Raw genomic sequence first — 144,179 nt, 5'->3', positions numbered from 1 at the left:
AAAATATGCATGAGGAAGTATGTTTAATATTTACATCCTTCTCAGAGCATTTAGTATAGATTAGTTCAGAGCTTTCCAAGAACTGCAATCTGCCAGGATAAATTTTTGAAGTAATAAATCTTGGTCCTATTCTACTTAGGTGTTACTAGTGTATGCATTTCTTCAATCATTGTTTCCTAATGTATTGTAAGATTTGGAATAGTTTGGCAATATCCCTTTCTCATAATAGATCCTGGAAGAAGAAAAAGCAAAATATTCAGATCATTAGACCCTGCAATTTATATAAATTCAGTTCCCTTGGCAGAACTGAAGACTATTTATTCTACAGGATTACCATTCTTTTACAATGCAGTTATGCCATGCTAGGGATTGTTAATCACTGAGATCACACGGGAAGGACCCATACAATGGTTACTTTATATGCCAGCCTAATTAGTAGAGCGGTGATATGAGCACATGCCATTCCAACCACATGCCCAGGTAGATATGAAATCTGATTTTGATGCCAAATGGAAATGTCGAAGCAGCAAAAATATATCTAAATGTGAAAGCTGGTAGGAAAAGTGACTAATTCCCAGTGTTTAAACTGCAGAATACTATAGCTCTTTAGTCCATCATTATAATTTGGAGAAATGGATTAAGTTCAAAAAAGAAACAAACACGAGTAATTTGTACAGATTTTCTAGCACATTATGTTGTTTTTGAAATTTCATATCCTGTAATGTCTATAGTATAGTTTTGAGCTAGAAGTTCTACTAATTTACACTAAAATGTTTAGAAATTGGGTCCCTGTAGCATGAAACATTTTTTCCTTCTGTATTAATGCTGTTCATCTTTCTCTGTATTAATTAATTTTCATTATTACCATGATCTGATACAATTTGTAGAGGTGAAATGTTAGCACTCTTAGCTAATAAAAAATAACTCTTTCTACAATACCTAATACCATTAATACCATAATGGATGTTTACACAAACTGTGATTGAATTTTCAATTTATATAATTTAGATGAAGAGCATGTAGAAATAGAGATTTAATATTCCCACCTTGCATCAATAATAGAAGGTTCTTTTGGTGCAATGTCATATAGGAACCTCTTTCAACCTCAACAAGACTAAATATGCTAGGTCTGAAGCATGACACAGGGTCTGCAAAAGCCCTTCCAGTATCAGAGGTGGGGGAATGTTTTTCATTTACTTATTTATTTCGGAGCTGCCTGACTCCCAAACAACTCTGGACTGCTCACAATATAACAAAACAAAACAAATTAAACAACACCATACAAGATAAATAAACAGGATGGAAATCCAGCCATCATCACAAAACATATGACACAAGGGGCTGCATTCACCCTAGCCCAAGATGTGGGAGGACAGCCAAGTCTTTAAGGCCTTCCAGAACACTATCAGTGGGAGCCACACAGATCTCAGGGGGCACTTCATTCCACAGGACAGGTGCCTTAATTTTCTTAAATTAACCTACAACTGGAATAAGACATCTTTGGTTCCTCAAAGTGTATTGATATTGTGTTATGACATGACTGCCTTATTCCTAAGCCACTGTGTTAATCACTGCAAACACAACCCACATAAGAGAGAGAGGAATCACCTGATAAATTCATGGGGTTGCCTGGTCCTGGATCTAACATTGTATATGCTGCATTTTATTACATTTTTTTGTACTAGTCCTCAAGCTCACAAAAGTGTATGCAAAAAATGCAGACTGTTTAACTGAGACATATATAGCAAATGCTGTTTCATTTTGTTAAGAATATCAGTTAGTCAAATATGATTCCAATAAATGGGGGAAAAAGCATAGAACAAATCTATAAATAACAGTCCTATCAGGTGTTGAATTTTACCATGTTAATTTATTTTAATAGGAATTAGAGCAGTTATTACTTAATTAGCACATGGGATAGAGGGCCAATTATGTAAATAAATAAATATTTTGGAACTTCTTTAAGTTATTGTTTAATGTTGACAATTGTGGATACAAAAACTAAAGCATGTTAAAATATTCACTTGATTAGCCTATTTATTTGGTCCAATTTTAACATTTCAAGGTTTGTTTTAACAAGCATCTTCTCAAATTCATTCATCAGCTTTAGAAAGTCTCCAATTGTTCTGCAAAATAAAAAATACATTGAAATGTAATTAACCATTTAGCTTTTGAGCTGTGAAAAAGCTCTTGTGTTTCAAATACAATACTAACATCTCTTCAGTAATTTCATCAAGAGTAAAATTTTCTTGAATGGAACACAAACATAATAAAAGAAAATTAGATTGAAGGTTAGGCTAAATTATTTCCACAGATATTAACTATAAAATGTATTTTTAGTATATAACAATATATGCAAAATATTGTACCAGACAGTTTCTTCAGATGTTGGAATGGAGCTAACTATATCTTCAGTGTTTTCTTCTTGTTTGGCATCTAAAGAAATTAGAAATATGCAAATCAGTAACATTTATCTAAGTAAATTACAGGCCACAATTCTGCCTTTCTTGTCCATGGTGAGCAGAGTCCCCTCCAGGCCAGTGCTATTCCTTGCACAGATTACAGCACTCTTTCTCAACCTTGGCAATTTGAAGATATGTGGACTTCAACTCCCAGAATTCCCCAGGTAGCATGCTAGCTGGGGAATTCTGGGAGTTGAAATCCACACATCTTCAAGCTGTCAGGGTTAAGAAACACTGAATTACAATATAATCAGGGTACCACTTTCAAGAGAAGCCCTTTGTTCTTCTTTGTTTAAGCATCCTGTAACCTATTCCTTCCAATGGTCCTCAACACATTCCACTGATCAGTGAGGGATATGCCAAAGGAAAGGGAAAGGAATGCCACAGTCATAGCTTTTTTGGCAAAGCTCACAGAATTCAAGGATGTCAAACTGATTTAAAATCCATCTTCTATAATACTAGTGATTTTAGAAACATAGAGATAATTCTGAGCAACATGCTATCTCAAGTAAAAGCATTTACGCCATTATTAGTATACCTCTTTAGTTAGGTACATGTATTTATCTATTCCATTTTTCTAGACAAAACATATACTGAACACAATTCTATCAAGACATGAGCTTTATACATACATTATGACTATATCAGTGTGCAACTGACATGAAAATAATAGGTAAAATTGGTCTTAATGAACTTGGCTGAGCTCAAGCTTAATAATCTTTAGCTCAAAAAATAAAGTAAAATAAAATGCCCAAGAACAGCCTAAAGGCCAATAAAATGTCTTTATGTGCCAATGACTTGTATGAAATGAATATAGTAATTAATTACATAAAAAAAAACCTAACTTCCAGAGTTTATGAATGGACATACAATTAAATGCTAGTATAGAAATTTATCTCCTTAGTTGGTATCAGTTTCATTTGCTATGTGTAAAGAATACAAACTCATGCCTAGGAAACAGGCATATATGGCTTGCTGAGAATCCACTTTCCTTAAGTTATAATTAAATATGGTTAGTGTACTTTTTTTTTTTAGCCAATCTGTACATTTCCACACAAGCCAGAAAGTCTCATAAACTTCTCTGCAAGTGAGCAGAGCAGGACAAGACAGGGTTTGATTTGGGGTATAATCAGAACTTTTGTTATCATTCATTCAAGAACATCCTCTAAACAACAACAGCAGCAAAACATTTTATGGCTAAGGATAAAAGTGGTGAATAAGTTCACTCATTTTACTGCAAAATTTATCCAGGGAATGGGGAAGAGAAATCATCGATATTATGCTAATGTCAGAGAGAATATCTGAAGAAGTAAGAAACTTCCTTAAGTTTCAGCCTGCTGAAATATAACAGAATACAACATAAGGTGTTCACATACAAAGGAAAGAAGGGTTCTTGTATGAGCAGAAGCCACAATAAAGTCATGTGTATCATGATATCATTACACACATGATGTGAATTATGTGATTTGCATTAGTCACAGCATAAATGATGTACAGTATGCAATTTGTGTCATTTGCAAGATGTCATGATAGATGTGATGACACTTGTCCTCCTATTGCTACCTATACTTTTGCACATTTAATAGCTGTGTTAAACAGAGAATTTCAGGTGGTGTACTTTTCATGATAAGCTATACATGTTGAAATATCTAACTCAATTATTAAATGTAAAAAGTCCTTGCAGTTTTCTTTGGCATATTACAGAAGTGGTTTGCCATTGCCTCCTATTATTAAAAAGATGACAATATACATAAAGTAGCAAAGATTTATTTACTTATAAAATATAACTAATAAGATCATGTTTATCATTCCAATAAACAGTGAAGCTTTCCACTTACTATTGAACTGATTATATGAAGATTCACCAAAGCACTGACTACTACTATTAAAATATATTATAAAGTAAAGCTTATTGATGAACCCATTATGGGAAGCATAAACTAGAGGTCACATCTCATGTGAATCAGGACTGTAGCCAAATATAAACTTCTCTGTCACTACTACTATCAAACTGATGAAAAACACTTAGTCATACTAATCACCTATAACTTTTACTATCAATTAACTAACAAGTAAAAAATTAATAGATTTTTAAAACAGTTTGGGGAAGTGGTTGATGTTTTGGAAAACAAACAGAGAAGACCCAGATTGAAGACAAAGCTGTATCTCAGAAGCTCAGTGAGTGATTCTGGGACTGTTACAGTATCACAACATAATGATCTCACAGAATTACTGTGGAATAAGTGGGAAGAAAAAAGTTTGTTTGGGCTCTTTGGGACTCTTCTCCCTCAAGTAGCAAAAAAAAAAAAAAAAAAAAAAAAGCATTAAAACAATAAACTCCTGCATTTATTTTCTTTTAAAAAATAGCCTGTGTGAAAAGTAGTTATACAAGAAAAGAAACATAATAAAAAAAATGTTTGTGTCAGGTTTCAAACTGGCAATCTTCTTTATACAAAGCAAATCTTGTAACCACTGTGCTATTTTAGCAGTGCTGATAAAGGTATAGAACTATTAGAGTGCACAATAAGCACTGGCTCATTTGAAATGGCAGTCCTCCTTCAAAGTAGTCACTGAGCTACTGAGGTTAGTCTGCTACAACCCGAAATCTCTATCCCAAATGGACAAGAATGCTCAAAGCAACACACAGGAAAAAATATACTTAAGAAATTGAGCAGAGAAACATACTCTTAGTAGGGGATTAATAGAGGGTAACATTGTTTGTTTCTGTCCTTCAGAGAGACAACTGCCTGTTCATTCTGGTGATGGGGCAACTGGGCTGTGTGGATAAACCCTTAGGAAGAGAAGAAAGAGCCTCTGTTCTAGAGGTGGCGATATCATTTGCAATAATATCTGTAATAATAGGAATGACAAGATTCCACTTAGCCTCCAAAAGGCAGAGACCTCACTCTGTAAGATCAACAATACAGCTACTTCAAGAATGGTCAGATTACCAGACTCCACTATGGAGCAGTTAAGGCTGGTTGTTGAACTGTAGAGCAATCTATTTCTATCACCAAAGGTCATTTTAAAAAACTGTAACATTAAGAATTTCATAACTGAGTTTTTTATTTTGCTTTTTTCTCTGCATTCTTTATCTATATCTATATCTATATCTATATCTATATCTATATCTGTATCTGTATCTGTATCTGTATCTGTATCTGTATCTGTATCTGTATCTGTATCTGTATCTGTATCTGTATCTGTATCTGTACCTGTACCTGTACCTATATCTATCTATCTTTAAATAAAGCTATGTAAGAACATACAGTATATCTACACTTGACTGAAAAGGCTGAGAAGCAATGCTTATCTGGCAGGGGAGATACCTTGATCACAAACATATATCACAATTCATTAATTCCATAAGAACACAGCTTAAGAAAATACCATTAAAAATTATGTCATCAGTGACTGTAATTAATATATGCTGGGCTACAACAAAAAAGGCCCACTCATTTACCAGAGAAATAAGAAAGATGTTGTTTTCGTTTCTTAAAGTGAAAAAAGGAAAACTTTTTTTGTCTAGGAGGCTATGCTTTTTTCTATTCTATCTAGGCTCCACAGGGATCATGGCTAATTATATTCTGCTGTCATCTGAATAGAGGACAAAGTCTTTGAATTTATTTTAAGGGGCAAAATTGGTGTCCTAACTCTGCCCTAAATCTGGCAGAGGTTTAAGGCATGCATTTTCCCATTTAAATTCACCATAAAGGAAATATTAGCCCAATTTTGGATTTTTTACAAATGCCTTAATTCTCTGCAAGGCTTGGATGATTGATTATGTACCATCAAGTCTGCATGGCTGAAGGCAACCATTTTATCTCTTAATACATGTTCCCCAACTTGCAAAAACATAGCTGGAATATTCAGCTCTGCCTACTCTAAAGAGTAAAATGGGATACTAGGGCCACAAGCTACAAGTTACATACCCCTGCCTTGAAATGTAGGCAGACTCTTTTAGGTGACAGCCTGTCCTTCAAATTACTGAGTTTAAAACCATTTAAGCCTACTTGTTAAATGTCAAAATCAAATTTTATGTCTCTCTTCTTTCTCTTGATTTATAAGTTACTTCAGAAACATTTCTAGTTTAAAATATATGATATACATGTTTTAAATAAGCCCTTCCCAATTTGATGCCCTCCAAAACTATTGAACAACAATTCTCATCACCACAAGCTATTGCTATCAAGCATATTTGGAGATGCTTAGAAGCTTGGAAGAGGCCTAGAAACCAGGAGACTATGAGTTCTAGGCCTCCCATAGACATGAAAGCCAGATGAGGGATTTTGGGCTCTTTTACAGCCCAACCCACTTCACAGGATGTTGTTGTGGGGAAAATAGGAGGTGGGAGTATTTAGGTATGTTTGCTGCCTTGAGTCATATATATAAAAAATGTGGGATAAAATAAAAATAATAATAACCCGCAGCAAGGCACTACCTTGACATGGTTGTGGGGCTTGTGTGCTCTGAGGAAGATGAGAGCTATGCCAAAGGTTCAACCATACTGGACAGGTCTCATCAGAGGAGCCAGATGAAGAGTGTCTCTCCCATAAACAATATGGTGAGATGTAACTTACAGAATCCTATACTGGATGGTTATTGTTTGAGTCAACAAGGACCATGCTAGGCATTGGAGTTCCTGGACATCTGGTGATGAGTGAACTGCAGGACTCAGGACTATTGGCTGAGCAACCAGGGCCAGCAGCGGTAGGACTACTGGAAGAAAAGTTGCTTACTTGTTGCAATTATACAAAGACTGAAAACAAATAAATAATGATTTGCTATTACAAATCAAGTCCAACAAGAAGAGGATGTCTGAAAAGAATGCACCAGTCCTGGAACAAAATCCAGAATCAGAAATAACAGAACAGAGGTTAGCAGATCAATGTCAATTTATAATACAAAATAAGAAGTCACAGAAGTAGAATTGGAAGAACTGCAAAGCCCTACCCAAGTCAAAGAAATCAAAGCCTTGCCAGAAGTAGCTCAGACAGTAGAGACAAACCAGGGGAAGTCAGTAGTAGAGGAAGCCAACATTGCAATTGAACCGTTTTCATTCCCAAACCTAGTATCTTTTTCTCTACCTTCTCCTCAGAAAGAACAAAGTCCTCTAATGGAAAAACAAGAGGAACTGAAATGAAGACTAACTGAACATCTAGAACAGCACAAAAACAACAGAATAAGGTTGTCTGCACTGAAGTTTGTTACAAAAAAACAGCTAGCACAAGTATTAAAAGATGCCAATACTATAATATCAAATATAAACACCACCTCCCTGCAAGAAACAAACCAACTGATGTACAGCACAGCTGCACTTATAACTGAAGATACCGGATGCAAAATCAACAAACAAAAAGCCAAACAGTGCATCACCAAAATGGAAGATCAGGTTGGAAAATAAGATTAGCATGCTAAGATCAGATGCAAGCAAGCTATTCATCTACGCAGCGACGAATGCCATCTCTGCAAAGAAGCTGAAGAAACAGTGGACCACCTAGTTAGCTGCTGCAAGAAGATCGCACAGACTGATTACAAACAACGGCATGACAAAGTAGCAACAATGGTGCATTGGAATATCTGCAAGAAATACCATTTGCCTGCAAGCAAGAACTGGTGGGACCACAAAACAGACAAAGTAATAGAAAATGAAGAAGCTAAAGTGCTCTGGGACTTTAGGATTCAAACAGACAAGCACCTGCCACACAACACCCCAGACTTAACAATTGTTGAGAAGAAGGGCAAAAAAGTCTGAATAGTGAACATTGCAATACCTGGAGACAGCAGAATAGAAGAGAAAGAATTGGAGAAAACCACAAAATATAAAGACCTGCAAATAAAAGTAGAACAACTGTGGCAAAAGAAAGCAAAGGTAGAACCAACAGTAATAGGCATCTTGGGTACAATTCCAAAACATCTGGAGCACCACTTGAAGACCATCAGCATTGACAAAATCACCATCAGTCAATTGGAAAAGGCAGCTTTACTTGGAACAGCTTACAATATCTATCTATCTATCTATCTATCTATCTATCTATCTATCTATCTATCTATCTATCTATCTATCTATCCATCCATCCATCCATCCATCCATCCATCCATCCATCCATCCATCCATCTATCTTTCAAATTTGGATACCACCCATCTCACGAGGATATCTTTAATATTATTAAACAACATCTGCCTATCCCAGGCCCTTCAGAAGGACTCGTTAGGTGGACAAATTGCCAAATCCAGTCTAAACAACTGGCTGTGTGACCAACCAAAACAACAACCACAGCAACCACAACAGCAGCAGCTAAAACAAGATAGCTTGAAGAATTTTCATGAAAATAATTTTCCTGTTCATTTTCACAATGATGTCTGTGTCTTCCTCAAAAGGTTGGGAGTCCTCCTGAATTATGTTGGATAGAGCATTGAAAGCTGCTGAGGCAGGGAAGATTTTCAGCAAACTTCCAAGCAACCTTCTATACCCCACAAACATAATTGAAGAGCATTCTTCAACTTCTTTTGGAGATACCAGTTTCTGAATGAAAGAGAGGAAACATTCAGTAAACTTGTATATATTTCCTTGTCTTATATTTTGTGTCTTAATCTCCGGTGCCACAAGACTACTGCATTGTGTGCTGCAACAGGCCTCCCTTTGAATTATTATTACATTTCATTAGTTTTGTTTCATTTGTTACTTACTAGGGAAACTGTGGCCCTCTAGATATTGCTAAATAACATTTCTCATTATGGAGTTGCTAGGAATTGAATTTCAGTCACCCAAAGAAGTTGCCCAGCTTTTATCCTGCTGATTTTTTTTATCTATGCCAAACTGAACTGATTTCCTGCTGAGCTTCATAAAGTCTAACTTGGTAAACTAAATCAGAGCTGTTCTTGGATATTTCTGTCCCTGGGGCAAGAACCCTACCCCTTCAGCCCTGTAACTATAAAAGTTTGATGGAGCAAAAGCCCAACTATAAAAGGAAGAAGTAGCATATTCCATAAAGTTGTCATATTAATCAGTTGAGCAAAACAGTCAACGGAATTCTACTATACATATATAAAATGCACAAGTTCTCTGCCTTCACTCTCTCCATATATATTGGTTATTGTAAAAGATATATTTCCTAAGCAAGACTTAGGTAAATCTGTACGAAGTTGAAAATGATTATGTAGTTTTAAAGGAATTTTTGCTGGCAGGTGAGAAAGATATGCATTGGTGTTCACTGATATAAAAGTTCCATTGCAAAGTATTTTTCAGTTGCAACTGCCTAGTCAGCAGTAGTAGTCTGGCTTTCATAATTTTGTGCCTCTAGTGCTTTCCAGTCTCATGACTAATGTCCAACATTTGAATATTTTCTAAGGATGCAGACACAAAGCAAATGAAAGCTGTAAGACTGGAGCTCTGCTCTGTTCTTCTCAGAGCTACCTGTATTTGATTTTAATCATTCTGTTCTGGAATTCAGGGTCCGTAATAACTTCGATTGTTCTGTAGACTTTTGACAGCCATTATGGGCTTCAGTGTTTCTAAGTTTTTCAACTCACATTTCAACTCCTTATAGATTAAAATGTAATGTTTCTTTCAAACTTAGCAAGTAGCCTAATTTGAGATTTTTTTAAAATGGGAAGCAATATAAGAAAGTTTTAAATACATACATTTAGGGATGCAACCCAAATAGTTTAAGAATGATTTTTTAAATAAATAGTTGTGTGCTTTTTTAAAGCACTTCTTACAGTTTAACGTTGTATATGGGCATTTTGTATTAAATGATCAACTTTCTGACAGTGCAGGAGTGGACAAGCACAGCTAATGGAATAATAGCCCGCAGGGTCTAGCTAACTGATATACGAATGTAATCAACCTTTGTGATGTCTATTCAAAAGCAATCCCCTTAGCTTTCAAGTGTATCATATATTTCAGCACAGCAAAGCTGTGTGAAGAAAATCTCTGCAGACTGCATTGATACAATATGGCCTTCATATCTCCACAGTGGGTTTGTGTTCATTTTGAGGCTTAAATTTAAGGTAATAGCTACTGTATATTCATGTAAGCTGAGAAAAACACATTTGATTTGTTGGAGAAATGTTATTTTAGTTACCAAGGGTCCTATTCTGTAATTTTGACACAGTTCTTTTATGCAGTTCATTGTGTACTGTTTTTTTAAGAGAATGTGCCAGATAAACATTGTCTCTATAACCAAATTTATAAAGCCCATCCCCCTTATGTTCTAAAGCACTTGTTTTCAAGTTATTACTACAAATAATAGTTAGATGACCAGTAATTAGTAAGATACAAAAGTAATATTGATCGGTACAGGAATGAAGTTAGAAAACGGTGGTAAGGAACATTATTCCGGTTGGTTTTCCTGTCCATTGAAATTCATGAGAATTGTATAAAGCCCATAGAAAATTTCTATGCAAAGTGGTGGGTATGTTTCTCCCATATTTTATTTTATTCTCCTGAGCTAATGAAAACAGAAATACAATAGGATATATAGCTCTTGTCATTTGAATTATGTCAATCCTGGTCAAGTTCTATACAATGTATTAAACATACATTCTATGTTAGTATAATGTATGTTAGTATAAAAATACCATGTATATGATTTGCATCTATGCTTATTGAAACAATAACTCAGATATTAAGAAATGATATAGTGTACACTGTAGCAAATTGAGTTATATAAAATGAATGTCAAAATCTTAGATGTGGTCCTACTATCCACAAATAAAATATATCATAATATATATTATAAAAGTAGCCTTAGTTATTGTTTTAATTTCCTTTAAAAGCTTTTTGTGTACAAGACTTATATGTGCATAATTTTGTGACTGCCCAGAAATTTTGTGTGTGTGTGTGTGTGTGTGTATGTGCAATATATATACACTTTGGAGGAAGAGGAGAAAGAAGAAAAAAAGTATGATAAGGGGATGAAGAAAGATTTCTTTCAGCATTTCTGCCAGAGGCAAACTCTAGCAAACAAGTCTAAGTCTTGGATGATGCTGGTGGAAGAAATTCTAGCCTCCCCAACATACCTTTCAATTTTGGGTGAAACCACTGTTTTTCCTGGTCATGAGATTACAACTGTCTGCAATCTTTTATATTATTATTGAACAAGGTAACTTTTTCCCAACTTGAGGCTATTCAGATCCCTAACTATTTGTTTAGGGAATCTGTCCAAACCAACAATTCAGATTTAACTGTATTTTTTTAGGTATTTTATGCAAATTAAAAACTGGTCACTCTAATTTTGGTAAGTTGATTTTGTACCCTGAACTTTGGTGGCAATATTCCCTCAAAACCTCAAAGACTTCCATTTTTTTTTGTTTTTTGTTTTCCAAAATTAGTCTTTTGTGAATTGGTCAATTTTATATGGAATCTATTCCCCAATGATTCCGTTTTTCCTGTTCAAATTCTTAGCTGGATTCTTAGCCTCTGTTAAAGGTCCTGCTGAAATTACAAACAGCTATGAGAGAAAGTATATTGGCAATGGATTCAAAGTGTTTTGTCAGACAAGGCAAGAACAAGGGAAAAGCTCCAGTATGGAAGAGACAGGAATACCTGAGACTAGAAACGTGGTTTCATAAAATTCTTCATTAACTGGTTATGAGAAAGAGAAGTACGCCAACAAAAGGGAAAAAAAACTTTACTGAAGAGATAATTAACCTTTATTACTTCAAATACAAGAGAAAGGACAACAAATAAGAATCTAGATATTGCATGGATTAAGTTTTATTTTATTTTATTTATTTATTTAGCATATTTATATAGCTGCCCATCTCACAAAAATGTAACTCTGGGCAGTGTACAAACATAGCAATTGTTAAAAGCTACTTAACAATCTAAAAACAGTCAAACATAAATAAACATATAAAAAACCCAAGCTTGTGGGACAACAACAGTCACTTAACCTCATATAACCACCTTGCAGGCTCCCCACTGGATCCCCAAAGCTGATGAAAAAAGCCATGTTTTAAGTGCCTTCTGGGAGGCTAACAGAGATGGGGCTAATCTCACCTTGGCAGGAATGATGTTCCAGAGGGTGGGAGCCACAGCAGAAAAGGCATGCCACCTAGGTCCCACCAGATGGAGCTCTTGTGGACATGTGATCCGCAGCATACCCCTCCTGCCTAACCTGGTGGGACAGGAAGTTGTAACCGGGAAGAGGTGGTCCCTTAAGTAACCTGGTCCCATGCCATGTAGAGCTTTAGAGGTCAAAACCAGCACCTTGAATTGCACCTGGAAGCAAATTGGCAGCCAATACAGCTCACAGAACAGAGGTGTAACATGCACCCTCTTAGGGGCATGAATAACTGTCCATGCAGCCGCATTCTGCACCAGCTGAAGCTTCTGGATGCTCTTCAAGGGTGTGTTACAGTAATCCATTCTAGAGGTGGCCAGGGTGTGAGTGATTGTGAGTAGAGCCTCATGGTCCAGGAAGGGGTGCAACTGGTGCATAACACGAACCTGTGCAAAGGCCCTCCTAGCCACGACTGCCACCTGCTCCTCAAGCAGGAGTCATGAGTCTAGAAGGACCCCTTCTAGAAGCTGCTGTTCTAAAGAGAAGTCCTGAAAAGATTTTGATTGAATTGCAAAGGAAGCTTTGGGGGAAGACTTTTCAGAAAGCAATTTAACTTGCTCTGTCTTGTCCTAGAGGTTTTGTGGAATTGAATCCTCTGTTCTGTAAGACACAGGAATGAAGACTAAATGGAATTTTTTGAGAGATGGAGAGGAGATTAGATTGGCATGGGAGATGGACAGGTGGGATGGAACAATGGGGTGAACTACAACTGCCAGTTTGTTTATCTTCACCAGGATTTTGGTCAGCAGAGTACACATGCAAAAAAAAAGGAGTCTATTCCAAGAAACAAAATGAAGATATTGCTAAAGGATTGGGGAAGTATCCCAACCCTCCTGCAAAAAAATTAGGCATTGTCTGTTGTCCAGCAGTACAAATAGGTCAACCTTGAGGTTGCCCCAGTGTAATTTGATGAAGATAATCACTGACAGATATAGTTTTCATTCATGGATGTTTATTCTGTTATGGCTTAGTTGGTCTGCAATGATGTTATCACTACCAGACATGGAATGCCTAAATGAAAATGGAGTGGATGCACCAATATGAAATCTATGGCTTGAGTTGTAACAAAAAGGTGGACCTTCCCACCTTATTTATGTACGAGACTACTGCCCAATACTTTTAGTTTGGCAGCCTTGGTTTAAAGTACCTTCCAGATTGAAGAGAGTAAGGAAGATGACCTTGATGGAAATATGCAAGATCTGTCATCAGGGCAACAAGGGGTGAAACATATTTTAAGTCTACAGCAGACAGATAATATTCAGAAGCAAATCAGACACCTTCTAATTCACTGAACTATAGGAAGGAGGAGGAAGTACAGCACAATCAGACTTTTAGGATTCTGTTGTTATAGCCAATCTTAAAAAAAGTAGCTTTAGCCTTCCTGTGGGGTTGATTTCTTGGTCTGGTCTACTTAATGGGGCTGAGAGAAACCGAGAAGCTTAAGTTGTTAATGTGTCTTGACTCTTTGCAGCTATACTAAACACCTTGGATGTAGAGGGCATGGAAATGAGCACCTCATTCAGATTTAGAGGCATTAGTGATAAGGATATGCACTGAGGAAGAAAGCATGAAGGGAATAACTCTGGTGGGATTACCTGAAATCAGCCACCAGCAGAAAGATTCCTTGACACTGAGTGGATGATGAAGATGATTTGTCTTTGTGCCTTGAGAAGAATGGATACCACTATAGGAAACACATCCTAATATAAGTGAAGCAAACAACTGAACTTGCAGTCATTGCATAGCCTAATAACTGAAGAATGAGAGTTTCCAACTTTTGTTAGGATGGAAATCTTGTGTATAAGCACCTGACGTGTACAGAGTCATGGTAATGGTAGAAAAGGGACTTATCTGGTGGTGTCTATTGTAACCCTGTCAATTGTGAGGGAAGGAGAAAAGGCTTCTCAAATTGACCTGGATGCTCAGGTAGTATAGAACATAAGAACATGGAAGATGTGGTGAGATGGCACAACACAGTAACAAATAAAAATCCTAGTGCATATTTCTGCCTTGTTATTTTAACTGCTTCCACAGAGATTGCAATTTTCTGAAGCAAAAGTTCCTCTTTCTCATTTACCTTCCCAAGGATTTTTGGAAATTCCAAACTTTAATCTGAGACTGTGGGGAATGATCCCAGGCTTTTCCCAGCCTTGGTCCGCAGACTTCAATGGACTTCTGCTGAGTTCTGTCTCATGTTTTAAATGACCAACACTTTTCTATTTCCAGCAGAGGAAGGGGCTGGAGTATTTCACTTTGTACATAACTTAGCATCTCTTCCTCATGAGGATGTGCACTAGCTGTACTGCATAAGAAGCTGTTTTCATTTATGGTGATGTAGATTGACAATCTGGCATGACAGTCTGGCAGTCTGGCATGATGCAGACTGACTAACAGGGATAGCAGGTAGCCTACATCTACAACAGATGTCTTGAGAGATTTAGTTTTAGTTCTCTGTGTTGTCTAGGTGTTACATTATGTATGCAGGTAATGCTGCACTCTATATGGCTGCCTCCTGAAACCTTTTCTCTTACAGCTCTTTTTTGGTCCTCCTCCATTAATCCTGGAACTTCAGATGTGTAGGAGTGTTGCACAATCTGGGGGTCTTCCTGGATTCATAGCTCCTGCTCAATGATCTGGTGCACCAATTGTGCCCTTTCCTAGATTGGGAGATCCTTCATGCCTCCCTGGTCAGCTCATGGTCACCTGGTCATGGATGCCCTGGTCACCTCATGGCTTGCCTACTGCAAAGTGCTCTACATGGGGCTGCCTTGAAAACCACCTGGAAGTTTCAATTGGTCCAGAATGCAGTGGCACAGGCAGTGCTTCAGAATGCCCATGTAACACCTTTGTTTCATGAGCTGCACGGGTTGCCAGTTTGCTTCTGGGTACATTTCAAGGTGCTGGTTGTTATCCATAAAACCCTGCATGGCATAAGGCCTGGATGCTTGAGGAACCACCTATCTCCCTGGCCAATCCAATCTGGCAGGGTTGGCAAGCTCTGGGTTCCTTTGATTAAAAAATGCCATCTATCAGGACCCCAGAAGCATGCCTTCTCTGTAGCAACACCTGCCCTCTGGAATGAGATTCCCCTGAGAACTGGATGGCCCTACTCTGCTGGTGTTTTCAAGGGTCTTGAAGACCTGGCTCTTCACCTAAGCCTTTGACAAGAGTGAGTGAAGCTCCCTTGGATTGTGTGGGCTTGTTTCTTTTTGCTTCCTGTTCAGTTCTTGTCATCCTTGCCTTCTCTTCTTTTATTTTTGTCTCTTATTGCATTTTTAAAAAATGTTTTTATTTGTGAGTTGTTGAGAGTTAGGCGGCATACAATTGTAAACAGCAACAACAAAAACAACCTTCAGATGGAATGGTGAAGACAGCTTGCAGCATAAATACTGAACCAATATGATTAAAAAAAATGTCAAAAAGTAATAGAAGATACAAAGAATTTAAGGTTGCTCAACAAGGTGGATTGTTACATCAGTGAATAAGGAGAAGAAATGAGAGACAACTGAGAGTTTGGGATGAATGATAAAAAATGGATCTTTTTCATATGAGCTTAAGACAAGGATAAAGTATCCAAGCATAAATATCAGAGGGCAGTTGTAAATATGGAATTAAATGGAGAGCACAAAATCTTAAATATGTTATGCTGAGTATCAACAGCATATCTGTGATACCAAAAGCCATGGAAGTTATGGATTGCTTCTTTCCTCCATTCTCCCTGATCTGTTTATCAGCTACTTACATCAGCTGAAGTATGCAATACTTATCTTCAGATTGTTATGCAACATTATGTGATACAACTTCATTAATTTTAATATTAATGTTTAATTCACATTTTACCTTTGTTTCAGCCTCATTTGACAGCAGTAATTTTGATTATAGCAACATATTGAAGATCAGAATAATGTTTTTGAGAAGTCCAGATGTAAAAGATTCTTTAAGTATATTGTATTGACCCTATATTTCAAAAACTGATGACATCATTTTAAAATCCGGTTACTACAGTGAATAGTTCTTTCTTCCCTTGTAAGAAATATGTGCAAGTTAGTTTCCCGTGCAGACTTTGCTCACTGCATGCATAGTCAGTATTGAAATAACAGCATAGGGCGTTCCATAGATTGTATTATTTGAACATGGGGGCCAAAGCTGCCTTGTATTCCTTTGGAAATTGCAGGAATCTTTGGGTTGAATCTGGAAATTGCAAGACTTTTGTTCAGCATTATCCCTACACATTTTTTTTACACATTCATGTCTGTCATTTTCCTTTCACTTACTCTATCTTTAGTATTGTATAGTATACATAATTTAAATAACCGGGGAATGTCTCTGGGCTTGAAATCATCTGCCTGGCTTATATTAGTTAATTAATGGTGATTTATCTGAGTTGCTAATTTGAGTAGAGATGATTGCCTTCAGGAATTTTTATGAACGTTCTAAGAATGTTGATTATTCTTATTATGCTTTTTTGATGGGCGTTCTACTCTAAATACTTTAAAAAAAACCTTGTCAGTACAGAAAATGTTTTTAATTATGTTATTAGAAATAAATGACCTTGTATTGTTTTCTTGTTTGAATCATAAATTCAGGTAGTTTGTTTACTCTGGTATTCATTTTTTTTCTCTGTCTGCTTTCCTCTCAATCTCTTACATTAGGGATTATTTGCTTAGCTTCTAAACACTGACTCTTTGAAAAATAACAACGATTTCATAAACAGAAAGCTTAAATCATTTTTGCAAAAACTAATATAGTAGATTCATTTTAGCTAAACTTCTGTCACGCTAGCCTGATTTGCATGGCTGTATAGTATGAATTTAATGGTGGTACAATCTCTAAGGTAGAAAAATAGTAGAAACTTTTCAACTTATTGGATCTGTGTAATTTCTCTTTTTCTCTTCTGGTCTCAGTGTCTCTTAAGGCAGTCTGATCTTAAGAAAGCAAAGACAGCTAGGGTTTTTTTTTTTTTTTTTTGCTCCCATTGGTACTCATGCAACAAAGAAACATTTCCCAGATAAGATACCCAGTAGACATCTGTTGCATACAGAATCCTAGAATGAATTGTATTCTATTAAACAGGTTTGTTTTTTCCTTCTGCAATTAAGAGTGACTTGTCATATGTTTATTTTATACATTTAAAAAAAAACGGATTATCACATCGTTTTACTATAAGCCATTCAAGAGCCAATTCAATGGGGAATACCTGAAAACCCAATATATACTGATAGATGATGATGATGATGATGATAATAATAATAATAGCATTCTATACGTTTGTAGCACTATATGCAGCAGTGATTCTCAAATTCAGCCTGAATCCCTCTGAGTGAAGACAAAAATATTATCAAAATGACTGCACCAAAAAAGGCACTTTAAATATCAAAAGGTAAAGATTTACAGTTACCATAAATCCAAAGGCCTTGTGAGAAAACATGAAAACTACCGAGAAATGGCTCCATGGTGAAGCAGAAGGTTTAACTGGAGTTATAAACTGGAGAGAATCTTTAGAAAGGTTTTAGTGATGGGATGCCAAAACAAAATCAAAAGGGAAAAAAAAATATAATGTTTAGCATGAATAAGGAACTCTGAAAAGGCTGCTAGATATATCTACAATGAGTGGCAGGAAGAGCTGAAGAGAGAACAAAAACTGAGAAATTGGTTGAAGGAACCAAGGAAGTGGGTTCAGTACAAATACAGAAATAAATGTGGAGAAAACAAACCACTTGGATTTTTTCTATTATTATAAACATATATTTCATGCCCTGAAAGTAGAAATTGTCCAGAATATCCTGTTTGGGTAAACCAATGGAGAGTCATTTATTACTTTGCTATTTTGCAAGATATGAGGAACTGTGGATTTTTCAGGCACGTGAATTGGCTAAAAGAGTTATTGTACAAATTTGAAAAGAGAAATCTACATCTTATATGCAGCAATGGATTGTTGATATGTGTTGTCTGTCAACATTTGAATCAAGATTACTGTTGCTCCTTTTCACCAAGGGGCTTTGATCAAAACCTTTGGTTAACATTTTTGGAGTTGTTTAAAACATAACCTGCCAGGCTAATTTTCTCTTTCAAGTTGTTGTTGTTGTTTAGTCGTTAAGTCGTGTCCGACTCTCCGTGACCCCATGAACCATACTGCGCCAGGCCTTCCGGTCCTTCACTGCCTCCCTGAGTTTGCTCAGTTTCATGCTCATTGCTTCAGTGATGCTATCTAACCATCTCATCCTCTGCCGTCCTCTTCTCCTTTTGCCTTCAATCTTTCCCAGCATCAGGGTCTTCTCCAAAGAGATCTCTCTTCGCATTAGGTGACCAAAGTATCTGAGCTTGAGCTTCATTATCGATCCTTCCAATGAGCAATCAGGGTTGATTTCCTTTAAGATTGACTGGTTTGACCTCCTAGCAGTCCAGGGAACTCTCAAGAGTCTTCTCCAGCACCACAGTCCAAAGGCATCAATTCTTCGGCGCTCCGCCTTCTTTATGGTCCAGCTCTCACAGCCATACATTACTACTGGAAAAACCATAGCTCTGACTATGCGAATCTTTGTCGGCAAGGTGACGTCTCTGCTTTTTAATATGCTATCTAGGCTTGCCATGGCTTTCCTCCCAAGGAGCAAGCGTCTTTTAATTTCATGGCTGCAGTCTCCGTCTGCGGTGATCTTGGAGCCCAAATAAATGAAGTCTGTTACTGCTTCCATTTCTACCCCTTCTATTTGCCAGGAATTGATGGGTCCAGATGCCATGATCTTAGTTTTTTTAATGTTGAGTTTCAAACCAGCTTTCGCACTCTCCTCTTTCACCCTCATCAAGAGGCTCTTTAGTTCTTCTTCACTTTCTGCCATTAGGGTGGTATCGTCTGCATATCTGAGGTTGTTGATGATTCTCCCTGCAATCTTAATTCCGGCTTGTGATTCTTCCAGCCTGGTATTTCTCATGATGTACTCTGCATATAGGTTAAATAAGCAGGGTGACAGTATACAGCCTTGTCGTACACCTTTCCCTATTTTGAACCAATCGGTTGTTCCGTGACTGGTTCTAACTGTTGCTTCTTGGCCTGCATACAGATTTCTCAGGAGGCAGGTAAGGTGGTCTGGTACTCCCATCTCTTTAAGAATTTGCCACAGTTTGTTGTGATCCACACAATCAAAGGCTTTTGCATAGTCAATGAAGCAGAAGTAGATATTTTTCTGGAACTCTCGTGCTTTCTCCATGATCCAGCGAATGTTGGCGATTTGATCTCTAGTTCCTCTGCCTCTTCGAAACCCAGCTTGTACATCCGGTAGTTCTCGGTTCATGTATTGCTGAAGCCTAGCTTGTAGGATTTTGAGCATAACCTTGCTAGCATGTGAAATGAGTGCAATTGTGCGATAGTTTGAGCATTCTTTGGCATTGCCCTTCTTTGGAATTGGAACGTAAACTGACCTTTTCCAATCCCGTGGCCACTGTTGCGTTTTCCAAACTTGCTGGCATATTGAGTGCAGCACTTTAACACCATCGTCTTTTAGTATTTTAAATAACTCAGCTGGAATACTGTCATCTCCACTAGCTTTGTTGTTAGCAATGCTTCCTAAGGCCCACTTGACTTCACTCTCTAGGATGTCTGGCTCAAGGTCAGTGATCACACCAGCGTGGACATCAGGGACATTAAGATCTTTCTTGTATAGTTCTTCTGTGTATTCTTGCCACCTCTTCTTAATCTCTTCTGCTTCTGTTAGGTCCCTGCCTTTTTTGTCCTTTATCATGCACATCTTTGCACTAAACGTTCCTTTCATATCTCCAATTTTCTTGAAGAGATCTCTAGTCTTCCCCATTCTATTGTTTTCCTCAATTTCTTTGCATTGTTCATTTAAGAAGGCTTTCTTATCTCTCCTTGCTATTCTCTGGAAATCTGCATTCAGTTGCTTATATCTTTCCCTTTCACCCTTGCTTTTCGCATTCCTTCTTTCCACAGCTATTTGTAAAGCCTCATCAGACAGCCATTTTGCTTTCTTGCATTTCTTTTTCTTTGGGATGGTTTTAGTTGCTGCCTCCTGTACAATGTTACGGACCTCCGTCCATAGTTCTTCAGGCACTCTGTCTACCAAATCTAATCCTCTAAATCTATTCATCACCTTCACTGTGTACTCACAAGGAATATGATCTAAGTCATACCTGAGTGGTCTAGTGGTTTTCCCTACATTCTTCAATTTAAGCCTAAATTTTGCAGTAAGAAGCTCATGATCTGAGCCACAGTCAGCTCCTGGTCTTGTTTTTGCTGTCTGTATAGAGCTTCTCCATCTTTGGCTGCAAAGTATGTAATCAATCTGGTTTCGGTATTGACCATCTGGTGATGTCCATGTGTAGAGTCGTCTCTTGTGTTGTTGGAAAAGAGTGTTTGCTATGACTAGCTTGTTCTCTTGACAGAACTCTATTAGCCTTTGCCCTGCTTCATTTTGTACTCCAAGGCCAAACTTACCTGTTATTCCGATTACTCCTTGACTTCCTACTTTAGCATTCCAATCCCCTATGATGAAAAGGACATCTTTTTGGTACTAGTTCTAGAAGATGTTGTAGGTCTTCATAGAAGCGGTCAACCTCAGCTTCTTCAGCATCAGTGGTTGGGGCATAGACTTGGATGACTGTGATATTGAATGGTTTGCCTTGGATACGCACTGAGATCATTCTGTCGTTTTTGAGGTTGTACCCCATTACTGCCTTTCCGACTCTCTTATTGACTATGATTGCAACTCCATTTCTTCTAAGGGTTTCTTGCCCACAGTAGTAGATATAATGGTCACCCGAATTAAATTCACCCATTCCCGTCCATTTCAGTTCGCTGATTCCCAAGATGTCGATGTTCAGTCTTGTCATCTCATGTTTGACCACATCCAGCTTGCCTTGGTTCATAGAACTTACATTCCAGGTACCTATACAATATTGTTCTTTGCAGCATCGGACCTTCTTTTCGCTTCCAGATACATCCACAGCTGAACGTCCTTTCGGCTTTGGCCCAGCCGTTTCACTCTTTCTGGAGCTACTTGGAATTGCCCTCCGCTCTTCCCCAGTAGCATATTGGACACCTTCCGACCTGAGGGGCTCATCTTCTGGCGTCATATCTTTTAGCCTTCTAACATTGTCCATGGGGTTTTCTTGGCAAGGATACTGGAGTGGGTTGCCATTTCCTTCTCCAGTGGACCACATTTTGTCAGAACTCTCTGTCATGACCTGTCCGTCTTGGGTGGCCCTGCACGGTATAGCTCATGGCTTCACTGAGTTACGCAAGCCCCTTCGCCACGACAAGGCAGTGATCCATGAAGGGGTCTCTTTCAAGTATTATGATGAATACTTAAGTTTGAAGTTATATTAATCCTTCAATTCTGTTCTACTTATGTATATTTTAATTTTGTTAATTAGATTAGTATAACATTTATTAAAAATAAGGAATCTGAGCAGGAACCATGCAGCAAAGTAGAGGGATGTTAGATTGGGTGACAATGCTCCCTTTACCTTGATTAAGGAGTCCTGTCCATTGCTGTAGGTATATATTTGGAGTTGAGGCCTCCTGGAACTTATGAGAAGATGTATGATAGAAGATTGATACCAGGAAAAAGGATGCATCTTGTACAGGATGTCTCCCTGATCTCTGTTTGCAGTGCTGCAAAATCCCTGACATTTTCTTCTGATACAAATAGGTCAATTATCTGGGCAACACATTTTGCAAAGAGTTTGACTGACTGTAGAAATATCATTCAATGATGTATTGTTGAAGGCTTTCACGGCCGGCATACGATGGCTGGTGTGGGTCTTCCGGGCTGTGTGGCCGTGTTCTTGAAGTTTTGTTTCCTAACGTTTTGCCAGCACCTGTGACCGGCATCTTCTGAAGATGCCGGTCACAGGTGCTGGCGAAACTTTAGGAAACAAAACTTCAAGAACACGGCCACACAGCCCGGAAGACCCACACCAGCCATCATTCAATGACTTACTCATTGAACAGCTGAAAGTATCTAATTCACTGTTGTTCACAACTGAGAGATAAATGGCTACAGGTGATTATATGGTGATTGATCACAGTATCAGAAATGAAAATAAGATCAAGAGGGCATGAGGATATTGTGCCCTTTGCTTAGTGGTATAAAATAAACCTGTGGTACTGTCAGGGACTGTTTGCTCTACTCTGCTCTGAATGATGGGATCAAAGGACTTCACTGTTTTGAGCACTGCAAGAAAGTCCAGATAGCTTATGTGATGGATGTATGGGGTGTGGATGGGACATTCACTCGCATATGACTAGCATGAGTAACCCATCCTGTACTTGAGACATTGGTGGTCAGCAGGAAGGAGTGGAATTCAAGAGAGAAAGGAATCCCAACATCACTCTTTATATCCATCCACCATGGGTCAATATAAGGCACATGCACAGAAAATGTTTGTGTGAGTGAAAAGGAAAAGAACCCCTGTTGAAACTGTGGCAGAGTGAGGTGCCTGGCTGGAAGAAAGTGGTTGGGTCTGGGCCAAGATCATAGATTTTTTTTAGGGAAGGCAGATGACTCAGCACAAGACCAAGAGCACATAGACAGAAAAAGGGAAAATGCTAGAATGCACCTGTAAAATGGCACATACATGCCTTAGATATAGAATATAAAAAGAGTAAGGAAGAGCTGAGAAAGGGAGATTTATATTTCAGATGCTGTAGGATATGCTGCTGGAGAGGAGGTCTCCTGGTTAATGTGGAGTGAAGTGGAGGCCCTGAGACTAGGAAGGAGACCAGGAAGAAAAGCCTGGAGCAGCTTGTAAGAGTGTGGAAAGACCAGGAGGATGGATTGTGTTGGGTGTACTGAGATTTAGATGCTGGAATGCGGAATTTTGTGAGTTAAAGGCTTTGTTTGGCAGCAAGACAGCTGGGAGAAAAATCACAGACATTCCAGGATCAGTAATTGAGATAAGGAGGGGAAGAAGAAGCTATAATAAAATTCAAGCAGAAAGTGAGGGAAAGAGACTTGAGAGGGAGGAAAATTAAATACATTAAGACTTAATTTCTTATATTTCTTATACTCTTATGTACATATATAGGAACACATGCTGGTTTTGTAAATAATATTTTCACTTGTATATAATATTAAATCATATTACTTTATTAGGATAGGTATCATGGTGTCCAAAATAAAACCCCTCATTTGTTTAACTACTGGCTGTGTGTGTGTTTCTATCAGCTCCTACCCTGACCCAGCCTCTGACAGAAACATCTTAGTTGACATCTGACAAATGGTGTTACTGCTGTATGTGCCATCATCAATTCCAAAAGCCTCCTGGCATGGTTCAGAATCAAATAATGTTTGTGAAGTGTGTGTGATACAGTACTTTATTGGAAGAAAAAATGCTGAATAGTTTCCACCTGGAACCTTTTTGCTTTGATATAGAGGCTCTCACCTGCAAGTTCTAAGATACCTGCAGGTATGCCTCTAAAAATGTAAATCAACCTTGGATTTTTGTTTTAATCAAATATTCAAATTTGTTTTAATCAAATATTCAAAGAAATTTTATATCATTTGTCTAGATCTTTGTTCATAATTTACAGGAGGTATATTGCAAAGGTCTTGGCCCTAACTCTGAAGCAGCTAAGACTTTTCCTTACAAAAGTGTCCTCAGCTAGAATGACTGATTCCTATATTCCAGCTTTATGAAATTGGCAAGTGGGTCAATTTCATCCTAAATTCCTTCCCCAGAAGAATGGATCATAAATAATGGCTGTTGCTCATTGGTACTTTTGTGCCACACATTTTGTGAAGGCCTTAGATGATATTTCTTACCAGTTATTTTGGTGCAGAGAGAGAGAGAGATGACAAGACACATAAAAAAGCTGAAGGAAGTGTAAAATGATCTGGGTTTGGGGGAGAGGTTTTTTGTTTTATTAGCTGAGAACATGATACATGGAAAAATAAAATGAACAATATACTTTGTGGACAAATCTAGCTGCTCTGATAAGGAGATGAATCCAGACATACTTATGTATAGTCCAAAAGAAACTTGGAATTGATCTGGAACTTGTGAAATTGTGACTGACAGAGAAAATTAATTAATACATTTTATATTACGGCCTTCTTTACAACTGCATCTTTTCTAAACAAAGCTTGTTTTGTTTTATAGTTTCAAATAACAAATGTATGAATGAAAGAGGATGCTCCTACCTTAGAGCCATATAAACCACCAGTTAAATTTTACATGCCTAGGTTACTCTGATAGCTAGAAAGATGAAAAGCTATAGTTTAATTTAACTTCAGTTAGGGCCACTGCTGGAAGTTAGAGTTTATTTCAGAAACTTCAGTCATGAAATTTAAAATATTCCAGTTGAAGAGAGTGTATGGAATATATTTTCCCCAGCCAAGGTGAAAGCACTAGACAGGATGTGACTGCCTCCAAATTGAATGCTATTATTTTTACAATAAATAACAATTAATGAATTTCCAAAAACGGAATCTGTGAAGGCTTAAGATACATCAGTATATTTGGGGGAAGCTGTGATGTTTCTTAATGCAGATTTAAGATGAAGCCATTCAAGATAGAGAGAGAAATAAAAAACGAAGAATGTGTCCTCCAAGAGCTGCAAAACTAGTTGTGTACAGTTACGGCTCTTGGACCTAATGCATCAGGGGTCACTATAGCCTGCTTTGCAACCAGCATTTTTAAGTATTTGGGTATTTAGAGCAGTAAGATAGTTCTAAACCACAGATATCAGGGATTTTGTGCAATATTCCACATTCAAGAAACTTGGCACTTTTACAAAGCTGTTATCCAAAAAGTAACACTCACTGAACTTAGCTGACTATTCCCTGAAGAACAGTTTGCATGATATTTTAGCTAAAGAATGCTATAAAAATAAACTGCAGTGTTGTTTTTGGAAATGGTTCAGTAATGTTACTGTTTTTATTGTAGCACAATGCCTTCCAAATATTCCTGCTGAACACAGGAATAACAGTGGTGAAAATGCTAATAATCTGATGCATTCTGACTTTCAGTCTTTTAAATTTTACATCATTGATCTCACTGGAAGCAACTAGAAATAACATACCAATAGTTAGTAGAACACACCCTAGTTAATTCAACCGGCATCTTGAAAACATTGATATATTCTTGCTTCCATTCCTACTTCCCCAATCTGAAGTTTTTTAGAGTCCCTGAGTAAATCAAAGTACATGTTTACAAAATGCATGTAAATATTCAGCAAACTGAAATTATATGTCAAAATCCAACAAAACCAATTATTAGAGAAGCTGAAAATGGAATATTTATTTCTGTACTCCAAAATTATGAAATCTGTCTTATAATATACATTCATATTTCAGAATAGAGCAAGCTGGTATACTGAGGTGCTTGGTTATTTGACTACTGAAGTTACAAAATATTTCAGACTGAGGGAGATGGATTTGTATAAACATAATCCCCCCAAAAAGCACAAGCACGGGATTTCCATTCATATAATTTAACAATCTTTATATTTTGGGAGCAGGATTTGTCAACAGAATTTAAAACTACATTTTCAAAACATATTTATATTTTCAAAATGTAAATTGCATTTATTTTATCCAGTTATAATCCCAGATTTTCCTCAATTTAGTACATAAACATGCATTTGCCAGCTTGACAAGGGCGTGTATCCATGGCCTGAAGAGATCTCTTTCTTGCAGATCTCATATTTACCACATTACTCAAGCAGATAAGTTACTACAAAGATCACTTCCACTGTTCCTTACCTTTTCCACAAACTGCTGAAGTAAGAGGAAATAGTCCCAAACTCTCCATGCATATAATGACAGCCTAGTAAATCAAGGCCATATTAGTAGATCCTTTCACATATGTGCCAAAGGTAGTTCAGATTATTTTTACAATGAAAAAAAAAATCAATTACAATCACAAACACAAGTATAGAAAAAAAAAACCCAGAAGAAATAAAAGAAGAAACATTCAATCAGATGACAAAATAGGAATGAGATAACAATTGCTTGAAGCTTAAGAAACAAAGAATAGGTGCTAGGTGAATATTTCAACAGAGCATTGCAGAAATGTAATGCCATCACAAAAAAGGCCTTGTTCCCTGGAGCCGAAGGAATTGGCAGTAGAGCAGATGATGCAAGAGCTAAAGAAAAACAGCTTTACCTGCCTCCACAAGACAAAGTCACTATCAATATATTCATTACCAAGGTACATGGAACAACAGTCTCTCTCAGTGTAAGGTAGCTTTTGGTTTTCTTTCTTAATACATAATAAATACTCAGTTATAAAACATATCTGATTTGAAAGTCTGACTGAAGGAATAGATATATTCCCAAGGGCAAGGTATGCAAATAAAACTAAGTAAATTATAATCTGAAACAAGTACTATTTCCAAAAGCAAGGAAAAGAAATGTCAGTGTATATCCGGCGTAGAATGCTGTACAAGCAAAATTCCCAATATGTTATTACAAACTGTGACTTGATTTCATAAAACAGCAATAGCAAAACAAAGGAAAAGATGACGTTGGTGGGCTTTTCCTCTACTATCCGTGGAAGCTACTGTAAACTATGAAACCATGATGGAAATATTAGAGCTGTTATGCCTGGAAAAAAAATGCAATGATCATTTCATTCTTCCTGTCTTTTAATGCTCCAGGGTTTTGGAGACGAATAGGAGCAATAAGTTCACTTTGCAGAATTAATGCTGTAATTCTTTATCATAAGAGCAAAGCATTACCTCAATCTGATTTCTCTACAAAATGATTCAAAGTATTTTTAATGATGGCCCTAATTTGTTAACACCTCCTAAATTATTAATCCCCCTTTATATTCAAGTAGTTATTACATGTCATAACAATGTATCTATGCAAAGAAATTTAATAGTATTTTCTGCATATCAGAAAAAGGCTTGTTCTACAAGATGCTATTAAAATTGATAATGAGCTAAATATTTGCCATAACAAAAGCTAAAATTACTGTATCAATCAACCTGGATGCTCTTATTCAATACAAAAAAAATCTCATTAGCTTTCTCTATATTTAAGTTGCATATTTGTTTTTACATACACCTCAAGCCTTTTACTGGTTTTCCTAGGCATTCACCTTCTGCTATTTTCAGGTGCAATAGCAATACAAATATTTTATGTTTTCTAGATAAACTGTGTTATGAAATACAGAATACATACAGAAAACCATTATGATGAGGACCATTTTTTAGGATAACCCCATTTATTTGCAACAAATAAAAGCTAACAAATATGAAACACACGTGTCTGAAAGTACTTATTTTCTCCTTTATCTTTTCCCATTTAACTGACCAAGTACATTCTAGGATTAGAAAGGTAGAACTAAAATCATAGAACTAAATATGATAGGAAACATATTAGGTTGAATAAAAGCAAAACAAATAGGGGAGAAAATTTGGCAACTCTCCTCTGTTAGAAAAGAACAGAGACTAGAAAGATTGTAATAGAAAAAGAAAGCTTGTCATAGATGGTAGGGTTCTACCTCAAAAGCTGTAATTCCTCTTGCCTTGGAATATGGCTAAGTGGAATCAAAGAAAAACCAAAACATAAGAAATTGTGCCAAATTGTGTGGAATATTTCATAAACATAGCACCAAATTATTAACTCTATTTAAAATAGCTATCTGATTTTGAGGGCTCAAAATAACTAATGTAACTTCTATTTTAAAAAAGGATAGATAAGGATACAGAAAATTTAGGCCAGTTAGTGAATATATATTTATATAGAACAAGCCTTGTGAAAACGAATCTATCTTGGCTTCTGAAGAGATAAGTCTTTTTCAGTTACTTTCTAGCATTTTTAAAAAGCTAGAAAAGTTAGATTAAATAAAAGAGAGACAGTTCCTCAACATCTGAGCAAACTCAGTGGTTATAGGATAAGATAACATAGTCTCACATGGACTAGTAACTAGTTAAAAAATAGGAAACAAAATAGGAATAAATGGAGAATTTTCTTATTGGAGAGGCATGCAAAGTATGATCCTGGGGAACATGATGGGATTGGAGCTTTTACACTTTTAAATAAATGATCTGGAGTTACAAGCAGTGAGGTGGTCAAGTTTGCTGATGATACTAAACTGTTCAGAGTAGTAAAATAAAAGTATGGTTGCAGAGAATTACAAAAGAATTTCTTTAAATCAGATAAATGGGTGTGAAAATGGCAAACTGTTCATTAGCAAATGCATATTGATTTTAAAAAAAATTCCAAACTTTACATTAATTGCATCTGAGCTGACAGTGACTGATCAGGAAAGGATCTTGCAGTTATGATGGATAGCTCAGTGAAAATATGCACATTGTGCAGCTGCTGCAGAAAAGAAATGGAGATGAAAGTGAACTGCCAGTACAGTAATGCTTTATATCAGTCTATAGTGAGGTCACATGTGGAGTACTGTACCAAATTCTAGTCACTGCAGAATGCAGAAAGCGATTATAGAGGTATAAAAGGTGCAAAAAATGCAAGCAAAATTACTAGGGACTACAGCAATTTACCTACAAGGTAAGACTATAGTGACTGGATATGTTAACTTGGACCAAAAGTGGTTAAGGGAAGAAATGATTAAAAAGGAGAATCTTCCTCACTCTGTTAGAGTTCAAGATCATCCACTGAAACTAATTACAGGGAAATTTAGGACTGGGAGCAGGTCATCTAAAATCATGGAGCATTAAGCTCAGCAACCTTCTGTCTGTTTTTCCATACTGTCCCTACCCAAGTCTTCTGTAGAACATAGCAGTAAAAACACTTAGGTACAAAAATATTGTTTTTGTATAAATTAGATGGATGAAGGTATGGGGAAGCTGTGTTAAGTGATGTAATAAATCAGAAATTACTAATTCCTCTTAGAATTGTGTTTTCTTCTGTTGAGGATATCATTATTTGAAGTTTCAAGGCAAATTACTTATATAATTATGATCTTTTTCTGCTTGCCTGGCAGGCTATTCTTCATAACAGTTCCTATTAAGATGAAATTTAAACTGCAGTTAGATAGTGCTTTGTGGCACACTCTATACAGCTGTCAGTTACATTCAACATTATAATGAGTCAGAATATTCTATCCGTATCCCACTACAGATCTAAGTAATACATTGCATTTAAGATCAGAAGCATGAACAATAGGGCAGAAAAGCATTTGATGTGAGATGCTGCCAAAGAACTCCCACCCATAGGCATCAATTCCTAACCATGACAATGTCAAAATGAAGACAGAGTATTATACCATCATGACCCAAGTTCCATCCTTTCATACTCACATCACAACTTGATGCACAACTACATAAAAGGTGGAGTTTGCATTACAGTATCACTTATTCTCATCTTTACCTCCCATCCCTGCAGATGCCTATGCTCCCATCTCATGTTAGACCTAGAATAGATAGGTAGACAGACAGACAGACAGCTACGATTTTCTTGTATCCAGATTGGAAAATTTATTGCAGTACTGAAAATACTTTTCCTGGCCCAAGAACAGTGATTCTTACGAGTTTGTGCACATTCTCCAAAATTCTGAAATCAATACAAGATGACTAAAGCAACACTCCCTGGTAGAAACCATATCAAATCTAGTAAAGTGCCTCCTATATTATTCATATAAATAATTAGCTCAACTAGCCTGAATATTCTGGAATCTCACTACATTATCTGAAGGTTAAGAGAATAGACGTGTATCATTGTTTGAAATGAAACTTTTAATAATAGTTACTGCTATGTGAAATTAAAAAAAAAAAAAAGATACAATCCTTTCTTAAAGCCTCCCTACAGAATTATAACTTTGGAGCTAAAGGTTAAATTGTATGAGATGATTATGCCCACCCGAAGAATCTTTGATATCCAGCAATAGACATTTCTGCTCTGGTTATGGCTTAATGTTAGATCAACATGAGAAACACATACAGGTGGGCTTGGTGGATTTGCAAGAAAACAATGGCAGGGGGAAGTATTTTGTTGATTGTATGAAATAGTTATGTAGTGAAGCACAACTGATTCTTTCAAATTTTTCTTCCCTCAGTAATAATACATGAAAATACCATAGTTTTTAGAGACAGAAAAATCTGGTTTTTGCAGATTCTTTGTCCCGTATCCAAGGGTACACTGCTGTGTGGATTTGGGAAAAAGCATTGGAGGTTAGATAAGAGCCAAAATCACTTTCCTATCCCTTCATCATCAGAGTGAACCTTGGTTAGAATGTCCATGGAAAGAAAAGTCAAGATTTAAGGCAATATAATTTTCACAATTATATGCAGCTTTCACTATGTGACAGTCTGGTAGTTGTTAGTAAGAAGAAAGTTGCCATACAGTAAGCTTGTCACTGGTCTTTGTAGATTCTTAATCGGACCTAGATTACCAACCTGAATAACCTGAGATACAAATTTAGTTTTTAAATACATGAAATAGAAAGCCTTGCTAAATATGTATATTTAAAGCAAATGTTTTTTGTCAGTCAGAAAAAATAGCACAAACAGGAATGTTCTATTTTTATATAGCTATGAAAGTGAACATGCATTAATTTTGTTTTATTTGCCAATTTCTGACAACTGCCAGTATGAAATTCTTATTTCTTTATCCAAGCTTCACAAATATTACAGTAGTATCTTCAGGAAAAGATCTTGTCAGTAAAAGCTCCAATTTCTTTGCCCCAATTCAATTACTGCATTCTTGAACTGCAATGTATTCATTTGTGAGCACTGAGTCAGCCAGTGGGAGGGTATTGATTGGAATATAATGTCATGTGAAGCAGTGAGAGTAAGATGAAAAAGTGTTTGCTGCTTAACGGGTTGGTATTAAGTAGGTGGGAACGGCTTCTAATTAGCCCCAAATTGCTGTGTTTCACAGTTTTCCTTCTTTCCCTCCTCCTATGGCCACCAGCTGCCAATCTCCCTCTCATTTTTTTTGTTTTTTAAATTTTGTATGTGGAGTTCATTGCTCACTGCAGTGCAAGCCTTTGTTTCAAAAAGAGGGCTCCTAGGGTCTCAGCTGCTGGGGTACAGCTTGCTGCCTGCGATGAGTAGCAACTGTCAGTTTATTTTATCTCGGTCTTTTCATCATTCTGCTGAAACTGGTCGAGTGAAACCACCTGAGAGACCTGAGGATTCAGTACCTACAAGTCATTAGCCAGGACTGCTTAGTCTCTCCTTACACAGCAAGTCAACTGAATACAGCCTAAAATACAGTCCACTTTAACCCCATGTTTTCCAAGAGACATGAGATACTTCATCCTGCAAGGAGATCTTTTCTTTAATACATCTAAAATGAAAATTAGTGATTCTCAGTAGTAATTAATAGCACACAATATCAGCAATCAATGTCAGCTTCTGATATTGTGATTCAATTTTCTGTATATAATCAAATTCACACAATGTTTATCACAGCAAAATTTAGTTTAATTTATATTATATGAGAGCACTAACACTAATTTTATTACAGCATTCTTTATCAAATTAGGCATTCGTTTATATAAACTATGTACTAAAATGTAAGAAATATGAAGTTTATTTACAGATCACCTACCCCCCCCCCTTTTTCAAATCTTTGCAGTAGGGTCAAAATTGACCTGTTGCTTTTAGTATTAATATTAGCAATCCTTTTGGGTTTAGTTTGTTGATTATCTCTATGTGATAGAAACAGTTAACAACTTTCCAGCCTTCAGAGTTTAACAATACAGGACATGAAAAGTATAATGTCTCTTGCTTATTCTGAAATGTAAAAAGAAATGTCATCAATGGAACCATCAATTCTTTATAAACATATGCATACATATATTTTACTATAACCATAAAGAAATTAATAGGTAGGTAATTGTAAGCTATCTCAGCTATGTTTTGGCCCAGGTGACTTGACTTTAAAAAAAAATTATATCCCTCAAATTTACATTTTCTTAACAAGGCCTTTTGGGAGATCACATTTTAGACAACCAGCTCAGTTGTTTTGGTTCATCCAATATAATTTTTATATAATAAAAGAGACATAAATAAAATATATGTGTGCATTGTGCATTCACTCCAACACACAGTCATAATTAAATATTAAATATCACCCAGTGTGCTCTGGGATTGAAATACCAGGAAGAAACTGGTTTAGGGTTTGGAGGTGGCCTAGTGGGCAGCAGCAGAATATTTATTATTTCATAGATGTAAGGTGATAGCCTCATTCTGGGAAGGCATAGTTCACAACATTGTGTTCTAGCCCATTTTTCTTCAAAAATGTTCTAAGATATTCTAGCCTGAGGTTTTCTGAAATAAACGAGAATATTAGGATCCTTAAGCATAGGTATCACTTTAATAAATGGGCTAACCAATAATGATTACATAATATAATCTGTCTAAAACTTTGGGCCAATTCAGATAATGTTCCTGTAGATGGGTTTGAATCATCTACCGTTGCTTCCAAACATCTCTTACTGCATGCATTCTTTGCACATAGCCCATTTCTCAACTATACGTTAAACCTACAGTATGGAAGCCCTGCAAGCTGAAAATACAGAAAGGGTAGCCCACTTGTTTGGATGAGCTCATTCCTACTTTCCCCAAATGAATAGGTTCCATGCATTTCATCCAAACTACTATTTCTCATGAATGTTCTTACATTTTTTTTTTATTATAATGCTTGCAGTGTTTTCAGACTGACAGTGGAAGCTGCAGCTAGCAATGTCCAGCTCTGGCTGATACAGCAGTTGCAGCCCTACCTGGAGAGAGGAGCTTGCTATGATGATACAGACCATCATCACCACAGTCTTGGACAAGTACAACACACTCTACAGGAGGCTGCCTTAGAAAACCATTTGGAAACTGCAACTGGTCCAGAATATGGTGGCCCATGTCTTATCATACTATCATCAGGTGACACCAATTCTGTGAACCCTTCAGGCTTCTAAATTAAATTCAAATGATTGGTTTTAACCTATACAACCCTTCATGTTTTGGTACCTGGGTACTTTCAGGACCACCTCATCCAACCAGATTTGACCCATTTGAGGAGAAGCTGGTGGTAGTACCACTACCATTTGGGAAGTGAGGTGGGTCATCGTCAGGAGGCATTGTTTTTCAGTAATAGCCCTGATCTGCTAGAATGGCAAGATTAGCTTCAGCATTAATAGCCTCCCGGAAACCAGTAAAGAACTATTCCGGAAGGCTTCAGAGTGAATTGTGACACCATCAGGGTCATGTGATTGCATTTTACCTTTAATGTAATTTTAATTGTATTTACTGTAGATTTTTTTTATTGGTTATTATTGTGAACTACGAAAAATCATGAGATGTAGTTAAATAGCTAAGCAAAAGAACATTATTTTTATTCAACTGAATTGGGGGCTGGAAAGAGGAAAGATGCCAGGAAGTGATGGTGTAAAGATTGTTTTTGAGCACCAGATCCCTTATCTCTATTACTTTAACTATCTTTTTAATAGTGATTGTCCTTAGCTATATATGAACTACAGCAGCCTAAGAGCGAGATGACTCCCTTAGGCTCATTGCTGAATTTCAAGAAGCTCACAACCTCACCAATCTCCTGCTCAATCAAAGAAAGCAGAGAATTTTGGAAAATGCAAATAAACCAGATCTACACTTTCAAAAGATGTTCCAGCCTTGGCAAAAGGGAGGCAGATCTCTCCTTGCTCAAGAACAGAAAAATGTTGTGAAAACATGGATCTAGTTGAATCTTCCCATTCAGAAGATATTCTTATGGAGACCAAAGTAATTTGTACGGAGAAGCAATGGTGGATATTTGGCTGCTTTTTTTCTTTTTTGTCAAAGGATGGGGGAAGGAATGAGTATAAGAAATTTAAAGAGAAAGAAAATGGGAGTGGCAGAAATAGAAAAAGAAAATGGATGACTTCATCAATTTTTGGCCATGTGTCCTCACTCTCTCTCTGGAGCTGACTTTCCCTGTGGATTATTAGACTTTATAAACAAATAAATTCATGCTCCCCAGAAAGAAGGTGGGAAAAGTTGTTCTTCATTTTTTTCCTTTTTAGTGTTCATTACCAACAGATTTAGAGGGCACCAAACTATTAAAGAAATGTACTAATGTTCCACCATGTTAAGACAAAATTATAAATGAAGCATAAAACAGATGAAAGAACTTTAAAAGTGTATGTTCAACTAAAGAGATAAAGTATTTTATTACAAACCATAAAAAAGGATAAGTGATATTTAATGTTCATACAGAAAGTAGCAAAAAGGGTATACATTGCAATTAAGACAATAATGAAAATAACTGTAATTTTTTTTTTACAGAAAGGAAGTACAAAATGTCAGGCTAATAATAACTAGTAATAATTAAACACATGATGAAATAATAGAGTGCAAGAGATGTAAAATAGTGTTTTATTTTCATAATATTGATGGAATATTACTGGAGGATTTTCCTCCAATCAGTAGCAGCAGTATCTTGAGTATACTTCCTTTTTCATATATAATTTTTATTAAGAATTTTGATTATAATAGTAAAATCTAATACAAACTAAACTTAAAGAAAAGAAAGAGAAAAGAGGAGTAAAAATTGCAAGAAAAAAGAAAAAAAGTAAGAGAAAAGTAAGAATATAAAGAAACAGGAAAGAAATATATAAAGAAGTGACTTCCAAGCTTCATCACTGCAAGTACTCACAAATTTAGTAACTCTTCATTCTCTCTAAAGTTACAAACATTTATTTCTTCATCCCATATCCCATCTCTTATCTCTAAACAAATTCATAAAACATTATCTTTTCACTCCTGGTGTCATCAGAAAGTCCAAAAAAGGGTAGCCAGAAGTAACAACATATCTTATTTTAACCTTGATCAAATAAACCAATTTATATTCCTTCTTTTTATTGCTAACAGTCTTAATCTTTATTTTGCTCAAATATTGTCAAAGGATTTGATTTCTCTTCATTTCTTCTTTGTCCTATCGCACAAAGTTCTTCAAGGTTTTAACAAGCCTCTTTTGTAAATCCAGTAGGAAAAAATTATCCAGGTCACTCTCTTGGTTTGTCATTTGTATTTCTTGTTTAAATTTTGAAACCTCAGCCAGTTTCTTTTGTAGATCCAGTGAAATATCCTTTTCTAAATCATTCTCTTGGCTTATCAATTGTAAATTCAGTTTTGATAACATCTCTATCTTGTCAGATAAAATTTGTTCTATATCTTACATTTCTTCAATAACATCTTAACACAGAAGCATTACTGACATTGTTGATATTGTGGCTACTGTTTTCTGATTCCATTCTTCAAAAGTCTCCTTCAGTATTATCATAATCATCTTGCAGGCCTGTATATCTTTCCTCTATCTAAAATCTTTAGTCCTCTCTAGTGTCCAGTTTTTTGAAATCATGGAATTATTTATCTATGTTATGTCTTATAAAAACCAAAGCAGGATCTATTTCCCATGAGAAGCTGTTTGTACTTTATAATTAATTCCAAAATCTTTTGGTAAAAGTTTCAATATTTCAATTTTACCTGGACCCTTAGTCCATTTACAACTTTCTAAGATCAAAATCTTATTTAGCTTTTTGCTGTTTATTTCAAATTCTTTAAATTCTTAAGCTTATAGTTAAAGTTTTCTTTTGTTCAGGATTGAAGACAGACTCACCCGGCATTTTCAAACTTGTCATTCCAGAAGTCTCTAATAGCTTAGAAATAATTAATGAGCAATTTCCAAAAGTGATTAGAAAGTGAGGTTTGTGAACTTAGTGTCCTGTAAAGGTCTCTGCCATGGTTGTGAGCAAGATGGCTAATCCGGTTGTCTCCTGGCACTCAAACCCATGGAAAATCGCTCTCCTGCAGTCTCCTTGCACGTAGCAGCTATCTGGAGCACATCTAGGCAATCTCTTGTCCTCTTTATCTGGGGAGGTTCCAAGGAACTGGTCTACTCAGTGGTTCCTTGGTCTTTGCCATGGTCATTGGCTCTGCTTTCACAGAGCTGTCCTTAATTTGCCATATCTCCCCAAGAAGTGCAATATATTTCCTTTTTTTTTCAGAGTAAATGGGATGAGTTATGGTTAGATAAAAATGCAGGTATGATTAATTATTTTCTTGCAATTGGCTTCCAATTTCATTCTCACACTAGTTAACATGGTCTGTAGCCCCAAGTAACATTTTAAAATAGTCTCCTGAATTTATTTTTTTGGCTGGCCTTTCTCAGATCCCCTAGTCACAATGGCAAATAGTGTGAGCCTCACTCTTCCATTGGACAAGATGCTTAGAGATCCCTTTGAACCCAAGTGCCAGGTTAGCAGGAAATCAATACTTAGAAATGACAGCTGCTAGTTCAATTTTCAAAATGGAAGAATACATTGTAAATAAATATAATGAAGACATTGTATACAAATCCATTACAACAGATATGTGATTTTGTTTGTGAATAATAATTCATTCTGTATTAATGATGCCACAACTGACACAACCTATTATAGAAAGATGGACTTTGAAGGGTTACATTGTTTTTAACTTTTCTGAGATAGATTACTTGATAACCTAAGCCTCAGTTAAAATATTATAGTGTTTAAAAGCTTCACATATCACAAGTAAAAATATGTAATTTGACTGGTCATTCATTTCATTTATTCAGTTTACAGTCATAGACCAATTTGATTGGTCAATGAAGAGTAGACACAGTTCTTCCACTTGACATGAATGAAGCTGAAGTGCTATGTGTGACCTGCTATACAAATCATACTGGTTAAGTATGTCAGTAAGAAAAGAAAACACAACGATGACAGTAGCAAGGACAAAGTAAAAGATGAAGGTGGACATATGAGTGAAAAAGAAAGATGTTGTCCCATAGTAAGGAAGACTGTAAGACTAAGAAAAAATGTTTCTAACCAAACAATTAACTAGCAAAGGGATTCACTTGGTGTGGTGTTACATTTAATCCTACCCCAGAATGTGTTATTTGGGGGACTATTATTGGCCAATGAAGCAATAGTATCCAGTAAGCAGTAATATCCAGTAAGTAATATTGTTTCTTAGCAAGATGAATATAAAACATATTCATCTTGCTAAGAAACCCTGATGCTACTTTGGGAGACTTTTAAATTCTTGAAAAGAACAGAGCTTGAATTTTGCTAAAATTTGCTAAAACATAGTGTTAGATAAAACTCCAGAAGCAGAATGGATAGTTACAACTATAACACTTTATGCAACTGCAGAGACACTGATTCTTTCTGCTTGTAATGCTAGAGTAATTACATATTTGAGAGTGAAGCAGAAAAAAAGACTTCTTTTGGACCATTAAAAGACAAATTCATGATATGTCAGTGGATACTGAAGTGAATGTCTTTTAATAAAACCAAAACCAAAATCTGAAATGTTGGCAATTCGAGTATTTGATTCAACAGATATCAGAGAGAAAGCTCAATTACTGGCTATGTATACAGTGGAACAATTTTTATTCAGTAAAGAACTTGAAGAAACAACAGCAGGCTAAGATACCTTGACTAACTACTTGGAATTTATTGGCCTATCCTGGAAATTCTACATATGAATTTGTACAGATGGTGCTGTTTCAGTGATAAGTTCAGTAAGAGGTATAGCACTATTAGTGAAAAAAGTAACTAACACCCAGTTTTCTGCATCATGAAGTATTGGTTGCAAAAACAGCCAGCCATGAGTATGCTAGACAAAGTAATGAAAACAGTGAGGTACATTAAAAGTAGGTCACTTAAAGTCATGCCTGTTTACCAAACTTTGTGTAGAAATTGCAAGAAGTCACATAACAGTGTTGTCACAAGTATATGAACTAAAACATTAAATGCTTGCTTTCTTTCCTTTTGAGCAAAAAGGAGAATGTTATGAGTTATTGGCAAATGATATTATTTTCCTAATTAATCACTAAAAACTATGATTGGTTGAGGAAACACTTTCACTGAAGTAATCTCAAACGCACTCAGATTAGTCTCACAAAAGTAATTAGTGGACATATGCAATGATCATAATCTGAAATTGAAGTAGACATAAATGATTGAATTAATACTCTCATATTGCAAAAAAGATGTGAGTGTGGATTTGCTCACTGATAATGTGGTTACTAATGACTGTGTAAACAATATCCAGCTACAGGCTGGCCTGCCTTCCAAGAAGAGACAATAACCTTTCCCATTCACCCAAAAGTTGGGAGAAAGCAAGCTAGATACTAATGCTTTGTGCAGGTAGTCCTCTTTTAGTGGCCACAATTGGGACTGGCAACTTGGATGTTAAGTGAAGTGATTACTAAGTGACAAATCATGTGACTGTGACTGTGCTTATGATTTTACACAGGACAACATGTAGTGACTGTAATGGCAAACACGTGACTGAGAGAGAGAGAACTGCTGCAAAGGTTGTAAATGCAGGCATTGGTTGCAAAGTTACTTTTTCAGCACCGCTGTAACCATGAACCATTGCTGTCCAAGACAGTCGCTAAATGAGGACTACCTGTATTGCTTGTATATAAGAGTCACATATGGAAGCAAATGTACATTAGAATTCTTGTGCTATCTCCTTAATCTTTTTTTTAAATAAATTGAACTCCTTGATTGTCCTTTTCCTGTCCTGATTACTGTTAGAGTTCTGACAAAAGGTTCTGATAATCTTGCAATTTTCAACATCTTACCTTGTGGTGAATTGGAATCTCCTGCACTAAAAAACATAAACCTGGGATTGCAAAGGAAGAAAAGTTTGTCCAGTTTCTGTCTAATATCAAGTCCAGGTTTTCCACTAGGTGACTAAAGAGAAGTAAAATCCCTGTAAGTTTCTGTTTGGTCGGTTGTTTCACAGTAATTTGAAATCAGAAAAACAATGGTAATCTAAGCATGTATAATAATTAAGCAAATCTAAAAGCTGTTGATTTATTTGCAACATATTTTACTGTAATTCATTTTAATTACAACAGGATCAAAATAAATATTTTCTTATTTTTAGCTTTAGATCTTTATAGATTCAGTTTTATCCAGTAGTTCAACTCAGTGTGCTTTCTTGAGGCAACTGTACTAGTATAAAATGGAACAAGAATATCATAGGATATGATATATGAGTTTAGGATGCTGTCAGTGAAAAAAGATTGGGAACCACTGAGTTATAGAATACCTAGAGTATTCCTTGGAGTCTTTATAGGCAAGAATCTTGGTGAGTTCCACAACAAAATGAAGGTGGAACAGCCAATGCAGTTATGTAGATTAACTGTAAGTGGGAGTGGAAGTAATGTTGGAAGCTAGAGTTTTCCAAAGCAAGAATGCAGATTATGTCAACAATCAACTGCCACTTAATATCAAGCCTGAAAAGTGCAAAGAAAAGAGTCCATTAAGCTGTAGGAAAAGCGGAAGAAAGATGTGCTGGAGTTGAACTGGAATGGGTATAAGAGCAACTGCACTTTCATGTTGACAGATGGCAATCAACTCTTATCAGCCATTCTGTGTTGAGTGTCAAGGTAGTTTTTGTTGAGTTCGAGCCAGTGAGACAGACAGTAAGGAAAGCAGCAGGGATTGGCTAGGTGCTATGTAAGCCAAGTCGATTCATTAAAACAGCATCCATTTTGCTTTAATAAATCAGTCTTCACTACAATGATCAAGTCTTTCTGCCCTGTCTCTACTCTACCATATCTGTAATCCACCCATGCCCCATTTCACTTCCAGTTACTCTATGTTAATTGTGCAGAAGAACCAAAATGCCTAAAAGTATTTTTCATTCTCATTATCTCTAGCCTCCAAACCTATTCATATCATTTTACAAAGTATGTTATTTTAATGCAGCACATTGGAAAAACAAATTTGTTTCCTCTTTCCCAAATCTGAAGACTTCTCTCAAACAAAAACACTTTTTTTAAAATAGGTTTCTTACTTAAGGGAAAAATCTTTTCATAACAACTTCCTGAAAAAACAAAAAGGGTGTGTGTGTGGGGGACAGACATATGTCCAGTCCTGGAATCTATTAAATACAAATGCACCAACCCCCCCCCCCCGAAAAACGCCCTGAGGGTCAATTCTGCAAACAAATTTCACCTCATTTTGTCAACAAATAGAAAAGTCATTGGTAAATTCTTCTTTCCTTTTTTAAAACCAGTTTTAAAACTGTCCAGGATAAACCCATTGAGCTAAGTTCTTAAGACTCATAAAAGATCTAAGTTCATTCAGTAATACATCAATGCTAAATATCAAATAATTTGTAACAGAAGAGTTTATTGTATATGAAATAAGTTAGCTCTCATTATTAGGAAAATGATATTATTTCATAGTATCTTGTAAAGAAAGCAGAAGATGAAATAAATGTATTTTTTTCTGATTCTTAGGGCCTGATATCTAAATAAACAAAATCGATAGGCAGAACTTTTACATTATTTATATAGTATACACTGATGACATTTCTTATAGTGCAACAGTGATCTTTTTAAAATATTTTGTACGTGTGTTATAGGAATTCAACAGATTTTTACAGCCTCTTAAAACACCTTTTGGCTACTACAGTATCAGTAATAACAATGATTACTACCTCCTAAAACTTAAGACAGAAGTAATATTATGTCAGAAGAGTACATTTAAAAAAAGCTAATGAATGAATTCTCCAAGTAAAGGATATATCAAACTTTAGAGTTTTATGTATGTGTAACTACAGGGAGGGACAGGGGATGGCATCACTTCTGTCATCATGTCATCAGGCAAACTAACATCATTCATATCATTTGTGTGATGATGTCATGATGCACACTGACATTCTTGTGGCTTCTTCCAGAGGCCTATAGTTTTTTATTAAGACATCTGACCTGTTATCACACCAACACTGAACTCATTTTTTAAAATATAATTTAGAAGCATTACCAATTTGTGCTTCTGGGCTAAAGCCCATAACAAATATTATTTTGATGAATAGGAAGGTTTCAGATTGTCTGCAGAAGAATTACCTTTAAATTCCTACAGTGGAAAATTAGTGCTAAAAGAATTGAATGCTAGCAAGAATGTGTCCTGCTACTAATTTCAAGAAACTGTTCCTAGCACATCATGCCAAATATGCCGCAATAAGTTCTAGCATACAGGTGAACAATGCCGCTTTCTTTTTTTCAAGAAATGATGAGATAAAACTTTTATTATTTTTTTCTTCCAGCATGATGCTGCAAATGCATGAATACCCAAGTTGTTTCAATAGGACATTACATTAACAAATCAAAAAATGTAAAATAAAGTACTGCAGGATCACAATAAGTTTTAGTGAATTTGTCATTTCCTTCCAACATAACATCTAATAATTTTTAATTTTAGTGAATGTTTCTATTTAATTTTTCTAGATTTGAAATTACAATAATTTAAAAGTAATTGACAAGGCTGTATACTGTCACCCTGCTTATTTAACCTATATGCAGAGTACATCATGAGAAATGCCAGGCTGGAAGAATCACAAGCCGGAATTAAGATTGCAGGGAGAATCATCAACAACCTCAGATATGCGGACGATACCACCCTAATGGCAGAAAGTGAAGAAGAACTAAAGAGCCTCTTGATGAGGGTGAAAGAGGAGAGTGCAAAAGCTGGCTTGAAACTCAACATTAAAAAAACTAAGATCATGGCATCTGGACCCATCAATTCCTGGCAAATAGAAGGGGTAGAAATGGAAGCAGTAACAGACTTCATTTATTTGGGCTCCAAGATCACCGCAGATGGAGACTGCAGCCATGAAATTAAAAGACGCTTGCTCCTTGGGAGGAAAACTATGGCAAGCCTAGATAGCATATTAAAAAGCAGAGACGTCACCTTGCCGACAAAGATCCGCATAGTCAAAGCTATGGTTTTTCCAGTAGTAATGTATGGCTGTGAGAGCTGGACCATAAAAAAGGCCGAGCGCCGAAGAATTGATGCCTTTGAACTGTGGTGCTGGAGAAGACTCTTGAGAGTCCCCTGGACTGCTAGGAGGTCAAACCAGTCAATCTTAAAGGAAATCAACCCTGATTGCTCATTGGAAGGATCGATAATGAAGCTCAAGCTCAGATATTTTGGTCACCTAATGCGAAGAGAGATCTCTTTGGAGAAGACCCTGATGCTGGGAAAGATTGAAGGCAAAAGGAGAAGAGGACGGCAGAGGATGAGATGGTTAGATAGCATCACTGAAGCAATGAGCATGAAACTGAGCAAACTCAGGGAGGCAGTGAAGGACAGGAAGGCCTGGCGCAATATGGTTCATGGGGTCACGAAGAGTCGGACACGACTTAACGACTAAACAACAACAACAATGATCACAAAGCAAAAATAGTTACACTTTCTTTTCCATATTTATTTAAAATGCTCTCATCTATCCTATAAAAGTTTCTGAGTAAAAATGAGCCAATATTAGGAGGTATAAACTGAAAATGGTAGCACACTATTTTGTCAAGGAATATTTAGTTAAAAAAAAAAATTGTGAGCAGTATATTTACATAAACTTATTCAATATATGTCTTAAAATCTCATAATAGTATATCCTACCTCCATAGAGACATGGATAGACCAACAGGGTTAACTCAGCAAATAATTTAATAAAACTATACAAGAAAAATGACTTAACCATAAGGGCAATGGAACACTAATGTGTTTCATAATGTGTATCTTACCCACTGTAAAAGGGTCAGCGAACATGTCACTTCTATTTTCCTTCCAGTCCAGCAGGTACTTGATGTTGATGGGATCTGCAGCTTCTGTATGAGTGTTAACTTTCACCATCAAGCTATGAGCTTTTCCAATGCCACAATATACCTTTGTTTCATTCACTAGGGCCAAATCAGAGAGAGCATTTGCTGCTTCAAATGCCTGATTGAAATATTCACAGGCCTTGTAGTAATTCCCCTAATAAAAAGAAAACATATTTCAACATTCCATATTTTCACACTTGCAGCTTTTAAAGTTGCTTCCAAACTAGTTCTGCCCTGACTCAAATAAAGAATTGTAGTGGTTGGGGGTGAGGAAAGAAATATGAAATTTAAATTATAGTATATCACATCAATATTGTCCTGGGAATAGCATGTCATTTAAATGTCATGTGACCTTAGGAAAGAAAGAGGGATGGGGAGGGGAGGGGAGGGGAGGGAAGGGAAGGGAAGGGACAGATGAATTGCATGCTCTTGATAGAAGTTAGAGTGCTGGCCAAGAATGTAGAACTTGGTTCAAATCTCAGCTGATCAGTGAAGACTTAGACTAATCATACCCTTTCTGTCTAACCTATCTCAAGGTTTGCTAAAAGACTAGAATAGATATGGGGAGGAAAGAAACATATATATTATCATGACCTCTTTAAAAAAATTGTTAATTTAAATCTGAAGAAATAAATCTATTTCTGCAGAATTTTATTTATATTTATATGGATGTAACATAGTAAAATAGAATTGAATATAGAATACATCACTATATGACCTGTTAATCAAATAATTCAAGTATTATTTATAGAAAATACAAAAACAGTAAAATTACAATAAATAAAACATTAATAAGCCAAATTACTATTCAAGCCAGCAATTAAACACAACAGTGTAAGTAATTTCAAATGGAAAAAGTCTGTGGGAGCCAAAAGTCTTTGAGTTCCAGATAGGAAATCTCCTGCTTATTTTACTCTCACAATAAAACACAGGTAAGATCAGCTCTCCCCAATGCCGGTGTTCTCCAGATGTAAGTACTAGCATCCAGAATTCCCAGCCAACATGGTCTTTGATGAGGAGTTTTGGAATCAAAGTCTATCTATGTCATCATCTCTTAGAGAAGAATGGATTCGTTTGAGGAATGACGACTAACCCAATTCATTGAGTTTCATGGCTGAGAGGGCTTGAACAAGGTCCTCTGCAAGACCAATATAAAAAATTGGCTACACTAGGTGAAATATGTGATATTTCTCCTTAGAAGCTGCTTGGATTAGAGCTACTTTTTCATAGATCTGATACAGAAGAGCGCAAGTGAAATTCTGCTCATAAAATTAAACCTTACTGCTTGTTGTTCTCATCATTCTCCTTTATGATCCAGCCAGTGGATTCTCTTGAATTGTGTAAGGTGGACAATGGTTGGAAATTGCTGGAGGCTTATATGAGACATATGATCTACTTATGCAAAGGATACCTGCTTCCAGAAGAATGTCCTCTCCCAAACTAAATGATTCTAGACTGAAAGGAAAAGGTGATTTTTTCCCTATTTCCCTTATTTCCATTAAAACATTGCTTTGCAGGGCTGGGAAATTTGTGAGAAGAGTTTGTGATACGGTATTAAGGGGCTGTGGGAGAAGGAGGAATCAACTGAAATTGCTGTTTTGTCACCTATTCTAGCAAGAGAGTTTAACTGGCTCCTGATTTCCTCTATTAATGGAAGGTCAATTCTGGATTGAATCCGTTGATTTTGTAACACACTTGAACAATTCACTGGGTATATATTTAAAAACATAGATATAATTAACATACATTACAGAGTTCTTTATTGGGCTTCTATATTATATGCAGTCAATGAAAATTGAATGTCTAATTATCCTGATTTTTCTTCTTTTTAAAACTGTGTGATTCAATCTAAGTTTATTGGGCACTCATGCTGCCTTGCCTAAGATACTGCAGACAGAGTGTGATAAAGAAATTTAAATTCAACTCATCTGCTTTTAAAAAAGCAGATACTGTAAGAAAACTTGACATAATATTTCAGCTATCCATTCAGAATCAAAATTTGATTAAAATGTTGCAGTTTCCATTGACCTCCCAACCAAAGTGATCCATGAGCATATAAAAGTAAATTGGCTTTGTCCAAGCTCCTGGATTCTTCCTGTTCAAAGGTAGAAAACAGGATAAATTCTTGCCATTTAAAGGCTGCTACCCCATTTGTTGGCTTTAAAAAAATTAAGACCACATTTTTTTACTGAAGTCCCAAAGCAGCTTACAACAAAATAAAAATTATAACAAAACAATATAGCAAAATACAATAAAATCTACCAGTAAAAATCATAAAATGTAATTAGGAGTAATGGGCAACACAACTAGTAAAATAAATAGCATTACTTCTCAGTAGAAATACTCCATACTAAAAACCTGTCTAATCTCACACCAAAATGAAACATTAGTAAGCAAGTAATTTGCTAAAACATGGGTAGACAACTTCTTAAAAACTGCAACTTATTCACATAATGAGCTAGAGGAATGTCACCAGAATGGATGGGGCAAAATAATTCTACAAGGGGTTTTTTGGGCTGCTTTCCACTTTAACATCCTCTTCCCAAATATCTCTTAAATCTTAAATCAAAATGCTGACATTTGGGTAGCTAAAGAGGAAGTGGGAGTGGTTTGCCTCCAGAGACTTCCCACTGCCATTCTCACCGTCAGAAGGGAGCACTATGTGCACCACCTTAAACTCCTGGATGAAAGATGGGATATTATCAGTACTACTGTGAGGGACTGGAATGGAGGAAGGGGGGTGAAAACGGTGCTCTCGTCTCCAGAGCAATGCTCTGGAGATAAGCGGAGAAAGCTGGTGCATCCCTGAACATTCCAGAAGATAGTAGAGAGTTGTGCCTGGGAACTGCTGGTCAGTCTGAGAAGATTTCTGTAAACAAGTGCTGGCAAATAAACCTTGCTGATTGAACCTGCATGGCCTCCAGGAGTTCTTTGGGCTAGGCCTGACAACTACAAGGTAGACCAGAAGAAGAAACACATGCCATGTATGCCTAAAACTACTTTTATTAAGATTGGTTATAGTAACAGAATCTTGCAAGTCTGCATGTGCTTCTCCACCTCCCGCTTTTATCTTCATGTGAATTTGGGGTGTGTGTGTATCTGAGACGTGTTCGTATCCCTTCCCCTCTATCTCAGCTCCTGCAATGTTTATCTCCTTATTACTTTGCTAATAGATCTTTCCTTTCTCCATCAATGTCATCCTCTTTACTCGCTACAGATAAGTTTGATAAATTATTATTATATCAATCAAATAGGAAAAAGTGGAAAAACGCCATCAGAAATAATTTGGTATGATTGCAGAATGTCAGGGGGCTACAAATAGGATTCTGTGAGAAACTGTATGTAACCAGCAGTCATACCCTTTGGCTCCTGACCCATTTCCTCATCTATTCCTTGATCAGTAAGATTTTATATAGGAGGATAAATTTGTTTTGTACAAAAGTGGGAAGGCAGAGGAGTTTATAGAATTGGTTATTTAATTCTAGATAACAAGATAGTCAAATATTTTTGAATATAGCTTGAAAAACACCCCCCCCCGACACAACTATAAACCTTGTTTTAATGTGTCAAAGAATAGGATATGGATTAAAACCACTAATATATTTGAAAAATGAGGCATACAGTAACTACTTTAATTGTACAGCAATCTCATCTCTCTACACATATTCAGCACAATTTCTCTTGAAAATCTAAAAAAGGAGGATAATTGGGGTACTGAATTCAATTAATCTCATTTAATTTTTTTGTGGCATAGAGTAACTTTTAAGTTAATTTCAGCCACTCATAAAAAATTGACTAAGAAGATAAAACATAGGGGTTTTATCTAAACTAAAAATGGGATGGTATAAATCACAAACTTTCTACATTGTGCTGGCGGGGCGTAAACATACTGGTACACATTACCATGTTTTGTGGCAATGGCCACTTAGTCAAAGCTTTTGACTGAAAGTTATTGAAAAAAATTTGGAAAATTGCTCAACCAACCTTCATAATAAATCCTGCAGTTGCCTTAATATCTATAGTTCTTAATGCACATAGGCAAATGCAACATTAGAAATTCATTCAGTTCATATTATTAGCAGCTATATTTGCTATGGCAAAGCATTGGAGAACCAAAATAGATATTTCACTGGATCAGTGAAACTGAAAAATGTTGGAAATTGCCTTGATTAAACAATTAATGTAACAAAAACATGTTTGGAAAAAATCCTACAATCAAGGACAAATTTTGTCATTGTGTCAACCCAACTTTTCCTAATAGATTACTCTGATCTGTACAATTGTTGTTTTGGATAGATATATTGAATATGAATGTTTTCAGTGTTTGATTTCTCAAGATCATAAATGTGATCTCTCTCTCTCTCACACACACACACACACACATACACACTCAAACTCAATTAGTATTTCTTTAATTTGTTCTTTGTTTTGTTCCTCCTCCTCCTCCTCTTTTAGATTTTTTTTTATTTAACAAAATAATGCAGTAGATAATTGGGAACTGGTACAGAAATTTCTGAATTTATCTCCTACGTATAGAGCAAGGCAACTACGTCCTGCACAAATTGCAGCTTCCAATCAACTCTTGGCAGCAGTATAGTGAGATAGAATAACCCGGAACAGAACAACTCACTGTAGAGCCAAAACATACTGGGGTAAATTCAGTCTGAATTAAATCTATATTTGACAAGTCCAAAAATGTTAGATTTCCTAATGTAAGTTAACTTTTCTAACCAGTTTATGAAAGGTATATGTTACCATAATATCAACTTAATGCAACCATTTTGGTACATTGAGCTGATGGTTCACTACTTTGCTGGAACTAGAAGCTGAAGGTCTGAAGTGCCTAACTTAATAGTACACTTTTAAATGTTGAGCCAGCTTATAATCCAAACATCATAAAAATGGAAATACTTAAAAACATATATAATACCTAGGATTTATCATTAGTCCAATGCAGTAAAAAATTTTAAATTAAATTTTTAAATTAAAAAATAAATTTAAATTTAAAAATGTAAAGTAAAAAATAAAAAAAAATACAGCAGCAGTATATTCAGATTGCAGATATATGCTGGTAAAATATTTAACATCAGATTTATTAATACAGATTCTGACTGATGTAACAGTACATATGGTATCTTATTAAATAATACTTACACTTTCATTGTAAATATTTCCGAGGAATGTACACGCATCCACAAGACTTTGGTTCAGCTGAACTTTCTTGGCAATGTTCATGAACTTTTCCAAGTACATAATAGCTTCAGCAATTTGTCCCTGACTAAGGACAAAGACACTTGATATTTAATTGGGAAATTCATTATATTATGCCAGAATATAACTGAACAATCTGTATATGAAACCTTGTTTTTAAAAGTTATATAATTTAAATATGAGTGCAATATGGAGGAAAATGATAAACTGCAGCAGCTACTGGAGGATAGACTCCTTCAAGATATAATTGCTGCTCTTTTTAATTGTGTAAGGCAATGGTTGATAAATTTATACTACCTACTATAGTTGCACTGACTTGTAGTGTATCACCTCCAACAAGCAGTTTAATATACAAATGATCCAAAGATCATTCCCAAATCTAAGGTAAACTTTGGCAAATAAACACTGATAAGATTTTTGCACATTTTTAATAAAGCAAGCTATATTAACAACACTTCTCCAATTACTGTTAAAACATGTAGCCAAACTTGTTTGTGAATAAACATAATTTAAATACTTGCTTTGAAACTGAGTGCCTAATGCAATGGTTCAGAAAATAAATTGTCAAACTACCAATAAGCCACAACTTCTAGTGTAATATAAAAATAATGTGAAAAATAATCTTTATTTGAAATGGAAAAAGGGATTATTTTCTTATTAAAAAAAACTAGGAGCAAAACCATAGAAACAAAAATAAAAATGTATAATCTATAAACTAATACACTTGAATCTTACAGGCAAATATATATCTCTGCAAGACTATAATACTGTTGTGTAATATGTTCATGTGATTAAAGTGAACCAAACTAAAGCATTAGCTAACTTAGTTATAGGTATAATGCTATCTATAACTAAAAGTAAATTCCACTAATTTCCATTTTTGAAGTATAAACTAAAATTTGTATGACATTTAAAACTAATGTATTTTAAAATTTTGCAACAAAATGTATTGATTAGATGTTATTTTATTATATTTTGGAAAAGGCCATCACATATTATGAGGATGTAGAATGCATTGCAAACATTTACTGCATGTCAAAGGGTTTCTAAAGTTTAAAGAAGAGCCACATTTTGAAAGCTATTTTTCTTTCAAAAAGGAGGAAACCAAACATTTCCACAAAGAAGTACTGAACTGATTCATAGAAGTTAAAGGACAAGGTTAAAATGTTAGACAAATATTAATTCCAGTTTTTCTAGTTTTCTATATGCAGTGCACAGGTGCAACTTGAACAACATATTATATGGTATAATCACTAAATTCATTCAACCAGACCTTAGAGAGTTAAAAACATATATTCTGAGGAAAGTACTCTTCGGTCCAAAGAATGAGAATGAAACTGTGCAGAATATTTGTGTATCAAGGTGATTCCAGTTTCCAACTGGGAAAACAGGACTGTTAACACCCACATCCCCTGACAACTGTCCAATTATGTATATCACACTTGGCCTACTGTTTGCAGTAGAAGTAATCAATAAAGGATGTGGTTGAGTGAACATAGATTTTGGTTGAACCAATGCATGAAATCTTAATCATTTACTCAGAGTGAAGAAATCAAATAGAACAGAGATGAAACAGCCACCGAGGGGTTTGTTGATTGTGCCACCATGTTTGTGGGTTAGAGGCTGAAAGTAATAAGTCAAATGGAACCAGTGACAGGAGAAAATGAATAAAGGTTTTCTTAATGCAATGAATTAATAGAAATGTTTTTGAGGCTATTTGGACAGTTTTTGAGATTGCCCAGTTAGATTCCACTTTCATTTATAAAAAATAAGGATGCTACTAGACCATTCAATTTCAATAAAGCAAAAAGAAAATAAAAGGGGGGAAAGGAATGAATGAGAATTACAACCAAAAGGAAATATGCTACTACAGAGTTTTATTTCTGCCATGAGTGTAAAACTGCTACAAAATCAAGATACGATTGAAGAAGTCTGAAAAACAATTATGGAGGGAAAAAACTCTCCAAACAAATAGCATTAAACAATAATAATCTGCCTAGTCTACCCAGTCTTTGAAACAGCACTTAGTTTTATTTTATATTTTATTTAGAGGTAAACATAATCTATATTTTAAGTCAGTGAAACCATATTTTAAGCCAAATATGAACCTATATTAGAATACAGAAGTTATTATTTGTTATTCACAATTCTTATCTATTCAAGTTCATAGTGCCTTTCACATTGCAAGCTTTTCTTCCAATACTTTTTCAGCGACAGAATCTGATCCTAAAAAGTTACACATACACACAAACACAAATATGGCACAAAAAAACACAAATATACATATACATATACATAAATACACATATATTCTGCCAACATCACGATACTGTAATTAGAAATGGGTTTTGAAGGTAAAGCTAGGTTTAGAAAAAAACCCAAACATTTAGCACATATTGAAAAACACAATATATGCTTTTACGATGAAAAAAATCTTCTATAGAAAGTTCTTTTATATAAGCTCTTTATATTGTTAAGATGGACCATCTTTATATTAGTAAGATGGACCATCATTATTAGGCGGAATATATTATTTCTGGATTACCAAAATAATTAAATAATTTAATATAAATGCTTCAAACTATGAAGCATTCATATGAAACATTTTTTTAAATCAAACTCTAATATTTATGAAAAACTTTAAGAATGGATATCCAAAAGAATCTATTAAATCTATTTTAGGCACAGAATTTTCTGTCTTATCCACTAGTTTAGGCATGATAAATCACAAGTTTCTATGCACAAATCAGTATTACGCAAACATTTGGACACAGAAACTTGCTATATTTCTGAACTACTGCATTTGCAATTATCCTAAAAGCTTGGGGGGAAGGGGTGTGCAGAAGCCAGTAGAATCATATCTAGCATAGGTCCTAGATCCCTTGATAAAGAATCAGGAGATCATATGAGAATTAAGAACTAGGAAATTCAGTTCAATTTAATACACTATATTCTAGAGAATGCAATACTACTTTGAAACAAAAGTAGCAATAGCAACTTGGTATGATAATCAAGTTATGATCATACAGTGTGCTATGTCTGTTTTAATTTAAAACCCAAATCTCCATAATTTAAAAGGAGTTTAATTCACAGAATTAAATACAGACACTATGTGCAATTATATAATTCTGTACCAACTTCATTTATTTCAATAGGATTTGTGAAGTGCTCTGAAATGAAACATGCATTTGCACAATTAAGTTTGAGGGTTAACTGGTATGAATTAAAAATAAAAGGGAGTAATAAAACAAAGGAAAGAGAGAAAACAGTCTTTTGACAATTTAAATGCTAAGTCAATAACAATTATCATTATATCAACTACCTAAAAATTAATTCTGCTGAAAGTGTGATGCATTTCTAAATTGTGCCTCATAAAAGAACTGTATTTACGCAACAAAAAATTAAGTCATAATTAAAGGCTCCGAGTACCCTACAGAGTCGTAAAGAAGTCTGTCCGCTGTGCCTCTGCAAAGTTCATTGTTCACGATTTGCACTGTTCCAGTCAGCCTTTTCTGGGGCAATGACTAGTATTGTCTAATCAGCAAATGGTTGTGAATTATTCAATTGTTCCTGAAGCAATGATTTAGCAGAACTGCCACCCATAGTTTCCCTCTGCATCTCTGCGTATCATTGCTTTCTGTGTTGGTTCCTTTCAATCAGGAAACATCCTTCAAAAAGATATGGCATGTAGCTTCCATGGAAGGTGGGTAATTCCTCTTTCATGATTCAATGGTAAACATTTTCAGACATAAGAAACAAACCTATCTTAACTATTAGAATATATACAAATACTGATACCTGCTAATATGACAACTGGAGACTACTAATATAGTCTATGAACAACAGAGGTACTAGCCATTTCTATTTCCAAGAAATACTTTTTTCAGAAAGTAACAGTTCAATCACTCTTGAATAGATTCTCTCAACTCATCTCAAGGGATTTCTAAAGCAATCTTGATAACATATATTAATTTAATTAATATTATTAATATTAATATCAATAATGTTTATAAAATTAAATAAATTAATAAATTTAATAAATTAATAATAAAATCGATAAAATTAATAAAAATTATCATGCCATATATTCATTAGTTTATTGCCTTTACTTACATAATCTCTAGAAGCAAAAGAATTTGGTAGAAAAGCTGTCAATGCTTTCATGAATGGAAAGGCAAGGGCTCAGAATTCAGTATAGTTATGCATATAAATATACAACTTACTCTTTAGCCTCTGAATTTTATTCTTATGTAAATCTGTGCAATGTTATAAAAACTGTTCAATGTTTAAAAAGTATAAAAGAGTCATTCTGGACATTTATACTAACCATATACTACAGAGCTAAGGAGCACCTAATAGATCAGTTTTCTGTTTTTCACATAACAAGGAGAGATCCTGTTTTTTTTGTTTTTTTTAAATTATGGCCTAACAGTTGGATTTTATATTTCCAAAGTTAGATGCCAACAGTTATTTGTTAATCTTTACTTCCCACCAAATGTTAAAAAAGTCTGTGCTCTAACTTTTTAATATCATCTCTGCACCTGACTGAGGACAATTTTCTATCTGTGGACTAAGCCCATATTCCTTCTCGGAGGCAACCTATAATCTAGTGTGGACGTTCCTTAACCAAAAGCCACATTTAAAATTATAATATATCTGAAACCTTCCTGGAAATTACTATGCTAGTTTATAGATTTTGAGGCTTCCTAGCTTTTTTTTTTTTAACTTCCAAAAACTCTTACTATTTTTGCCGTAAAAAGTAAGGTAGAACAGTACAATGAAAAGTTTTCAAAGAAGCATTCTTGAAAGATTATATTGTAGCATGTTTACTGAAGTATGTCATAATTATTGCACTGTTGTTTAACCTGCAAGATATGGCAGGATATTCTGTTTTTCACCTGTGGCTTAAACTTTTTGAATGGAACAACAGTGCAACTTTCAGTTCTGTTTAATACTCCAAAAGGTTATTGTTATGTATAAAGAAATCATAAGGTATCTTAATTTCAAAAGCTTAAATTAAAATGTCAGCTATGATAAAGGCATTGCTTGAAATATTGCCTGCCAGTATTACAAAACAAATATCTTACAATTTCCACAGCTGAATTAAATTTAAATAATAGCAAGACAAAGATGTGGCAATCTACCTTACAAGGACCTGAGCTATAGCTTGATATGCTCTCCCTAATCCAACATAATCTTCCAGTAGTTTGGATATTTCCAGATAAGTGTTTAACTTCTGTAAAACAAAAGAAGATAAAAGAGTTATTTCTGCTTTCCTACTTGTTACTCACACTGAGGGAAAAATATAGTTAGCTTGGTTGACAATATTTTGAAATATCTGTGTAAGGATTTTATTATAATGGTTTCACTTCACTCTAAGGATCATGCATATATGTATATTATCTAATTAAATAAAAATGCATTACTAACTAGCTTATAGGAAAGTAAACAAATGGCTTCTGATCAACAAGCAAGTTATATACTTCCATGGTTGTGCTTACTTGGTTCCTGCAAGTGCATCATCTCTATCCATAGATGCAGCACTGGAGCAATAGTTACTATTAGAAGTTTTCAAATTATGTCCAAAATAATCAGTTGTGATATATTGTACATAATTTAAAAGAAAAACAGTATTGAAAACAAATTGTTTTATCCAGATGTACTGCATATACTTCTTTGCACAAGTGTTTTGTTCATGTTAATTTTGGAATCAGTCAATTAGTATCACCTCTTCTATAAGCAAAGCTGCCATAGTGAAACACATGATCCTAACTTAACTGCCATCATCTCTATTGCCTACTTTTTTAAATCATGCATTTGAATGATTAGTAGAAAAGCATGTATATATAATGACATTTCAATTTTTCTTCTACTTCTCATGGCACTTTTATCCAATCTATTACACAGTTGAGGACACAAAAAGTCTCCAAAGACTATGGAAATCCTTTTTGCCAATTTCCAATAAAGGATTAGTGAATGTCATTTTCCAAGTTTAATGGGGGTTAGGAGATGAAAAAGACATTGTAAAAATCTGTGCAAACCATAAAGCCTGACTGGATGATCAGGTATACTCTAAGTAGACCACAAGCATCCTCAGCCAAACTAAGCTTGACTAGAACTGCTGACAAATCACTCAGATATTGATAGGCAGTCTTTTCTATAAACATCTTTTCTATAAACACTGCTGAAGTGGATTTCAGTCAGGTCAGTTGGAATAATGTTTGAAACTTTTACTGTGAACCTGTATTGTTGGGTTCACAGAGCATGCTAAGCCATATTGTAGTTTGTTTTGTTTTAGCTTAGCATATAAGTTGAAGACCACCACTTTAGATTCTAATTTATAGCTATACTAATTTATAGCATAAATACTATTTATTAAACAAACCATGATTTAACATAATATATACACTGTCCTCTCTGCACGGTGGGGGGGGGGCATATTAATATACAGCACAGTCAGTTTGAACCATTCAACTGACAAAAAGACCTTTATTTCCTAAAATAGAGATAAGAATTAGAAATATTCAAACATATTGTTCTGTATCTCAAAGTAAATTCACTTGATTCACACCTCCCAACAAACATGCAGTGGGCAATTTTGTATCACAGTTTTGGCCTTTAAGAAAATACATGTATTAAGTGTTTACAGTGCCTATTTACAATATGGACATGTATATGCATATTTTAGTATAACTGTATCCATAATACATTGTAATAATTGTTCAGCCATCTTTTTTTGTTTTCAAATATCCCACCACAGATTACTGCAGCAATGGGCAGGTCAAATTTATAAAAAAATACATGTGACATTGACATTTCAAAATCTGTTGATAGTAAAACCTTAACTCTGGGTGATTACTGTACGTTGTTCAGAATTGTGAATTTAGGACAGTATAAAAATTATATTAATAAATCAATAAATAACTGCTGTGACTGGAGTATCCAATAACCCTTGAAGTATTTTGCTTTATTATTACTGTATACAGTTTCTTCTAGCCCTACTGTTCTATTGTTCCTAAGGCCACTTTCCTATTAAACTGACCTGCAACAGCTGAGTTATCATATGTTGTTTGAAGCCCACTAAAACTAATAAATTCTATATTTATCCTGAAATAACCCATCTAAACATTTAGAAAACTTTAGTCAGTCAAAATGAGACTAAAGGCCAATTAGAGGATTCTGGATATCTTTATATAACTGTATTGCTGAATGGAATTGCTTGAGATAATTCAAAAATTTTTTTATGGAATGAAAAATATTAAAAGCCAAGTGATTTCTGCTAGAGAAGACCAATGGCAGATATAACTAAGAAACCTAGCAAAAGGATGATATAGGCACTAACCTGAAATAGCAGCTCCCTGCCACAGCTGGAGGAGAATGGGTCATTTGGAAGGCCCCAAAATCTCCTTCATGTTCAGTTTGCCAGTTTGAGAATCCACATGGTCAAACTGCACTAGACCAGGGATAAGAAACTATGGCAAGACTGTGCACCATCTTCTACATTTCTTTTCGCTGGGGCAAACTGTTGTGCACTGCAGAATCTTGCTGAAGCCAACTCAAAAGTACTGAAATGTGCATGATGTGTCAAAAGAAATATACCTTGGTGAATGGATACAGGAAGAAAAATGTACCTTTTGATTTAGTGCTTTGTGACTCTTTAGGCACACCCATGTTAGAATCATATACTGTTTATCATATGTATGAAATACACATTATTCACTCTTCTTGGTACTATATCTTCATATATCCAAAGAATGATTTTCTTTTTATTTAAATATAGGATATTTCTTATCTATATCTTATAATTAGTGTGGATTGGAGCGACTGGTATGGTTAGTAAATGTAAAGAAAAATGGTTAATACTAAAAGTCTGTTTAAATTTATTTTGTGATCTCTGTTAAAGGTGAAGAAAAATAAAGCCCTTGCAAATTTTATTCAAATTTGGAAACAGTTAAATAATCTACTTCACTAAATCTAAAGATTTCTTCTTTTTTCATGGATCTGTATTTTAGTTATATGTAGAGTAAAAATGGAAACCCTAGTGCAAATCTAAAGTTTTTTCAGTTTGTAATAAAAACATATCTTCATGAAGGCAAATATTCTGGTGCAGTAATCATTATTAATATTTAAAATAATGTTTAGTTTCACTATAGGTATAATATTGTAATTATTTCCAGAGCTTATGTTGGTATAGCGCATGCAAACTTTTTCTTCTTTCCAATTTTGTGATTCTTTTCCCTTAATCATTTCCTGTCTTAGGATGACCTTTGCAAGAATGTGTCAGGATATTTTGAAATAGCAGAATTATCCTTGCAAGGCAATAGGGTACTAGATTTGCACAAAGGGCAGCAACAGTCACACATTCTATTTGCAAAGGTATTTTACAGATCGATAGTACTGCCAGTGAGAATATGAGGCAAGAGAAATATGCTATTTAGATATATGCTCTCTATGTATGGAAAAAATATAAATGATGGATCTAACTCATTATATGATAAATATAATATCACCTTCCATCTGGATGAGAAGTATGCCCAGATTAAAAAAGGATGCATATATATCAATGAAATCTGAGCACTCTATTTTGAGTAACATATCAATTGTCAATATGATTCCGCCCCACCCCATTGTAGTAGTGGGATATTTTATTTTGCATGGTTAATAGCAAAATAAAGGATTAAAGTCTGAAGGATTAAAATAAAATAAAATGAATTCCACTCCATATACATAAGTGTCAGCTACTCTGTCTTCTAGAGTGGAAGCTATGGTGGAAATATATTAGCAGTATCAAAAAATTATAGCAAATATTGAAACAGAGCATTCCAATTGAATAAAATAAAATAAAAACCTGTAGTACAGACAGAGGTGATATAAAAAGGACTGAAAAAATGTTTGGAATACTCTAATCCAATAGTAGGTTTAAATTGTATTTATGTTGTCTTAGCATTAAATATGTATTTCCAGAGGTCAGACTTCAAGATGGAGGTCAGCTTCAACCCAACATTGGAACTATGGACTTTGTCTTACATCTGATAGGATAACTCTTATTTTTATCACTATCCATCTGTCTTCACCATCTTCGACCTTGAATTTTCCTTCTGTTATATAAAAACTAATGTAGAAATCTGCCAGGCTGCACTATATATATATTTTTTCTAGCGTACTATTTCTCTTCTACTTTAAAGTATTTTGCTGAAGCCTTTATGAATGCGTGTTCCTGACTAACAACTATTTTGCCCTTTCTAAAACAGTTTTCAACTCCTTCTCATACTACCTCTGATACTGAAGTAGTATATAATCATAATGGTTAGCAGCCCTTTCCTCTATACATTTGGGTAATCATGTGGTTATGAATTCTGTAATTTAAATATATATTATGGAAAGAAGTACTTCTTTGATCAGTCCTGAATCTTCTACTATTTAGCTTCATTTGGTTGCCCCTGGTTCTAGTATACAAGATATAGAGACAAAGCATTCCTATTTCTTTTCTACACATTGTGCTTCCTTGCTACACTTGTATGAACTGTATATAATGTTCAAACAGATTTCCAGGATCATTTGATAAAGTCTTAATTTTGGAAGAGGCCATTCAGCCCTTTGTTATGTATACAGAAACTAAAATATCTTTGACAGATGCCTATGCTAGAAAACATCTGTTTAAATGAAGATCACATATCCTCTCCTTCTCCCAATATCAAACTGCTTTTCTCCACTTTTGGTTACCATTTTTTGTATTCTTTTTCAGTTTTATAGCATCCTTTTAGAACTGAAGTGGCCAAATATATATACAGTGTTCTAAGTATGACCACATCAGTAATTTTTATAAAGACATTTTCAGTTGTTAATGTGGAATTTATCTTTTTCACAGCAGTTATATATAGATTGACATTTTCATCAATTACCTCCACAATCTAAGATCGCTTTCCTGGTCAATCGCTCCCAACTAAGATCTCAGGGCTTAGATTTTTGCCTCACTATTTATAACTTTATATAAGCTTCTTTACACTCGCTTAAATAATACAATTTTGAAATAATTGTACTGTTTTGAGAACACAAAATATAGATACATATAGATATGTACACAAATAATTACATCACATATCACATCCATCCACCCTCTGTGTCCTGTGGCACAGAGAATTACACTAGGCATTTTTCCAATTTCATATCCAAACTAAGTTAAACAATATGGGTTAGATTTTCAACTTTTAAATGAAAATTTCCAGAGCAGAGTATTATATGGCACTGTACAACCACCAGCAACTTTTATGATGATACTTTCAGTTAGAAGCTCATAAATTCTGGTTTGGCAAACCAGACTCCGGTGCAGAGTCTTTTTAGGCCAAACACCTGATCAAGAGCTCAGGAACCAATGTGAGTAACACAATATTCTTTAATTTTGTATAATAAAGAATACTATTTTCACTAATTTTGGCAGGCCTATGCATCTTAACTGAGCATGAGTTTGCACAGAATACAATATACTTATATTAGCAACCTGGCTTAGTTACCAAATGTGAATGTATTATATGGTTTTATGTCTTATATCATTAATTTAATATTTGAAAGTTTCCATATATGAGAAAATGCATACTCATATTGATTCCTAATACCTATTCTGCCATTCACCACCTCTGCTATGGAGAGAAGCAAGAAAATCTAAGTGAAAAATGGAGAAGCTAAATGAATATGTAGTTTGAAGGATAACAAAGAGTAATATTACTTCCAGTTTACAGGAAACCTTATATACTAGGATGTATAAAAATATACTATGTATTCCACATCCTCCTTAAATTAATTTATTTCAATTTCTATTGCTTTCATATTTTATCATCAGTAACCAGTTAAGATACTTGTGTTTCATTTATAGTTTATGAATTTAAATCAGACAGGCAGCTACACCATTAAAGATGAAACTAGTAACAGACTGTGGCAAATACAGAGACTAAAGATGCTAGACTAGGCAGCATCTTCTAAGGATATTATTTAAAGTTAGAAGAGGTGTTGGCAGGCAGTGATGTGAAGCAAATTAAATGGCTCGCTTTTATGAAAGCATTTGATTTCAATTACTAGTATAATTAAATGGATGAAGCTCAGTTAGACTTCTAATACAGCTGCCCCTGAAGATCACTTAGAAGCTTCAACTGGTCCAGAATGCAGCGATTCAGTATGCCCATGTATCAGCTCTGCTTCGCAAGCTGCACTAGTTGCCAGTATGCTTCTGGGTGCAATTCAAGGGGATTATCACCTTGAGCTCCACATACTATAGGGCCAAGTTATTTGAGGGCATGTCCCCCATGGTTTCTGCCTGGCCAGTATAAGTTGGCATGCTCCAAGTCACTTTGTTTAAACAATGTCATCTCTCGGGACCCAGGAAGTGTGCTTTCTCTGCCGCAATGCCTATCTTCTGGAATGAGGTCCTTCCTGAGATACACATGGCTTCCACCCTGATGGTGTTCCAGAAGGCCTTGAAGATCTAGCTGTTCTCCCAGGCCTTGGGATTGGGTGGATAGGATCCCCTTGTTGGATGAATCTTTGCATATGCTAGTTATTGATTGGTTGGATCCTATCTTGTTTATTTATATTACATTTTAAAAATTTTATTTGTTTAATATAGTGAGCCACCCAGAATTGTTTTGAAATTGGGTGGCATCTAACTCTAATAAAATAAAATAAATAAAAATAACGCATGACTTCAAAAGAATCTACTTCAGAGTTTAGTAAAATCAGTACATTTAGTGCACTCTGTACTTTAAAAACATGAACTGTTAGAGTTCCATTGAACGAAAAAATGTATGAAGCTTTTTTCAAAACTTTATGAATTTGTTTAAATATAATTATAATTATATATATGGCTATGAGAGCTGGACCATAAAGCTGGACCATAAAGAAGGCTGAGGGCCAAAGAATTGATGTCTTTGAACTGTGGTGCTGAAGAAGTCTCTTAAGAGTTCCCTGGACTGCTAGGAGGTCAAACCAGTCAATCTTAAAGGAAATCAACCCTGATTGCTCATTGGAAGGATTGATAATGAAGCTCAAGCTCAAATACTTTGGTCACCTAATGCGAAGAGAGGACTCTTTGGAAAAGACCCTGACGCTGGGAAAGATTGAAGGCAAAAGGAGAAGAGGATGGCAGAGGATGAGACGGTTAGATAGCATCACTGAAGCAATGAGCATGAAACTGAGCAAAATCAGGGAGGCAGTGAAGGACAGGAAGGCCTGGCTCAATATGGTTCATGGGGTCACGAAGAGTCAGACACGACTTAACAACTGAACAACAAATAATCATATATGATTTGGATACAGTTTAGGTACATGCATTGGGACCGGCAGAAACATACTTTCCTGTCCCCTGTAAACCAAAGCAACACTTCTGCTGCCCCCCACCCCATACGACACAGTGGACACAGCTGAAAAGAATAAGCTGTAAGGGTACCTAGTGTAGTGTAGTATTAAGATGTTGGACTAGGGATAGGGAGACCCAAGTTCTAGTCTAATCTCAGCCATGAAAGCTCACTGGGTGACTGTGGGCTAGTTAGTCTCCAATCTCTCACAGGGTTGTTATTGTGGGGAAAAAAATAGGAGAAGGGAGTGCTATGTATATACTACATTAAGCTTCTGAATGAAAGACAGGATATAGATCTAATAAAACAAATAAATAGATGGTGGTATAAGGGCATTTTCTCAAAAGTGGATGGAAGAATCTTCTGGGGTTCTTGAATTTTGCTATAACATTCTTGCATGCTGGAAGGTCCATAATGGAGAATAGGCAACTGGAAAATCCACTTTTACTTGCTGAATGAGCTGTACATCTAACCCAAAATAGAGGAGTACAAATGCCTTGTGGTCTTTTTTATTATTTTTCATCATAAATATAACAGAATCTCACAAAGCTAGAATTTTACATACAAAAAATAATGAATAACTAAATAGTTAAATTTAAAATTATTTAACTAAGCAAGAGTGAAACAAATTCTTTTGCAAATTACCAGTCATTTATAATTTTTGTTGTAGCAAAATATTGTATTAATGCATATTTAAAGTATTTTAAGATAGGAATCCTAGAAATGAAGGGCAAACTAGATTGAAGACTAAGTTGGCTTTATGAGAATTGTAGCATGTGGAGTGGAAAACTTTATCCTTTTACCCCCGACATCTTCTCAATCCTGCTTGCCTCCCATTTGCAATGGGAGGAATGCTACCTTTGTAAATAATAAAAGGCTTTGATTCTAGTTGAAATCATAGTAAGGACAAATGTAAGTCATTCCATTCTCTGCCATGCCAAGTTCCTGATCAGGTGATGAGCTCCACATTTATATTGCTCTGGGTCTGAATATCTAATGTTCCTTTCAATAAATGTTCTGTAAAGATGTCTAATAAGAACTACATTACAGGATATATGGCTTCTATATAGCTAACACATTTAGGAAACTGCCACTTTTCTTAACAAGGAATTTGTTAAGTTTTATTCTAAGTCTGCAGACTTCTACATATGAAAATAGAGTCTCCAGTAACAATAGTAAAGTGTTGGTTTACTATCCCTGCAGAATATACTTACTTTGATACAGCATATTTTGCAATAACATTTGTTTAGTTATACAGGAAAACATAATTGTTTTCTAAAATTAACCATTCAAAATATACTTCTTCAACTACCATATAGTGTATAAAATGAAAGGTTATTGTTCATATATTGCTCAATATATTTGAAATATTTGAAACTATATCATATATTTCTGTGCCCATACTTTATTTAGCTTAGGTATAACTTTTGGAGAAGGAACTAATGCATGTTAACATTTAAATTAAAAAAGGTCAAAAATAGAATTTTACTTGTCAAAGGCAGAAACAGAATCAGATCTGTCTTTGCAAATAGAGATGGGTCATGTTTTAATTATTGGCATCTGGCAAATTTAAAATTTGGGTATAAATGCTACTGGTAAGTAAAATATGGTATCCTTGCTTCTCTCTAGCATACCCACACACATCATAAGATAAAATATACACAAAAATAGATTTCTGTAGGGGCAGTCTCTATCCACAATACACTAAGTTGCAAAAATTTAACCACTTTGTGCCACAGTGCAGTATGAGTCATGGTCACACTGTGAGCATAGTGACTGAGTGAAATTATGACCCCTGATCTACCCAGTCTTAATCTAATATTAAGCGCTACACTACGTAAGCTTGACCTAAGGAGAGAGGTAAGTGTTAAATAGATGAACAGGCTATCAATACAATGAAATGAAGCCACGTGGAAAGATATGCTCCCTCTCCAAGCAAGGATGTATTATAGATGTATCCACAACTCTACTCTCTGATTAATCATTTACAAAGATATGAAGACATGCACTTCCTAGAATATGCACTATATGTTAATGTGACATACATGAGGTTTCTCTGTGTGCTCGTCTCAAATAAAAAATGTCCAGAACTGATAGGCTGGTACTAATACCTTTTCAGAATGCTCAAAAATAGAATCCCTCTCTTTGTGAGTTTTTAGTTATGGAATGGTTGACAGTCTGGAATTTTAAAATCTAAAATTCTATTCTTGATAGGTAACACATTTTTTTCTCTGCAAGAGCAACAATATCAGCTACTACACAGTAACTGCTAGTTCCTGTATTAATAAGGAGACTATAATGTTCCATCAAAATGGAATTAAACTTAGGTGCATCTGGGTGGATGCCTCCTAGTGCCATTGTATATCTAATTCATCTTTTCCTCTTGAACTGAAAACGTGGAGGAAAATGCATAATAGTGGAAAAATACAGGAAAGTGCTATTGACTGAACCCTTTGCACAATTTTGTAAACAAGGCACCGCAACTGCACAATATGAAAGTAGCATTTATTATTCTTAGAAAAGAGCTACAAAACAAAGAACAAATAAGCCTAAATCTCCTATTTAAGTACAAGTGATCATAGTATTGAAGAATTCTGATTATAATGGAAGTGGATTTGGTGTACTTACTGTATATCTCACATTTTGACTCCTTTTGGCTGGTATAAGCATAGGTGCTAACCTGGGGCATCTGCAGGAGAGGGTCAATAGCATCAACATGGTGGGCGCAACTCTGGCAGTTGAAGCCACGCTGATTTTTACATGTATGCAATGCATGTTAAAAAGGGAGGGGCTTTGATGTTCAGTTGTGCCCACTATTTTCATGTTGATTTCCTGCAGATGGCCCTGGAGCTAACATATCTATTTCAGCAAACGGAGCAAGCATTTCTCTTCTTTGCTAATGCTTTTTTCCTGAAGTAATCCTATACAGTCCATATGTCCCATCTACAGTTAGGAAATGCTGTTTACTTTATATATTCCTAGTAACAGAACTTTCCTGAAGTGAAATTGAGCTTTTACTATTTTCAGTACTACAGACCAACTTGTATTTCATACTTTTTGCTATTATTGTCTCATGTGTTTCTATTTACATCTGAAACAAGGTTGATAGTGTAACAGATCTTCCTGTTAGGTCACCATCTTCTTCTGTTTTCTTTTCCTCAGAGTTATTATTGGGACCTATGATTGAGTCCTAGAGATATAGTAAAATGAATTATCATATGATTTTCCTAATAGTTTTACCTTCACATTTCATCTGCTTAGATGATGTGTATATAATTCTACCTGGTATTATACAAAGAAAAAAAACATTTAGAATATTTATGATAAGAGTTTCACAACCAATTCTTTCAATATCACATTATTCTAGTTTGTGGTATTAAATAATGCAAGAAAGAATTGACACGGACTGAGACTCGGTGCAAGGTGGAACTGAGTGTTGCCAAATGTCCACATTTGTTTGCTTAGTATCTAATCTGGTATTATGCAGTGATCTGAGAAATAAGTACATCCTTAGACAAAGAAGTTAATTTCACTGACCTGTCCAATGATGGGCTGGATAATGAAGAAGCAGAACATTCAGATCCTGGTTATGGGATACATAATTCTGTATTCAACATTCTGAATACCTGGCTACCTAAACTATTGTCAGCATATCACTTTCCCATTAATAATGTTTGGCCAGCCTATCAAAACTAGATCTACATTGCTGCAGAAAAACTATGACTAAATGGAGCAGAAAAAAATGGCATAATGAATATTACATGTTAGAATACAAATCAGACATTCAACAGAAAGAGAACTAATACAATAAATAGAAAAAATGTAATCCAAACCTTGACATATATATATTGTTTTTCTAATAGAAACTTTTAAATGCTGAAGAAACATTCAGAAATATGTCTTCTGACCTGTACTCTGTAATGGTTCAGCTTCAGTATGTGAAATATGTTTGAATATGAACTGTTTCATGATTAAGTCTCAAACACTTAATCTGAGCATGGGGCATGAAACAAAACATATGTTTCAGATGTTTTTCATCTAAGCACAAGCCAAAACGGTGGTGTTTCTTTCACATATGAAGCAAAATGAAGTTTTTTGGGATGCAAAGTGTTTAAACTGTTCTGCTGTTTTAGGTGAGGTGACTGGAAGTTTTGTTGTCTCTTACAATTGGAATGTTATTTTCTGAATTCTCCTGTCTGAGCCATGCAGCATGAATAAAGTCAGAGGGTGCGGAAAGGGACAGATCTTTAAACACACCACCGCCATCACAAATACCACTGTTCGGTAAATCATATCCCTGCTGCCATTGACTTAGGCTGGAAGAAGGTGATCGGGGCAGTTTTCTTGGAGCAAAACAGAAGACATTTAAGGAGCTCATACATATTCTGTATTTGACTGTAATTGGATAGAGACAGGTGAATGAGCTTCAGAGGAAGAAATTGGTGTAAGAGACCATCAGAGTTAGGGCTGAACTGGAGCAATAAGCATCCATTACAAAACAAGATGATGAAGGAAATGATGTAAGTCATGGGGTTTATGTTGTGATGTCATAACACGTATGTCAGTTGCCTCTCTAACCCTGACTGCCCACTGATACTTATGACCAATGCTTCTGCTGCTGTGGTGGATACTGGTGGTACTGGTAAGTGCTTAGCTGCCTGCCTCTGAAGCAACTTTCACAATCCATTTCATTTCATTTTGTCTCTACTCTCATAAATGTTTATACTGCCTGACTCCCCAAACACTGGGCAGTTGACAATAATATGGTTAAAAACATAATCAAATTATCAAAATGTAATAAAAGCCATATTCATAGGAACCAACAAAAAATAAAGGGGCAGCATAGGCACCAAACACACATACACACAACCCCCAAATTAAAAATCAACCTCTATGCACCTATTGAAATTAAAATAAAAAGTTTCTTGCAATTTCAGTTATGATTCAATGTAGCAGAGAAAGAGGAGGGCAACATGGTATGGTAGAACTTCAAGGTTGGAACTAATGAACTATGCCATGCTGTCTACAATTACTGTAAGGCACGGCTCAGTAGGGAGCATGACACTAACTGTATTTTGAACTCAGGTATGTTTAAGCAGGCATTTAGGCATCATCCAGGTGTCTATCTCACTTCTGGTAATGGTAGGCAGCCTGGTCTGAGGACTAGTAGCAAGGCACTGCTCTCAAGATGGCTGTACTGCACAACAATTGAAGCAGCAAGCAGATAGCAAGCAGCAGGGTGTCCAAAGCTTATTGCTACTGGCAAAACAGACCTGTCTCCAGGTCAGTAAAGTGAGTGAGAGTATATTTATAAATAAAAACATATTTATTTATTCATATACTGTACTAGATTGTAAGAAAATGAATCTCATTTTAAAATATAGAAGAGTATGAAGATATGTCACAGTTACAAAACATCAGCTTAGCCCCAAAAGACAGGAGGGGATGAGGAAAAACTGAAATGTGGGTTTTTTACTTCCTTGGATTTTGACTTTCTTGGGTATTAGTGAAAGGGAAAGAGAAACTCTGTCATGTTTCAAAATTCTATTATTATAATCTGTATTAATACTGTAAAGTAGAATTCTAGTATACCTTGTAGTGTCTTTCTTGTTCTGACTTACCTCACAAGGCTGACATAAAATTGGAGGAACAAATATCAATAATCTGTGCTATGCTGGTGATACTACTCTGATAAACTGAAAATGCAAATAAACTGCAAGCTCTAATAACAAAATCAAGGAGCACAGGGGAGCCAGTTTGGTCTAGTGGTTAAGACACCAGGCTAGAAACCAGGACACCGTGAGTTCTAGTCCCACCTTAAGCATGAAAGCCGGCTGGGTGACTTTGAGCCAGTCACTCTCTCTCAGCCCAACTCACCTTACATGGTTGTTGTGGGGAAAATAGGAGGAAGAAGGAGTATTAGGTATGTTCACTGCCTTGAGTTATTTATAAAAATAATGAAGGCAGGATAAAAAATCTAAAAAAAAAAAAAAAGGACTAAGTTTAAATATAAAGAAGACCAAAATATGATAAGCAGGCACAGTAACCAGCCTTAGAATTAACAATGAAATTGTTTAAGTGGTGGATAGCTTCTGGCTTTTAGGGATATCGATAGTAAAGGAATCAGCAGTCAGGAAATATGCTGCAGACTAGCACTTGATAGAATAGCAATGAAGGTGTTGGAAAAGGCATTCAGATACTATGATGTGTCTATACCTACAAAGATCAAAATTGTGCACACAATGGAACAAGACACTCTATGGAAGTGGGACTATGAAAAAGCAGGATAAAAAGAGTATTGACACTTTTGAACTTTTGTGTTGGAGAATACCATGAATAGCTAAGAAAACAAATGGCTTATAGAACAAATCAGTTCAGAGTTCTCACCCGAATCACAAATGACCATGCTCAAATTATTGTATTTTGGACAAAGTATGAAGACCTAACTCTCTTATGAATATAACACTGGGAAAAGTGGAAGGAAAGGGAATAAGAAGACAACCAGCAGCAAGGTGGACGGGTTTGAGTAGAGTAGCAATAGGTGCACTGCTGGAAGACCTGAAGAGCTAAGCTGGGAACAGATCATCCTGGAGAAGATTTATCTATGTGTTTGCTAAGAGTCAATAGCAACTTGATGGTATGCAATCAAAAGAGTGTACATAGATATGTAAACTTAGCAAGAACAGTTATCTTATTGTTCCACAAAAGTTATTTGTTGATAGCTTGTTTTGGTTGTGTGGTCTTGTTTTGAATCTCTGAGTGCATCTGAAAAACAAAGAGTAATCTTGGTCCATTACTTTGTTGAGTTTCTTGGTGTTCATCATTGGTCTCCATGCATTTGCTTGTGTCCTTTTCTGTGAAAAATTCAGTGTGCACTTAAAAATGCGAAACAAAACTATATTGCTTGGCCTGCAAAGCTTAAGTGTTTGTGTACTCACACTTTTGGTTCATATAGATAGAGTTTGTGGCACATTTTGCTAGAAAGGCATGTTTGAACATTTTGGTTTAATGTGTTTGGTGTAGTTCTTCAACTTCTCACTTTAATACTTGAAATATAAAAAGAATTGTTTGGGAGAGCAACAAGGATGTGTGTGCAGCTCATGATTTCTTTTTCATTCTGTTAAATATACTTTACATTTAGGATGTAAATGTTGTCCTGGCTGTCTGCAAATTATGTTTAGGTGTAAACAACATAGATTTTGAAAGGCTTATTTTAAAACATTTTAAAATATTTTAAATGTACTGACTGGAATTTAAAATTTTCTGTCAGAATGCCCTGTTACTCTGGAGAAGACAACTGATTTGAAGGGGTTATGTCACGTGTGAGAGAGCAAAAGCATTGAATCAACTTATCAGTAGTCTCTCCTCACAATCCCTTCAGTCAGCATACCCCCCAGGATAAATTATATGGTGTACTTGAGTTCAAGCATTTTCTCTATCTTTTTTATACCATCTAGTAGTCATCTGGATTTTTGCAGCCATAGAGGCTTGTCCCCACAGTTTTGGCTGAAACAAATGTTTTGGGATGCCCAAATAGGTCTGGGGTTTGTTAGTTGAATTGCAACCAATTCTAACCAGTTTGATGCAACCTTTAAGTCTTAGTGTTTTGTTTCAAACTCAAAATTCATTTTCCATTCAGGTCATACTACCACTTCAGAATTCTGCTATCTCATTTTGTTACATACCCATGCCATATTATAATTTCTCACAAAGAATCTACAGCTCCCTAAGTATGAAATGCTTAATTGATCTTAATGGAGAGATGCAAATTTGTTGATTGGGCAGAGGTGTTATGATTGTTTGTAAGAATATTATTTCCTTTTCCAGGCTCCCTATCAAAGGCTTTCTTAATACTGAAGGTCTCTTCTTGTTCTGGATGGCTTGGTTTAAAACAGTGATTTTGTTAGTGTACTGCCACCCTGTTTCCTAGCCAACTCTGAATAAACAACATGTGAAGTCTCAGAAGTGGTTCTGAATATCCTAAAATTTTTATTTTTGAGGAAGTTCAAAATTCATGCTGAGGCTGCCTTGTTAGATGCAACTCAGGATCTTGTGGTCTACATATCATCCATGGAATGCAGTTATTTGACTATTACCTGTCTGGATGCTTCCAGAAAGTGGTACTAGGAGACTTCAGCTTGATCTCTTGGCAAATGCCCCCAAAGATTCTATCTTATCTCCCATGTTACCTGACATCTATATAAACATCTGATGTGGAAGGTACACCTGCTCTGGATGGGCACATACCTCTTTCTCCTTAAGGATCAGTTGTGACAATCTGCAGGTCTTCCTATTTATATTCATATTCCAGACAAAATCATTTTAATTTTTTAAAATAAAGCAAATCCCTGCACATAATTTTCTAAGTGAAATATAATATGATTCAATATTTTCAATGAAAAATGTAGGGAATATATTTTTAAGTTATAAACAGTGCAATAGTCTGAAGAAGCTTCGTTATTCTGTAGAGGAGATTTAAAACAAAAATAATTTATGTATCTCTTCCATTCTGGCAGCTGTGACAATGCCTCTAAATGCTAACCTGCCAAGAGCTTTTATCAAGTATGTTATAACAACTAGTAATAAGTGTAAATAATAAATGCCAAAGATCTTATGGGAAACAGTAGCAATAGTAAACAATTTTTGGTACTTGCTGATAGGAATCTGCGGGACTTGGAATTCCCTGGCTTCTCAGTAGATGTTTGGCCTAACAATAAACAACAGTTTAATACTTTATCTAATCCCCGTCAGGAGGTGAATTCAGCAGTGAGCTTTTGCAGATGTTCACATCCAATAATCTATCCATAATTGATGAAACAGGGAGGTCAGATGTAATGGTTGCTACTATTCTAGCAACATATAAATGGTTATTGACAAAACAAGCCAGAATGGCACTGAGTACTGAGCTGTGACAAGCCCGAAAGCAGTGCAAAGACAGAAGAATGGATGAAGATAACAGGCCAGAATTCTTCAGTAAAATGTGTTGCATAAAAACCACACAAGCATATAGAGGGTATTTTTGGAGGAGAAAAAAATCTTCAAAGATGGCGAAAAAAAAATGAGCTAGATGTAAGATGACGGGAGATTTGAGTAAGTAGAAATGCATGCTCTTGTATAACAATACTGTGTTCCAGATATCTGGAGTGCCTTATTGGATTAATATGCTGATTCTATACACCTTGTACTCAGGATGATGTTCTTTCACATAAATTGTATGTGGAATGACAACAAATATAAGTGCAAATTGTTACATTACTAAAAAACAAAATCATTTAATTATTGTTTTACTTGTATGTAAAGAAATCTTCCAGCTGCTGACATACTTGTATATAAAGGTTTTGATTTATATATTTTTTACTTAATAACCATTAAATACTGTAGAAATCCTCAACTTAATTTCTTTTCTACATATTTACACGTAAATATATACTGAGATGCTGGGCATGTACACATGTTGACAATATTTCTTCAGTGCTGCTATCTGATTTCATAATATATAAAATTGAATTACTGTATCACCATATGCAGTAATAAAAGCTGTCATTATTATAAATACTGATTTACTTGATTGATTTCAGAGTTCATTACCAACTTCTGATCAGATCTGCAATTAATTATGTAATTATATATTTATTAATCAATTAATTATTATAATTATATATTAATTTATTTGTAACAAATTAATAAATTGTTGAAAAGAAAATGTATGAATTCTGAAAATATGACATCAGATATTAACTGTTTGGACTTCCTCCTTGAAACTCAAGCAGTACGAACACTTTCATGATCAGAACAAAAACTTAAGAATTTTACTGGATTTAGACGTAAGTATCTATAATGTCTTTTATTTATCAGCTGTTAAAAGATGCCGTTTAAAAGTGCATGTAATAATATAAGCAGAACCTTAAATTGAATACACTACTGCTTGTGTTAAATTATACATGACCACACTGTGTTCTGCATGACTATGTAGGAAAAAAAATGCAAATATAAGGAACAGATTTGAGGCTAAATGCCCAAGGGAACAAATGAATATAAGGAGCTTAATACATAGCATAATCCTATATGTGTCTACTTAAATGTATGTTCTAATGAGTTTAATTGGATAGTTGCAATAAATTGAGCATAGACATGCATCCCTTAAACACTTCAATATCCTGTTAAGTCTCCTTCAATACAATGGAGGTGTCTAAGTACTCATGTATAGATATTGCTTTTAATTGTATTAGTTTGCTAGAGCATTAGCATTTCTAAGCACATTTGCTGTTCTAAATCATAGAGTTTTCTGAACCCACAATTTTGAGATTATCATGAAAGTAAAATGATAGGCAGAGAAAATGCAATAGAACTGTGGAATGAAAGGACAGCATTAATAGCTTACTACCATTTGTTTAACAAATGTATGTGCTACTTCCTCACATCAGTTTCAAAAGTGGCTCATAAATGCCATATCAAATATCTAAATAAACCAAATTAGAACATAATCAGTAAGCAAAAACAATGTAACCTATATAATTATATAAAGCCAGGGAACAATGTCTTTTTAAAGGCTAAAGTGAAAAGAGGATGCTTATTTATTTATTTATTTTTTAAATAGGGAGCTGATTGGATCTCACCTGGTAAAGAGTTCTACTGTACAATATACAAGGTGCTGCTCCTTGCAGGATAGTATTTGAGCAGAACCTCATCAGAAAATTTTAAGTGCCTTGGCAGTGCCAAGTTCTGAACTGCCACAGTTTGATGTAATTAACATTTCTGAGCAATTTTCAGTGCTATCTTATGCAGAAAACTCTATAATAATCATGCCCAAACTAAATCGAAAACCCTATACAGATTGACAAGTTCACAGTTAATGTTATTTTTCCTGTTAGTCTTTTGTACAAAAAACATCCAACTTCTTACAACATCTTAGAAACAATGAGGTGCCGCAAATGTTCATGATATCCATTTCTTACAAGAATTATTTACCAAAATCAATTGACTGGAGTAGGAGAGTTCTCATACAAGAAAGCCCCTATCTCTTAAACTCACCCTTACTAGTATATATTTTTATTGACCAAAAGTTAAACTCATTTGTATTAAAATAAGAGTAAACATATGATTTAATGTTAAGCACCTTAAGGGAAAAAATCAATTCCATAATAAGTGGTTCACTTAATAAATAAAAATGGATATATTTGATATTTTATAAGCTGTATCATAAACTCAGGGGACTATGTAGAACATGTTCTTTCTCTACTGTTTGCTTTATGGGAGGAAAGTAAAAAAACGAAATAACAAAAAGAGACAAAAACCACCAGAGGCAGTGGTTATCTGAAAAAGCTGCTCCCATTAGATTCCCCCAGATGGAGGCTGCTTGAGGTGGGTCACAGAACAAAGGGAAAATGATGATGAAAATTCAAAGCAAAGCAGGAAAATAACTGCTGAGCTCCCCAAGTGTATCTCTGAATAGTCCCATGCTGTGTGGCAAAACCCTTTGGCAAGCTACAGAAGCTAGTGATGAAATACACATTAACATGTGGCAAACAGGCTCGTAGCTGTATTGTATGTAAGTTACAAGTAATGATAACTAGTAGTCCACTGGAAGCAGAAGGCAATGATTCTGTCTCTGTAAGCATCCGAGCTCCCCTTGGATAAAGGGACAATTAAACCAAGAACAGACAGATACATTTTAGCAATTCTTTCTAATTTGACAGTAAAGCTTACTTGTGCTCAGTAGAGATAAAAAAAAATTGAAATTTTACCATTGTATGCACTGATCACTGCTGATGATTAAATATAACTTAAAAACAAGATTTAATTCTACACTAATGTTTAGGATTAGAGATTTGTGCTTAGTAAAATAATAAATTTGATTTCCATATGATAGTGAAATTTTCTTCTCTAGAGATACTACATCCACAAGAAAGATCATATTTATATAATATTATATGTATTTTTAAATTAAATTATAAAAGTAAAAAAGTAATAAGCACAGAATAAGACAAGAATGCATGATGTCCCTTGGTTGTTCAATATGTTTACGAATAAGTGTATAAGAAATGTTTGTGGTGACATTAGAGGTGTGTTAATTGGGGAGGTGAATGCCCATATACTTTCATATGTAGATAATGCTGTTTTGTTAGCTGATTACATGATTTGCAGAAAATGTTAGACAGACTGTATGATGCAGCAAGGAGTTGTGTTTGACAAGAAAAATGGCGTGAATTATTGCAAGTCATACATAATTGGCCAAAAAAAACCAGAACAAGGAGGTAAATTTGTGTACTTTGGTAAAATATTTCCTGAAGATGGGAAAATGGAGAAATTCTAAGACTATGCAAATGTTAGTAGAAAGCAGTGGGTAGTATGTGGTCTGTTGCAAGGAATGAATGTTTGTTGAAGACATATAAATAGTTGGGTGTAAGAGAAGTTTGTTATATGGTAGTGACAATTGGCTATGTCAGAAGAAACATAAAAGTTGAATACAGTGGGAAGGAGGTACTTAGAAAGTATGTAGATGGTAAGAGAAGAAGAGATAGGATCAAGAATGAATGGGTGATCAATGAATATGGATAGAATTCAAAAGTGAGTGACCTGTATGAAAGAAATATGCTTTGATGAAATAGAATAAATGAAGATACAACTGCAAAATAAATATACGAAAGAAAAATACATGTGTCTGGAGGAAGATATGGTTGGATTGAGTTACTATTACCCTCAAAAAAGGGGAGAAGTTTAAATAATAAAAGATAATTTTGAATTATTGTATGGACATGTTGAAAGCAGTGATGACGTGCAAGGTACGTAAAGTATGAAGAAGAAGGTATTGGTGTAAACTAGATTTAGACACATTTCCTTTTCTTTGTTATGTGTCTAAATCTAGTTTACACCAATACCAATACCATTCTACAGTTTCTTTTGGTAACTACTTCCTTTTTTCTGCACTGCATGAGGTAAACTGCATGAGGTAATGAACATTGTCTGCAATAGCTGATAAGGATTTACCATAGAGTCACTCTGATCAGCTAAGTTACACAAAGTACACAACAGATAGGTTATGTAACAGCTGTGTCAGCATCTTCATAATAGAAATTATGTGCTGCCATCTGGTATAATGCAGTGATTAAGAGTTTAAATTGTGAACCAAGAAGTCCAAGGTGAAATTCTTGCTGCAGCCATGACCTCCTTAAGTGGAAATAGGCAAGACAGTCATGTTCTGAGTCATACATCTAGATCCCAAAACAAGCTACTACCACAAAACTACTGAAAGGCATTCTGGAGTATTAACATTCTTTTGTGCCTTATAAATAAGACACCAACACAGTAAAATTAAGTGTTAAACCTAGACTGCAAGTTACAAATCTAAAAGACACAAGAGGGAAAGGAAGGAAGAAGGAAAACATATAATGTAGGTTAAACATTGTGTATACCTTGAGGCTCTGTATAAATACTACATAAATAATTTCAGATACATTTTAAAAGCAGCCTTTTCAATCTAGTGCCCCTCAGATATATTGGGTTTATAACTTACCAGAATTCCTGACTTGGCTGCTCTAGGTAGTGCAGCTTACAACTGTATTCTTTTGCTGACAAGACTGTTCTAATTCTTCTTTCTGTTTTTCATATACAGCATTTCCAGGAAGGACAGATAATCTTTTTTTCTCCCAATATGATTCCTACTAGTTACACTAGTTCTTCAATATCTTCAAATCAAATTTCTTTTACTGTCCCACCTCTTCTTTTCTCTTATCCATCTGATCTATAGAGGATAGTATGACAAAATGTTTTCTTATATCAATGTTTCCTACCTGGACATGCCAGGGAAGTTTCTAACATATACTCATTTGACATTCATTGTTTCCTCTTTCCTCTCTGAGCAGAACTTTATCTGCTCAGTTGAAGCTCAGCTACGGCTTGCCTTTTATGCTATCTCCTCTTTTTCTTGCTCATGATGCTGTCTTTCCTCGGCATGAAAAAGCTGTTCTTTCTCAATTTATCATGAAACTTTATTCTCTTTAAAACTTCTCTTTCTACTTCATTCCCAAATTTTCCTAGCATCACTCTATTGCTCTTCTTTTTTTACTTTCTCAGTCTTTCCAAGCCATGTGTTATTAATCCTACTTTCATCTCTCTGTCATCTAAATTTCTTCATGGACTGCCTCTCATCTATGTAATATAAAGGACTCAGCACAATGCTGGTGTTATTTAAATAATAAAAACAACAAGAATAATACCAATGTTACAGAGAAACTAAAGATGTACCTGAATGGAATACATGACTTAAGAGTTTAATGCTTCAGGTGTGGTTAGAGCCAAATTAGACCTGACTTTAGGTCTAGAACTGACCTTTGTGTTTAAACTTAGTTTAAATAGCAGTGAGGGGGATAACTGAGGTCAGAACTGTAGTGCGGGAGAGAAGACAACTATTTTGCTCCCACTTATCTGGATTGCAATGTTCCTATTTGTCTAGGAGGAAATTAATAATTAGTGGCAGATTGTTCCTTTCTTGAAAGGAAATAACAGCTGTTAGAGGGAGACAGCACTGAAGATGCTACAAAAGGTTAAACATCCTTTCCTATGTTGAAGTTCAGGTTCAACTCACACTTCAACGACTGTTGTTATGTAGGCAACTTCAAAATAGGTAAAGAGCGATACTTGCCATTGTGTTTATATTCAAAGATCAGCAAAAGCTATTGTGTGCTTCATATCTGTCTATGATTTAGTTTTTTTAATGTAGACCAGGATAGGTAGCTATCTTCCACTTTAAACGAAGTGTCAGATTTTACAGTTTAATTTAAACCATTATTGCCTGTTGATTCATGAAAATACTTGTAGCAACTAACATATTTTCTTTGGATAGTCCAACCACTATAATTAAATTAATGTTAATTAAAAGATTTATATGGCCGCTCATCTTATATACAATACAATATATACAATATACATTTAATATACATCTTCTGTACAACATGCACAATAACTCTGGGTGGCTCACAACAATAAAAACATAAAAGATAAAACAGGAATCCCACAGTATTAAAAAAAAAAAAACAGACTTCCCACCACAGTGTCCTAATATCTCCATACCCGCTTCCCTGTTTGCTTGGCAACTCCCATCCTCCCCACCCCCCAGGCCTTCATACAGAGAAGTTACTCCTCCTAGGTCCTGCTGATGGCAACACTTAAGAGAAGGGATCTGGAGCATATCCACCTATCTGTTTTGGTGGGAGGGGCAGATACCCTCAGGGAAAGGCAGTCCTGCAAATAACCTGGCCTCATGCCATTCAGGCTTTAAAAGTGATAACCAACTTCTTGAATTTCACCTGGAAAGAAACTGGAAGTCAGTGCAGCTTGCACAGTACAGTGTAACATGGGCAAAATGTGAGGTGCAGAGAACTGTGCATACTGCTGCACTCTGGACCAGTTTTAATTATTGGGTGATCTTCAAGGGCAGATTCATGTAGAGTGTATTGTAGTAATCCAATTGTGAAATGTCCAAGGTGTGAGCGACTGCGAGCAAGGCTTCCTGGTCCAGGAATGGGTGCATATGGGGTACAAGATGGATCTGTGCAATATATATTACACTTTATCAATTAGAATAAGAAATGTAGGGTAGTCAAAGAACTTATTTTCATTTATGCTAGTAATATATTATCAATTATTGCCAACAAAAAACAACATAAGCTCTCCTCATTCCTTTCCAGGGCAGGTAGTAATTGGCAGATGAGATATTTAAATAGCAATTAACAATGGAGGCTTAATAAAATTATTATGAGATATTGCTATAATTTTAAAGGCTGGAATCTATACTTTAAAACAATTAATTAAATAAATAAATAGATTCTTCTGGTCTTGAACAAAGGAAAATTCTCCATGTGATTGTCCATATGGTCTCTGGCTGTTTTAGAGAACAACTTTTCCCAGAATAGACATCCCACTCATTCCAACTAATTTTGGAAACAGATTAGGTCAATAGGGAAGAGCTGTTTCTCCAGTCACACATCTTTTCCCTCAGACAAGTTACTTTATAGATTATCTCTTCCCTTTCCAGAGAAAGAAGCAGCTTATCTCATGGTAAAAAAACAAACTTGCAAACACATGCTGTGCATATCAGATCCAGGAATGCAAAAGGTTAATAATGTCTAGCCCAGGAGGCAGAACTACTATTATCACATAATTCTTCCCTTAAAGAAAACTTCAAACTACATACTATTACAAACCAATTGCAAAGTTTTGAAACTCATATGGACTCTACTGAAGGGGAAGTTGGATAGCCAACAGCTTTATATAGTGCAAAATATACAAGGAGAGAGAAACATTAAAGTTAGGAATAGAATTTCTATAAGTGATGGTGCTTGTGTGAAGGAAAAAAACACCCTTTTATTTAGGAAATGACATAGTGAAAAGAAAGTCTAAGTTGCTTAACTCTGTCTACAGCTAAGACAGTGTATTTTCCTCTGTCATGAGGAGCAAGTTGGAGAAGTACCTGATCTGCATAGGTTACAATCAGAAAAGAAAGAGAACCGAACTAAGAGAGAAAGAAAGTGATGAAAAGCCTGAGAATATCAGTCTAAACAACAGGAGGCATATTAGGTAAAGACACTCTCTTTACCTTTATCTTCTGTGAAATATTACTTCAGTAATATTTCATAGAAGATAAAGAGAAAAAAGTACAAAACACTACTGTTAAGTATTTCTACATCTATTGCCCCCAGTGATCAATCAGTTTATAGGTGTAGAAAAATGGTGTATTCAGAGATGAATTCCAACAAGGGAGACACCAAAAAAAGTCTTAAAACAATTGAGAATATTCAGCAGAATAAACTGTTTGGTGTTGGAGGGAGATGGAGGAACGCACAGAAATCGAGAGAATGAGGAAACAGTGTTTATGAGGACAGCATGGCAGACAGTGAAATTCTGAACAGGGCTATTTCATACTGCAACATGTGTTTCAGATCTCAATTTAATTGCTATAAGCAAGTTAATGGTACAGCCATAAAAGATGTTAGAGTACGTATCATTTAGACTTACTAATATAGCTGTCTTTAATTCTCCGGCTGAATGATATGCTATACCTAAACAGAAAGCAGTTTCCCCTTCCATCTTCATATTCTCTGCTAAATAGAAATAAATGTTATAATTAGGCTTAAAACAAATTAAATGGCACTGAAATTTTTTTCCTGAATATTTTGATCTTAGGTCATCTTAACAAACATTAATATTATCTATAGGGGAAAAACACATTGTGTAATATATTACGTCAAGTGTTTCATTTTGCTTTGGGTGGTGGGTGTAGGCAAAGAAATGTAACGAAAAGAAAAACATCTCTTACTTGTTAGGCACTGGCAAGCAGTGTGCAAGGAAAGCAAGTTAAAATCATGCTGCCAGAAGAGTAAGGGCTATATATTCTCCAGGAGATAGCATAACAATCTCCATCTATTTATGTCTGTGCCAGGGATGCCCACCGGGATGTGTGTCAAAATCTGCACTGCAATCCAAGTGCTGGCTCTTTTGTATATGTGTGTAGCTTTAATGCATCCATAAAGGGGTGGGGCTTGGATAACAAAGCTGCACTTCCATCTTGCAGATTTTGACACCTCCTGTCTCCCACTTCACAGATGCCACTAGTCTGTACATTCAGAAAAAAAGTTCGCCCAAGACAAACGAGAGAGATCATGAGAGGATTCGGCACTCCTTATTTTGTCCTTTCTTTGAATCCCTAAATACACCCTTGATTCCAAACATTTAAGTAACATATCTGGGCCAATACAAAAGTGATGAGTCAGGAACACACCACACCTACATTTGGGTTTACTGAGAGGATAATCCTTTTAAAATGCATCTGAAATTCATGCTGATGACTTAAATTCTGAGCTTTGTCCATCATTAACAATTAGTAAGATAGGCTGTTAAAAGTTATCATTTTTCTCTATTCTGCATTGGTCAGACTGTATCTAGAATATTGTTTCAGTTTTAGAAACCACATTTTGGAAAGGACATTGACAGGCTCAAGTATCCCCAGATTGGTGGTTATGTTTAGCCTGAAGAAGACTGTAGGAGAAATATTAGCTGTCATCAAGTATATGAAGGGCTGACTGTAGAAAGTGGGGTATAATGGTTCAGAGCTATTCCAGAATTCAGGTCAAGATACAATGGTTTACCCTTGTTTTAATTGTAAGGAACATATGGCTGTGGTAGTAGAATCCTGCACTAGGTAGAGGATGGAAATACATGATTCTTGAAGAATATTCTAGATATTCATCATGATGATATCAAAAGCTTAATAAAAAAAGATTAATATCTCAAGCTATTCAGTTTTTAAAGTGTTTTAGAACTCAATCTCTATGATTGGTTGCTAACAAAATAAATATCAAAGGAAATAATCTTTGTAATGAAAAAAGATGACAAAATATTGCTTAAGGAATTATTCCCACATAAAATAAGATAATATCTATTCAACATTCACTGCAATGATGTCCAAAATACGTTTTCAAGAAACATATACTGACAAAAAATTCTATGGACACAGGCTGAATTAAAGAAGTAGTGTCTCTCTCTCTCTGTGTATTTCTAAACAATGCAGTATCTTTGAACAGAGAGTAATAGTCTGTGTCAAAGTTCTATCTATCTCAGAGAGGTAAAATAGGATTGCTGTAGACCATGCACTGGCTATAGGTGAAACTGACTGAGATGATTTTTCTCAATAAGTTTTTTTTATCACTGAGCTCACTATTTTCCTGCTATCTTTTAAGCTGTATTGATACAGCTGATTATCAATTACTTATTATTTGTTCATTATATGGTAGATAAGACTTCTCTCCATAGAAAGGTTGCCAATCAGATGGAAAAGACCTGTGTAATTGGCCACACCCTTCATTCAATTTAATTTATTAAATTTATATGCTGCCCAACTCCCAGTGACTCTGAGTGGTTTACAAATTGTTAAAAACATTTAAAAAGCAAGAAAACAACACACACAAAAAGCAATAAAGATGGCAGAGATAACAAACCCAGATGGGAACAAAGAAAAAGAAGAAATAGGGGCTTCCATCACACTCACCAAAGACCTGGACGAAGAGCCAGGTCTTCAGGGCCCTTCAAACACCAGTAAGGTGAGGGCCATTCAAATCTCAGGAGAGCCTCATTGCAGAGGGCAGGTGCTGCTACACAGAAGGCATGCTTCCAGGGTCCTGATAGATGGCATTGTTTAACTGAAGGAACAAGTGTGCCAACCCTGCCAGATTGGATTGGCCGGAAAGATATTATGGGAGACATGTGGTCCCTCAAGTAACCAGGCTCTATGCCATGTATACCCTTGATGTATCCCCACATATATTACGATTAAAATGGTAACAAAGGGCACCACAAAAGGCAGGTGCCATATGACTCAATGTCTAGAGTTAAAACCACATTAACTCCATTAATTACTAAAATCATTTATTTAAGAACTACTGTGATAACAATAATGGTCCAGTAAGTAAAAATCTATATATGTGTATGTACTTGAGACATGTTTTACTCTCAGATTTCAATATAATATCTTATTTTAATATATAAGCAGTGTCACTCAAGTAATCAGAGAAGAACACAACCAAAAATGTTGCCAGTAACCTTATTTCTGATTATGGACTTATTTTTTAAAGCAGTAGTCCCAGATGACTCCATTTTTGGAGTTAAAAGCTTTCTTGAAATAAATGGATACCTACTTGTCAGCAAGTAGGTACTTCAGTTTTACAACAAGATTTAGAAATATATTGATAGCATTTGTCTTGAACTTCATAGAAAATAATCACCAAACACTTGATGATTTCTTTTTTTTTTTTAGTTTACTCCTGGGAAAATCCAGGCTTGCACATTAAAGAAAGAAAACGCAGGAATGTTATTTCCTTCTCACCTTCTTTTGCCATTCTGAAAGCTTTTATTAGAGTTCCAATGGCTTCTTGGTGTTCATTATTTCCCAGCATTTTGTCTGCCAGTAATGTGTAAATTCTCCAGAGATGCTCACAGGCTAGTGAGTTGAAATACCGGCCTGTATCATCTTTCCATGTTCGTCCCACTGTCAGATTATAGAATGCTTCATAATGTTCTACAGCTTTCAGGAAGTGACCTGAAGAATACAAAATAACTCATATTCAAATACCCTACATAGAATATTATATATTGATTAAAGGATCATTTATTTTATTTATTTATTTTTATTTATTTTCAAATTTGTCATAATGATAAAGAAACTGTGAACCCCCCGCAACACAAAGAAGTATTTTTTTTTTCGAAGAGTGTCCATAGACACTTTAAATATGTCATAAAGGTATATACAGTATTAGTAGAAAGTAGTGTTTTAGGTAGAAACATTATGAAAAATTATTTCCAAAAATGCCAGATTAGACTTGGCACCTACACTTAATTTATTTTAGCTTTAAGAAAATGGTTTAAGTAGTTTAAGTAGGTTGTACCATTAATTCAGACAACTTCATCAATATGGAGATCAAGAACACCTGTAGACCATCACAAATACATTCAAGTATTTTTGAAAAACACTCTAACAAATTGCACTGTGAGTTCACCTCAGTTACACAGTGAACTGCTATGTACATGGAGCTTTAGGATGAAAATTCTGAACAGAGTATCAAAACATATTCAAAGCCAGTTTACACATTCTTAAATCAGCAGCACTGCTATTTGTTTGTTAAATTTATAGGCCATGTGACTCCATCATAACTACTGCCAACATTTTGATCAAGTTTGTTGCACACATATTCCCCTGTTTTTGCATATATTTTTATTAATTAAATACATACAATAACCACTAGTACTGCAGTTCCCTATGCATCCAGAAATGTAATCATGAATGTTTCACGACCACAACTGGAACACATGGATTATTCCTCTCTATAGTTCCAACATCCATAACTCTAGTAACAAGGACAAATCCAGGGTAAGGGCAATATAAAACATGATATTTGTCCTTTCATCTAACATTTAATAGTTAATAGTTTTTGAGATTAACATTGTCCAGCCAAAGTCAGTTACAAACTTTGGGAGGAACAAAATACTTCCACTAGCAATTTTGTTCCTAAAATATGTCTTCAAAAGAAGAATGCTAAATGGATGAACTCTAAGAATTTAATATGGGCAGCTTTATCAGTCTATCAGTCTGACAGAAATCCCAACCAAGCTGCTCTTTAAAATGAAGTCAGAAATAGTTTTCTGGGGGTGCGGGTGGGATGGGGTGGGATTTGTCTAGTAGTCTAAAAAAATTATTGTGTAAGAAATACATAAGAAATGTCTACTTTGTGGAAGATATATGATCCAAAACACAGTGATTTTTTGGATAAATTAATATGTTCATATAGTCATGAAACTGGAAGTGCTAAATAAAGTGATTCTATTTGCTCTTGATCTGATATTTTATTTTAGGGGATAAAAAGGGACAATCAAATTTTAAACTTGAACCAGCCTTTCACCCTGATAAAATATCCTTAATCCAGAAGAGCTATTAGAGAAGGAAGCATAAATCATTAAAGCACAGGGACATACTAGTATGACTCTTTAGACTAGATTATAGTACACTGTAACCTTTAACAAAGTAGTCTATAATTGGATCAATCTAATTGACAAAACGAACATACGGCATTCAAAATGTAGAAGTGCAGAAATTTTACAATAAGAATTACAATCCATACATTGCATACAATACAATCCATAACATTATATGCTAACAGAGGTACTATATCAAAAGATAAAAGGTGTTCTCCTCGATTTGGAAGAATAAATGGAAATGCATGATCTATATAGTTTTCTCTGTTTTATGAATACTATTCTTCTTTATATTTATTCTTCTACAAAACAGTTCCAAAAGTCTATATTTTTATTAAATAAAAATTATCTTAGGCAAATATTAATGAAAAAGGGATGCATAAAATCTCTATAATTTTCTAATATTTTTGAATAGAAAGATTGACTAGATATTAACACAAATGGGTTTTAACGTGAAGCTGCCATAAAAGCAGGCACATAAATGTAATTCTCCTAGATGCTATTTTGATGCACATTTTTGATTCCATGAATATTTTATGAAATGGTCCAAACTAAAGCCATATAACATTCCTGCATTACTGATGCTTGCACCCGTAAGCTACAAACATTAGAGGCATGATTGAATGCATTAAAATGAACTCATTCAGCAGCACATTGATTACTTGAAGGCGGATGAAGCAAAAGAAGGGTTGCTGCACTTAAGAAAACAGTGCACAAATTTCAAATTTATAATATAGAAAAATGAAGATGGTAAATTGGAAAAAGTGGCATTCAGTAAGAAAATGATTATGAATCTTTCATTGGCCTATATGTAACGATATAATATTAATTAGGCAGGCTATTAAATAAATTCAAGGATTATTTCAAAGATTAGTCTGGTAAATAAAATTCTGGAATCTCAAAATATGCTGCTGACCAGTTCAGTTCCATGTTTTAGTGATACCATAAATAACTATTTTCTTATCTGCCAGACTTCATATAAATATCAGTAATATATAACTGTTAATGATAATTTAAAGGTAATTAACTGTATGGGATACTTGTAGTGCTTGTCCAACAATATTATAACAGAAATCACATTTCATTCTATATTATTACATTGTATTATTTTTAAAAAGCTAAACATAGAAGAGATTGAATAATATTTTAAATATTATTTACATAGATAATAGTATCTTATATAAAGTCTCCATGAAACAATTAAGAAAACGTCATAACCTTTTGGCCCAGAATGTATAATACAGATATTATAGCTGTTGTTACTGCTGCTGCTGCTGCTGTTATTATTGGTTAACAAGTACACTGACCTTCAGCCTTAATAACAATCTCCTACATATTTAAAATATTTATACCCTTTTTTCAAGGATAAATATTTTTTAAGGTGGCTTCCAAAATGTAGATAATACAACTTAATAACTATTTGATTATGATTAAAAAAAAGAAAAAGAAAACCAGGTCAAGAAACTACTAAAAACCCTGGAAAGAATTGCACAATGAACAGCTCAGTAAAATTCATCTCATGGAAAAATATCAGAATACATCTTTATGACTTTTATAAAACTTATAAGCATTTAACAGAATATACAATTTGAAAGTTTGGGCAAGTGCAAAGACTTTCATGTAGTGCCTTCCAATATAATTCTTTTCATACACAAGTAGGCTGACATAAGTGAGCATAACTCTTCTAGTATGTTGTCACAAACTAAAACATAGATGTGCCTTCAGTTAAGTTTTAGTTGAGTCTCTAAATGATTCCTCTTTCTTTGCCACTAAAATTCAGTGGAATAAAGGTTGAAACATGTGGAATTTTGGCTGAAAACTGTTTGGAAACATTTTTATTTGTAAAAGTTAAGAAAAGAAGCTATTAAATACTATAACCAAGAAGGAATGTATTAAATGTATTAAAGGTAATTGAACTGTAAGAAAATGTATTAAAAAGTTATGGACAAACTTCATGAAATTGCACCTTTTCCTTCTTTTCAAATGTTCAACTGAATGGGTTGTGTTTTTCTTGTTTTTAATATATAACTAGTTTGAAACAATGTATCTGCATATTAAACGGGAAAATTAGTGGTAAAATTAAAGTAGCAGTACTACTCAATTCCTGTTTTGTTCCATCTTCTCTAACAGGAAGAAGGGGCTAGAATGAAACTTGAGACTGATAGAAACATGGTCAGAGAATACTTTATTTTGAATGAGTTTGAATCTTGGGTGTTCTTGTAGACCATTAGAAGCACTTCCTGGTGGTCTGGTTGAATTTTTATTATTATAGTTGAGGAATTCTGAAGAACTGATAACTGGGAAAGTAAATCTCTTTCAGAAATGGAAAAAAGGAGGCTCTGGGGAGCTACTAGTCACTCCATTAGATATTAATGCCTGGGAAGAATCTAAAGCAGATAACAAAATAATTGACCTTTAAGCAGAGGATATTATTTAGATGATTTAGTTTGTTTCATGTTAAATTTTTGTAAGTCACATTTCATAATTTGTCAATAAACAAGTTTTTAACAGCAAGAGGGGAACCAATCAGTTTATGTACTCATACTAATGAAATTGGGAAAGAGAAAGAGGTGTGAGAAAAGGAGCAAAAGATTCAGATTTCACCTGTCAAATACTTGGTTGGAAACAGATATTAAGAGAAGTTTGGCTTGGTAGAAACTCAATGTTTTGAAACACTAAAGGGTGGGAGGAAATGCATCTGCTTGGATATGGCAGATAACCTCAACAATATATGCCACCCACAGCCCATTCAGGGTACAAGCCATATTGATCTGTTATGCTAGTAACCACTGATCTTTCTAAAGTTGTTTACACTTTTTTTCATTCCACATGTTGAGAAAGAGTAAAGAATGAGGGAGGAAAGAGTTCAAAGCTCACCACTTGCATGATGTTGGGAGGACCAGTCTATATAATTAGTACACTTTTTTTATAAGTTCTATTGCTTCTAGCTGATTGGATCACCTAAGCTTACCTAGGAGCAAGCCCCAGTGAGCACAGGAACTTACTTCACAGTTAGCAAATTTAGACTGGGTGGCACTGTATGTGCTCAAGAGAGCTTCTTTCTCAAATATACTTCTTCAAAGGAAATAAACTTAGTTAAGTTTCTACAAAGAACTCCCAACCAACCAAATTTCCTCTTAAGCTGTTAAGGGTTTCATCTCATGTGAAAGAGTTTGCTTGCCCAGCACTATACCTGAAGGCCCTCCACTGCAGACAACTATACTGGAGTTGTGGCTCTTTACTGATTGTGACTCTGTAAAAAATAAGAACTGCTCACTGCTACTTGCATGGTAAGTTGCACACTTCTTTGAAATGCTTGAATGGGGATCACATATTGGTGTCTGGTGGTCAGATTCCTACCTCCTCCCTATTTCAGAGAAGAATTGGCTATGAAGAAAATACTGCTCTTAGGGAGAATCCAGAGTTCTAGGTAGTTTAGTCTTAGGAGTATGTGTGTCTTTGAGTCAGTGTCCAGGCAACTACCTGGACTACTCCCTGCAGTTTTCTTGACAAGATTTCAGAAGTCATTCACCATTGTTCCTTCTTAGGCCTGAGAGAGAGTGACTGGCCCAAGGTCACCCAGCGGGCTTCATGCCTAAGATGGGACTAGAACTCATGGTCTCCCGGTTTCTAGTCTGATGCCTTAACCACTACACCAAACTGGTTCTCTTGTTTAAATTGGAGTTTCTTAAAATAAATCTTGGCTTGTTGCCTGAAATAAGCTCAAATGTTCAACAAGGCTAAACAAAATCTGTTTTAATGTTACACATGAACCAAGCCATAGATTGGCCAACCTTTCCTTCCTTCCTTTCAGCCTGCCTGCCTTCCTTCTTATCAAGGTCAAAAACATGGTATTAGAACATATATTGATTCTGCTTTATAAACAGCATTCTTTTTCTTTTCAACTTGCTAAAACAACAAAAACAAATAATTAATTCATCCATATCAAATCTGTCATCTGGTTTTGCTGGTTCTTAACTGTTGCTTTTATGATTTGTACTGATTTTATGTAATGCTTTATTGCAAGCTTTATTTCTTGAGAACGTTGTACTGAAATGTCACCTAATTATTAAGTAATTGCTGCCTTACATTTCCTAAGCAGTTCTTTGCTAATCAGAGCAGAAATACCTGTTCATTCCCTCATCAATAAAGCAATGCATTTCAAAGGAACTTTCCTCCTCCCCCCACCCAGATTTCATCTGTTGGAATTCAACTTTGCATGCACAGTCTTTCTGCACCTATAAACCTACAAAGTACAGAGGGCAATAGATGTACAAATAGTTAGCACTTATTTATTTACTTATTTATTTAATTAATAGATTTGTATGGCTGCCCAACTTAGAGCACAACTCTGGGTGGCTCACAACAACAATAAAACTACAAACCATAAAAACCATAAAACCATAAAAACTAAAACTGAAACCAAGAACTAAAAAATCCAATGCCTCAGTCATCTCCTAGGATGCCCAAAACCATCCACAGGCTCTCATCGCTCTACCCCAGTACCTGGGTAAAGAGGCAGGTCCTGATGGCCTTCCAGAAGGCTAAAAGGGTGGGGGCCTGCTGGATTGCTGGGGGAAGGGACCTGGAACATGCCTGCCCTATCTGATCTAGTGGGATGGGCAGATAATCAAATACTCTGCACTTTTATCTCCTTTCTCTGACCAAAAGACTTACTTTTCATGGTTGTCGGTAACATGCCTCTTATTGGTTAGGCTAATATTCTTCAGGCTTTCACCACATCTTTCCTTGCTACATCCAGCTCTCCTTTTCTGACTCTAACCTGTGCAGTTAGCTAAATCACTTGTTCTCCATAATGGAGAAGAACATACCACAGGATGTTAGCTGTAGTTAGACTGAAGTAACTTAAGCTTTCCTATCACCAAGTTGTCTTCTTTATTTTTTTTTTCACACAAGCACAAGCCTCAAGAATACTTTTTTTTTTTACGAAAGTTGTACTCCTAACTTTAATGTTTCTCTCTTCACACTTTCTTTCCACTGTGTATTCACCAATGAAGAATATTGTCTTAATTTGCAGCAATGTTTTAATTTGTTTGCTTATTTTGTATAAATGGATGACCAATAAATTTGAATAACATATTAAACCCAGAAGAATCAAAATTTAACTCAACACATTGTGAATTATTCTGGATTGTACCCTATAAAATAGTTTTCAACTATTTGAACTGACATAAAAATAAATGAAATTTTAAAAAATTACAAATTATTATGAATATTTTTAATGAATGCCCCAAAAAACTGGAAAATCATATGTTAGGCTATTTTGCTACTTGCTTTTCAGGTGATTGGCTTAATAGACATTTGTTTAAAATAATCAAAATGGAAGATTTTTGCACCTGGAAATAATTTTTCTTCACTTTCCAGTATTTAAAATACAGATATATAACTTTAAAAAGGAGGAAAACAGTAATATAAAAGAATGTCAAATCATGTTCATTTTCCTCAATTCATAAGTTGTTTAGCTATTATTATGCATGTATATATTTTAACACGATTAAGAGTAATATGCATCCTTCATAGGCATTTGCAGGCAGGTAAGGGGGGGAAATGATAAAACAAAGTATGCAACACAAACCAAGTAACATTGCACATAAGTACAGAAAGCTAGGACTTGCATATTTAATCATTTTCATATCTTTGCAATTTGTACCAGATACCTAGTTTTACCAGTCATTTGTAATCTGCATGTCATTTTGTGGTGTATCACTGTATATACTGTATATAACGCTATTTAAAAAACTGAAGTTACAAATAATGAACATGTAAGCAGTTTAAGTACTGTTGGTATAATACTATTAGAAATCTATTAGTACAATATAATGTACATGTATATTTTTAAGGGAATAAACATTCTGTGCTGGCAGAGAGATAAACTGAATTTTCCAATAAGGCTCTGAATCATTCTGCTATTCAGTTCTATTTTAAATTTATGGTTGCTTCCCAGTGATCAATGAACAGCAGCATAACAGATCAGTGTTAAAGAACACATACACACGCACACACACAGTCTCATCCATGTATGGTTTGTTCCAGTAGCCCACTTATCGTCAGATTGCCCTAGTTCCCCAACATCTGGCATGGACCTTGTTAATCCGGGTGACATCTGAGCCGGTAGGACTCTCTTAGTTCATGTCACTCTCATATTCAAGGTAGGCAGGTGAAGCATTAGGTGGTCTTTGCCCAAGGACCCCTACTGGTAAAGTAGGTACCAGTCAGGAGTTGAACACCAGTCTCCTATATCCAAGGGACGGTGCTCTAACTACTACACTATCCAGCTGCTCATGGAACCATGATAAGGAGGCAAGGAAGACAAGACAACAACATTCAAGTACCACCAAAGGATAAGACAGGTCCCGAAGAGCCAGCTCAATGGAAAGAACAAGATCCACGCCATCAACATGTATACCCTGCCATTCATCAGATACCCTGCCAGTATAGTGAGCTGGCCAAAGGAGGACATGGAGGCTGCTCCTCACAATGTACAGAGGTTTCCACCCCAAGTCCAACACCCAAAGACTATACAGCAGCTGGAAAGAGAGTGGGCGGGATGCCAAAGCCATTGTCCTGGATGAAACCCAGAGCATTCAGGAGTACATCAGTAAGATGGCACCCAGAGATGAGCTGCTGAGAGATTGCCTAGGCAGCAGCAGACATGGGAGGAAGTTCAAGCAGAGGAAGTAACATGGCAAGACAAGATCCTGCATGGGATGTACCATCAACAGATAGCTAAAGTGGCTGACATTGGGAAATCCTACCAGTGGCTGGAAAGGGCTGGATTAAAAGACAGCACTGAGGCACTGATCATAGCAGCACAAGAACAGGCACTAAGCACCAGATCCATAGAAGCAGGGGTCTACCACACTAAACAGGACCCAAAGTTCAGACAGGCCTCAGAGACAGTCCAACATGTTGTGGCAGGGTGTAAGGTGCAGGCAGGAACAGCATACACTGAACAGCATAACCAAGTAGCTGGCATTGTGTACAGAAACATCTGCACAGCACATGGGCTAGAGATTCCACAGAAGGTTGTAGAGAATAGTAGGGCTAAGATCCTGTGGGACTTCCAGATCTAGACAGACGGGCAGGTAGTGGCCAATCAAGCAGACATTGTGGTAGTAGATAAGGACCAGAATACAGCAGTGGTGATAAATGTAGCGGTGCCAAGTGACAGCAACATTTATTTATTTATTTATTTATACATACATACATACATAGGATTTATTCTCCGCCCATCTCCCCCCAATGGGGAACTCTGGGTGGCTCACAAAGTACAACATATACAATTAAGCAATTTTAATTCTATCTGTGATGGAATGGTTTGATAAAGGCTGCGCTTGGGGAGATAAGCATTTCCTTAGCCCCCAGCAGGAGTGTGGGAAGGTTAAGAAGATGAGACTGGGACCACCCTAAGGAATTCACGGTGTTTTGGCTTGCTGGCTTGGGAAGTTTAGATTCAGTCTGGAGAGATTCTGTCTTGGAGGTGGAAGCTAATAAATGCAACAGAACTGTATCTGTACTGTCTCGTGGAGTTCTTTGGGCTGAACCTGACATCAATCTCTCCAGACTGAATCTAAACTTCCCAAGCCAGCAAGCCAAAACACCACGAATTCCTTAGGGTGGTGTCAGTCTCATCTTCTTAACCTTCCCACACTCCTGCTGGGGGCTAAGGAAATGCTTATCTCCCAGAGTGCGGCCTTCATCAAACCATTCCATCACACTATCTAACAATTTAACAGCTATACTATCCAGCCAGCAGCGGTTGCTAGGGAGTCACAGCACATCTTTTTCCTTCTTTGTAGGTCTTTTTTTCCTGCCTATCATGTCAGTCATGTTCAGGTCGGGTCTCACACTGGTTTCTGCTCCCCACATAGCACCGCCAGTTCCTCCCACCAAAAATGGGAGTACCTATTTATCTACTTGCAGATGGAATTGCTTTCGAACTGCTAGGTTGGCAGAAGCTGGGATGAGTGATGGGAGCTCACCCTGCACGCGGAGCCAGGCCCGAACCGCTGGAGCGCTGACCATTTCTGACCGGCAAACTCCAGCGTCATTAAGCCCAGAGCCACCGCATCCCTTGCAACATCAGGAAAAAGGAGTATGAGAAGCTGGAGAAGTACCAGGGGCTGAAGGAGGAACTAAAAAGGATGTGGAAAGTAAAGGCCAAAGTGGTCCCAGTGGTAGGAGCACTCAAGGTTGTAACTCCTAAGCTAGGAAATGGCTCCAACAGATCCCAGGAACAACATCTGTCCAGTAGAGTGCAGTGCTAGGACAGCTAAGATACTGTGCAGAACCCTCAAACTCCTAGGCCTCTGGTAGAGGACCCAAGACTGAGGAAGACACATACCACCCACAGGGGTGAGAGGGGATATATATAGGTTGCCAAATTAGGGGTTATTTCATAAAGAATTGGAGGGTACTAATTAGTATCATATGCATTACTCTTAGTGTTTCTGTATGTCTTTTAATCAACTGAAGAAAACTGTAAGTACAAATTATTTTGGAGTGATGCCATAAGTTCACTGATGACATCCTGATGTCATCTCCTTTCCCATCAGATTCCAAAGGAATATACTGAGATATTGAACTACAGCAAATAATGGTCTAGACTAGGGTTTTTCAAATTGTGTTCCTTCGAACCCAAGGGATCTGCAATAACTTGATGGAGTTCCATGACAGACTAAGGGGGAAAAAAAGTTCACTTGAAGACAGCTAATTTTCTATCCCTAGAGCTCTGTCTCTTGATCAGGGGCTCTGTTTTTGTTTTGTTTTGTTTAAACTAACAGGTTCTATGACCTAAAAAAATGGGAAAACCCCTGGTATTAACTCCCAAGAGACATACTAAGACAAATCAAACTTTAACAAAATCTACAAAGGTTTTCTTCAGAACTGAGTTGATTTAAAGTAATATTATTATAAAAGACCTAGCTTTCCCCAACAATAGATTTAAATGCTATTTTTAAACCTCTACTGTCCAGTAATATAACCTTTTTTGGGTACTTAGGTTAAAGTTATGTCTTCATGCCAATATTTTCCAGATGCATCTTGCAGCATAAGCTGATTCTGGGACAAATGTCCCAATAGTAGCCAGGATTTCAGTGGTGTCAGATAAAAACTCTCCTGTTAAGCCCAAAGAGGACCCGATTCTGAAGTTTCTTATTCCAGATAGCAACTGAAGCTGGGATGTGGATATTAAATCATATCCTTCTCTGGAGAAATTAAATTTTAGATTATGGTTTTAAATGCTTCTTTTTAAAAAATCTGGAAGGAAAAGTGAAGCTTAAAAATCAAGTAATTTATTACTGAGTTTTTTTGCCATTGTAAGAAAGTTGCTAATCATAACAAATAGGAGAAAAACACAAACAGCAAGGCAACCACAGACGACTGATTGATATAAGGCAGCCCGCAGCCTATGAACCACACATAGTCTTTAGCTAATTCCATGTGGTTTACAAGTCTGTTTGCTGGCTGATTGGCCTCCTTGCTCTCAGCTATTCATTTGCAAAAGTACTGAAGACAATGCATCTTTCTGCAAGCTCCTCAGCTACTTGCAGTTCTAATCTCCTGGGCAGTAGGGAAGGAAATTATGGGATCTCAGTGTGCTGACAAGACAGGTTCAGATGCTAAAATGGGAAAAAGCTTTGTGAAAGAGAGAGAGCAAGAAATCTAGGTTCTACTCGCTATCAACATAAAAGTACTCACCAGTGGTATAAATAAATGAATGAGTTATTTAGCATCTGATTTTAGGCCTGTACAATTGTTAAAAATTGAATAATAATAATAATAATAATAATAATAATAATAATAATAATAATATCAGTGAGGCACTACCTTGACATGGTTGCGGGGCTTGCATGCTCCGAAGCGGATGAGAGCTATGCCAATGGTTCAATCATATTAGACAGGTCTGATTGGAGGAGCCAGACGAAGTGTGTCTCTCCCATAAACAATATGGTAAAATGTAAATTACGGAAACCCATACCAGACTGATTGCTGCCCGGGTCAATAAGGACCGCACTAGGTGTTCTAGTTCCTGGACATCTGGTGACAAGTGGGCTACAGGACTCAGGACTGTTGGCTGAGCAACCAGGGCCAGCAGCTGCAGAATTACTGCAAGAAAAGTTGTTTACCTGTCGCAAATATACAAAGATTGAAAACAAATAATGATTTGCTATTACAAATCAAGTCCAACAAGAAGAGGATATCTGAAAAGAATGCACCAGTTCTGGAAAGAACAACATCCAGAATTAGAAATATCAGAAGAGAGGCTAGCAGATCAACGCTGATTTATAACACAAAATAAAATATTCACAGAAGTACAATTGGAAGAACTGAAAAGGTCTACCCAGGACAAAGAAATCAAAGCTTTACCAGAAGTAGCTCAGACAGTAGAGTCTTCTCCTCAGAAAGAACAAAGCCCTCTAACTAAAAAACAAGAGGAATTGAAACAAAGAAACACCGAGCATCTAGAACAGCACAAAAACAACAACATAAGGTTGCCTGCATTGAAGTTTGTTATAAAAAAACAGCTAGCACAAGTATTAAAAGATGCCAATACTGTAATATCAAATATAAACACCAGCTCATTGCAAGTAATAAACTAACTGATGTAGAGCATGGCTGCAGTAATAACTGAATACCTTGGATGCAAAATCAACAAACAAGGGGAAAAAAACCAAACCAAAATGGAAGATCAGGTTGGAAAATAAGATCAGCATGCTAAGATCAGATGCAAGCAAGCTAGAACAGATGAAAGAAAAGAAGATGAAGAACAAAAAGACCAAAGAATACCTGATCAAGAAACAGCACCTAGAAACAAGGAAGATCAAGGAAGCACTGGAAATAATAAAGCAGCAAATAACAGCCATAGCCAAAAAGATCAGTAGATACGAAGCTCAAATTGCACACTACAGGCAGAATCTCCAATTTCATTTGAATCAGAAATGTTTCTACCAATCCATCAATGGAGAGACCGCAATGAACCAGTCAACACCTGACAAAAAAGAAACAGTGCAGTTCTGGGAGTAGCTATGGGACAACCCAGAGAAATACAACAAGAAAGCAGCTTGGATAAAGGAGGTAGATAAGAATAAAAAAGAAGCTGAAATGAAAGAACTTGTAATAACAGCAGAAATGGTGGAGAAAAGGAAGATCAAGAATTGATCAGCACCAGGTGAAGATGAACTGCATGGTTTTTGATTGAAACATCTGACTGCTCTGCACCCACTCATTGCCAAGCACTTTAAAAACATACTGCAAGAAGGTGAAATTGAAGATTGGTTAACATCTGGCAAAACCTACCTGGTAATGAAAGATCCAGCAAAAGGGGCAGCACCAGGCAACTACAGGCCAATTACCTGCTTGCCAACAACTTTCAAATTGCTAACTGGTGTGGTAGCTGATGCAGTCCAACACCACCTAGTTTAAAACAAGCTCTTTCCATCCAAGCATAAAGGAAACCACCCAAACATCAGAGGGACAAAAGATCAGCTTTTAATTGACAAGATGGTTTTGGAAAACTGTAAGAGAAGGAAGACCAACTTGAATGTAGCTTGGACTGATTACAAGAAGGCATTAAACTCCCTGCCATATCACTGGATAATCAAGTGCCTAAAAATAACAGGAGTCAGTAGAAACATCAGAAGCTTTGTGCAAAGATCAATGGCACCGCTGGAAGATACCGTTGCTGGTCAGTGGTGATAGACTGGGAAAGGTTAACATCAAGAGAGGAATCTTTCAAGGAAACTCACTATCATTACTACTGTTTGTCACTGCACTGATTCTTCTGTCAGCAATACTGAACAAGTCACGACATGGCTATCAAACATCAAAAACATCTGCCAGGTTATCCTACCTCCTTTACATGGATGATCTGTAGCTGTATAGAAAAACACTATTGAAATGGAATCACTGCTCAGCATGTCCAAATATACAGCTGAGATATTGCAATGGAATTTGGTCTGGACAAACGTGCCACCCTGACCATCGACAGGGGAAAACAGTGAAAACTGAAGGAATCAAGATGCCCAATGGAAATAACATTGAGAGTCTAGATGAAGAAGATCACTACAAATACCTGGGTATCCTTCAGGCTGACAACATCAAGCACACTGAAGTCAAGAAGAAGGTTAGTAGTGAATACATCAGAAGAGTGAAGAAGATCCTAAAGTCCAAACTCAGTGGAGGAAATACCATCAAGGTGATTAACACCTGGGCAATTCCAATCAGTACATATACAGCTGGTATAGTGGACTGGATTCAAGCTGAATTAAAATCCCTGGATAGGAAGATCAGAAAAATAATGACAATGAATTATGCCCTTCATCCATGCAGTGATGTTGACAGACTCTGCTTACCAAGGAGCATAGGTGGGCGTGGACTGTTACAAGTACACCAGAAAGTTGAAGAAGAAAAAAGGGAATTGGAAGAATATCTGAAGGACAGTGAAGAAGATGCACTGAAACTAGTACACCATGAAGGCTTACTGAATACCAAAGAAACCAAACTGGCCTATAAAAAAGACCAAATGAAGAATAGAAGAGAGACATGGCACATCAAAGTATGACATGGCCAGTACACAAAAAAACTAGCAGGCAAAGCAGATAACAAGACCTGGCAATGGCTAAGAGCAGGAAAGTTGAAGAAAGAGACAGAAGGGCTAATTCTGGCTGCACAAGACCAAGCCTTAAGAACAAATGCATATAAAGTCAGAATTCAGAAGACAGCAAATGCTGCCTCTGCAAAGAAGCTGAACAAACAGTGGACCACCTAGTTAGCTGCTGCAAGAAGATCCCACAGACTGACTACAAACAACAGCATGACAAAGTAGCAACAATGGTGCATTGGAATATCTGCAAGAAATACCATTTGCCGGCAAGCAAGAAATGGTGGGACCACAAAACAGACAAAGTAATAGAAAATTAAGACGCTAAAGTGCTCTGGGAATTCAAACAGACGAGCACCTGCAACACAACACCCCAGACTTAACAATTGTTGATAAGACAGACAAAAAAGTCTGAATAGTGAACACTGCAATACCTGGAGACAGCAGAATAGAAGAGAAAGAACTGGAGAAAATCACAAAATATAAAGACCTGCAAATAGAAGTAAAATGACTATGGCAAAAGAAAGCAAAAATAGTATCAATAGTTATAGGTGCTTTAGGTGCAATCTCAAAACATCTGGAGCACCACTTGAACACATCAGCATTGACAAAATCATCATCAGTCAATTGCAAAAGGCAGCTTTACTTGGAACAGCTTATATCCTGTGACAATACGTTTAACACCATCAAATCATCAAACAACAATATCTGCCTATCCCAGGTCTTTGGGAAGGACTCGATAGATGGATAAAAATGCCAAATCCAGTCTAAACATCTGGCTGACTGTGTGACCAACAATAATACCCATCTTTTTTTTTAAAGCAACCAATGCAATATCTTACAGAACCACTGCCCTATGTTCCATTGTCATTTATAGGACCAATGGTAGAAAATTTTTAATTATAAATACCATAGATCAAGTACCAACAACAAAACCAGTACAGAGAAGTTCTTATAAAACATAACCATGCTTAAAGAAGAAATGGATGGTAACAATTGTGTATGCCTTATTATCTCTATGGCACAAATTTCTAGTACAGTAGAGTCTCATTTAACCGACCTTCGCTTATCCGACATTCCATCTTATCCGACGCCCCTAAAAAAAACACAAGACGCATAAATCAGCGACGAGAAAAGTGTGCCGCTTGTTTGCGAGCGTGAGTGTACTCTTTCTTGTTGCTCCTGACAGTGCGGCGCCGCAACGCAAAAATCGATTGCAACAGGCGCAGCGGATCGTTTTTTTTTTTTTTTTACCACACTCAATTGTTACTGTGTGTTATCCAACATTTTCGCTTATCTGACGTTCTGCCGGCCCATTTATGTCGGATGAGCGAGACTCTACTGTAACTGTAATCTTAATTCTTACCACTGTTGTAGCCAATTAGAATGTGAAGCAGTGTTAATTCTACATTATGAATTTATCATAGAGCAAACATGTGCCGCTTGTCTGTGAGCGTGAGTGTACTCTTTCTTGTTGCTCCTGACAGTGCGGCGCATCTATGTCTCTATAAATAGAGGTAGAACTCGTTCAGTGACCACAATTGGACTAGTAACTTGGTCATTAAGCAAAGTGGTTGCTAAGTGAAACCGTGACTGTGCTTATGATCTTACTTCAGCTTTCCTTTGCTTTACAGACCTGCAAAGGTTGTAAATGCAAGGATTGGTTGCAAAGTTACTTTTCCATCACCATCGTAAGCAAAATAAGGCAGTCGTTAAACAAGGACCACCTGTACAAGTGTACACACATTTTTAGTAGACCCAAAATGCTAGAATTTTACCTTTAATACACCAAAATTGCTAGATTGATCTCATGCTATATTTTTATGGTACATGTTAATTGCTATCTTAATAGATTTCTGGAGATGGTGACCATAATTTTTGACTAAATGATAAAGCTATAACATACCTTGTTCTTCATAAACAAGGCCCATATTAGAATGTGCTTCAGCTTCTTTCTTCCCACCATCAATTTTAATCAGTTGAGCAGTTTTGTAGCATTGTTCATAGAAATAATTCCTTAACCATCTGTCTTCAGGCTTGTTGAAGCAATAGGCTAAATTCAGCTGATTAGCGTAAACCTCTTCATAGTATTCTTCAATGAAAAGAAAATAATGATATCTTAATATTAAACACACTGTATTGTGTTTGTTTTTGTTTAGGTTTTGCTGCATTATAAAATTTTAACTAGATAAAATGTTATTTTGTGCTATATATATTGTAGGTAAGCAGCATTGTATATACACAAATATCTGTAAAAACAGATATTTGCTAATGTATTTTCAAAATACCTTTTGTGTCACCTCTCCATTGACACTGTCAATTTACACATCCTCACTCCACTTTCTATTCATGTTCCCTTCTCTCATACAATTGTTACAATTGATTATGTACCGTGACCAATATTATGATAGTTTCTGCTTCTTTTTTTTTCAGCATACACTCCACCAACACCTCATTCTGGTTTATTAGTCTACAGCGTGAATAGGAAGGAGATAGTTTAAGATCTGTTAGATCTCTGGATGATTTCCTGACTTGTAGGAGAAGCAACAATAAAACCCAGTCCTAAAACAGAGTAGATTTTGATGTGGCAAACCTTTAACTCAGCTGTGATACTGAAACAAATTCCTGAGCTGACTATTTACTCAGAAGTCTATATTGTCACCCCACCTATTTTCAGCTTCAGTTGGTTACTCAGTACATCAGCATTCAAAATACAATCACAAGAAATGTGTTTCCACCACAACAGAACAATATTGTTTAAACACTTCTTCAGTCTATTCTCTCATACATTCTATTCCTTTGCATTCAGCAGACCGCACTCCTATCAGTTTTCATGTGCTATTCGTGGTACTTTGGGCACTCTACTGCAGTTTTGGTTATTAAAAAAATGGTTCCGTCTGGATTGCTATTTTTCTTCTACAGAAATAATCCTCTCAAACTTGATTATTTAGAAGAGAAGTGAAATAGTTAGTCATTGAAACTGATATGAAAAACCTACAGATATGGGATGTTGATCTCCCTCAACAGCCTACAATGAAAGTGGGCAAAAGTACCAGGAAATTATTGTAAACTTTAAGATCTGTCAACAATCCTGACATTTAAATACTAGATCAAATGGTACCATCACAAACCCATTTTAGAAAAAAGAAAATTCACACACATATATAAAAGCATGGTTTTTAATATTACATAGTACATTCCATATTATATTTTCAGTCCTTAGAGTTATCCATCAAAAGCATATATAGCAGAAAATAATAACTACATTAAATGATATCACAACTATATTATCTGGAAACAGATAAAACGGAAAAGATAAAAAATGGAACATGACTAATTGGAAGAAAGTATTATCTAGAGATTAAAATTATTCTCCCTTTGCTACTGAATAGCAATGCAATAAACTTCAGTAAAATTATGTAAATAACTTGAGGTAAGTACCCTACAATTCTCAAGAGATGAAAGTGACCTGAGGCTGGTTACTGTTACTGTCGCAGCCTTGATTGAATGAACTTTAATGTGACCCTATACCCTAGTGTCTACCCACTCAGTGAATAAGAATAAGCAGTGCACCAAGACAACCATTTCAGTGTAATTGTTTTGGACACAAACTGGCCAAGTGGGCTGGAATCACATGAATAAAGCAAAGCAGTGTTAAGACATTCTCTTTTAAAATATCTCTTTGTATTTTTAAAATATAGAAATCTCAGAAACAATTTTGCTTTCACAAAGCATTGGCTATACTCATTTCAGAGTGTTTTGGGTTAATTTAATTAGTTTAGTTTAGTTTAGTTTAGTTTAGTTTAGTTTAGTTTAGTTTTGGAAGAAAGACCTCTTTCATTGTCCATGTGGATAATCTTTGCCAAGAGAGAGGTAAGGGAATGAGATGGTGTGGATTTTCCTTTTAGCAGCTTTTAAAATCAATAAGTATGGTACTAATTAGTTCTAAAGGTGTGTGACTGATTGCACTGTTTTATGGTTCCTTTCATTTATAGACTCTGGTTTAAAAAACAGTATTGGTGGATTGTGGCCAAACCTCATAGCATTTACTGTATTCTGTAAAGATTTGCAAAACTTCCTTCTGTACCATCATGTTTTTTAACTGCATTATTGATGCCAGCCATCTGGGGATTTCAAGTGAAATGTCATAAGTATGATGATGTCATTCAGCTCTATTTCATAATGTTATTTCAAGTTTGCAGGAGCTAAGCAAAACCAGAAGGAAGTTTTATCTTTACCCTACTCTGGAACCTAATTTACTGACTGAAGTGTAGTCTAGATGTTTATAAAACAAACTTGTAATTCAAACAAAATTTAATCTGATCTGTATTGGGTAAATCAGAATGCAAGTAGAGGTTTCATTTGATTGCTCCTCCAAATAAAGTATCTCTAAATATTAAAACACTGACATATTAGAAAGAGAAATACCAGCTAGCCTTTTCTTTGACATGCTGATTTTCTATGTAAATGTGAGTTGCTTTTCTCTTTTTTTAATTTGGAATTTTCAATCATGTAGATATGGAATCAAACTAAAAATAATACAATTTTGTATTTGCAAGTTTTGCAACATTTAAAAGTTACAACTTAATAAAATGCAAACAACAATCCTGGGAATTGGGGCCACTTACCACCTACTGACATGGAAACAACCAGCCCCAAACCGTTTATTCACTCCCAGTGTGGCTTATGTTCTATCAACATGACTCTCGGAATTTTAAAAACACATATGTTTAAGTAAAATGCATTTAGTATTATTCTTAGTGTAATCCTCTGCCTTTAGTCTGAAATGGTACAACTTGGACAAAAGTTATTTTTAAAAGAATTTGGTCTTAAGCTCTCTGTATGTTTTATAATCACATGGGGAAATCATTTGGCAAACTAAATGTTTGCAAATTACAGAATCTAGAACAAGGAACACCTTGCTAGATTGCAAAAATCTGGACAACCACTAAAGAGCTATAGTTTTTGTATTTCTTCTTTACTGTCTAAGTGGTTTTTGGTCTTTTTTGCAGCCCAAGCCTGGAAGCCCTACTAGAATTTGAGAAACAAGTTACATTGTGCCCTTCACTCAGATGTCTAGTGGTTAAGAGAGCCAGTCTGGTCTAGTGGTTAGGGATCCAGGCTAGAAAACAGAAGACTGAGTTCTAGTCCAGTCTTAGGCATGAAAGCTGCCTGGGAGACTTTGGGCCAGTCACTCTCTCTGAGCCCATGATGTCAGGCTTGGGTGACAAGCTGATTGGTCAATTCCTGTTGCAACCAATGGATCAACGTTTGGTTGATCTGAAAAAAGCGGACCCTGCACCTACAGGAAAAACGTTAGGAAGGAAAAAAAAAACCCTCAGATATACAGTATGTAAGTCTTGCTGCAGAAATTTAGTTGGTTTCTATACTATTTAAATTAAAAATTTAGTTTTATAGTTAAAATGGTAACTATTTGACATTAATCAACTTGGAAAACCTACCTATATGCTTTCTATGGGGCTCCTGGCCCCATACTACATCTAGCATTATGTCCTATCCCTTACATAGAGGTGGGCAAACTTTTACTCTCTCTCTCATTTGTAGTCTAGGGTAAGTCATTCATTACATTATTTTAATTTCAAAACTGCCAGTCATACTGTTGCTTTTTTCAGCATGATGTGAGATTTCTTTCTCTGTCAAGTGGTCTTGATGCATTTTCTCAGTTATCCATCTAGCTTCTCATATTTTCCTATCTTATGGCCAATTTCAGCACTTCAACATAAATTATTTTTGCTAAAATTAGTGTGCTTAAAGGTGTGCGCCAATATTCAGGCCTGCTGTGTAAAGAGGCAATATTCAGTAACATGATTATGAGGAAAGCAACTGATTGATTCTTTAATAAAACATGTTAAGAGTCAACATTTTAAAGAATAAAGAAATATATGAATTGTGTAAGAAATAAATTTGTAAGGTTACTAGTTTTATCTGGAAATTATGTTTTAAATTTAAAAAAATCAATATATTAAAAAATGAATGTTCAGGAAAAATGATAATTGAATGATGACTAGTATAAATACATTGAAAGCATCCTAATAACTTCATTATAGAAATTCATTTTGTCAGCTGAATGTTTCATTCCAGCATTGGGATTCATCATTCAGAATTCCCCATCATTTACCCCCAAAATGCAGCTTAGCTGACTAAAGCTGAAAAATGCTAACTTCCAGAAGTGTCTCAAATTCACACATGAAACAATTGAAATCTTCCCTGAGGCACACATTGCTGCTCCATTACCCAGAATTCCCCTATTTACCTGATCGCTGGGCTGCCTCAGCTCTGGTCAAGAAATAGTGAAGCTGATCCAGCTTATCAGGCTGCTCCTCGAGGGACTTTTCCAGCCATATGGCTGACCCAGGCCCTGAAGCCTCCCTCAAGGCATTCCACTTCTCTATCAGAGTAAAGAGCTCAGCAAAAGACTTGTGATAACCCTGCCGTAGCATGTCTATGCAGATGTTCTTCTTGTATGAATTCCGGTAACTGGGAATTTGAAAAGGCCGATTTTAATCATTTCATTGTTGATTATAATCTCTTCCTAAAAAACTCAAACAACATATAAATATAATTAAAAGGTAACACAGTGGTTGTTACATCAGCTCTTTACTTATTAAAAATGCTGGCACATTTTCAAGAGAGACAAAAAGAAAGCTATAGTAGTTCTAGTTCTACTAAAACTGTATTATAAACAAGTCTTCTGCAATTGAAATCAGATAGGAATATCAGCTGAATTAATTTATGAAAAAAGGAACATCTAAACTTGCTGACATTTATTTGCTAGAATTCAAGCCTATATTTTGTTTAAAGTGGTGAGCAGTGGGAAAACTAAGCATATACTGCATGTCAAAACAATGTATATGTTAAACAATTTTGCTGGAGGTTATGGTGGTTTAGTTAAAATGTCTAACACAATTTGTTGAGACTAAGCTTCTTATATGTTATTTGCCTCTGTTCAATAACTGTCTTCAGTGAGGATTCATTAACACTGAAGTTTCATAATTTTTATTACTTTTTAAACCAAAACAACATATCCAAAAGATACAATGAAAATATATCTCAAAATTAATATATGTATCAGATATACATATTAGATATTTGTATAAATACATCTTTAATAGGCAGTTTCTCCCACCTGATGCCAACCAGATGTTTTAAATTCCCATAATGCCAAGCTAAAATTGTGCCATGCCAATTTAGGGTGACAGGGGCTATAGTCCAAGATATATGCAAGATATTATATTGGTGAGGCATTACAAGGCATAATTTACAGAAATAATCCAGAAGTTATTTCAGATCAGGCTTCCATCTATCTAGAACTCCATGAAGTCGATTACTTAGCCTGCCTGCCTCCTATCTCTCTCTCTCTCCCTCCATCTCAATTCACTTCAGCTGTTGCAATCTTGCATGTGCCCCCTCACCCTTAGTTTTCTTTTCTGTACCTAGAACCACCACAAAGTGTAATAGTATAATATTTATTTATTTATTTATTTTTCAAATTTGTATGCCGCCCATCTCCCCCAATGGGTGACTCTGGGCGGCTCACACTAATAATAAAAAACACAGGATTCTCCAGACCTAGACATAATCTATAAATAGTTAAAAACATATATAAAAATGGCCTAAAAACCTCCTATAATTGGCCCTAAAAAACCTGTAAGATGCTGGGGGGGGACAACCCCTCACCCCACCAGCCATCTCCATAATATCTTAGGGATTTTCAATGAGAAATTAAAGAAATATGTATATTAAGCCACAAAAATATTAAATTCGCTGAAAAACAAAAAAGGGATACAACAAGCTAAAAATTCTGCCACTGTCTATCTAACATTGTCTGATTTCTAGGACTTTTAGTAGCTAAACAAATAATTTCATATACTACCTCATCCCTGCATTGAAAAGAAAAAAAAAAATCTTGTATGCACAATCAATGACATTTTCAATCTTGATCTGTAACTGATATCATCAGAATGTTACCATAAACATAACTTCATAAAGAAATCATATAATCCAATTTATACTGTTTAAAGCCAAAAGCTGAGATACTAACATCAGCCTGTATAAGAAAGGGTTTGAATTTTTTTAGCACATTTAACTACAAATATTAACACTGTGCTGTTTCTCCCACCCATTTTGTTGCACCATGACATCTGACTCTGTCACAAATCATGTTTGCTGGCCACAAATTTACTAGACTCACTCTTTTCTGTATTGTCCATAAAACTTTCATACCGTTCCTTAGCTTTATTCATAACTGTATTTGTACTTTTTACATTTTCTTCTGCTCTGATCCTTCGTTCCAAGATTGAGTGCCTGCTCCATCTTCTCTATATTTGAGTCATGGGCTGTATATGAAAGTTTAAGTGATGGTGCTATTCCACTTCTTACACTTGTTATAACTATTTTTCTTAACTGATGCAATTTATCTTTTAACTATTTTTTTCAAGACTGTCACAGATCTAGAGTACTTAGCAATACATATCTCTTCACCTCTGACAATACACTTGGGGTCCATCTTATCTCCAAAGAAATCAAACCACATGGTTTTTCAACTCTTAGTAGTACACGCCTCTTCAATTCTAAAAATAGGCTTGGAGGCATATTAACTCCAGTAAGATCAGACTGTGTGATTATCCAATTCTTGTGAGAAGTGGAACAATCCCAACACTATGTGACTGCAGATACTCACATCTCTGAATTTATACAAGGCAAACTGAGGCACAACACATTTCATTCATTTTCCCTTTCATTTATTCAATTTACAGCCATAGACCAAAAGGAAAAAGAGAAAACATGTTTTTTTTGTTTGTTTGTTTAAAACGTGACTAAAAGAAAAGTGAAAGACAGGAAGCAATTAGGATTTTTTTTAAAATCTGGGCAGAATATTTTTCCTATTGAATCAAAATTTGGCTTCTGATCTTAAAGACAGCAAAGCAAAATTTGGCCATTGCAAGAAGTAGGATTGTATTGATCAGCCAGCAGTAGTTGAATATAAAAACGGTCTGTAAGTCCTGGGAAGTCCACTAAAAGAGCAATGTACCTGTTCCTAGTATCTCTGTAGAAGAAGCAGTATGATAAAACATAGCTTAGGGATTCCATTGCGTTCAATTCACAAGGACATAATGGGCCATTATAAGGGACTCTTCTGAATTTTCCTTCCAAGGCAGCAGTAGGCAAAGCATCAGAGCAGGCCAGGGTGAAGAATCTTCTAAATGTAGGTATTGTTACAGTATATAGTTCAGGTAGCTTGCTGGCTTCCACATAGGAGCACAGAAAATTGCATATATGGGGGAATTACTGTAATGTACACTAAAAATAAATTAACAGATTAATGCTGCCTATAAACAATATAATAAAAAAGAAGCAGAAACATTATTACAAAAGTCTTGATAGGACAAAACTATTTTTATAGTTTTGGAAAAGAATTGATAGAGATATTTAATTATCATGAAGTGGGGCACTCTGTAAGTGAAATCAAAGAAATCAGTACTGTAAGAGAAGATCAATATAAATGCATGTAATTTTATTCTGTTATTTAGCATATTTGTTGTATTTTGCTTTTATGATTAGTTGTGGACCATAAATAAATAAATAAGTAATAAATATGATTTTTTTTTTTTACTTTGGTAAGTAAATAACTGAAATGGAGTGGGGAATGGATTACAAGAAACTGAACCACTATAATTTTTTTAAGCTAGTACAAGATGTTAAATTAAATCCTGAAGTAAAAGTGGAAGTCAAAATAAAAGAGAAAGATACAAAAAATAAATAAGAAAAACATAAAAAGTTGGAGTGAGCATTCTCATTTTTATGACTGAACCCTATGAAAGAGGTATTGTTTAGTGGGGAAGGCTGTCCCGTAGCAGAGGAGCTACTGTCTCACTATGAAGTTCCTACGTTTTCCAGCCATGATAAGTGTTAAGTAAGCATTGTATGCAAGCCACAGTTATGATTTCATTATTTTAACATATCAGGATCAGAGGCAATACACTGAAAGAGTATTGCCTCTGAGATGCAAGATGAATGAGGCCAGAATACAGAAACTCTCATGTTTTGCTCCACATCATACTAAGGCCTGAAATCACTGCAAGGTGATTCAATGCTCACCAAAAAGGATCACAGTACGTTTTTTAAATTCCAAAGATAGAATCTCCAAAGCTGAGAATCTCACAATTTTAGGGGCTTTCTCCTATGTTTTTGGCTTCACAACTGAAGTACTGTATCTAGTATGGAGTAGAAAAGGTTTAAAAAGGCATCCTTAACACAAAGAACAAGTAACTATGGGGATAAATGTTATCCATAGATAAGACAAATAGTGTCCCAGTGCAGCTTCTTCTAAGGTGGCTTTTTTCTAAGTTTTATATACTGTATGATCTGGATTTTTAAAAAAATACAGCAGTCTTCTAGCCAATTTAATATGGTTTGATTGTTTGATTTTGATTTAGGATGTTCTTTGAACTCAGCCATGCTTGTTTGTAGATCACAATTTACATGGTTCACATGAATGAACTAGTTTATTAGCATGTAACTCTCAAATTAGCTCACACTGTCTCATTTAATTTGAGACTCACATCTATCAGTGGTTAGGGTAACATATCACATTGTCAGGATCCGCTTAACTAAGGTTTCTTAAATAATTGACTGGGTTCATACTTACTGTATATTACATAATGCACATATTACAGCTTATTATGATGTACAAGTTCAGACTATGACACAGTTCACATATATTACTAAACCATAAATATGGTTTGTTTGGTCTTTGCTTAATGTAATGTAATCTTAATGTAATTGTAATCAAACAATATTTGAGAAGTATTAAGTTATCATAGCAAATGCATTGTCATAATATGGATTTTGGATTCTAATTTATGCTTGAATATTCAGAATTTACATTTGTATGTAATGATTTTATAAATTAATTAGTTCATATTAATTGAAGACAAGAAATAAGATAAAGTTTATAGAGCTTTAAAAAATTGTCACCAAATGTGAAGAAATATATCACAAGGTACATGCAAGAGATTTTGACTATTAAATTATTACAACATATTATGGTCCTGTTGGTCAAAACTCATTTTCAAATTGCAAGAATTAGTTAGTTATATTATGTAGCTCAACTTGAAAAGTCATATTAAAATGATATTCTATAAATCAACATTTAATGAAAATGTTTACAAAAACTGTTCCCAAAACAGTTTTTCAATAATTAGAATGGCCTCTGGGGGCCTCTACTGGAAACATAGCAATATTGCAGTTAAATATTACTATTTAAGCAATACCCAGAGTAACAGTGTAGTTGTTGAACAAAAGCAAATACATAATACGTTTCCATATTACTGGGCCTGATACTCAAGTATAACTTCCATGTGGATTTTCCTAATGATTTCAAAATGATTGCATCTATTATAAACATGTCAGATAAATGACTGTCTCAGCAATTTCAAAATTATAATTGCTGTCAAAATAATATACCTGTTAAAAGCATTTAAGTTGTAAGATTTTGTCGTTTTAGGGAAAAACTAATAATGCAAATATATATAGAGAGAGACCCTTCTAATTTAAGGTGCAAATCTAGGTATGCCTGCCAGAATGGAGAGGATGGCAAGCATGTAAAAAAAGCCACTTAGCAAACAACATAGAACTTCCCATACAGGTCTTACTGTATTTGCTGTGCTGCCCAAGATTACTTTCTTCTTAGTACAGGTAATATTGCATTTAAAAGATTGGTCTAAAGCAAATAATTATACCCTTTCTCCCATATTTAGCTGTTTATTAAGGAAAAAGACTGATTTTAAAGTAAATAAGCAAAGAAATTTCTTGGCCTTCAAGGCTTTTGTTTTACTTTGGGTTTATTTATTTCTCAGAACAAGACTGAAGAGTTTTACACAATTATCTGAGGATGGACTTCTAAACTATTTAACTCAAAGGCAGGAAAATGAAGATTAAAAAATAGGATCTTCCTACTATTTTTTTTAACCATGACCCTCTGACTCCCATGCAGGTCTTAATCTAGACTTCAATTTTTGTTTTCTGCTGATTGGATTAGGCAGATATTCTAGGTTCACAAAACCTAGAAGCTTTAAATAGATTTGAGTTAGGGAACAGGAAAAGATGGCCAACCCCAGATTTATTACCCAAGGAGAATTGGTTAATATGCTGTCCAAACTCAGTGTATTGAGGCTGGTCTTACAGCTGTGCAAACTAAAATTCCACTATATTGATATATGTCAGCCCTTGACTTGTATCAATCTCTTCAGAGTTCATTATTGAAAAAAATGGGTTGACCAAAACAGAGTCACTGCTATTTACTCTCTGTATAATTGCAGTTTGTCTGTTGTTCTTTTTCCTTGCTTCAACTGTAGGCATAATTTCATTATTTATATTTGCCAACATGGGTAGGCACTTTAAATTATAAGACAATACTTATAATTTTAAAAAGTTGTATAAAGTCATAAGATATAAAGCTTGAGGCTTCTATACCCATGTAACTGCAAAAAAGTATTAGATAAAACTTGTAAAAACATATTATTTCTTTAAGTACTTAAATGGTCAACATTTCAGGAACTACATATTTGGCAGGTAACAAATAAATATTCTTTAATTGGAAAAAAATTCTTAGTTTGCACTAAGAATTTCTTAGCTTTATAAGTGCTGTATTTGTAAATTGATCTTAAGGTTACAGAATATGCAGAGCTGTGCTTTCTAAAAATTTACATTAGAATGAATTAGTTATTCAAATTTTATTTAAAATCTAGGGTCAGGTATATTAAAGCATTTTAGAAAATAAATATTTATTAATGTAATAAGCTGTTTGATCATGTAATGAAATATTTTAATATGTAACATATACTGCATATTTTCTTAATTGGGTAATTATTGTGATTGTGAACAACCAGATTCACATTCCAAATCCTGTGTTTTTTACTTTTACCCAGTATAAAATTGAAAAAGCAAAACATTTAGCAATAATGTTGAAGTGTCACTATGCTTTAAGATATATAGTAAAGAGTTAAGGAATTCTGCATGGCATAATTCCAGTTATTTTTATTTTAGTTCTAAATATTATATAATAAAAACTTTGTTTTGAACAACTTTTATTAACTTGGTTATTTAGCCTAATCTCTTTTCAAGAAGAAAGATAATTTTGCTTGAATTAAATTAAAAAATGTATAAATATGGATTTCAGTAATATATCTTATATCCTATTTTGGTGTTTGTAACAATGTGAATGCAGAATCCTACTATTGAAACTTAGGTGCCATCTGTACATTTTTCATAAGCATATTCTTAACAATCTACTGTTTGCAATGCAAGGAAAATATATACTATCATCATACCATGGTATTTTAGAATATCCTAATACTAAGTCTAAGTGAAATGTGATGGCTATCTATAGAAAACTGATTCTTTTTGTGTGAAACCATATTTACTACTGCCCCTACTCTAAGTATATGTTTACAATTTTTTTCCACAGGATACAGGTGAAAGCAAATCTCAACTTTGAGCAAAACTTAAATTTTAGTCTATATTACTTTATATAATTATTTAATAAGTAAAAATATAGTAATAAATGTTACAATACAAAAAAATTCCCCCATGATAGAAAAAAGTATATTAATTGAGTTGTATGTATGAAGAATACTCAATTAGAACATTAACATCTTAAGCTCATTTAAATTATATAAGGCTCTGAGGTAGTGAGGAGCTGTATTATTTTTTGGTTACACCTCAGGAAATCTTTCCCCAGATCAGCTTCTCCTGTTCCTAATGCGACAAATGTTTTTGTACTTTTAAATGTATTCACTTAAAAGAATCCTAACATATTTTACTTATCAGTAACTCTGTAAAATGGAAAATAAAGATTGAAGTTAGATTGTGACATAAGCTTATGTGTACTAAATCTTATTTCACATGTTACTACCAGATGGCTGGTAGACACACACACATACAGAAAAGCATTTTGAGGAAAAGAAAATCCTCAAAATACTGAAGACAAAAAATTGTGAAATATATGGTGTAATATTCACAGTGTAATCCTATGTCTACAAAGTAATCAATCCTGCTGAATTCAATGCATTTTACTTCCCCATAATTGTATATAATATTACAGCCTTATTCTGAAACGTTACTATGTAAAGCCTAAGTCTATATGAGCAATTCATTCATAAAATATAGTTAAGACTAAGGTTGATATCTTTCCACCTGCTATTTAATTATGCTTCAAAAAAGAAGTTCACAGTTTTAATTAAGCCTGAAAAGATTTGAATGTGAATAGGATTTCTCATATTGGAACCTCCCTTTGAACAAATTATCCTCATATATACTTACATACATATAAAGCAGTTTATGGCTGAATTTTGAAAACTCAGAAGCTATGGTTTTGGAAAGAATGCCTTAAATTTCATTGGCCTGGTTCAGATGCAGAAAGAAACTAGTTTTGTCACTGAGGAAAAGCTTGCATCAGTTTTGGTCTTGTATTAATTATTTAACTGCTTATAGTTTCCTATGATGTCTGAATTCAGGGAAGAGTGTTTAGATTCTCTTATGCAGGCAAAATGGATAAAGGCTCTATGGGCTGAATTCAGTGTTATGAGAACAGAAATCTGCTTCTGCAACAGATTCATCCTCCATACCATCTTCCATGCACCCTGAAAACCAATTTCACTGAATTTCAGCATTATATACAAAATGGACTATTGTCTTTTAAAGAACAGAAGCTTCTGGACTATTCTACTATGTAAGGGGAACATCAGAAAAAAAAAGATACTACATATGCAGTGCACCAATCTGACAGTTCCTCTTAGATTTTTCATGTTGTATTCTTTTTTTAACATATAAGAGGGCAAAAAAATCAGACCAAGGGGTTCAGAGTAAAATTAAAAGCAGAATTTCTGTGTAGTCCAGAAGATTTACTCTATCAATTCTAGGGTAAGCAAATTCCCACTTGCATTTTGTATCACTTACACACTGAACATTTCCATAGCAGTCTATGCCCACTTCAAATAAGGCACAGCTATTTACTTGTTTCTTAAACTCCCTGCCAAGTGTTGGTGAACTATTGAGAAATGAAATGTTTAGAAAACTATAGACCTAAACTTAGCAAAACAATGTATGTAAATAAGTTAAAATCCAGTACTCTTTATAAAAGTACGTCTCTTATTTTATCTTTCCTAGAATCTGATGAGTTTTTGCAAGTAAAATTCTGTTTCCTCTACACTTGCTAATAGTCATGAGAATCTGTAGTTTGCACCTTCCCATTAAAAATGTATTGCATTTTTTGAAATTATTCACCCCGCCTTTTATCCAGATCATGTCTTTGAAAGAAAGAAGTAGATAATAAATGGAATTATTCATGATTTCCCATTAAATATGAAACTTTCTTTTGCAGAGTTTAGAAAATGGAACTTCTACATAATGTACTGAAGTTGATTAGAACTTTTTAATCTTTCAAGGAAAATATGCCATATTATACAATGCACAGAATCATTTTTAACAGAAAGTAAACTATTTATCTCCCCCACAATCCTATTTTCTTATCATTCTCTAATGATATTGATAAGTACATTACACCATACCAAAGTGTAGAGTCCACATTTTTGACAGAACTGTATTTCCTTTCTGTTTTGAGGGAGATATTAACTCAGAAAGAATGCTGGTTAGTGAAAACATAGAATCTTAGTCACAACAACCAAGATTACTAAAAATTATTCAGATAGAATAATAATATACACACATACATTATTAACATTGAAAGGCATTAGAAAAAAATCATAATACATCTTTTATAATAATGTCTATAAGATGTATATATTTCTTCCTGGGCAGCATCACCTCAGCAGTGAGTTTAGTGGGGTATAATGTATCATTAAAAATATCCTATATATTAAAAGTAAACAAACTCTTTTTGTGTAGATTTTTCTGTACCCAAATTGGACCAGGCATGCACAAGAGAGATTAGGATTGGGGGAATCCTCAAATTCAGAGTAGTTCAAAAACGGGGAGGGGAAAAATGTCCTAATGGGGACAGAGTATGTTCAGTGACCCCAAGATACTAATTATGGGGCCAGAAAGACACAGTTAAGAGGCTGAATGGCTTACTCCTGAAAAGTATACAGCTAGCTAGTTGGCTAGTATTCTGAAGAACAGCACTTTTCTTTGCAAAAATTTTATTATGGATTCCAATTAATTTTATGGTTCTATTTACAACTTTTTTTTAGAAGGACACATATGTCTTTTGAATAGTAGGTCTGGTAGTTGTATTTCAAAAGTAGCTGGGGCCAGGACAGCAAACAAAAATGAATGTATTTAATTAGGATTGAAATTAAGTATAACTAATACAGTTGCTCCACATATATTTCAGGTCCTCCACTTTCTGTCACATCAGATATTATAATTCAATAGCAATTTTTGAAGGGGCTTTAAGAGCATCCAAGGTTTGGTGGGGGACACATGTAGCCATGGTTATTAGACCATATATCTCTAATATACAGGACTAAGGTATAAATGATAGTTCATTGGAAATAGGGGAAATGTAATTAAGATAGCAGTGAACAAAGAGCTCTGGATGACTGGAGACAGATTGTACTTTTGGTAAAGTAAAGTAATACTGTAATCTTAGAAGTGCATTAGTGTGACAATAAGACTTGCTTCTGAATAAAGCAATATATTCATGGAGCAGGTCTTACCTGAGTAGTCAACGAATGTTTAATCCACATTAATAGACTAATTCCATGAGGGCATCCTGAGAAAGAAATTCTACTGAGTTCAATGTCAATTAATTTCAACTAAGGAAGTGCAGGTTTGCAGCTAAAAATTCAACACAAAAAAACAGAGGATTATGCAGTCTTACATTTGATTTCTTCATTTTACAGTATTTAGTTTCACATCCAGGCCATAGCAAATTGGATCTTAAGTTTTACATATCTACTGTATATCTGTTCCTGGTGAATGTTTTTAAAAAGTGGAAGTAAACTGAGGTCCTGAGTATAATATAGGTCAACCAAGATATGTTGAAGAATAATTAGACCTACCATTCTATTGCATTGAAATATGGGAAGACAACTGTACATTTCTTATTTGAATAATTTACTTGCAAAAGGAAAAAGTTTGATTTTGAATATTTCAATGTTATACCAGGGACTGCTTTAAATCTGTGATCCTATAATCATTTACTTGGGAATAATTCCCATTAAATTCAATGCTTCTAAGCAGAAATGTATGAACTGAATATAACATTTCTAACACACAAATCTTTTCAATGAAGGCTGACATAATCTTTCAGCCGATATACTGAATTGCAGTCATCTATTATTCCTCTGGTGTGAAAGATCTAGACTCTAAAACAAAACAACTTCAGGAAATATTTCTGCAATGCACCATTATTGCATTACATGCACTTATTTTATAGGCACAATATGGTCAATTTTGTATATTGGTAAATTCATCTCATTTTTAAAGCATTCTTTCAAAACCAGTTTTAATTTACCTAATATTTAATCAAATATTTCTGTAAATTTTGACATATTTGCAGAACTGGGAATCAGTAAAGATGACATATGCAATCTCACCTAACTATCTCTTCTATCAACATTATTGTCTTCAAATATTATGACAAAATGCTCTGGCTTATTTCTTTTAAAATAAATAACTTTTAAAATATATTACTTTATAAAAGTGTTGAAGTATCCTAACCATTATAGGTACACTTAAGCAATCAAAGCTATTCTTGAGAAGTTGTCTCTTATCCAATTCTTTATGTTCATAACAAGGGCTGTACAGATCCTTTGAAAGAGTTGTTCTACAATGAACATAAGCATTTGAATATTTAAAATAACCTCACCTTTTTCCAGGCTTATGCAGCTGATTTGTAACCTGCTCCCAGCTGACCTTGCTTGTGTGTGCATGCACATACATTTTGCTTTTAAAAAATTTTCTCACTGAAGCTAAAAGGCTGCCCATTCACACACATGTGGAGACAGCTTACGAAGCATTTCTTTGAAGGATTTGTCATGTGTGTACATATGAATAATGTTATTGTATTTATTCTATTTTATTTATCCAGTTTATACAGCCGCCCATCTTACTTGCATGACTCAGGGCGGCTCACAGAAGCAGATTTCCAAGCAATGAAAACTGATCAAGTCTTTATACATCAAAGTAGCATTACTGCCCTTGAAAACTGAAAGAAGAATTAAAGTCTGGCAAAGCTTAATGTTTGACAAAAATTGAATAATTTCCTTCTAGAATATAAATACTACCAGAAATCTGAGCTACTTATGTGTGAGAGTATCTATATGTCACATAAAAGTGAGATGGATGGCTATATAAATTGAATAAATAAATATCTACAGACATTCCAACAACTGTTTGAAACAGGAGAATTGATGATACAATATGATGGGAGGCATTTAGGTGCCATTGATGCACAACTTTCAAGACAGACTTAAGATGAGGATAAGCATTTTTTAATTTACAGTGGTAAAAATAGTTTATTTTGACCAGTTATAAGTTCACCACAGGGACTTTTTCAATCAGTAATACTCAGTGCTGTATTTCAATATTTTTACAACTTTCTTTTTGTAAAATAGCTCTTGGACTTTGTAGTATCAGGTCCATGTTGCTGAATTTGTTGAACCCCTATAATATAAGGGATGTGTTTCAGGACATGGTCCTGTGTTTAGTACAGTTTTATTTGTTGTTTATGCATGCTTACTTAGAAAAAGACACTGTGGAATTCATTTAATGTTGTATCAGCGGATAAACAACCTTAGCCTGAAGTTACTTTCATATCACCAGCATTTCTATCCCACCAACAGCTTAAAATCAGCTCAACATTTTTATTTCTGCCACCTCAAAATGCAGATTTGTGCAAAGAACATCATGAACCTATTAAATGATAAACAGAAGACTAAAGGAGCATCATTCAGAAAATGTTCTACCTCCCCTCAAAACACCCTCCCCAGTCATGGAGTAACAAAAACCCTCTCACCTCCATTCTGTATGAGAAGACAATTAAAGAAATTACTTATGCAACTAATCCTTCTATCTATGCTTCTCAATATATCTATTTGTGTTTATTTGTCTCCACTGTTTTTTTTGGGGGGGGGACAGGGGGAGCAAATGACAAAAGCATGTCACATTGATGCAATGTAAGCTCTGCCCTTTTGTAACATGTATTGTGATGTCACATGCCTGTATGAAGGGGGTGCACATCGTGACAACACAATGCTGCTTTTGTCATTTTGATGGATCCTGGGGACATCTCTGCAAAAAACCTGAAGCTGCTTTGGTGGGAAGCTTGCAAAAGGTGTCCCAGCTACTTTGCAGACATTCCTCTTTTGCATGAGAAAACCCTATGAGTTGTGAAGGTAAAATGATGGCATGTTGGCAACTTTGCAATTGGGTTCTTTTCTCAGTTGTGTAATCATGGTTGCCTGTTGCTATAGTGACTGGATTGGGAAAGTGAGAGAGACAAGTTGTAAATAGTGTATACAAAAAAAGATAGGCTACAGGAACAGGACACTGAATTGTATGGGGTGGGAGTAGAGAGAGAGAAAGAGTAAAGGCTAGGAGATAGGCTGAGGGACCCAATGGGAAAAATATCACCAATAAAGATTACAAAGCTACAGTAAGGCAAAGAAAATACCACTTTTGTTCAATTTCCAGTAAACTATAGCAGAATCAGAAATAAATCGGCTCAGCTCCCAAAACCAAAAATCATATAGAGATAATCAAGTCTACAGTTGATCCCAATGTGGTGCAAGTATGGGCACAGAGGTACCCTTAGCAGTCTCTCATCAAATGCTTTGAAGATTTTTTCTCCAAATAAGAGAGCATTTTTGCCCTATGTCCTCCATAATATGCAACCTGAAGCATGATCAAAGGGAATCATTTGGGACTCCATCAAAGATTTTCTTATCAAAAAAAGCAAGAGGAGAAAGGCAGAGGGCCAGAGTTGTATAGTTTATTGATGGGCCCATGGAAGTTGTTTTTCCAGAAACCAAAGAGGCATACATTCAAGCTCTGGCACTGGACTTCATAGAAATCATAAAAAACTTACAAGCCCCAAATAATCCTTGAAAGAAATGGCTTTTCAGGATGATATTATATGACTGATTATGTTAAACCAGAGCTTTTTGAAAGTTCTTTAGGGTTCAAGCATAGCCTTTAAAAATCCAGCTTGTTTTAAATACAAGACAGTGAATATTATTTTTAATGACAGTGTACATAATAAAGGAGAAGATACCATAAAAAGATAATTCAGGAGACTATCAAAGAATAGCTGCTCCAGGTTTGCCTGCTTGAAAAAAGAATCACATTTAATCTGCAGTGATATTTTATTTTACATGTAATTAAGGTATCAATGGCTAAAATAGCAATTCCTGAACAAAAACTGAATTATTACAAAAATTTCAATAGCACAAGCAAACAAGCAACACTTTTGAAAATGAATAACACTAAAATGTTATAGTACACACTATACAAAACATTATTTTGCTGTTTCACTTGCATGAAATGGTACTTCTCTTAGCAGTTTTTAGATGCTAGCTTTCAAAGCACTAGTGAATTTTAAAGAGCAACTTTGCAAATGTAATTGTATTTTGGAAAGTAAAATTTCATCCTTGAGAGGCTTTCAAACACCCATGAAGGAAAAATATATGTTTTAAATTGCTAATAGATAATCAAATGCTATAAAAGCACTAACAGTTCAGTAAATCATTTACCAAACACAGGCATTGATCTAACGTCTTTAATATATGCAAGATAAGTAGCAGTGAAACATAATTATTTAATATCAATTTTAATTTTTAAATGCCATGTTCTTCTGAAAATTGCCTGAGGAATTTCAGATATCAATGAATAGCACTAGAAACAAAGAAAATAATAAAGTTGCAGTATAAAATTCTCAGAAAGACCTTACTTACGCAGCAGCCTCTTGTTTTGACAATCCTTTGATATGCATGGCCAAATAACGATCTATGGCATCTTTTCCTTTGATCAAATGCATCCTAAATTTAAACAAAAAAATAAAGAACACTGAAAGATGACTTAATATCACAATATGCTCCATATATTAGGAACTAACCCTTGCCCGGGCAAAGGCAAGTATGGATTAAAATATTGATGAAGTATTTTTCAAACTAATATTATAAAATGTACAAATATAATTTTAATTTTTTGATCTGAACCTATTTCAAATCTTTATTATTATTATTATTTTGGAGAATAATAAACATAGCTTTAGAAGATTTCTTTTATTCATTGCTTTCATGTTCACTGTCCATGTAGCAAACCTTGTTACACTTGTCCATGGCATGCAGAATAAATTTGCTTTCTTTGCTTTCTTAAGTGAAATAATAACCACTGCCAAAGTACTGATATTACTTTAGACAAATTACAAAGTAGAACAAAGTTGTGTAGCATTGGATGTGTATAAATCTTAGTAGAAGACTCTCTGGGTGGATGATTCTTGAGTCTAGGAAACAGGTATCAGGTAATCTACTCACCCTGGATGGAATTGCATTTTCCTTGGAGAAGCAGCTATATAGCTTTAAATTCATTACCTTAATTAAAGGCCAACATGGGTGCTGTGAAAACAAGGGCCTATGCTAACTTAAACCTTTCCTGGGTTGAAGAGACAGCTTAACCTAAACATTGCTAAGAAGTGGGGAGACCAGGTGCAATTCCACCCTCAGCAATGGAAGCTCAGTGGGTGATGTAGCAAATTAACCATTTTTCTGCTCAACCTACTTCAGAGTGATATGAGGAGGTGCTCAGAGTGGCCATACTAAACCTTCGTGAGCTTAGCACTTCAAGTAGCAGATTCAAAGATAAACAGCAAATATAAAAACATTTTTATAAATATAACTAAATATAACATAAAATACATAGGTTTATACAAATAGTCTTTAAATGTATTACTGTAAATTCCAGAATAAGAGATGAAAAATGTGTATCTATGAAAACAAGCATCTCACCCATAAATCATCAATAGATCACAGCTCTCTGTTAAGTGTACTTAAAACAATTTAGTCACATTGCTGCTGTATTTTGTAGGACAATAACCCTAATTTTAATCAAAATTTCTCCAGCGCAGACCTCTGCACTTATATTCCATGATGTTTTCCATTTTATTTTTAATCTTCTGGAGACACTCTTTCTGTACTATACTGCAAACTTAAGTTTGTAAATTGGGGAAGACAGAATGGATCTGCCATCAGATCTGTGAGACTAGGTTATTACAGTACTGTACACAGATCTATGCATACAGATATATACCAAACTAATAAAGTATAATCAGAATATACATGGTCTGGTAATTCAGAAAGAGTCCAAATGTAGCTTCCTTGAGGTGAATAATGTTAATGAATTGATAAGGAACTTCAGACTTTTAGACTTATATCTATTTAGAAATAAGTTTCATTGTATTCATTCATTCTATAAGATAAAATTTCTCTCTCTCCCTCTCTCTTATACTTTATTATTCTGATAAAATATAACAAAAATGAGCCATGTTATATTTCTGCTGTCTTACTGATTATGTACGCTAACAGAAAATATTCTTTCTATAAATATTCACTACTTTAAGTAATCTTATAAAATGAAACATACAACACAGCATTTTTTTTTAAAGTGCAAACTTGGTATATGTCAGCAGTTTCCTATAATTTCCAAAGAAAGGTAGGAAGGCTTGTATAATCTTTATACTGAAAAATGTGGATTACTTTATATTTATAGCTATAGCTAGGTTTGGTATTACTGCAGTACAAAAATTAATACAATAGAACATAAAACTTAACTGACTTTAATACTTATATGTATAAATGTGCAAAGTTTCAAAATACTATCCCAAACCTCACAATAATGGGCTTTACAGAATTCCACACAAAAGCACAATTAATAATCAGTTGTAACTGAGAGGTTAAAAAAAAAAAAAGTGAGGAAATAAGAATTTATCCCCAATGACAGCTGCCCTAAGAAACAGGAAATGTAAATTAAACCTCTCGAGTATAATATACTGTACTATTTATAACTACTAGCTATTTACAAGTGTTGTCATTTTGAATTTTAAAAATAATAGAAATCTTTCCTTAATTCTACTTTCTAGAATATTCTTCATGTATATCATGATTTTAATCCAAAACACATAATTCTGACTTACTGTGGCTTGGTTACTGTATTATAATTATTCTGTTATTAGAGCTTTAGTTTCAAAGAATCACAATTGAGTTGAAAAGAAAGCAAATAAAAATAAGAAATATATACCTTGCAAGAGGTGGTAAAGGGCATCTCATCTCTTCCATACTTGGATGTGGTTTTGGACTTTGTATAGGTATTGGAGGAAATATACTCATTTTGAACTAAATAAATATAGAATATTTTTAAAATTAGTATCAGATTATTATTAGTTCTCAGTTTGTCAAGACATTCATTCCAAATATTTGCAGACAGAAATAATTCAAACATACATCAAGATACCTGCTGTCACTTATGACAAGTTATGACTGTAGTATATGGGTATCTAATATTAACATCAATTTGGCATAAGCTATATTAGCCTCAAATTTCCACAATGATTTATGACATTTGATAATGACATCATTATACAAATGATATAAATGATGCAAACAATATAATCATGCAGATGCAAATTCTCCCTTTGACCTACTCTCTGATCCATCTGACATTCCTAAATAACAGACACCTCTGCCCCCAATTAATCCATTAAAACTAGATTTCACCGTAATTGTACAACCAAACTTTTTCATAATACTATCAAGTAAGTTGAACTTAAAGGCATAGCTTCTATTACATTAGAACTATCATAGTGAAAAATTAAAGTTATATAATGTTCTTATAAAATCAATTTTGTCAGTACTTAATTAAGATTTAAATTTGTCAATACTTAATTAACATTTAATTCAGAAGATTTAAATGGACTATTGAAGAAAAGGAAATTCAGCAGGTAAAGAACTTCAAATATTTGGGTGTAGTGTTCCAGAATATTGTGCTTGAAAGGCCCATATTGATCATATTTCTTCACAAGACCAAGTACAGCATCCATTATGAAAATCAAAGGATAGAGAATGCAGCAGACAAAGGATAGGGAATGCATACAAGCAGAAATGCTAAGGTGCTACTCCCAAATCACAAGAAAGGTGGTAGCGTTAAACTGTAAAACAGAAGCTTTGGGAAGATTTTTATTGTAATACCCATGGCCCAAATACTTGATGGTGCTCAATTGGGGGCATGTATATATTACAGGCCACTAGAGATCATACAAATTAAGTTTTTATGAACAATATTCCAAGCACCCATATGTGTAACCAGTGCAAATCTCAGAGTGGAAGCAGGCCAATCAAAAGTTGAGGTGATGGCTTGCCTACTAATTTCCCCTATTGGCTCAAATGCCATTATTTCCCATCAGAACTGATCCCCTTAGTTCTTGTGGATCACTTTCAATCTTCTTAGCATCAAGCAATAGTTACAGGGTGTTGTTTGAACAACTCCTTCTTTTGGATTACATCCAAACTAAAAGAACCATTAAGAGAAAGTTTTACAGTGGGGCAAAAAAGTATTTAGTCAGCCACCAATTGTGCAAGTTCTCCCACTTAAAAAGATGAGACAGGCCTGTAATTTTCATCATAGGTATACCTCAACTATGAGAGACAAAATGGGGGAAAAAATCCAGAAAATCACATTGTCTGATTTTTAAAGAATTTATTTGCAAATCATGGTGGAAAATAAGTATTTGGTCAATATCAAAAGTTCATCTCAATACTTTGTTATATATCCTTTGTTGGCAATGACAGAGGTCAAATGTTTTCTGTAAGTCTTCACAAGGTTTTCACACACTGTTGCTGGTATTTTGGCCCATTCCTCCATGCAGATCTCCTCTAGAGCAGTGATGTTTTGGGGCTGTCGCTGGGCAACACGGACTTTCAACTCCCTCCAAAGGTTTTCCATGGGGTTGAGATCTGGAGACTGGCTAGGCCACTCCAGGACCTTGAAATGCTTCTTACGAAGCCACTCCTTCGTTGCCCGGGCGGTGTGTTTGGGATCACTGTCATGCTGAAAGACCCAGCCACGTTTCATCTTCAATGCCCTTGCTGATGGAAGGAGGTGTTCACTCAAAATCTCACGATACATGGCCCCATTCATTCTTTCCTTTACACGGATCAGTCGTCCTGGTCCCTTTGCAGAAAAACAGCCCCAAAGCATGATGTTTCCACCCCCATGCTTCACAGTAGGCATGGTGTTCTTTGGATGCAACTCAGCATTCTCTCTCCTCCAAACACAACGAGCTGAGTTTAGACCAAAATGTTCTACTTTGGTTTCATCTGACCATATGACATTCTCCCAATCCTCTTCTGGATCATCCAAATGCTCTCTAGCAAACTTCAGACAGGCCCGGACACGTACTGGCTTAAGCAGGGGGACACATCTGGCACTGCAGGATTTGAGTCCCTGGCGGCATAGTGTGTTACTGATGGTAGCCTTTGTTACTTTGGTCCCGGCTCTCTGCAGGTCATTCACTAGGTCCCCCCATGTGGTTCTGGGATTTTTGCTCACCGTTCTTGTGATCATTTTGACCCCATGGGGTGAGATCTTGCGTGGAGCCCCAGATCAAGGGAGATTATCAGTGGTCTTGTATGTCTTCCATTTTCTAATTATTGCTCCCACAGTTGATTTCTTCACACCAAGCTGCTTGCCTATTGCAGATTCAGTCTTCCCAGCCTGGTGCAGGTCTACAATTTTGTTTCTGGTGTCCTTCAACAGCTCTTTGGTCTTGGCCATAGTGGAGTTTGGAGTGTGACTGTTTGAGGTTGTGGACAGGTGTCTTTTATACTGATAACAAGGTCAAACAGGTGCCATTACTACAGGTAACGAGTAGAGGACAGAGGAGCCTCTTAAAGAAGTAGTTACAGGTCTGTGAGAGCCAGACATCTTGCTTGTTTGTAGGTATATTACATTACCTACATCCAAATTTTGTTTAATTGCTCACAGGGATCTAGTATTCTTAGTTTTGTATTTGTTTTGTATTTTTTTATTGCTCACCTTATTGCCTTCATGCTTTTGTTTTTGTCTGCAGTTTTTGACTTACCCTGGTCATTGACTAAAATATAGGAATTTGATTTGATTTTTGATACAAAATGTCTATTTGTATAATGAAAAGCTGCACTTAAATTCTAGCCAATACTAAAAATAATCCAAAGAACAAACAAGTTATGGATGAAATTGGCACATATAAGAGCATTCAAATACAGTATGTTAGTGTGTATTACTAACTAATGCACTGCAGTGATAATAATGTAGTATTATTATTAGTCTTGTATGGAATTGAACCAGCATTTATTTTAAGCAGAATAACAACAACAGTACAGTAAAACAAAGCAAACTTGTCAGTCATTTTGGAATTCATAAATGATAAAAGGATTTTCTTTATTCTTATATATACTACTGTGCTCTTTTTCCAACATACTTACTGTAGCTTATCCTTCATACCATTAAAGTTGCAGCTGCAGTTCCTTCCTTTTGTACATCTGTGATCTGACAATCTTAGCAGCAGGAGCACCCTTACTCTTAAATTTAGTTTAATATAGGTATTGTAAATCCTGTTGGCAGGCCTTAAGACACAAACTTTAATGGAGGCAGAAATATAGCCTACCAAACCCCAAAAGCAATACAGTGGTACCTCGGGATACGAACTTAATGCGTTCTGTGACTCTGGGCGTATCGTGAGTTGGTCGTAACCCGACGCAAATTTTCCCATAGGGTTCAATGTAAATCCGGTTAATCTGTTCCGCCCTCCGAATTTGGTCGCACCCCGAAGCAAATTTTCCCATAAGGTTCAATGTAATTACCGTTAATCCGTTCTGGCGTCCGCGGACCACGTGTCAGGGGCGGGAGAACGGCCGGGCGCGGCACAGTGGGAGAGCAGCCGGACGCGGCGCGGTGGGAGAACGGCCGGGCGCGGCGCGGCGGGAGAACGGCCGGGCGCGGCATGGTGCGGCGCGAGAACGGCTGGGCGCCGCGCCGCGGGAAAATGGCTGGGCGCTGCGCGGCGCGAAAACGGCCACGGACCACGTGTCAGGGCGGAAAAATGACCGTACCCTGAGGCGGAGTTCGCACATCGAGGTAAATTTTTGCGGCCGGAGCTGGTCGTAACCTGAAAAGTTCGTTAGTAGAGGCGTTCGTATCCCGAGGTACCACTGTATTCACTAATTGTCAGAGCTATTGTAAGGAAAATTATTTCATTTTTAAAATAGAAAAGAATTTATCAGAAGGGAAGTATGGTTTCAAATGATGGAAAAATAACAAATATAGTATATCTCAGTAAAACTGGCAATATAGTCAGTTCAGAATTTGCAAATATTTCTCAAGTGAGAAAATTCCAGGCAAGTTCCATCCCAAACACAAACATTCCTGAAGTTAGGGAATGCCCACAGTTCCTATCTCTTCCTATAACCACAGCCACTCTCCTCTCTTCCCTTTTATTTTTCACTGTAATTTAGACAATTCTTCTCGCTCAGTATCCTAATGGACTATGTAGCAGCTGATCAGCAACATTTCTTGGCTGTTGTTATTTTTAAATTAAAAGACTATTTATTTATTGAATTGATTGAATTGATATTCTGCAGCAATCACACAACTCCCAACAGTATACCAGATATGAAAAGAAAAAAAAATTAAACCATCCACATTAAAATTAAAATATAAACAACATAAAGTGAGGAGAGAGTAAAAGAGAGCATACATAGCAAAATAGTAAAAACAGGAAGTTAAAAAAATTATTTATTTCACAGGTTTGTAATCCCCCTCACAATCTGTAGCTCTGGATGGCACACAACAATAAAAGGCGGGAAAAAAATTCAAAAATTTAAAAATAATATACACAACCAAAATAAGCAGGTAAAAACAACATATAAGCAACACATAATTGAAGCTGGCAATAACAACATACACTCTCATCATAGAATGGGTTCATCTATTATGACAATAGACTAAAAACCAAGTTTTCATGGCTCTACATGGCCCTATGACAATAGGATTGGGGCAGTAGGTGAAAATCGCTGGAATGCTTTCCAAAAAACCCTGAGTTTTCAATAGCATTCAGAAAGCCGTTCAACAACAACAAAAAAAGACAATCCTGTTCTTTGGAAAATGATCCTTCCAAAATACTGGCACAAAATACTACTAATTCCTTCTAGCCTTTATCTCTTCTCATCTCCAAATGTGTGGAACCATAAGGATTTTTTCCTAATTGCTCTAGTCAGTTAGGTTGATACAGGTTGGAAGAGGCAGTCCTGTAAGTATGCCCATTAAGTTATGAAAGGCTTTATAAGTTAAAATCAGGACTTTACATTGTACTTAGAACTGAACTGATAATCAATGCATAGACCATAGCATTGGTGTTACATACTCCCAGCATCAGGAGCCTGTTAACATAGGGGCTGCTGTGTTCTGGACCACTTGTAATTTCCAAGTAGTCTTTAAAGCAGCTCATGTAAAGCATGTTGTGAAAGAGCCACAGTCTGGACAACCGGCATGTAAAATATTTCTCAGCCCACAGAAGGAGAGGTAGCATGGGAAGCATTTCAGAAAGGATTCTCCCTGGTTTTCCAGAGAGTTAAAGTAAAGACGGAGGGAAATACTTTCAGTCTTGTAAGATTCTGTTACTGTAACCTTAGAATAAAGGTAGAGTTAATACTGTACTCATGTTTCTGCTTCTTATCTGGACTACCTCGAAGGGCTAACAAGCTATCACAGGTAGTCCTCACTTACCAACTACAATTGGGACCAGCAACTCTGATGCTGACATGTTTGTAAAATGAAATGTCACATGACCTTGCCGACTTACGTCAGTTCCAGTTGTAGCCATTAAGTGAATCACCCACGGTCATTAAGTGTAATGTCATGTGACTGCAACTTGCGGCTTCCTGCTGGCTTCCCCACTGACTTTGCTTGTTGGAAGCCAGCTGTGAAGGTCACAAATTGTGATCACGTGACCGCAGAACACTGTGACATCGTAAATGTGTGCCAATTGCCAAGCGCCTGAATTGCGATCATGTGACCGTAGGGACACCGTGACAGCTGCAACTTTGAGGACCAGTCGTAGGCCTCCTTTTTCAGTGCCACCATAACATCAAACAAGCACTGAATGAGTGGTCGGTAAGTGAGGACCACCTGTATTGTATCCCATCTTTTATTTTTTATACAGCTAAAGGGAATGTACATAATGCTCCCACCTTATATTTTTCCCACAATGACAACTTGTGAGGTGGCTTGGGCCCAAAGTCATACACCCAGCTTTCATGTCTAAGGGAGGACTAGAACTCCCAGTCCCAGTCTCTAGTCCACAGGCACACCAGTTGGACAAAGGCCACTCAAACCATGACCTCCACTAGCTGTTCAAGTAGGAGCCATCAGTTCAGAAGGACTTCCAAACTGAGGATTTGTTCCTTTACAGGTAGTGCCTGGCCATCCAGAGGCAACACTAGTGTTCATGGAGAACCCTGATGTACAAACGTCAAATTTATCATGCTCTCTCTTATCCAGATCCTTACTGCCTTCAGCTATCCACATGGAACTCTAACAGTATCTCTCTCCTACAGCAAGGAGTGGTGATGTATAATTATCATCAGCATACTGATGATACTGCACCCCAACTGATGAATGACCTCCCTCAGCAACTTTATACAGATGTTAAAAAGCAGGGCAGAGACGATCAGCCCTGTGGCACCCTATAAATCAAGGGCCATCAAACTGACCACTGGGGAGATGGGCAGCATACAAATTAAATAAGTAAGTAAGTAAGTAAATAAATAAATAAATAAATCCCCCACCACAGATTAGAATCCTCAATTGAAGAAGGGGTGGAATAACTGCAAGATAGCACCTCTTATCCCCAACTGCTGTAAGTTGTCCAGTGACATACTGTGATCAGAAGCAAACTACCCCATCATATCCCAATAAAGGTCATTTACCTTGAGGCTCTGATCTCCAGTAATCCAGCCACCTGATTCCAGAGTTGAGCCATCAGGTTGGAAGTTGAGATCACCACGAAAATGGAGATCTTTCTTTCCTTTTAATGACCCACCCATTGTTCCCTGCCATATCTTTTAGAGAAAAACATGATAAGAGGAGACCTTGAAGGCTAGTTATTGGAGGCAAGCAGAAAGAACTAAAGATTATAATTAAAGGAGAAAAGACACACTAAACAGAATGGAGAAAAGTATTTTAACTCTGGAAGAATTCAAGGATATTTGGCAACAATGTACTCAGAACTTTCTCTTAAGATTGTCTGCTACTATAAAAATGGGCTTAAAAGAGGAGATAGAAAAAGATGCCACTGAGAATCAGCTGTTTTGGATTTAAAAATGATAGGCTACAACAATGATATGGACAAAGCTGTTATGCAGGAATTACAAATGAAACCGGCTGATGTTTTAATAGTTAAAAGGGACACACACATAAAAATTAGAAGAGTGACTTCGATGTGTGGATTTCAACTCAGGAGACTGACTTGGACAATTTTCTTATCTTGGACTTATAAGAGAGATGTGTTATACTTATGAAGGAGTTCCTAAAAAAAAGATAAAGAGAAGATGAAAAGAAATCAGCTTTTGGGGCATTATTTAAAAGGAATAAACATCAAAATTTTTAAAAGTAAAAAGAAGGAATATAAAGGTGATGTATTCAATCATAGTTAAAATATATATGATGTTTTTTTCTAGTAGCTTTTAATGGTATTTTTGTGACTAGGACTGAATGCTGAGGCTTTCAAGATTTGTTTATAGATAAGATATGGGAAGAAGAGATTTATTAAAATTTATTTATATTTCAACTTTAGTCACCGCCCATCTCACCCAGAGAGCTTTGTTGTATTTTTAGAGAAAGTGACAAGCTATGGTATTAAAACTGAAGGAAAGTGTTAAACTTGCAAAGGAGTTTCTGAGAGGAGATGAAGAAAAAATGATAAGAAATTAACTTGTGGGATATTATTTGAAGGGATTTAAGATTTTCAATATGTTGTTGTTTCTGGTAGCTCTCAATGGAATTCTTCTTGATTAAGCTTTAATGGCAAGGCTTTAAAGATTTGTTTATAGATATAAGATAAGATATAAGATATAAGATAAGATAGCAAGGAGAGATAAGAAGGCCTTCTTAAATGAACAATGCAAAGAAATCGAGGAAAACAATAGAATGGGGAAGACTAGAGATCTCTTCAAGAAAATTGGAGATATGAAAGGAACGTTTAGTGCAAAGATGGGCATAATAAAGGACAAAAAAGGCAGGGACCTAACAGAAGCAGAAGAGATTAAGAAGAGGTGGCAAGAATACACAGAAGAACTATACAAGAAAGATCTTAATGTCCCTGATGTCCACGCTGGTGTGATCACTGACCTTGAGCCAGACATCCTAGAGAGTGAAGTCAAGTGGGCCTTAGGAAGCATTGCTAACAACAAAGCTAGTGGAGATGACAGTATTCCAGCTGAGTTATTTAAAATACTAAAAGACGATGGTGTTAAAGTGCTGCACTCAATATGCCAGCAAGTTTGGAAAACGCAACAGTGGCCATGGGATTGGAAAAGGTCAGTTTATGTTCCAATTCCAAAGAAGGGCAATGCCAAAGAATGCTCAAACTATCGCACAATTGCACTCATTTCACATGCTAGCAAGGTTATGCTCAAAATCCTACAAGCTAGGCTTCAGCAATACATGAACCGAGAACTACCGGATGTACAAGCTGGGTTTCGAAGAGGCAGAGGAACTAGAGATCAAATCGCCAGCATTCGCTGGATCATGGAGAAAGCACGAGAGTTCCAGAAAAATATCTACTTCTGCTTCATTGACTATGCAAAAGCCTTTGATTGTGTCGATCACAACAAACTGTGGCAAATTCTTAAAGAGATGGGAGTACCAGACCACCTTACCTGTCTCCTGAGAAATCTGTATGCGGGACAAGAAGCAACAGTTAGAACCGGTCATGGAACAACCGATTGGTTCAAAATAGGGAAAGGAGTACAAGGCTGTATACTGTCACCCTGCTTATTTAACCTATATGCAGAGTACATCATGAGAAATGCCAGGCTGGAAGAATCACATTCCGGAATTAAGATTGCAGGGAGAATCATCAACAACCTCAGATATGCGGACGATACCACCCTAATGGCAGAAAGTGAAGAAGAACTAAAGAGCCTCTTGATGAGGGTGAAAGAGGAGAGTGCAAAAGCTGGCTTGAAACTCAACATTAAAAAAACTAAGATCATGGCATCTGGACCCATCAATTCCTGGCAAATAGAAGGGGTAGAAATGGAAGCAATAACAGACTTCATTTATTTGGGCTCCAAGATCACCGCAGACGGAGACTGCAGCCATGAAATTAAAAGACGCTTGCTCCTTGGGAGGAAAGCCATGGCAAGCCTAGATAGCATATTAAAAAGCAGAGACGTCACCTTGCCGACAAAGATCCGCATAGTCAAAGCTATGGTTTTTCCAGTAGTAATGTATGGCTGTGAGAGCTGGACCATAAAGAAGGCTGAGCGCCGAAGAATTGATGCCTTTGAACTGTGGTGCTGGAGAAGACTCTTGAGAGTCCCCTGGACTGCTAGGAGGTCAAACCAGTCAATCTTAAAGGAAATCAACCCTGATTGCTCATTGGAAGGATCGATAATGAAGCTCAAGCTCAGATACTTTGGTCACCTAATGCGAAGAGAGATCTCTTTGGAGAAGACCCTGATGCTGGGAAAGATTGAAGGCAAAAGGAGAAGAGGACGGCAGAGGATGAGATGGTTAGATAGCATCACTGAAGCAATGAGCATGAAACTGAGCAAACTCAGGGAGGCAGTGAAGGACCGGAAGGCCTGGCGCAATATGGTTCATGGGGTCACGAAGATTCGGACACAACTTAATGACTAAACGACAACATAAGATAAGATATGGGAGGAAGATATTTTTTGTTGTATTTTTAGAGAAAATAATAAATTATTGTGTAAAGGCAAGTAATATGAAATTGATTTATTTGTTTAAGGTTAAATATATATACATTGTTATTTCTGGTAACACTTAATAGTCTTTTGCTGATTAAGATTGAATGATTAGGGTTTATTATTTGTTAACAGATAAAAGATGAGATATGGGATGAAGAGATCTTTGGTTGAAATGTTAGAGAAGGTGATAAGTAACTGAAATTGTTTGTACTTGTCTTGATGAAGGGGGAAGTCATTTCTTTAAATTTATTTTTTCTTTATATTTTTCCCCTTCCCCCCTTTTTTTCTCTCTCTGATCTTTTTATTATTTATTTTTTAATATTTTTCTTAGTTTGTATTAGTTTTTATCTCTGTAAACCTCAATAAAAATTATTTTAAAAAAAGCCATCCACCTGCCCAGAAGATTACTGTGAATGCAATTTTCTCTCAGTGCTTAAGCATGGGATGAGGAGATTGCATGCTCTCATTTATGAACTCAACATATATCTCTAAGGCCATCTTTTCTTTCTCTGGAACAGTGGAATAATTAGAAGAGATGAGTGGCTAGAAAGGATGATGGAAAAGCTACATTTCATTTCTCCATCAGAGAATCAAATATGATAGCATGTAAATGCATTGAACCAAGATGTGAGATTATACATAAGTTCAATTAAATGATTTGAATAATTGTACTGCAGCGCTCAAGTGTCTTTATTGATATTCCCCAGGAAAGAAAATGGGAATAAAGCCAGAATCAGTTGTTTCTGTTGCTCTATCAGTCCCAATGGGCGCCAGCTGCTACAGTTGCCCACTATTAATTAAGATACAGGATAATTAGTCTGAATTGAGCTTTTCTGATAGGAAAAATCCACGTAACAAATTATTTGCCATGAGATAGAATCAAAATAGAAGAAATGAGGATGTATTTAGTTTCAAACTAAAATGCAAGTGATGGGATAGAGAAAGATAACAAAGAATGAGAATATAAAATTAAAGGAATGTTGCTTAGCTTTTAATGAAGCCAAATAAAATATTATAAGATGGTAAATGAAAGTTAGGCAAAATCTCAGCATAGGCAAAATATACAATGTATTCAAAAGGAGTAAAATATTATCAAATATTAAGCAGAATGCTACTCAAAGCCATTATATGTTAAAATAAAACATTACCCCCCCCTGCCCCCAAATAGCAAAAACAGCAATTAAGCCTTCACTGAGGTTCCCCTAATAAATCTGGCTTACAATGTAATGGCTAGGAATGGGAGTTTCTTAGCAGTGTCTCTCTGATTAGGAAAGTCTTTCCTGGGGAAATAAGGTTGGCCCCGACATTGACTTGTTATAAATGTATATTAAAGTTATAGTTATTCTTGTTACATTATTGTACTCCCATTATTTTTGTTATGGAATATTATTTTATTTTAGATTGCTTTTATTGATGCTTTTAATGGAAGACTATTTTTATCCCCTTGCTGGAGGAAGAATTGTTTAAATATAAAATTAAAATAAAACTATTACATCCATAGCTATCATAACCAAGTTCATAGGAATGACCTTTAGTCATAACTGGGTCACTTTATAGAGAAAAGAGAAACTGGGTCACTTTATAACAACTTTATAATTTTACTAACAGCAACAGATGATTCAAAGAAATCAAAACACATTTTAAAGATCTGTGTAATATTTTGCTAATATTTGACAAATCATCTCTTTGGATGAAAGATAAGATGTATGGAGGTAGAGTTATATATTAACACCTGAGGAACCAAACTGGCTGTCAACAGTGCTTGTACTCTACAGTACTCCACTTTTATTACAATGGAAGGGAAGAATACCTACCATACTTTTCAGTTTCTTACACAGTAAGATTATAGTTACAATCATAAAACTAAGCTATAAAATTAAGGTCTGCAAAGGGCTAGACATGTTTTTGTTCTTCACTGAAATCAAGAATTGGGATGATTTTGAAATTGGCTTAAACAGGGAGAAATGTCTCTCAAAAAGCACTATATGTATATTTATCATCTAAAGAGCATCTTGCTGTGATAAAGGTAGTATCTTAGGGCTGTGGAGTCCTTGGGGTTCTCTGAACATGGTTCTTTTCTTGCAAACATTTCATTACCCAGCTAGGTAACATCTTCAGTGCTAGATGGGCTGGGGTTTGCTCTCTATTTATGTGCTGTGGCCTGCCTTGCCCGTGCTGGTAAGGATGGGGTTTTTTTTGTTTGTTTCACCAGCAATCACCAGCAATCATTACCCAGATAAGCAAAAGTTACTACCAGGCACACAACCAAGCAGCAAACATATGCCAATCAAAGAACTACCAGAGGAGCAAAACAAAACAAAACAAAACAAAACAAAACAACCCACCCTTACCAGCATGGGCAAGGCAGGCCACAGCACATAAACAGAGAGCAAACCCCAGCCCATTTTAGCACTGAAGATGTTACCTAGCCGGGTAATGAAACGTTTGCAAGAAAAGAACCAAGCTCAGAGAACCCCAAGGACTCCACAGTTCAACCCTGAGCTACACATATTCACCTCTATTGGTATCTTAGGGCTTTTCTGCACTGCAACCTTAAACTGCTTGACTCATATGCATAAACTGTCAGGAAATGAAGTCAGCTTAAGAAATCCCTTTCAGGAATTCAACCTCTTCTTCTACTTAGGCAATAGTGATGGCCTGGTGTTCTGAATGGACTATGCTTCCTCAGGCCAAATTGTGGATGCCCCTGCTTCTTTATGCCTCCCACCCCTGCTGTGAAAGCAAGTACCAATAGCTTCCGTTTCTAGTTTAGTTTAATTAGAGCTTACTGATTAGTCAACTGACCATATCAAAAGCATGATAGTAAAAGGGCCCCTTTTCTATAGGAACAGGTGGTTTCCATTGGTAGACCATTTGTATAATTCTCTCTCCTCTTGTAGTTGACACTTTCCTATCAGGTAAACAAACAAACAAACAAACAGTTTTGGAATTCTTCCTGTTGCTTGGACTAGTATGGGAAAGTAGTGTTGTAAATTTCACCTGGTAAAAAGAAAGACGCACAGTTTCAAAGTTCCACTATCAGTGAACATGTCAAAAAAAAAAAAGCAAAGCTTAGCAAAGCAAAGCAACTTCCCCCCAACAGCCATTAACCACTTCATTGCTAGTGAACTTGGGAAAGAAAAAAAGTATCTTCAGGAGGCAAGCAGCTCATCATTTCAGGAGAACAGCTGGAGGAGAGGGACTGTTCCTGCCACAGCCAAAGTAGCCAACTGGAGTGGAGGTATTTGTCTACAAAGAAAATTAAGTGTAGCAGGTAAACCAGACAGCACAACTTGTGTTATCAGAAAATAAAATCACTTTTGAAATGGGTGGAAGTTGCCTTCTCAATACCCTGGAGACAGGTTGAAGACAATGTTGTGTGTTCCTACTCTTGAGAAATGGTTAGTGGCTTGTACTTCTCACTGGGACAACCTGATTGTGCAAATTAACACACTGTGCCAAAGTGCAAGGCATGTTACCAGCAAGTTTCTTGGTTGTGTTGAATGTTTGAAGATGGCTTCTATAATGTTTTTCCAGCTGCTATAGTTTTATGTTTTTTGCGTATGTATTTTATCATTTTTAATATCGTTAGTTGCCCAGAGCCATATAAATCTACCAAATAAATAAATAACCACTGGAAGCATGTCTGTGATGCTTTTGTTCCTTTTGTACTTGTTCTCTCAGTTTATACCAAGAAGACTGCATTTCTAAAATCTTCTAGTTAAAGGCATTTTATTTTCCTTCAAAAGTACTATGTCAACAAAGCTTGTGTATATATTTGAGCAAGTCAGATTGACAAATGGAAAATAACCATTGCCCACTTGTAGTGCATAATATTATTCCTTAAACAAAACTGGGCTGGAAATTATCCTGTCAATTGATTTATTAGACAAGTCACAATTATTCACAAGTCAAATAGTTTCAGCCAATGCTCTCCTAAAGGTTATGGATGCATATATGGAAACGCAACCTTAGAAGGAGACCTGATATATTATTTTATTTGTGTGGATGTGTTTTTAAAATACTGATGGCCGCCTACGTCTGGCCAACCTCTTGCTCCACTACGAAGGAGAAAAGCTGCGTTGCTGCCCCTACTGCAAAGATCCCGTGCAGGTCGTTCATGTGATCTTATTCAGGGGATCAACTGTTATTGAAGTGAACGGAGAACGATCCTTCCGCCACTGAAAAGATTCTGATGTCTTGTCTGCTGCGCTTTCTTCAGGAGTCGCAGAAACAGGCTAGCAGTGCCACCTGCTTCGCTGGAGCTTCTGAAAGTCTGAGAGGAGTTTTTAACGCTGCGATACCTGCATTCCGTCCTTCGAGAAGCGTTCAGCTTCCGCACTAGGGAGTCGCTTTTCCCACTCAGCTCCCAGGGCCTCAGGGCCGCGAGAGCGAGTCCCCAAAATAAACAGAAGCCACCCGTTGCACTGGATCCTCTCCCTCCCTCCTTCAGCAATGTTTTCCTCTCTCCAATCGGTAAAACAAGTCTAAGTCGCTTTTCCTCTCGTCCCTCGGGTACAACGGAGGAGCACTGCTGACCAACACGTGTCTTCTAAGGCTCAGTTACACGCAAAGACGCCCACCCCACTTCTAAAAGCCGCACGAGCACACGCACACGTACCTCCGTTTATATCAATCCGCCCGAGAAGATGAGAAAGGGCTGAAGAGCCACACAGGAGCTGCTGCGAATCCGACTGCCCACTCGCAGGCCTCAAGTGCCGCGGCCCTGGGGGAGAAGGACGCTTCCTCGTTACCATGGTAGCGGGGCGGAGCCTGGGCGGCCGGGCTACCGAACGCGCCGTCCAGGACGGGCTGGTCCTTCTTTTTCAGCGCGGCGTGACGTTCTGGCGAGGCTCGCTTCGCCCGCGGGGCTCTTAGGCCGGGTTCGGGGAAGAAAGAGCGGGATGCGTGCCAGAGTTGCACCAGATGGATGAGGTTGTTGCTTTGAACCGTCGCTAGCCATACCTGTGGTTGTTCAGTTGTTATCAACAATAAGCAGCATTTATTTAGTACCAGCATTTGTTACTAACAGTTTTGTTAGTAATTTATGTTGTTACGTTTAGCTTTTAATGTTCTTGCTGATCTAGGAGGTCTGTAAGCTGCTTAGAGCTAGGCATGAATTGCGTGGCATAGAAGCCTAATAAAATAAATAATATCTATGTAGATATTGATTGGTTACATGCCATCCAGTTGTTGCCAACTCTTAGCAACCACATAGATTTTCCCCGTGATGATCTGTCCCTAACCTGGTTCTTCAGGTCTTCCAACAGTGCCCCCATCACCATTGTAACTGAGTCCATCCACCTTACTGCTGGTCATCCTCTTCTCCTTCTGTCCACTTTTTCCAACATTAGAGCCTTTTCCAAAGAGTTGAGTCTTTCCATAATGTGTCCAAAGTAGGATAATTTGAGCCTGGTCATTTGTGCCTCGAGGGAGAACTCTGGGTTGATTTATCCATGATCCATTAGTTTGTTTCCTTGGTTGCTAGAGTATTCTCAGGAGTCTTCTCCAACACTAAAGTTCAAAAGCGTAAATTTTCTTCCTGTCCTCTTTCTTCAAAGTCCAACTTTCACTTCCTTAGAGTGCCACAGGGAACACCATGGCTTGCATGATTCTGATCTTTGTGGGTACAGACACATCATGGCATTTCCAAGGCCTTCATGCTCTACCAAGTGGGAGTCTGCTGCATATTTCTTGACTACTAGTTCCTTTACTGTTGATGGTTGATCCTAAAAATAGAAGCTATCCCCCACTTCAGTATGTTCATTGTCAGTTCTAAGGCTGGTGGTTATACCTGTTGTCATTAGTTTGGTTTGGTCTTTATATTTAATTTTAGTACCATTTTTTTTCACTGTGCTCGTTGACTTTTATTATTAGAACTTGCAGATCCTTTACATTTTCAGCTATCAGGATAGTGTCATCAGCATAGTGCAGGTTATTGATGTTTCCTCCTCCAATTTTAAAACCATGCTCATCTTCCAATCCAGCTTCCCTTAATATATGTTCAGCATATACGTTGAATAAATAAGGAGACAGTATATAGCCTTCACACTCCTTTGCCAACCTGGAGCCAGTCTGTTTCACCATGTTCTATATAGGTATAGATAAAAAACAGGGCCAAGAAAATAAAGCTGTCGTGGATTCCTGTACTGTGATCTAGTTCATAAAATACTTATGAAACTGAACAAAATGTAATAGGTTTGGCTCACATGGCATAGTGGACCATGGACAAGGTTTACAAACCATAGCATTTGATTCATATAATATGCTAAGTAAAAACTAAGCAAACCACATTATGAGGTAGCATAGTGGGTGAACTCAGTGTTACTGGAGCTTATTATAAACCCTGAAGTTTGAAAAATCAGATGTCTCTTACTGCAGTATAGGATATCTCTAGTTAACTTGGTTATCTGCACAGCAGCATAAGTACACTTTAGCTGAACTTGGAGCTTGAGACTGTTCCCTGTTCTGAGAACAAAACATAATATATGACAGTGAAATATGTTGCCTACTAAATAACTGTAACTCAACAGTGTAGAAAAACAGCAATACTTCAAAGCAGATATAAGGCTTGAGCATTGGACTTGCAGGACAAGGCAGGTGGGTTGGAGCACTTCCAACAAAAAAGCAAATAAGTATAAAATAACCTAAGAATAGGGTCTTTTTGGCAACTATATTAAATATATCTTTCATTGAAAGAAAACTCCTCTGAGATTAACTCGGGTTATTTTCAAGTAACTCTGCAAACCAAATAATCTTCAGCACTGGCAGATAAAATAAGTGGATTTTTTACAATGCACAATGGAAGGGGATAAACCCACTGAATTAATGGAAATCACTTGCCAGAATTGTACTGCACAAGACTAATACCCTTATATGCAAGTAGTCTGATTGAATTCAGCAGGACTTTCATTTGTATAGACATGTTGTGTGGACATTCTCCATGCAAATAATTTATCATAATGAAAATAAAATAGTAAGGCAAACTAACTTTTTGGGAAAGGTGAGTACATAATATAATTTTTAGACTCTGTAAAATAATTTTAAGAATCTTCAAACTACAATTTCCTAGAAGACATTGTAATGTGATTTGATATTTCAATAATCTACAACTCTCCTTGTACTATTCTACTTCCATTTTTTTTTTATTTTCAGAAATTAATATATAGCAGCAAAGTTGTTAGACCTGGTCTCAAAAGATTAGCCTCCTATGTGAAAAAGCCATGTTTTTCTCCAAGTACAGACAATAACTAAGAAAAACAGGATGTTGATCCCTGCTTTTTCCCTAAATAGTCTCGTGCATGTCAAGATTTTAGGTCAGCCTTTCCTAACTGATGCCCTAGGAATGCACTGGGGACACATAGTTCCACATACTGAATGGAATTCTGGGAGCTGTATTCTAACACATCTGGGGTTATATCAGGGTGTTTCCCCAGTGCCGAGTTAAAGTGCTCAGAGTATTATATAACTAGTTTGGTCTAATATTTGAAAACTGATTGTAAAATTCTTCCTCTGAAGAAGAGATCTAAGCCCAGATTTCTTCCAGGGCCAGGCTATTCCCTCTGTACTCTCACTCTCTGAAACCTGCTGGTTGCCACCTCTTCAACCTGTTGGTATATTTGCTGCAACTTGGTAACAAGGCTAGTTTAGTTGCCAGCTTGGCAAGATTCAGTGGCCAGCTGGAGGAGGAGGAGGAGGAGGAGGAGGAGGAAGAGGAGGAGGACTGGTTGTTGCTTGATTTTGATAACATCCTGCATAATCCACCGGTCCATGAGTCGTTGACATGACATTTACTGTCTCGAGTGCTAATGTCTATCCTGCCTCTATTGCCTCTATTTCAAGTCACAGAAGTCAACAGATTTTCTTCCAAGGTATTGACAAAAATCTAATAGATTTTTATACTCTGCTGCCCTTGGGTGGTGTCAGAATAAAGGGAAAATATTATTCTAACATCAGTACTGCTGAAGACAATGTAAACCTGTATTAGTTTGGACTAGGACCAAAATTGGAGAAAATTGGAGAAAATCTATCTATGTGGTCTCTAGGTATCGAAAACAACTTGATGGCACATAATCAATCAGGACTAGCTGAAAGCGAAAAAAGAGGTTGCCAGATAATGTTTGTGAAGTCGTCAAACAAGTGAAGGGAAAAGCTCTCAGTCTATGTATCAATGCTTCCCTTTATTTATTTAGTTAGTTAGTTAAAAATCAGCCTGCTTTTCTGTGTATCAATGCTTCCCTTTAATTATTTATTTATTTATTTATTTTGTTAGTTAGTTAGTTAGTTAAAAATCAGCCTGCTTTTCATTAACAGGAATTCCAAAGCAAGATATGGTAAAAGAAACCACTAATGGCTAATGAAAAGTCAATATATATCTTACTTTCTTTACATTACTTTATCTCTAACATTTCTATTTCTGTTTTATAATTAGCACAGAATGACAGTAAACTCATGTCTGCAACCATCAGATCTTGGCAATTGTCCATGCCAGATTCCATTCAGCATGTATTATAGTACTATAGCTGCCTCTGGCCTCCTTTTATTTCTTCTGGGTTTATTGCACTGTAGGAAATTAATTTAAAAAGGGTTTTTCTGCTAAATGCCCATCAGCTGTATCTTTAGCCAGAGAACCCATGTTGTGAGGATAGCCTCCCACCCCCCCATACCCCGTCATACCAGATAGACTCATGTATTCAACCAGCATTTTATTTGACTGAGGCATAGCTGAAGATCATATAGCAAAAGGCATGCAGATTATCAAACTCTTCCTTTTCCGCTATGGGAACTTTTGTATGTGTCTTTTTAAAGCAAAGATATAAGCTGTATACTAGGGTTTAGGTACAGTAACACGTCTCTTGACCGTCTGATAAAAGATTGCCATCTACAAGAAACTGAACAAGTCCAAGGAGCAAAGAGAAGGTTTTTACTTAAACAAACCCATTAACCTCTAAACAGAAAGGGGAAAAACAGTTAAAGTAGAAGGATTGTGTAAGATTATTTGGCATGTATGATTTTTTTTTATGGTTTTGGGTAACAGACCAACCCGATCTTATTGTCTGTTCAGTCTTATTTTCCTGTACATTTTACTATTGGAGGATCTTTTAAGATGCTGTCTGTGATTTGAGCAGGTCTACATTTTTATTTTCTCTGTCACTGATGGTTTACATATAACTACTCAATTTTTTTTTACATTTTCTGTTTTTAAGAAAGTTTGAGTCTGTTTATCCCTTGTAAGATTGGTCTGTCTCCACATGGGAGGAGGCACTGATTTCTTTAGTCATATACTTCAACACTGTAAGGCCAGAAGGTGGCAACTGTAGAATTTATTTCCTTTTTATCATTTTTTTCCTTGCCAGTAAGGCCCATAGGTTGTGGGAGTACACACACACACACACACACTGGAGACCGAATCTGATGACAAATAAAGATATCCCCTGGAAGATAAGCGATGGCTTTATTTAGATTTATACACACACACACACACACACACACACACTGCCCCAGCCACAAATTACATGCCCTACCTCTGCCTTCTGCTGTAGTGATGATTTAAATAATTACCAAATTATCTAAATTATCAGCAGAAGGCAGAGTTAGGGTGTGTCATACCAGAGGGCTTCTGGGGCAGTGTGCAGCCTTTCTCCTTCCCAGTAAATCCCAACTTCAGGAAGTAAGAGTGAAGTGCCACATATATTTGCTGACTCTGTGTATGCCCAGTAAAGACATACAGACCCAGGTAAGCAAGAAAAATATTTTTTTATAAGACCATACTGTTTAATGCTAAAACCTAGGTTAAGATCTTATGCTCTATGCAGGATATTACTTGCTTTCCTTGGTCACAGATAATCAAAGACAAAAGACATTCAGTGAGAGTACATGGCGTCCTTTGGAATAGAAGAACAGAACTTTACCTTAAAAGGAGATGCTCATACATCCTAAGATAAAGCATTCTTGATATTTTTCCTTTTTGACATCCCCATCAACATTTTCATAAGACATGCCTAGCAAATTGTTCAGCATACATATTACCCATTAACCATTGTCACATCTAATATCATGATTGTGTTGTGTCCTTTCTTGGGACCATTCTAAAAATAATAGTACTGTACATAGGCAAAGCTCAAGCTTGACTGCAAAGAAATGTATGTCTTTTTTATAACTGACAATTTTTGGCTAAATTGTACAGTATGATTCTTGTTTGCAGAAACCTAACTGGGTGAAAGGCTGATAGTGTACAAGAAAGAAGCAGCATTCAACTGGAGCTAAACCCTTAGTTAGAAAAAGTCACATAGAAAATTATAGATTAAACATAACAAAATCAATGGTTATGACTGGATACATTTTAAGGGGCTAATTACTAAAGCTACTGTACTTCATATATAGACACAAAGGTCTAGTACTCAAATGGCTCAAGGTGAGTATTGTCTAAAAGCATCTAGAGCCAAAATGTACTCCACAACCAAGTGCATTAGAAAAAATGAAACGTTAATAGACATAAGTGTAGGCCCTTATGAAAAATGTGTCATGGTTATAACCAAAAGCAACTGGAGGCCTTGCAACTAAAAGCTAAAATTGTAGTAGGTGGGAAATGAAGACAGGAAGGAGCAAACACCAAGTCAGTAATAGATCTGAAATAGATCCACAACCCTAAGCAAGTTAGGCCCAGTAATAACATGAGATAAGGAAGCAGTGGATTCTTCACGGAATAGCTTGGCCTCAGGATAGCAAATGCACAGCCTGTGACCATTCCATGATTTCATAACTAGAGTCAATAGAAAATAGAAGGGACTACTGGTCGCAGGAGTAATTCAATCTAACAGTAGATGTTGCTAGTACATACATGTTTGGACAAAGTTTTCATTGCAAGCAACAATTGAGCTAGGCCTTTCCCTCTCATTCAAATATGTAACAAAATGCTTCCCGAGCTAGTTGGGAGGACAGTAGCAACTTTAGGGAATAATGGATACCGATGTAAGGCCATTGCCAATATAGATTGCTTTCCCAGCAGTAGGAACAGGGTTTTTGCTTTTTTTATGGGAAAAAAAAAAGCCACCAGCCTTCTAAGCTGGATTCTTTTTTTCCCTTTTTCTCCAAGATCATATCCTTTGTGGAGAAGGTTCCCAAAAATTTGTATACTGGAGTAGTATCATATTCCTTAATACATAGGCCTTTTCCTTCATTTAAGCAGTGAGTTACTTGAGTTAGTACAAAACAATGCTGGCAGAATGTCCATTTCTAGTGCTATTCTGTCTCTATTGCATCTATTCCAAGTCACCACTGAATGGTGTCGTAATCTGTGAAAGTGTCGTTCAAAATAAGAAATGGTGGATGATTTTCTCTTCTGCCTTTGCTGCCATCCCTTTCCCCAGTAGGGAAAACACCCACCCATCGGCACTGCAGCAGGAAAGGGTGGGGGGTCTGACTTGGGAACTCTGCCTGGAGTTCTCTAGGCTAGCTTGTCTGCCCTTCCTCCCAAATCCCTTCTAGGTATATCTCAACTTAAAATAATGTGAGACACCAGAGCATTAATAGCCCAAAGGAAGGTAGACTTTGACCTGGTGGTGCAGTCAGCTACTTCTACTATAATGAGACAACTGAAATTGACTAGGTTCTGGGCAGCTACTCTCTAACTTCTGGAGAGATAGCTGAAATTGACAAATATAAGGAAACTCAAAAATAAGAGTCAAAGGTCCAATTCAACAACTTTTTATTTTAGATAACTGATGCTATGTAGGAGTATTGTTACACATAAAATCAGACAAATACGCCCACACTGTTTCCTTAAATAAAATAATAGACTTCTGCTCTTTTCTACCTTGCTGGAAGCCTGAAGTTGGTTAAACATTTGTGGGGTATTTGTGGGGGAATGAGAGGTATTAAAGGGACTTAAGAAACAAGGTTGCCAATGGAAAAGAAGAATGGCTGAAATGAAAACTAGCTAGTGATTGGAGAGAAGGCAGTAGGTCTACACCTTCCAGTGCTTCCCAATACACTTATAACAGGTCACTTGGTCTTACCTCCATGATACCAGATGACAAAGAAGTGCAGATTTTGTACATTGGAAGCTGTGGTGGGATACTGTCAGTTTTGGGAGGAAAATACTACTATTATGCTTAGTAAATTTATCAACATCTTAAGGTTGTTTCATCATGGTCTGGGGATAAGATAAGGCCAATGTTGCATAACCTAGAGGGACAGTAGATGTCCTACTCTGGCTGTTATGTTCCTTTGGGAAACTCTGCATATGGATATGTAATAATAGCCTCTAAAAATTCAAATCTGGGGTTAGTATAGTGTGCTAAGATTTGAATTTTGTGCATGGCAGCAAGAGGATATCAGTATCAGGAAAGATATGTAATCAATGGGCATAAATTATCTGTCTCCCAGTTCATTTCTGAAATAAAAACAACTAGAGTTTCACTGTTGTTCAAATTTGGTGAAATTAACTTAGGCTGCAGTTCTGGGAGAAAATATTCAGTGTGACCTGCTGTTTGAATAGTTGTATATTGATTGCACATTTTGAAACATTACTGTGAGCTTGATAAAAAAAGCATTTTGTTTAATGGCTAGAAAAATATTTCTTAAACAAAACAATTCCAGGTAAATTGACCAAGGGTTTCCTTAATTTCCTGTTTCTTGAAAAAATAATACTAATTTGTTGTATGCTGCTTAGATTTGTTCTACCGAAATGACATAAATGCCAATGATATAAAAAAATGATAATAATTTGAATATTGACAGACAACTCATATTAGAAATGAAGTGCAGTATTTCCAGTATTTTATAATAATTCATTTGCTGCCACACCTTTTTTTTTTTTTTACAAAAATTCCACAATTATTTATGTCTTGTTGGATTCCAAAAACTGGGGATGAAGCTAAGTACATTTAGCAGGTCCTAGGAGATGGGCCTTCTTTGTTGTGGCACCCGCCATATGGAAACTTTTCCCCCCGGAAGTGAAGTTAGCTCCATCCCCCTTAATATTCCTCAAGTCCCTCAGGACTCTGGCTATGCCAGAGGACCGGGGAGATCTTGCAATGGCTCCCTTACTGCAGCTAACATCATCCTCTCTTGTTCTTGTGCTTTTTATAGTTTTTATAATGAATGTTTTTATATATTTATTGGTTTTTTAATTAAGTGTTATACACTGCCCAGAGTCACTTTTTCTGTGAGTAGGGTGGCCATACAAATTTGATAAATAAATAAAAACAAATAAATAAAACATGCATCCTTAATGCAATGTTTGTTTTATATTCATATTAACAACCTATGGATTTCAATCCAAATTATGGCAATAAATAGAACAGGAACATGCCATAAGGGTCATAAGGGTTAATATTTCAACTGCTGAGTAGCATATCCAATAGCAAACTAATTGCAACCAACCCTTCTTATTCTTTGATGTGTATTGTATAAAATCATTTTTATGGCTTTTTAAATCTACTTTTAAGATCAAAAGAAACTATTTCATTTTTTAACAAAGTAATATTTAACCACTAGAGAGGAATGACATTCAAATTCCACATTTGCCAAGTTAATATCAATTTCATCTATTTCTGTAAACTTCCTATAAAAACAAATTCCTAGCTTAGCAGTCTCAGTTGTGTGCACAGGCTTTCAAGTCAGTCTTGGCTCTTAAGGAAGTACGTGGACAGATCCATGAAATTTTCTTGTAAACATTTTCAGAAGTGGCTTGCCATTGCCTTCTTCTTAGGCCTGAGGTCACCCAGCTGTCTTCTATGCCTAAGGCAGAATTAGAACACATGGTCTCCTGACTTCTAGTTCAGCACCTGTAACTGCTTAATGCCTCCAAAATCTCTAACAGCTGTATAACTTCAGAAACACAAATACTGTAGTTTCCTATGGTTCACAAAGATGGTTAGTACAAATGAAGCAGCTGTCTTTGAAAGCAACTAGCAAAATGAAGTAGCTTTGTGCATGCCCAGACATGCAGATAACAAGACAGCCTTTGAAATAACCATGGATGACTTGCAAAGCATTGAGCTTCTTGGATTCCTTGAAAAGAAGGGTTTTGTTCACTGTTAAATGCTTTATAAAGTATCTCTTTCAAATAATTAGCATAGCCCTACCAAATAATCCAGATAACAGGTTCTTAAGCTGTACAAGCACACATTTAACACAACATCAGTAATCTCATATAATTTTGGAGCTGAATAAAATATTTGGTAAAAAATATTAAAAATGTTGAAATGCGGGCAAAAAGACACAATCTTCCAAAAGATCGAATCAAAACTTTACTTGGCAGACAATGATATAATGGATGCTAGAATCTACTTATGCTGAACTAAAGCAAGCATATTGATCGAGTATCTAGTATTATCAAACCCTGATGGTCCTATATAAATCCAACATGAGTTGGGGGCACAAGAACGTATGCATACAAATATTACATGGTATGGTTTGTTAATTAATATAACAACGGTTATTTTAAGATATTTTGACTATTGGAACTTGTATTGTAGAGTGTCTATGCATGAGCAACTAATTAATTGCATTAAAAATGATTGATTCATTTCCATCCCTATTACTTAAGATAATTGGGTTAAATTTGAGGATTCTAGTGACAGAAAAATGATACTGTGATACTAGCACAGACATTGAAAGGTAAATAGCCAATACCACAATGTACAAAATCCACAGGAGCAATTCTGTTGCCAGTGCTGTTTCTCTGGCTTCAACTATTGGGTTTGTGTAGAAAATATACAACTAAACTGAAATTTACATTGTTCTTTTTGGTCACATGATTTATTTTTTTCCCTGTTGGAAACATGAATGTAATTTTGGCTCTGAATTATTCTATACATATACATGCCTTTTTTGTACTACATTGTAATCTATAGAAGTGCTTCTTAGAAAGTGCGACATCCTTACAACTGAACACTGTTCTTTCTTGGTGAACCCATAAGATGTATGTTTTATTTTAATTATTCTTTTATGCAGAACAGGACATTATAAAATGTCTATTATTGATCTAAAGGATAAGGAAGATAATATTTTCTTCAAGTTGCTGATATTGTTAGATTAGAATTCATCTTAAAGAAATTATTTATGAATAAGCAGCATTCAAGGTCTGGGGAAGTTACCTGAATTCATTTGTATGCTAGTTTCTGTCCTACTTGCTTACTCCACATCTATATACACATATGCGTGCCCATAATACATATGTACAGTGCTAAACTTGGTGCTAAACCTCAATTTATTTCAATTTTAGATCGCAAAATGATTTTTTTTAAACAATGGTAATATAGCCTACATTACCCGTTACAAGGTTATGAGGGAAAGCTGAAACTAATAAGAAGTCTAACAACCCACAAATGAATAGTACTGTAAGCCTATATAATCAGATATTCTTTCCCAAAGTGTTGTTCCCTTCTTCAGCATAAGGAACCAGAGGTTTTACCTGCCTTAGGCAAGTGAGTTGGAAGGAGTGCTTCAAGAATTAATGGCAAGGTTGGCCAAGGTACTTTTTTCTATATATTTGCAATAGGTGTTTACTTTATTTTTCTGGGAAAATCACAAGAGATGCAAAGTAATTTGAATAAATGTTTTCCATACCCTGACCTATAACCTATATTTCAAAATTTAAGTAACTGGGGCTTTTAAAAGAAATACAGTGTTGTTATTAATGATACCTATGTTTATATAAAGCACATAAAATAACATTTTGCTTTATCGTGTTCAGGGCAAAGTTCCCTCAGGAATACTCTGTAAAGAACTACGTATGAATGGTAGGTGACATTTTTACTAAATCTTCTGTGCCGTTCTAATGCACAAAGCCTTCTCCAGGAAAAGGATTAAAAATATACTTCTGAATAACAAAGAAATAACAAAAATGAAGAAAAACAACAATAAACTTTGCACGAAAGGATTAATCAAATGTGTACTTCAGCAGGGGCCTTCCTTCTCCACAGCGAAACCCCATTGGAATAGCCAGGTCTTAGTGGCTTTCCAGAATGTTAATAGGTATCTCCAGGTGTATATAGATACAATTCCCAAGCATCTTGGGGTGGGGGGTGAGATTCATACGCAGGATCCCTGCAGATGACATTCTCTTAAGGAAAGGACCTGAAGAGAACCCACTCTTCCAGATCTTATTGGATGGGCAGAAACTAGTTGGAGTAGACTGTTCTGAAGATACTCAGGTCTCAAACCATGCAGGGCTCTATAGGTGACAACCAGCACCTTAAATTGTACCCAGAAGATAATGGCTTACCAGTGCAGTTCCTGAAGCAGAGGTGTTACACTGGAATGCCTGGTGGCATCATTCCTACATGGGCTGCTGCATTCTGAACTTGTTGAAGTTTCCAAGGGCTTTTCAAAGGCAGCCCCACATACTGTGC

The 144,179-nt window shown here is 35.8% G+C and overlaps 1 protein-coding gene across 1 annotated transcript; it reads right to left on the bottom strand.

Annotated features, from left to right (window-relative positions):
• Positions 1-42,941: 42,941 nt before the first annotated feature.
• TTC29 (tetratricopeptide repeat domain 29) lies at positions 42,942-118,179 on the bottom strand. Its single transcript, XM_025170926.2, has 9 exons — positions 118,091-118,179; positions 115,750-115,833; positions 101,085-101,308; positions 96,717-96,902; positions 80,546-80,758; positions 77,683-77,768; positions 53,470-53,561; positions 48,269-48,392; positions 42,942-43,268 (listed from the first exon to the last, which is right to left on the bottom strand). Exons 1-9 carry the CDS (start codon positions 118,177-118,179, stop codon positions 42,942-42,944), a joined length of 1,425 nt encoding a protein of 474 aa, XP_025026694.2.
• Positions 118,180-144,179: the final 26,000 nt, after the last annotated feature.

The sequence above is a fragment of the Python bivittatus genome, unplaced genomic scaffold (assembly GCF_059951505.1).
Source record: "Python bivittatus isolate LINGU-HERP-01145 unplaced genomic scaffold, Pbiv_v1 ctg000070_np1212, whole genome shotgun sequence".
Classification (NCBI taxonomy): domain Eukaryota; kingdom Metazoa; phylum Chordata; class Lepidosauria; order Squamata; family Pythonidae; genus Python; species Python bivittatus.
Note: the sequence above shows the minus strand (reverse complement) of the source record. Positions and strands in the feature narration are given on the sequence as shown.

Excerpts from the sequence above, each read along its gene's own strand:
- TTC29 (XM_025170926.2), bottom strand. The coding sequence starts at position 118,179 with ATGAGTATATTTCCTCCAATACCTATACAAAGTCCAAAACCACATCCA. Across the intron at positions 77,769-80,545 it reads TTTCAGAATGGCAAAAGAAG|CAGAGAATATGAAGATGGAA; the intron begins GTGAGAAGGAAA and ends ATTTCTATTTAG. Across the intron at positions 53,562-77,682 it reads AATTAAAGACAGCTATATTA|AAGTTAAACACTTATCTGGA; the intron begins GTAAGTCTAAAT and ends TTTGTTTTACAG.